Source organism: Onychostoma macrolepis, chromosome 11 (genome assembly GCF_012432095.1).
Source record: "Onychostoma macrolepis isolate SWU-2019 chromosome 11, ASM1243209v1, whole genome shotgun sequence".
Taxonomy (NCBI): Eukaryota; Metazoa; Chordata; class Actinopteri; order Cypriniformes; family Cyprinidae; genus Onychostoma; species Onychostoma macrolepis.
In genome coordinates this window covers 8,219,860-8,364,038 of record NC_081165.1, presented here as the reverse complement: position 1 = coordinate 8,364,038, position 144,179 = coordinate 8,219,860, and the positions used below count along the sequence as shown (strand labels likewise).

At 36.9% G+C, this 144,179-nt stretch overlaps 1 protein-coding gene across 4 annotated transcripts; it reads left to right on the top strand.

Moving 5' to 3' along the window:
* The first annotated feature begins 72,944 nt into the window (after positions 1–72,944).
* On the top strand, positions 72,945–132,894 carry pax7a (paired box 7a). 4 transcript variants are annotated; one of them, XM_058792086.1, is made up of 9 exons: positions 72,945–73,355; positions 74,480–74,715; positions 74,891–75,020; positions 75,217–75,345; positions 95,351–95,550; positions 105,473–105,638; positions 107,068–107,285; positions 127,041–127,290; positions 130,217–132,894. In XM_058792086.1, the coding sequence occupies exons 1-9, from the start codon at positions 73,271–73,273 to the stop codon at positions 130,330–130,332; spliced, it is 1,530 nt and encodes a 509-aa protein (XP_058648069.1). In that variant the 5' UTR covers positions 72,945–73,270; the 3' UTR covers positions 130,333–132,894. The 4 variants fall into 4 exon arrangements, with proteins under 4 accessions (XP_058648069.1, XP_058648068.1, XP_058648071.1 ...); XM_058792085.1 differs by having other exon boundaries at positions 74,891–75,035; XM_058792088.1 differs by having other exon boundaries at positions 72,946–73,355; positions 107,089–107,285.
* The last annotated feature ends 11,285 nt before the right edge of the window (positions 132,895–144,179 follow it).

Sequence of the window (144,179 nt, the reverse complement as noted above, 5' to 3'; positions counted from 1 at the left end):
CTGTCGATGTAGGTTCTGTTTCTATGGTAGAAGTAAACAGAGTGGTTTGTGTCTCCAGGCTTGTTGTTTGCTCTGCACTAGATGAAGTAGGTATTTCTGTTGTTGATGAAATAAATTCTGATGTACTTTGTCCGTCTGTTGCAGTAGATGGTGAAGATGGAGAGGTACCTGTTGTGGACAATGTAGTTTCCAGTGTTGAACTTCTTTCACTTGTAGATGATTCAAATGTGGTCGTGGTCATAGGGGACATAGTTGTTGTAAATGTTGAATGATCTATTGTTGTAGGTTCTGTTTCTGTGGTAGAAGTAAACAGAGAGGTTTGTGCCTGCTGGCTTGTGGTTTGCTCTACAGTAGATGAAGACATTTCTGTTGTTGATGAAATCAATTCTGATGTACTTTTTCCTCCTTCCGTCGTAGATGGTGAAGATGGAGTGGTACCTATCGAGGAAGATGTAGTTTCCAGTGTTGAACTTCTTTCACTTGTAGATGATTCAAATGTGGACATACTCATAGGGGACATAGTTGTTGTAAATGTTGAATGATCTATTGTTGTAGGTTCAGTTTCTGTGGTAGAAGTAAACAGAGTGGTTTGTGCCTGCTGGCTTGTGGTTTGCTCTACACTAGATGAAGACATTTCTGTTGTTGATGAAATCAATTCTGATGTACTTTGTCCTCCTGTTGCAGTAGATGGTGAAGATGGAGAGGTACCTATCGAGGAAGATGTAGTTTCCAGTGTTGAACTTCTTTCACTTGTAGATGATTCAAATGTGGTCGTGGTCATAGGGGACATAGTTGTTGTAAATGTTGATTGATCTATTGTTGTAGGTTCTGTTTCTGTGGTAGAAGTAAACAGAGAGGTTTGTGCCTGCTGGCTTGTGGTTTGCTCTACAGTAGATGAAGATATTTCTGTTGCTGATGAAGTCAATTCTGATGTACTTTGTCCCTCTGTCGTAGCAGACAATGACGAAGGAGAGGTACTTGTTGTGGATAACATAGTTTCCGCTGTTGATCCACTTTCACCTGTAGAGGTTCCTAATGTGGACATACTCGTAGAGGACATAGCTGCTGTAAATGTTGATTGAGCTGTCGATGTAGGTTCTGTTTCTGTGGTAGAAGTAAACCGAGAGGTTTGTGCCTGCTGGCTTGTGGTTTGCTCTACAGTAGATGAAGATATTTCTGTTGCTGATGAAGTCAATTCTGATGTACTTTTTCCTCCTTCCGTCGTAGATGGTGAAGATGGAGTGGTACCTATCGAGGAAGATGTAGTTTCCAGTGTTGAACTTCTTTCACTTGTAGATGATTCAAATGTGGTCGTGGTCATAGGGGACATAGTTGTTGTAAATGTTGATTGAGCTGTCGATGTAGGTTCTGTTTCTATGGTAGAAGTAAACAGAGAGGTTTGTGCCTGCTGGCTTGTGGTTTGCTCTACAGTAGATGAAGACATTTCTGTTGTTGATGAAATCAATTCTGATGTACTTTTTCCTCCTTCCGTCGTAGATGGTAAAGATGGAGTGGTACCTATCGAGGAAGATGTAGTTTCCAGTGTTGATCCACTTTCACCTGTAGAGGTTCCTAATATGGACATACTCGTAGAGGACATAGCTGCTGTAAATGTTGATTGAGCTGTCGATGTAGGTTCTGTTTCTATGGTAGAAGTAAACAGAGTGGTTTGTGTCTCCAGGCTTGTTGTTTGCTCTGCACTAGAAGTGGGCATTTCTGTTGTTGATGAAATAAATTCTGATGTACTTTGTCCGTCTGTTGCAGTAGACAGTGAAGATGGAGAGGTACCTGTCGAGGAAGATGTAGTTTCCAGTGTTGAACTTCTTTCACTTGTAGATGATTCAAATGTGGTCGTGGTCATAGGGGACATAGTTGTTGTAAATGTTGATTGATCTATTGTTGTAGGTTCTGTTTCTGTGGTAGAAGTAAACAGAGAGGTTTGTGCCTGCTGGCTTGTGGTTTGCTCTACAGTAGATGAAGATATTTCTGTTGCTGATGAAGTCAATTCTGATGTACTTTGTCCTTCTGTCGTAGTAGATGGTGAAGATGGAGAGGTACCTGTTGTGGACAATGTAGTTTCCAGTGTTGAACCACTTTCACCTGTAGATGATTCTAATGTGGACATACTCGTAGAGGACATAGCTGCTGTAAATGTTGATTGAGCTGTCGATGTAGGTTCTGTTTCTGTGGTAGAAGTAAACAGAGAGGTTTGTGCCTGCTGGCTTGTGGTTTGCTCTACAGTAGATGAAGATATTTCTGTTGCTGATGAAGTCAATTCTGATGTACTTTGTCCTCTGTCGTAGCAGACAATGGTGAAGATGGAGAGGTACTTGTTGTGGATAATATAGTTTCCGCTGTTGATCCACTTTCACCTGTAGATGATTCCTAATGTGGACATACTCGTAGAGGACATAGCTGCTGTAAATGTTGATTGAGCTGTCGATGTAGGTTCTGTTTCTATGGTAGAAGTAAACAGAGAGGTTTGTGCCTGCTGGCTTGTGGTTTGCTCTACAGTAGATGAAGACATTTCTGTTGTTGATGAAATCAATTCTGATGTACTTTTTCCTCCTTCCGTCGTAGATGGTGAAGATGGAGTGGTACCTGTTCGAGGAAGATGTAGTTTCCAGTGTTGAACTTCTTTCACTTGTAGATGATTCAAATGTGGTCGTGGTCATAGGGGACATAGTTGTTGTAAATGTTGAATGATCTATTGTTGTAGGTTCTGTTTCTATGGTAGAAGTAAACAGAGTGGTTTGTGCCTGCTGGCTTGTGGTTTGCTCTACAGTAGATGAAGTAGGTATTTCTGTTGTTGATGAAGTCAATTCTGATGTACTTTGTCCGTCTGTTGCAGTAGACGGTGAAGATGGAGAGGTACCTATCGAGGAAGATGTAGTTTCAGTGTTGAACTTCTTTCATTTGTAGATGATTCAAATGTGGTCGTGGTCATAGGAGGACATAGTTGTTGTAAATGTTGATTGATCTATTGTTGTAGGTTCTGTTTCTGTGGTAGAAGTAAACAGAGTGGTTTGTGCCTGCTGGCTTGTTGGTTTGCTCTACAGTAGATGAAGTAGGTATTTCTGTTGTTGATGAAATCAATTCTGATGTACTTTGTCCTCCTGTTGCAGTAGACGGTGAAGATGGAGAGGTACCTATCGAGGAAGATGTAGTTTCCAGTGTTGAACTTCTTTCACTTGTAGATGATTCAAATGTGGTCGTGGTCATAGGGGACATAGTTGTTGTAAATGTTGATTGATCTATTGTTGTAGGTTCTGTTTCTGTGGTAGAAGTAAACAGAGAGGTTTGTGCCTGCTGGCTTGTGGTTTGCTCTACAGTAGATGAAGACATTTCTGTTGTTGATGAAATCAATTCTGATGTACTTTTTCCTCCTTCCGTCGTAGATGGTGAAGATGGAGTGGTACCTATCGAGGAAGATGTAGTTTCCAGTGTTGAACTTCTTTCACTTGTAGATGATTCAAATGTGGTCGTGGTCATAGGGGACATAGTTGTTGTAAATGTTGATTGATCTATTGTTGTAGGTTCTGTTTCTGTGGTAGAAGTAAACAGAGAGGTTTGTGCCTGCTGGCTTGTGGTTTGCTCTACAGTAGATGAAGATATTTCTGTTGCTGATGAAGTCAATTCTGATGTACTTTGTCCTCTGTCGTAGCAGACAATGGTGAAGATGGAGTGGTACCTGTTGTGGATAATATAGTTTCCGCTGTTGATCCACTTTCACCTGTAGATGATTCCTAATGTGGACATACTCGTAGAGGACATAGCTGCTGTAAATGTTGATTGAGCTATTGTTGTAGGTTCTGTTTCTATGGTAGAAGTAAACAGAGTGGTTTGTGTCTCCAGGCTTGTTGTTTGCTCTGCACTAGAAGTGGGCATTTCTGTTGTTGATGAAATAAATTCTGATGTACTTTGTCCGTCTGTTGCAGTAGACGATGAAGATGGAGAGGTACCTGTCGAGGAAGATGTAGTTTCCAGTGTTGAACTTCTTTCACTTGTAGATGATTCAAATGTGGTCGTGGTCATAGGGGACATAGTTGTTATAAATGTTGATTGATCTATTGTTGTAGGTTCTGTTTCTGTGGTAGAAGTAAACAGAGAGGTTTGTGCCTGCTGGCTTGTGGTTTGCTCTAAAGTAGATGAAGACATTTCTGTTGTTGATGAAATCAATTCCGATGTACTTTTTCCTCCTTCCGTCGTAGATGGTGAAGATGGAGTGGTACCTATCGAGGAAGATGTAGTTTCCAGTGTTGAACTTCTTTCACTTGTAGATGATTCAAATGTGGTCGTGGTCATAGGGGACATAGTTGTTGTAAATGTTGATTGATCTATTGTTGTAGGTTCTGTTTCTGTGGTAGAAGTAAACAGAGTGGTTTGTGTCTGCTGGCTTGTGGTTTGCTCTACAGTAGATGAAGACATTTCTTTTGTTGATGAAATCAATTCTGATGTACTTTGTCCTCTGTCGTAGCAGACAATGAAGATGGAGAGGTACTTGTTGTGGATAATGTAGTTTCCAGTGTTGATCCACTTTCACCTGTAGATGATTCCTAATGTGGACATACTCGTAGAGGACATAGCTGCTGTAAATGTTGATTGAGCTGTTGTAGGTTCTGTTTCTGTGGTAGAAGTAAACAGAGTGGTTTGTGCCTGCTGGCTTGTGGTTTGCTCTAAAGTAGATGAAGACATTTCTGTTGTTGATGAAATCAATTCTGATGTACTTTGTCCTCCTTCCGTCAGTAGATGGTGAAGATGGAGAGGTACCTGTCGAGGAAGATGTAGTTTCCAGTGTTGAACTTCTTTCACTTGTAGATGATTCAAATGTGGTCGTGGTCATAGGGGACATAGTTGTTGTAAATGTTGATTGATCTATTGTTGTAGGTTCTGTTTCTGTGGTAGAAGTAAACAGAGAGGTTTGTGCCTGCTGGCTTGTGGTTTGCTCTACAGTAGATGAAGATATTTCTGTTGTTGATGAAGTCAATTCTGATGTACTTTGTCCTCTGTCGTAGCAGACAATGAAGATGGAGAGGTACTTGTTGTGGATAATATAGTTTCCAGTGTTGATCCACTTTCACCTGTAGATGATTCAAATGTGGACATACTCGTAGAGGACATAGCTGTTGTAAATGTTGATTGATCTATTGTTGTAGGTTCTGTTTCTGTGGTAGAAGTAAACAGAGTGGTTTGTGCCTGCTGGCTTGTTGTTTGCTCTACAGTAGATGAAGACATTTCTGTTGTTGATGAAATCAATTCTGATGTACTTTTTCCTCCTTCCGTCAGTAGATGGTGAAGATGGAGTGGTACCTGTCGAGGAAGATGTAGTTTCCAGTGTTGAACTTCTTTCACTTGTAGATGATTCAAATGTGGTCGTGGTCATAGGGGACATAGTTGTTGTAAATGTTGATTGATCTATTGTTGTAGGTTCTGTTTCTGTGGTAGAAGTAAACAGAGTGGTTTGTGTCTCCAGGCTTGTTGTTTGCTCTGCACTAGAAGTGGGCATTTCTGTTGTTGATGAAATAAATTCTGATGTACTTTGTCCGTCTGTTGCAGTAGACGGTGAAGATGGAGAGGTACCTGTCGAGGAAGATGTAGTTTCCAGTGTTGAACTTCTTTCACTTGTAGATGATTCAAATGTGGTCGTGGTCATAGGGGACATAGTTGTTGTAAATGTTGATTGATCTATTGTTGTAGGTTCTGTTTCTGTGGTAGAAGTAAACAGAGAGGTTTGTGCCTGCTGGCTTGTGGTTTGCTCTAAAGTAGATGAAGACATTTCTGTTGTTGATGAAATCAATTCTGATGTACTTTTTCCTCCTTCCGTCGTAGATGGTGAAGATGGAGTGGTACCTATCGAGGAAGATGTAGTTTCCAGTGTTGAACTTCTTTCACTTGTAGATGATTCAAATGTGGTCGTGGTCATAGGGGACATAGTTGTTGTAAATGTTGAATGATCTATTGTTGTAGGTTCTGTTTCTATGGTAGAAGTAAACAGAGTGGTTTGTGTCTCCAGGCTTGTTGTTTGCTCTGCACTAGAAGTGGGCATTTCTGTTGTTGATGAAATAAATTCTGATGTACTTTGTCCGTCTGTTGCAGTAGACGATGAAGATGGAGAGGTACCTGTCGAGGAAGATGTAGTTTCCAGTGTTGAACTTCTTTCACTTGTAGATGATTCAAATGTGGTCGTGGTCATAGGGGACATAGTTGTTGTAAATGTTGATTGATCTATTGTTGTAGGTTCTGTTTCTGTGGTAGAAGTAAACAGAGAGGTTTGTGCCTGCTGGCTTGTGGTTTGCTCTAAAGTAGATGAAGACATTTCTGTTGTTGATGAAATCAATTCCGATGTACTTTTTCCTCCTTCCGTCGTAGATGGTGAAGATGGAGTGGTACCTATCGAGGAAGATGTAGTTTCCAGTGTTGAACTTCTTTCACTTGTAGATGATTCAAATGTGGTCGTGGTCATAGGGGACATAGTTGTTGTAAATGTTGATTGATCTACTGTTGTAGGTTCTGTTTCTGTGGTTGAAGTAAACAGAGTGGTTTGTGTCTGCTGGCTTGTGGTTTGCTCTACAGTAGATGAAGATATTTCTGTTGCTGATGAAGTCAATTCTGATGTACTTTGTCCCTCTGTCGTAGCAGACAATGACGAAGGAGAGGTACTTGTTGTGGATAATATAGTTTCCGCTGTTGATCCACTTTCACCTGTAGAGGTTCCTAATGTGGACATACTCGTAGAGGACATAGCTGCTGTAAATGTTGATTGAGCTGTTGTAGGTTCTGTTTCTATGGTAGAAGTAAACTGAGTGGTTTGTGTTTGCTGGCTTGTTGGTTTGCTCTACACTAGAAGTGGGCATTTCTGTTGTTGATGAAATGAATTCTGATGTACTTTGTCCTCTGTTGCAGTAGATGAAGACATTTCTGTTGTTGATGAAATCAATTCTGATGTACTTTGTCCTCCTTCTGTCGTAGTAGATGGTGAAGATGGAGTGGTACCTGTCGAGGAAGATGTAGTTTCCAGTGTTGAACTTCTTTCACTTGTAGATGATTCAAATGTGGTCGTGGTCATAGGGGACATAGTTGTTGTAAATGTTGATTGATCTATTGTTGTAGGTTCTGTTTCTGTGGTAGAAGTAAACAGAGAGGTTTGTGCCTGCTGGCTTGTGGTTTGCTCTACAGTAGATGAAGACATTTCTGTTGTTGATGAAATAAATTCTGATGTACTTTTTCCTCCTTCCGTCGTAGATGGTGAAGATGGAGTGGTACCTATCGAGGAAGATGTAGTTTCAGTGTTGAACTTCTTTCACTTGTAGATGATTCAAATGTGGTCGTGGTCATAGGGGACATAGTTGTTGTAAATGTTGATTGATCTATTGTTGTAGGTTCTGTTTCTGTGGTAGAAGTAAACAGAGAGGTTTGTGCCTGCTGGCTTGTGGTTTGCTCTACAGTAGATGAAGATATTTCTGTTGCTGATGAAGTCAATTCTGATGTACTTTGTCCTCCTTCTGTCGTAGTAGATGGTGAAGATGGAGAGGTACTTGTTGTGGATAATATAGTTTCCAGTGTTGATCCACTTTCACCTGTAGATGATTCTAATGTGGACATACTCGTAGAGGACATAGCTGTTGTAAATGTTGATTGAGCTGTTGTAGGTTCTGTTTCTATGGTAGAAGTAAACAGAGTGGTTTGTGTCTCCAGGCTTGTTGTTTGCTCTGCACTAGAAGTGGGCATTTCTGTTGTTGATGAAATAAATTCTGATGTACTTTGTCCGTCTGTTGCAGTAGACGGTGAAGATGGAGAGGTACCTGTCGAGGAAGATGTAGTTTCCAGTGTTGAACTTCTTTCACTTGTAGATGATTCAAATGTGGTCGTGGTCATAGGGGACATAGTTGTTGTAAATGTTGATTGATCTATTGTTGTAGGTTCTGTTTCTGTGGTAGAAGTAAACAGAGAGGTTTGTGCCTGCTGGCTTGTGGTTTGCTCTACAGTAGATGAAGACATTTCTGTTGTTGATGAAATCAATTCTGATGTACTTTGTCCTTCTGTCGTAGATGGTGAAGATGGAGTGGTACCTATCGAGGAAGATGTAGTTTCCAGTGTTGAACTTCTTTCACTTGTAGATGATTCAAATGTGGTCGTGGTCATAGGGGACATAGTTGTTGTAAATGTTGATTGATCTACTGTTGTAGGTTCTGTTTCTGTGGTAGAAGTAAACAGAGTGGTTTGTGTCTGCTGGCTTGTGGTTTGCTCTACAGTAGATGAAGATATTTCTGTTGTTGATGAAATCAATTCTGATGTACTTTGTCCTCTGTCGTAGCAGACAATGGTGAAGATGGAGTGGTACCTATCGAGGAAGATGTAGTTTCCAGTGTTGAACTTCTTTCACTTGTAGATGATTCAAATGTGGACATACTCGTAGAGGACATAGCTGCTGTAAATGTTGATTGAGCTGTCGTTGTAGGTTCTGTTTCTATGGTAGAAGTAAACAGAGTGGTTTGTGCTGGCTTGTTGTTTGCTCTGCACTAGAAGTGGGCATTTCTGTTGTTGATGAAGTGAATTCTGATGTACTTTGTCCTCTGTTGCAGTAGACGGTGAAGATGGAGTGGTACCTGTTGTGGACAATGTAGTTTCCAGTGTTGAACTTCTTTCATTTGTAGATGATTCTAATGTGGACGTGGTCATAGGGGACATAGCTGTTGTAAATGTTGAATGATCTATTGTTGTAGGTTCTGTTTCTATGGTAGAAGTAAACAGAGGTTTGTGCCTGCTGGCTTGTTGTTTGCTCTACAGTAGATGAAGATGGAGAGGTACCTGTCGAGGAAGATGTAGTTTCCAGTGTTGAACTTCTTTCACTTGTAGATGATTCAAATGTGGTCGTGGTCATAGGGGACATAGTTGTTGTAAATGTTGATTGATCTACTGTTGTAGGTTCTGTTTCTGTGGTAGAAGTTAACAGAGTGGTTTGTGTCTGCTGGCTTGTGGTTTGCTCTACAGTAGATGAAGACATTTCTGTTGTTGATGAAATCAATTCTGATGTACTTTTTCCTCCTTCCGTCGTAGATGGTGAAGATGGAGTGGTACCTATCGAGGAAGATGTAGTTTCCAGTGTTGAACTTCTTTCACTTGTAGATGATTCAAATGTGGTCGTGGTCATAGGGGACATAGTTGTTGTAAATGTTGATTGATCTACTGTTGTAGGTTCTGTTTCTGTGGTAGAAGTAAACAGAGTGGTTTGTGTCTGCTGGCTTGTGGTTTGCTCTACAGTAGATGAAGATATTTCTGTTGCTGATGAAGTCAATTCTGATGTACTTTGTCCCTCTGTCGTAGCAGACAATGACGAAGGAGAGGTACTTGTTGTGGATAATATAGTTTCCGCTGTTGATCCACTTTCACCTGTAGAGGTTCCTAATGTGGACATACTCGTAGAGGACATAGCTGCTGTAAATGTTGATTGAGCTGTCGATGTAGGTTCTGTTTCTATGGTAGAAGTAAACAGAGTGGTTTGTGTCTCCAGGCTTGTTGTTTGCTCTGCACTAGAAGTGGGCATTTCTGTTGTTGATGAAATAAATTCTGATGTACTTTGTCCGTCTGTTGCAGTAGACGATGAAGATGGAGAGGTACCTGTCGAGGAAGATGTAGTTTCCAGTGTTGAACTTCTTTCACTTGTAGATGATTCAAATGTGGTCGTGGTCATAGGGGACATAGTTGTTATAAATGTTGATTGATCTATTGTTGTAGGTTCTGTTTCTGTGGTAGAAGTAAACAGAGAGGTTTGTGCCTGCTGGCTTGTGGTTTGCTCTAAAGTAGATGAAGACATTTCTGTTGTTGATGAAATCAATTCTGATGTACTTATTCCTCCTTCCGTCGTAGATGGTGAAGATGGAGTGGTACCTATCGAGGAAGATGTAGTTTCCAGTGTTGAACTTCTTTCATTTGTAGATGATTCAAATGTGGTCGTGGTCATAGGGGACATAGTTGTTGTAAATGTTGATTGATCTATTGTTGTAGGTTCTGTTTCTGTGGTAGAAGTAAACAGAGAGGTTTGTGGCTGCTGGCTTGTGGTTTGCTCTACAGTAGATGAAGACATTTCTGCTGTTGATGAAATCAATTCTGATGTACTTTGTCCCTCTGTCGTAGCAGACAATGACGAAGGAGAGGTACTTGTTGTGGATAATATAGTTTCCGCTGTTGATCCACTTTCACCTGTAGAGGTTCCTAATGTGGACATACTCGTAGAGGACATAGCTGCTGTAAATGTTGATTGAGCTGTCGATGTAGGTTCTGTTTCTGTGGTAGAAGTAAACAGAGAGGTTTGTGCCTGCTGGCTTGTGGTTTGCTCTAAAGTAGATGAAGACATTTCTGTTGTTGATGAAATCAATTCTGATGTACTTATTCCTCCTTCCGTCGTAGATGGTGAAGATGGAGTGGTACCTATCGAGGAAGATGTAGTTTCCAGTGTTGAACTTCTTTCACTTGTAGATGATTCAAATGTGGTCGTGGTCATAGGGGACATAGTTGTTGTAAATGTTGAATGATCTATTGTTGTAGGTTCTGTTTCTATGGTAGAAGTAAACAGAGTGGTTTGTGTCTCCAGGCTTGTTGTTTGCTCTGCACTAGAAGTGGGCATTTCTGTTGTTGATGAAATAAATTCTGATGTACTTTGTCCGTCTGTTGCAGTAGACGATGAAGATGGAGAGGTACCTGTCGAGGAAGATGTAGTTTCCAGTGTTGAACTTCTTTCACTTGTAGATGATTCAAATGTGGTCGTGGTCATAGGGGACATAGTTGTTGTAAATGTTGATTGATCTATTGTTGTAGGTTCTGTTTCTGTGGTAGAAGTAAACAGAGAGGTTTGTGCCTGCTGGCTTGTGGTTTGCTCTACAGTAGATGAAGACATTTCTGTTGTTGATGAAATCAATTCTGATGTACTTTTTCCTCCTTCCGTCGTAGATGGTGAAGATGGAGTGGTACCTATCGAGGAAGATGTAGTTTCCAGTGTTGAACTTCTTTCACTTGGAGATGATTCAAATGTGGTCGTGGTCAAAGGGGACATAGTTGTTGTAAATGTTGATTGATCTATTGTTGTAGGTTCTGTTTCTGTGGTAGAAGTAAACAGAGAGGTTTGTGCCTGCTGGCTTGTGGTTTGCTCTACAGTAGATGAAGACATTTCTGTTGTTGATGAAATCAATTCTGATGTACTTTTTCCTCCTTCTGTCGTAGATGGTGAAGATGGAGTGGTACCTATCGAGGAAGATGTAGTTTCCAGAGTTGAACTTCTTTCATTTGTAGATGATTCAAATGTGGTCGTGGTCATAGGGGACATAGTTGTTGTAAATGTTGAATGATCTATTGTTGTAGGTTCAGTTTCTGTGGTAGAAGTAAACAGAGAGGTTTGTGCCTGCTGGCTTGTGGTTTGCTCTACAGTAGATGAAGATATTTCTGTTGCTGATGAAGTCAATTCTGATGTACTTTGTCCCTCTGTCGTAGCAGACAATGACGAAGGAGAGGTACTTGTTGTGGATAACATAGTTTCCGCTGTTGATCCACTTTCAGCTGTAGAGGTTCCTAATGTGGACATACTCGTAGAGGACATAGCTGCTGTAAATGTTGATTGAGCTGTCGATGTAGGTTCTGTTTCTATGGTAGAAGTAAACAGAGTGGTTTGTGTCTCCAGGCTTGTTGTTTGCTCTGCACTAGAAGTGGGCATTTCTGTTGTTGATGAAATAAATTCTGATGTACTTTGTCCGTCTGTTGCAGTAGACGGTGAAGATGGAGAGGTACCTGTCGAGGAAGATGTAGTTTCCAGTGTTGAACTTCTTTCACTTGTAGATGATTCAAATGTGGTCGTGGTCATAGGGGACATAGTTGTTGTAAATGTTGAATGATCTATTGTTGTAGGTTCAGTTTCTGTGGTAGAAGTAAACAGAGAGGTTTGTGCCTGCTGGCTTGTGGTTTGCTCTACAGTAGATGAAGACATTTCTGTTGTTGATGAAATCAATTCTGATGTACTTTTTCCTCCTTCCGTCGTAGATGGGGAAGATGGAGTGGTACCTATCGAGGAAGATGTAGTTTCCAGTGTTGAAATTCTTTCACTTGTAGATGATTCAAATGTGGTCGTTGTCATAGGGGACATAGTTGTTGTAAATGTTGAATGATCTATTGTTGTAGGTTCAGTTTCTGTGGTAGAAGTAAACAGAGAGGTTTGTGCCTGCTGGCTTGTGGTTTGCTCTACAGTAGATGAAGATATTTCTGTTGCTGATGAAGTCAATTCTGATGTACTTTGTCCCTCTGTCGTAGCAGACAATGACGAAGGAGAGGTACTTGTTGTGGATAACATAGTTTCCGCTGTTGATCCACTTTCACCTGTAGAGGTTCCTAATGTGGACATACTCGTAGAGGACATAGCTGCTGTAAATGTTGATTGAGCTGTCGATGTAGGTTCTGTTTCTATGGTAGAAGTAAACAGAGTGGTTTGTGTCTCCAGGCTTGTTGTTTGCTCTGCACTAGAAGTGGGCATTTCTGTTGTTGATGAAATAAATTCTGATGTACTTTGTCCTCCTTCCGTCGTAGATAGTGAAGATGGAGTGGTACCTATTGAGGAAGATGTAGTTTCCAGTGTTGAACTTCTTTCACTTGTAGATGATTCAAATGTGGTCGTGGTCAAAAGGGACATATTTGTTGTAAATGTTGATTGAGCTGTCGTTGTAGGTTCTGTTACTGTTGTAGAAGTAAACAGAGAAGTTTGTGTTTGCTGGCTTGTGGTTTGCTCTGCACTAGAAGTAGGCATTTCTGTTGTTGATGAAATTAATTCTGATGTACTTTGTCCCTCTGTCATAGCAGACAATGACGAAGGAGAGTTACTTATTGCGGATAACATAGTTTCCGCTGTTGATCCACTTTCACCCGTAGATGATTCTAATGTGGACATACTCGTAGAGGACATAGTTGTTGTAAATTTTGATTGATCTATTGTTGTAGGTTCTGTTTCTGTTGTAGAAGCAAATGGAGTGGCTGAAAAAGAACGAACGAGATAGGGAGGTGAGGATAAATAACAGACTGCATAATCTGAAAAAATGAATTTATCTCTGTTTCTCATAATTTGGCCTGGATTGCATAAGTTTTATTGAATTAACAGTCTTATTCGTAACGTCGTATATTTGTTGTGGAACTTGGCTATTAACTTGTCTATTTTTAATTATATTCTGCTGAAATGAACGAAATGACTTTAAAAAAAGATTTCTTAATTTTGATGAATGAGATTCAAAGATCCGAGTCAGTAAAATGATCCGAACTTGACCCATCACTACTTGTCAATGAACTATCGTGGGAGCGGCCTGTGCGGAACTATGTAATTCTGACAGGATTCTCAGGATAGCCTTATTTGAGAAAGGGGATTTTAAAATAGGGATTGAAAAAAAAAAAAAAAAAAAAACAGGGTGACAAAAAAATGATTTTTATCATTATAGGATGGATGTGTACACACAGTTCCAACACACATTTTTGTTCAAACAACTTGCAAAGTGAATTTTGCATCCGAAGACCCCTTTAAAGTTTCATTACATGCTAAATTAGTTGATGTTTGTCTTTATTATGTTGGCTTGAGAAAGTCAATTTATATTTAAATATTATTATTAATTATTATCATGAGAGAGTAATTGACTCGCCTAGAACTTTAATGCTTCACCAAAGTTGGCTCAGACCTTCAGACTGGTCTGACTCACGTTATCTTTTCTAACTGGTTTGACTGTTTAAATCCCATTGACTTGCATTATCTGAGCAATGAAGGCCGTAATATCTAATGATGTCCACTAGAGGGGGCAAAATGATAAGAAATCTTTTAAGTCTTCTCTCTCTGTTTACATCAGTTTAAATGACAAATAAATGCATTAATTTCATTTGTACCGATATGAGTAAATCAATTGTATGTACAAGAAGCCTCACAGGTTCTCAGTCCTGCTCCTGGAGGGCCAATATCCTGCAAAACACACCTGAACCAGCCAAGCAAGGGCTTCAGGATCACTAGAAATGTCCAGGCCAGTTGGAACTGGTTGGAGCTTAACTCTGCAGAATATGATTCTCCAGGTTCAGGACTGGGTGTTAAATCTACAAAATTTGCACATTTGGATGTCTGTATGCAGATGTGTAGGAAAGTAAGTACAATGGAAAATGTAATCTGCAAAAAACAAAAAAAAACATTCTATCCTCACAAACCATGCAAACAAAAACTACAATGAATTAGTACTTTTGAAGATGTCTTTACTGAAACATTATCACATTTGCACATATCCTGCTTAAACCTTACTAACTGAACAAATATTACTTCAGGAAGTGGAAAAAATACATAATGTTCTGTTACACAGAATTACACAAAACTCTTCAAGAACATTAGATGTTACTGTAACAGACAGTACTTTAGAGGATCATGTTCTGCAGAGTTCAGCTCCAGTCAGTTCCATTACACTTGCCTGTATATTTCTAGTGATCCTGAAGACCTTACTTAGCTGGTTCAGGTGTGTTTTATTAGGGTACCTGCACTTTGCATTTAATTGTGCATTAATTGTGCACGCCAGTTAGTGATGTTACGTTCGTGAACGAATCGTTCTTTTTGAAAGAATCTTTTAGGTGAACGAATCGTTCTTGTTCACGTAATCAATTGACTCATATTTCTCGTTCACTGTAATCCCTCCCTCCACAGCAGCGGGGTGCTATTAGCTCTGTGGACTGTTTCATCCTGTCAAAGAATGAAAAAACCTTGAGCCAATAACCTTCAAGTATGAGATGTCCGATTTGCTTTTCTGCATTTAAATCAGCAGAAAGCGGATGCAAAGCGTAGTTATATGTACTGTGCACAGTTGTTTATATATTCATATTTAATATACAGAACATAACTCAATGACACGTTCAACATAATCCCAACTTTATGAATGTTTAAGTCTGCCCAAACAATTAAAATGTTAATGCTTGTGTTTTGGTCATCTGAATCACGAATTTAGGCTTATTTCATTTATTTAATGGGTAAATTAGGCACACATTTTAATAAAGCCAAATCTGTTTTTTTTTTTTAGCAAGTATACGTTTCTTTGACTTATATACAACACATAAGACTTTTTCGTTGCATTTTTTGAGGGCGTAAACAATTGTATATTGCACGGTTTTCTGCACATACACGCGATCCTCGTATCATATGATAGAACTCCTCGTTCTGAACAACTTTGCCTCCAGAACCACTGCTGTCAATCAAAACATTTTTTAAATGATTGAGAAAATGAACTAGTCCTAGATTTTTCGCTCAATCTGGAAAATAGTGGAGGTATCAGGAGTGCAATTCTCTGGACTCTCTAGTGCAATCACCCAAAGGGGGGCGCCACATTTAGCTATAACTCTTGAATGGAATGAGATATCTTCACCAAACTAGCTACACATGCGTACAAGATCAATATTTGGTCAAATAAAAATATAAAATATAATTTGATAGATCTCCTAATTTTGCACAACTTTGTCTCAAGAGCCATTGTTGTCAGTCAAATTGTTTATGAAATATTCACAATTATGTTAAAAACCTACTTTTGGGAACTAGTTTTGGGAACATAGCATAAAAATGGCTATAAATGCAAAATTTAAGAGAGATTGGGCAAAAAATAACACTATAATAGTTATAAAGGTTAAAAACACAGTGTTGTATGAGAAATTGCAATTATAACCACTAGATGGCAGCAGAAGACCACTAATAGGCTCATTAAACACACTAAAACAGTACTGTTCATAGGTAGGGATGTAACGATAAATCATGATAAAATTCCCCACGGTTAGTATTACAGTTTCATATTTTAATTATCTTTAAAACCGTTTTCAATTACCGCAATTTGAACAACTCACAATAAATAAATACTGTCCAGCATAAAGCACAGTTTTAAGTAACAGTCTCACGTGTGCACAGCAGCAGAATAGTTTAGTTTTGAGTCAAAAGCTTGGAGGTTTTAAAAGAGTGCTAAGGGAATTATACAAGTTAATATATGAATTAATTAATTATACGAATGTACCTTTGAAGGTTCTGACTGTCTTCAGAATCGATTCGATGGCATTTTGTTTTCATCTTTGCTCCATGTAATACCTAAAGGAAGTGTTCTTAATCGCAATACTGCTTTGTCCACAGGGTTTACGGGAAACAGCTGTAATTCAGCTTTTCCATAAGCGCCACCTGCTGTCAGTGAGTGGATTTACAGAGACTTATATTTACATTCAGCCTGTGTGCAGTTTCTGACTGGCCAATAATGGACCAAATTTGCATGCCCAAAATTAACTGAGTCAACACTGATTTCAACTGAACAATGACATGTTTTACTGTTTAGAGCTGCTTCACAGCAGATGTGAATTCTGTTTGCATCATTATTTTTCTTTTTATCACTCAAGCAGCTTTGAAACAATCTGTATTGTATAAAGCGCTATATAAATAATGGTGACTTGACTTAAATTGGTTCAAATCTTCAAAAAAAAGTGCATGAAACAGGCAACCTGAATAAACACAAAATACAGTTTATTAATGATAACTGTATTTGCCTTTGATTTATGTTAATTTTCTTAGGAATATCTGACAATATTTAGTGCTGGATATACTCAAAAATAGAATAAATCAGGATTTATTTTTTCACAGCACTGTACACCAGCATTTATGTGCAGTAGTGTGACATTAATGTGTGGAAATGGACATTTTATCAGTGTGTGATTGCTATTTTCAGGAAAACGCACTGGTAACAACTAAAAAAAGACGACCAAAAATATAATTCAACAGAGGATGATGGCTGTGGTGAAACAAGCACTCAAATAATGGTGAGCTGTAATCTACTTTATTTAATTGATCTTTTATTAACTATTATCTTTATAGTTTAGAATACATAATAACTGCTACTGTATTTCAGAAACTAAGACCAGTGGGAGTGCTGGAGAAATCAAGTGTACCAAGTACTGTCTCCTCAGCCATGGAAGAGATCTTCAGACATGAAGAGATTGAGGAGTTAAACGAAGTCAAAGAGCTAAAAGAAGATTTACAATACTAGTGCCATTTCAGTATGAAAACAGAGAGAGAGCTGAGGGAGTGGAAAAGTAATACAATCTAGTTATAACAGCAATTATTCTCAATGCTTAACATAAGCTCTCAACATGTTTTTTTGTGGACTCTTTGATTCTCTCTGATTGACTGGAAGGTGTGTATTAAAACACTGAATGCAGATAATTACAATCAGTTCCATCGCTATTTTAAATCAGTGCGCTGCTTGTACTGTAGCACACACATACAGTCAGAACGCTAGATCTAATGACCTGTAACCAAACAAACGAATGAAAATTTACGTAGTTTTACCCTTCCAGTCAAATTGTACTCCACAAACATTAAAGGGATAGTTCACCCAAAAATGAAAATTCTGTCATTAATTACTCAGCCTCAAGTCGTCCCAAACCCGTAATACCTTTGTTCATCTTCAAAACACAAATTAAGATATTTTTGATAAAATCAGAGAACTTTCTGACCCCTCTCTATAGGCAGCAACGCAACTTAAGTTAAAGTTAAAGTTGTATGCAATTTGAGTTCCAGAACAATAGGAAAGACATTGTGAAAGTAATCCATGTGACTCCAGTGGTTTAACCTCAATTTTGTCTTCTGTCGCATGAACACAACACTCATGCATTGTGATGCGCTCATGAATGCTCATTACAGATCAATATTTTTGTAAATAAGTGGTAAAGTTTTTTTTTTTTTTTTTTGGACGCAAACACTCGTGTCGCTTCATAAAACTGAGTTAAAACAACTGGAGTCACATGAATTACTTTAACGATGTCTTTCCTACCATTCTGGAACTTGAATGTGTAAGTTGCATTGCTGTCTATGTAGGGTCAGAAAGCTCTCTGATTTCTTTAAAAATATCTTTGTTTGTGTTGCAAAGAGGAATGAAGGTCTTACGGGTGTGAAACGACACAAGGGTGACTAATTAATGACAGAATTTTCATTTTTGGGTTAGCTATCTCTTTAAAGGCAGCTTTAACTTAACTTTTTAAACTAGCTGTAACAGGTGTGTATTACACAATTTTAATCAACTTCAATGGAGGCAACCCGTTTCATGTCGGGTGGTTGTTTGCCTCCACCTCATGCATTAAAGTCATGTAATGCACACCTAGCCATGGATTAGCCCTTATGTGAAGAGGGTTATAGGTTACACACAGTATTAAATGAAGGGGGCACAATAACTGTAGCATACATATATTCTATATACTTTATTCTAATAATATATTCAAATTATATTCTTGTATATTTGTAAATTATGTTTTTTCTATTATTATTATTATTTTTTTTAAATTATTATTATTATTTTTTTATTTTGTATTTTTATTTAAGGTTAGAATTTTGAACGAAAAACCAAAATGATAAAGAGGGCAAATAATTTTGGAGGACTCTGTACAGTATTTAAACATGATTGTGTCTATGATTTTTCCCAGAAATGCATGTTATTGTGCAAGGGGTAGTTGCATGGACTATCAGTGAAGGGACAGAAAGCTCTGAGATTTCATTATAAAGATCTTCATTTGTGTTCTGAAGATGAACGAAAGACTTGCGGGTTTGGAACGACAAGAAGGTGAGTAATTGATGACAGAATTTTCATTTTTGGGTGAACCAACCTTTTAACTTCTGTTACCGGAGTGTTCAAAGACATTGTTATTGCAGACCAATATGCCATAAGAAATTAATTGAGAGTAGAATTAATACTTTACACAAACACTTGGTGACATCACAATTCAAGATTTATTTTAAGCATACTAAATATGCCTGTAGTGAAAAGTGTAACTGAAACTTGAGAATTTCTGAGTTTTTGTTTGTTTGTTTGTGACACTGCAGAGTCACCTCCTCCCCGAGGGGTTAAGTGGCATTTAGACATGTGAAGTAACCCCGTAGGGCCCTATTGCACATGGAAGTCTCTGAGATGGCTTAGGCTGCATCATTAGAGATGGCAGAACGTGGTCTGCCAGGGGAAACACGGCTCTAATAAGCATACCGTGGAATACACATATGGGATCCCGGCAGGGTCTCTCATATGGGCAGTAGCCTCTGAATCGCGTAGCCGAGTCTGATGGTCCGCAGGAGCCACCGAGACGGGCTGGGGAGCGCTAGCCAAGCTCCGAGAGACTGTACCAGCGGGACCAACAGGGCCACCGACATACCCACGGTGGGGCAGCGAGGTGGAACACAGGGACCCGGCCCGGAGCCTGTGACGGCAGGGGGCGGGGACTGGGTGTGCAGTGTAACACTCACCTGATTCCTCCTCGTGAGGGAGGAAACACAGGGACCCGGCTTGAGGCTTGTGACAGTCTGGCGTGTGATGACTTGAAGCAGGGATTCGAGTGCTACCGCCCTTACCTGGTTCCACGAATGGGCAGGAGCGGTGCTCTTGGGCAACCCACTGCTGCCTGCTGGCGAGAAAAGAGTAGGGAAGTGATCCCGTGATGCACGGTTCACCTCTCTCCTCCTCTTGAGACCCAGAGATTGAGGAAACCGCTTTTTTATTGATGTTTTGGGTACCAAAACAAAACGAAACAAAAGATTCTCCACCCGGCCCTCCTCCGGGGGAGGGAGTGGTGCGTTCACCATCTCCCGACGAGCAGTCTCCTCCATCCCTGGGTCGCCCGTCTCAGGGCCTCTTGCACTTGCACTTGCCGCCAGGTTTGGCGGGGGCCTGGACGGGCTGGGCGTCCTGCCTGCGACCGGCTCCACGACGCTGCCTGGTGGAAGGCTGCTGCGGCTGCGCGGGAGGCGGGGCAGCCACAGGCGCCTGGCGGCGAGCAGGCTGAGGGGCTGCAGCCGGAGTGGAAGCAGCAGGTTTCCTCCGGCGCATGATGTGTTTGATCGCCTCAGTCTGCCTCTGGGCTGCCGAGAATTGCTGGGCAAAGCTCTCGACAGCGTCACCAAAAAGGCCGGTCTGCGACACGGGAGCATTCAGGAACTGTACCTTCTCTTGCTCCATGTCAGCGAGACACAGCCAGAGATGGCACTCCTGGACCACTAGTGTGGACATCGCACGACCCAGAGACTGTGCGGTCACCTTCGTCGCTCGAAGCGCGAAGTCCGTCGCAGCACGCAGCTCATGTAGAACCGCCAGGTCATGACCACCCTCGTGCAGGTCTTTCAGGGCTTTGGCCTGTTGGACCTGCAGTAACGGTCATGGCCATGGCCATGGCGTACTCAGACATGCTGCACTCGCTGGAGGCAGAAGGATTGCTTGACTTATCAGTGGTCGTGGACCTTTTCAGTGTGCACTACACTTATCTCCCAAGAATTCTGGCAGACTTGGACACATTTGCAGAAGCCTGGAAACTTCATCCACTCTCCTCAGAAGGCAATCGAAGTTCAGAGCAGCTGTGGCACATTGGACTGATACACACAAAATGTACCAATCCGAGAGATATGAGATATGGAGACCCTGCTTTAGTTACTCTGTCACCACACTGCTGTTGATACATTAGTCTAAGTGGATTTTTAACTATCATAAATCATTAGGACATTGAAGAGCCAGATCTAGATGGTGACATTGCATTGCAGTCTTACGATGCATGTGAAGATTTCAGAGCTGTTGTTGAAGAATTTGAATCCTCTTTGAGTTTGGATGGTTTGAGGGCACTCAAACAACTGCTGAATTCAACTGGTCCTAATATCCCTAAAGTTAACAGTTACATAGTTAAAGAACTATATTTGCTTTGACAGTTTTTTTATGGGTTTTTTTTTAAGTATGGGGTAGGCTAAATTAAAAAAACAAAAAAAAAACAAATCACTGCTATATCCCAGTCTGGATATGGCTCTTTGATATCCTGACGATTTAGCAGTTAAATACATAATTAAAAATCCACTTAATACATAGACAGCAGTGTGGTGACAGGGTAACTAAAACAGGGTCACCATACCTCATATGTCTTTACCTTTGATTATGGACACTTTTACCAGATATGAAACTTCCTTGGTCAGTGTCTCTTGAAGAAAACATGAACCTGGCAATCTGTACATCCTCCACTCCTTGGTCTCCGTTGACAATGATTTAAAGAAAAAAAAAAAAATATATATATATATATTCAAAAATACAATACATTTCCAGGAATGAAATTCAAATGCTTATATGGCGCTTTTCCACTGAATGTTACAGTTCGGTATGGTTCACTTTTGGCGGGTTTTCCACTGGATACAGTACCTGGTGCTTTTTTCAGTACCACCTCGGTTGAGGTTCCAAGCGAACCGCACTGTTACCAAATCATGACGTGTAAACTCTGCTGATCACTGATTGGCCGGAGAAAATCATCACTGCCTGCGTCATTGAACTTGCGACATGAGACACAGCATAGATATACGTAGATGCCTCATTAGCGACTGTTTCTATGGGCCGCTATACGTAAGCAGTCCGCCATATTGTAGTGGTCAACTTGACGTCATTCACAGTAGTAATCAATGAATACGATGGTCTGCGAACCCAACGGCTTTATAATTGGGTTCAATAGGGCGTCTACATACAGTATGTCTACGAGACACAGACCTGCTAGATTTAAATCAGCACAGCTAGCGAAGGATCAAACGCAACTGTTTTGAATAAGCGCACCAAAAAAAAGGCTTGTTTGAGATGCGCCTCGCCTGAAATGAAAGCGAGAGTAGGCGGCTGCAGTGAGGGGAGGAGTGAAATAAGCGCAGTCAAGACGGACAGTTCTGACCTCTCGAAATAGAACAGATACCTACGAGATCAAAGGAGGATATCACGTTATTCTCACTCTTGTGCTGTGCTGCTGATAAACATGATATAATTTCAGTTCTGTTGCTTTTATATGAATATAAATATGATGAACGACACTCAAAGTGCTTGCTATTTAATTCCATACGGAATGGGTATTTGTCTTCCATTTCTACTTTAATACAAACATGTATTTTAGATTTTTATTGAAATATGGCAACAATCACATATCTCACACAGAGATCGCACTGTCATAGTCAGCTCTGTTGGTGCCCTAGGCGATATTTTAGATATCTACCCCACCCCACCCCACCCCACCACTAAAACAATTCAGAAAATTCAGATTTTTCAAAACTTTACTATAATATAACATAACATAAATACTGATAAGCATTAACATAAATAAATAACTCGTGATAATAAATAGCAAACAAATTTGACTAACAGTCACTGGTCTGGAGGCAAACTGAGATGATGTTAATGGAGATGTTGAAGGCCCTTGTAGGTATTTTAGGAGTAATTCTGTTAAAATATGGAAGATGTAAGCTATACTCCCAAACAGAGAAATGTAACCCACAACTATGCCCACAGTGACAATACTTATTACAAGAAAGGGTAGAAAAAGAGAAATATGAGCAATATGAAATGCCTAAAATAATAACAGACAACAAAAGCAACTAAATAAAGGCTACATATTGTAATTTATTTGTAGATGTTAGCCAGCAAGCAACCTAGTTAGTCTAATAAGTCCCCTACCTTTCATTTCCATTTTGTGCATACAGTAGAAAATGACATACTTAAATTATTTCAGTTCATGAATGCTAGATTATAGGCTAGTCCTATTCATGGTCTTTTTCAAAAGATATTTAAACAATTTTTGGTGACTTAAAAGCAAGCATTAATGTAACTGAAATGATTTGCCTCTCTGCCCATTAGGCAGGCATCTTCATTGTCTTTATTTAAATCATCTCTTAAAACATATATTTTTTCCTTGGCCTTTGACACCTGATGTTGATATTTGGTTATTTATTTTATTTTTCTATGGTCTCTTAATGTGTTTTAATTGTATTTTATGTCTTATATGAGTTTTATTTTTCTGTACAGCACTTTGGTCCACTTCGGTGTTTTTAAAAATAAATTGTAATAAGTTTGATTGATTGAAATTAAAACAACATTATAGAAGCTTACATTTATTAAAGAAAATAGTCAAACAAAATAAGCAGTTAACTTCCACAGAATGAATGTTCCACAGTGTCAGTGTTGCCAGCTAAGATGTTCTAAAAAGGCTATTTCAAAATACTACATAAATATCACGGGCTACACAGTCGTTGTGATTCTTACCTCTATAGTGCTATTTTTCTGCTCCTCTTCTTTGCCTTGTGGTTGTGCCCCTGATCATTTTCTTTTTTATTACTCATTTTTTAGAAAGGCTAGTTTATGTGCAAATAAATGGCCAAACTAATATGGCTATACTGCGTGCGCCATACACAATTAATGCGTTATGATGTATTATAATCACGTCATGATGCAGAAAGTATTTAAATTAGTGATATGACGTTGTCAAATCTTATGATTTTTGTTTGTCAATTTTCTGAAATTAGTTTGATGATCGATCAATACTAAAATTATGTTAACTGGCAGAAATATTTTTACTTAATATATGGGTGTAGAAGCACACGATGGTCAAAAGAGGACGTGAATAATCCCGGCCACTCTAAAACGGTACTAAACCGCAGTGGAAACGCAACCTGTGTTTAAAACCTGTGTTTTATAGGAACACAGACTTAACAAACCTTTAAATATTAAAATGTTGTATCTATTTACAAGATTAAAGATAAAACACTTTTTGAAAACTTTATAGACACAAACACATGGGTAATTCTAGAATTGGTAGTACATTTCGCGTCTTCCAGGTAAACCTTCTGTTATTTTTCAAAAACAACAATAATAACACAATTTATATTAAGCTATCACCAAAAACAATGCTTTTATGTATATTAAGGGACATTTTGTCTTGAAAATAATAACTGAAAGACTGCCACTACACCTATCATTGACTGTCTTCACCTCCTGATTCATACATTCAGCTTGAATTATCATGAAATAATTAAGTCTAATTTTCATATTTTTGTATTTACTCTATTAAGTTACATAAACGATTGCATAAAATATCAAATTTTTGGAATATTTGTAATTTCATTAATAATAATAATAAAAAAAACAAAAAACATTTTGTGTCTGTCCCTACATTCTGGTCAACTCTGTTACCACAGTTATAAAAAGGCATAAAAATCTTTAAAGCATTCATAGAAAAAACATGTGACTTGCACCAAGTGATGTCACGTCCTCTGGCAGGAATCTTTGGAAAGCATTGATGTATGTCTTTATTCTTCCCATTAATTCGTACAAAATGTTTAGGATACACCAATAGTAGATTAATTATTTGTAAAATCTGTTATTGTGATTTTGCAGTGAATCTCTCATTCACTTTTTAAAAATAATAATATGATGGAAATCCATAAAATTCTGTTTTAGACATGCCATGTGGTATCTGGTTTGAGGGTTAGCATCTTGAGCTAAAGCACAAAATGGTGGAAAATGTCAACTCTGTTATTGTCAACTGTTATTGTTCGTTTTTTAAAAAGTTTAATGATAACAGAGTTGACAATGAGTAACAATGAGTCAAATGTTCCCAATCACATTTAAGTATTTTGTATTATTATTATGTTTATTTTGGATTCTGGGTCATTTTACTGTAAATGATACATTTGTTTTACATCATTACAGGCTAAAGAAATTGAATTACAGGTAAATTAACCTCTCAGCAGCAGAAAGGCAAGGGCAACAGAGGGCACAGCGACATGCTGACCCTGTAAGGAAGGCAGAAAATAGACAGAGATAGACGGCACAAAAGGAAAAAAGCACCACTATTCAAAATTAATGTTTTGCTCTAATGTTTATGAATATTAATGTAAACATATGGCTACAAAGTAAATCTAACAATCTTGCAAACTGCTATTCCTTGAATCTAGAGCTCTGTCTTTTATTATGTCTATAAAAAACTTGCATAGTGCACATTTAAATACTAAATAAAGACATATGGGCAGAAATTGCCAATAACTGATTTGCATGCCCAGGGTGAGGGAGCAGCTATGTCATTTTATTTTCCAGAACTTTGGACACATTAAGTTAATTTTCAATTACATGAAAGATCTGTAATTCACATGTATTTTATAAAATTAAATAGTTGTTACGTTTAAAATGGTTTCAGTTTCAGAATCTTGCAGAAAATTTTGCTGTTTTTGGTCTTTTAACTACAGGTGGTCAACTGTTTTCTGATGTCAACTCTGTTACCACCAATGTCAACTCTGTTTGTTTAAAGTTTTGCTTTAAAAATTATAATTATATGTGTTTTATTGTTAACAAATTGCTCAGAAGTTAATTAGCCTAAATAGTACTACTACTACACAACATTTGAAAGAATTTCATTCATTTTTAAAGCTATGATTAGAGAAAATACACACCATGTTGGCAACTTTTCAATTAAACGGGTTGATATTTTTACTCTAAAACAAAAAGTCTATATATTTGTAGGTTTAAAGTTGAATTAATGGATTAAGAGACAGATGTTCTTCTAGGGAGGACAGGGTTTTAAATTGTGTTACATTTGTTAACTGTATATGTTTGAAGCAAAAAGAGTTGACAGATTTTTCTGTTAGTACATTGATTTTCAGAATAAATATTTAAAATCTTACAAGTTTAAGATATACAGTGAGGAAAATAAGTATTTGAACACCCTGCTATTTTGCAAGTTCTCCCACTTAGAAATCATGGAGGGGTCTGAAATTGTCATCGTAGGTGCATGTCCACTGTGAGAGACATAATCTAAAAAAAAAAAATCCAGAAATCACAATGTATGATTTTTTAACTATTTATTTGTATGATACAGCTGCAAATAAGTATTTGAACACCTGAGAAAATCCATGTTATTTGGTACAGTAGCCTTTGTTTGCAATTACAGAGGTCAAACGTTTCCTGTAGTTTTTCACCAGGTTTGCACACACTGCAGGAGGGATTTTGGCCCACTCCTCCACACAGATCTTCTCTAGATCAGTCAGGTTTCTGGCCTGTCGCTGAGAAACACGGAGTTTGAGCTCCTCCAAAGATTCTCTATTGGGTTTAGGTCTGGAGACTGGCTAGGCCACGCCAGAACCTTGATATGCTTCTTACAGAGCCACTCCTTGGTTATCCTGGCTGTGTGCTTGGTCATTGTCATGTTGGAAGACCCAGCCTCGACCCATCTTCAATGCTCTAACTGAGGGAAGGAGGTTGTTCCCCAAAATCTCGCAATACATGGCCCCGGTCATCCTCTACTTAATACAGTGCAGTCGCCCTGTCCCATGTGCAGAAAAACACCCCCAAAGCATGATGCTACCACCCCCATGCTTCACAGTAGGGATGGTGTTCTTGGGATGGTACTCATCATTCTTCTTCCTCCAAACACGTTTAGTGGAATTATGACCAAAAGTTCTATTTTGGTCTCATCTGACCACATGACTTTCTCCCATGACTCCTCTGGATCATCCAAATGGTCATTGGCAAACTTAAGTCGGGCCTGGACATGTGCTGGTTTAAGCAGGGGAACCTTCCGTGCCATGCATGATTTCAAACCATGACGTCTTAGTGTATTACCAACAGTAACCTTGGAAACGGTGGTCCCAGCTCTTTTCAGGTCATTGACCAGCTCCTCCCGTGTAGTTCTGGGCTGATTTCTCACCTTTCTTAGGATCATTGAGACCCCACGAGGTGAGATCTTGCATGGAGCCCCAGTCCGAGGGAGATTGACAGTCATGTTTAGCTTCTTCCATTTTCTAATGATTGCTCCAACAGTGGACCTTTTTCACCAAGCTGCTTGGCAATTTCCCGTAGCCCTTTCCAGCCTTGTGCAGGTGTACAATTTTGTCTCTAGTGTCTTTGGACAGCTCTTTGGTCTTGGCCATGTTAGTAGTTGGATTCTTACTGATTGTATGGGGTGGACAGGTGTCTTTATGCAGCTAACGACCTCAAACAGGTGCATCTAATTTAGGATAATAAATGGAGTGGAGGTGGACATTTTAAAGGCAGACTAACAGGTCTTTGAGGGTCAGAATTCTAGCTGATAGACAGGTGTTCAAATACTTATTTGCAGCTGTATCATACAAATAAATAGTTAAAAAATCATACATTGTGATTTCTGGATTTTTTTTTTTAGATTATGTCTCTCACAGTGGACATGCACCTACGATGACAATTTCAGACCCCTCCATGATTTCTAAGTGGGAGAACTTGCAAAATAGCAGGGTGTTCAAATACTTATTTTCCTCACTGTATACAGTATAGAAAATATAGAAATCATCACAAGACTGCAATCGCTAGTAAACAGAAGACTGTTATAAAATATATGGAAAACATTAATATTAATATTAAATTACATTAAATAAAGACAAAAATAAATAAAACAAGCAAATTAAATGATAACTCACGTATCTGGTCCACTGCTGAAGCCATGCTTTAAACCAAGTGAATTAACAGGCATCCAATACTGACTTCCGGAAAAGGGGAATAACCAATGATATTTGAGATTACAACTAAAACTGCCCCACGACTGACAAAAATAAAAAGGTGCATTCGAATTGAATCACGGCTACAGACGGCGGTCAATGAGAGTAGCCGCTTGCAATCGGGGACGGAGTTGAAAACGGAGCCGTCAAGCCGGACACTTTCTGCTCCCATTAGTGATGGTCGCGCGGTGTTTGCATACTCTATCACAAATGAAGTGAATAAAATGCAATATTTGTCAAATACATTTTCATGAGCAACAGAAACACTTTTTTATACTGCTTAATACAGTGCCATCTGTTCCAGAATAAAGTCCAACATAATCATATGCTATTTAAATACTAATAAAGTGGGGGCATATATGCTTTTATCAGTGTTTTATGTAGTGCTGTCAAACGATTAATCACGATTAATCGCATCCAAAATAAAACTTTGTTTACACAATATATGTGTGTATACTGTGTATATATATATAAATACAAACACATGCATGTGTATATTTAAGAAAAATGCGTTTATATATTAAATATATTTATATATAATATAAAATATAAGAATATAAATATATATATATATATATATATATATATATACTGTATGTAAATATTTAAAAAAAATATATACTGTATGTCTGTGTATGTATACATGCATAATAAATATACACAGTACACATATGCATATATTATGTAAACAAAAACTTTTATTTTGGATGTGATTAATTGCGATTAATTGTTTGACAGCACTAGTTTTATGATAAACGTGACACAATATAACTTTGCGATAAACATAAAAAAGCTTTTACTGTTCTAAAAACACAGATTTGTGGCCATTATTGAAATTGAAAAGGTTAGAATAAACCTGAAACACACGTGATTGTTGTCAAGCGGTGAATCTGGCCAATCGTGAAACAGCTGTGTCGTCATCAGCGCTCCTGCAGTCGCTCTGGAGAAAAGTCGCGGTGTTGGCGGAAGTTCGCTTTGAGTGCGCGCTACGTCGTTTCGCGTGGCGGTGTGCACTACATTTTTTGTAAATTTCAAAGAATATCTCAATGGCTAACGCCTCAAGTATAAACGCCTTATCCGTTTATTGAGGTGCGTGCGCAGTCAGCGGAGGCTTGCAAAGTGGAGCCAGGTGCGAGTATAAACGAGGCTAGTCAAGGCTGATTCGCAAGTTCGCTTGGGTGCGCGCGGCAAATATGGCGTCATTGCGGTGTTAGCGGAAGTTTGCTTTGAGTGCGTGCGACAGTACGTTGAAGTACGTTTTATTTTTATTTTATAAAAATAGAAATATAATTCATTTAGATACTATTTATACACTATTTGCTTAAAGTTGTCTTGTGTTTGATGCGAACTAAACACAGAAGCTTAAGATTATTTTAATCAGTTTGTACATAAAGAAATTATTAATTCATCAACTCATTCATCACATGAGAAATCTTGTACCGGCAAATGACTTCTTCTCAGTGGTGTGTTTCCCGATGGTTTTAGAGGAATATTACTCCTCGTCGCTCCCTGTCGTTTCAAAGAATAGTACAACGGCAAACGCGACAAGTATAAAAGCCTCGTCCATTTGGGAAGGTGCGCACGCAGTCAGCGGCTCGCAAAGCGAAGCCAGACGAAAGTATAAGCCACGCTTGAAGCATTTATTTGTCATTTAAACTGATGTAAACAGAGAGAGAAAAAAATAGTAGACTGAAAAGATTTCTTATCCTGTTGCCCCCTCTAGTGGACAGCATTAAGTATTATGGCCCTCATTGCTCAGATAACGGCAAGTCAATAGGATTTTTAGGAAACTAAGTCTGACCAGTTAGAAAAGATAACGTGAGTCAGACCAGTCTGAAGGCCTGAGCTGAGTTTGGTGAAGCATTAAAGCTCTAGACGGAGTCAGTTACTCTGTCATGATCATAATTAGGGTCCAAGCCAGAATGGCGAGGGCCCTATTGATTCCTTCAGGATTCTTTTTTTTTTAATTTTTTAAATTTTTTTTCGACTATCCGGGCGTTTTTGGGGGCCTTAACGTGCTCAAAAACTCTTGAAAATTTGCACACACGTTGGAATCTGCGGTCATTAGGACGCCGCAGAGGCTGGGACCTGGGCGTGGCACGGGGGCTCTACGTCGCCCCCTGGAACACGGTCTGAAAACTTGATGTGTAGCTCACACATACTTGCACGTATTCATATGAAACTCAGTACACATATAGATCTCATTGAGCCGAACAATTTTCACCCTCCATGTCATAGGCTCCGCCCAACAGGAAGTCGGCTATATAGGGCTGTTTGAAAAGCGCACGCTCTGGAATTTGATATACTCCTCTGAGGGCTTCCATACGATTGCCACCAAACTCAGTGAACATGATCTCAAGACATTGGGGATGCTAAATTGCGGAGGGATTTTTGATATCTCGAACGGTTTGCCCGTGGCGAGGTGATGAATTATGGCGAAAAATGAGAGACACGAAATGTCTAATAACATCCACATACATTGTCTGATTTTGATCAAACGTCAGGGGTTTGTTCGTTGTACGATGCCGATCGAATAGATGTGACTATTATGAGTAAAAGTTATAGCGCCACCAACTGGCAGCAGGAAATGTGTCAATTTCAAAATGCTTTGAATTCAGCTTAATTTTACCCGATTTGCTTCAAACTTCATCAGAATAATGAAAAAACACGGCCGATGTAAAACTGTGAAGGGAATATTGATATCTAAAATATTGTTGCCGTGGTTATATGTCAAAGTTGAATATTTTTTTCCGGTTATTTTGAGGCAGATAACATGCTTAGAATTCCATGAAACTCAATACACATATCCGTATTAATGATAGTTAGACACCGGAAAAAGCTCATAAATGGGCGTGGAAGAGGCACTCTATAGCGCCACCTTTTGTCAAAAGTTTGGGGGTTAGTTTTAGCTACAGACACCAAACTCGGTACATAAATTGTTCTTATTATGCCGGACAACTTTCTAATTTACAGTCATTAGCTACGACCTACAGGAAGTCGGCTATTTTTATTTTAATATTTGTTTTTTGAGAAAACAGGCCGTAAATAAATTCATACTCCTCCAAGCAGAAACAAGTAGTTCACACCAAACTTTATCAACATGATGCCAATATACTGAAGATTTTAAATTGCGGACGGATTTAGGATATCTCGAACGGTGTGGCAATGGTGATTTTTGAAAGTAACAGTAAAAAAAATAGCAGTAATTTTCTTATATCTTTGAAGTGCAGTTTCCAAACACTTCAAAACTTTTTACATAAATATAACAAATCATTCTGAGGAAACATGCTTAGTTTCAAAAATGTATCATGCTCAGGGGCCACAAAACAATTAAAACTATAACTGAAATTGGTTTAAAGGTGAAGAGTGTAATATCAAGGATGACCACCAGATGGAGACATGACCTTAATTTTAATGAGTTGTCTGAGCTGGCAGTTCTGCCTGTCTTTCTATCAGAATAAAAAATAATGCATAGAATCAGCTGAAACGTTCTGTACTGTCAATATTCTTTTACATACACACACACACACACACACACACATATATATATATATATATACATAATTATATATATATATATATATATATATATATATATATATATATATATATGTATTATTAGATACTTTTTAATAGTTATAGAATATAAAAAGTATTGGTAACAGTTTACATTAATGTCTCTTTGGTTAACATAAAGGTGAAGAGTGTAATACCAAGGATGACCACCAGATGGAGGCATGACCTTATTTTTCATGAGCTGCCTGTCTCTGTATCAGAATGAAAAATAATGCATAGAATCAGCTGAAAGGTTCTGTAGTGCCAGTATTCTTTTACACACACACACACACACACACATATATATATATATATATATATATACACACATATATGTATGTATTTTTTTTATTTTATTTTTATTTACTTTTTTATTTTTTAATATTTAATAGTTATAGAATATAATAAGTATTGGTAACAATTTGTATTAAGGTCTCTGGTTAACATAAGTTATTACATTAATTAACATGAACTAAAAAGGAAAAATATATTTTAAGATAATTTATTAATCTTATTTAGTGTTAGTTAATACCAAGAGTGTAATACCAAAGATGACCACCAGATGGAGGCATGACCTTATTTTTCATGAGTTGCCTGTCTGTATCAGAATGAAAAAAAAAAAGCATATTTTTTCATTTATTTTATTTTTTACTTATTTATTTTATTTTTTTAATAGTTATAGAATATAAAAAAGTATTGGTTACAATTTACATTAAGGTCTCTTTGGTTAACATAAGTTATTATATTAATTAACATGAACTAAAAAGGAACAATATAATTTAAAATCATTTATTAATCTTATTTAATGTTAGTTAACACTAACATTAAAAATATTACTTTTATGTTAATTCACAGAACATAAACTAATGTTAAGATACAACTTTAAATTTTAATAATGTATTAATACATTTTAACATAACATTAATTAACATTAATAAATATTATGTAATATTTGTTCATGTTAACTAGTATAGTTCAAAAACAGTTTTTAACATTAGTTAATTCAAAACTAACAAACTAAGTATGAACAACATATGTTTTACTATATTTATTTGTGTTTGTAAAAAATCTTTATGTTAGTTCATGGTACTGTAACTGATGTACATTAACCAGAAATTTTAATGAATAATGTAGTAGTCAATTTTGAACATATCATTAACCAAGATTCGTAAATGCTATAAAATTATTGTTCATGCTAACTTAATGTTAACTTATATAATGTTAAAAATAAAACCTATTGAAAGTGTTACAAAAGATTTACATTGTTCTTTATGTGTGAGTTTGTGTGTGAGAGAAAGAGAGAATAGAGACTAACATTAATAAAAGCTACATAATTATTGTTGATATTAATTAATATATTTAATGTTAATAACTGAAACCTTATTGAAAGTGTTACCAAAATTTTAAATATTGTTGTGTGTATGTGTGTGTGTCTCACAGTCTTGATAGTTTTGATTAACCCTTTCATTGCTGTATCCATCAAAACAAGACTGCCAGAAGGTTACTGTAATGCATGTGCCCGCTGGGCACAGTTTTCCTGATGCCACCGGCGTGGCGGTTGTGCTGACGGCTTGGGCCCGCCATCGCTGCTTGCAGCTATATTTAATATTAATGTTTAAATATATAAATAATAAAAAAGCCTTAGAGAAACATTGACCAATTTAGTATTTTCACTTTTATATTTGATGTGCCCTCTAGAAGCTTCTGTTCTGCAAGTGAACGGCGCATTGTAGTGCCAGGCACAAAATCATTTTAATGGACTTTTACGTTAACTGTTCCCTCCTGGTGGAATGACCTGCCCAAGTCAATCTGAGCAGCTGAGCCATCTTCAAGAAATAGCTAAGCACACATCTCTTCCATCTTCATTTGACCCTCTAACTCTAGCACTCTCTATTTCTATTCTGTGTTATCTATTTGCTTTCTTTTTTATTTATATAAAAAAAAAACAACAACACTTGACCCTCTAACACTAGCACTCTCTATTCTATTTCTATTCTAACTACTTGTTTTCTTTTTATTTATTATTACAAAAAATGACCCTCTAATACTAGCATTCTCTATTCTTTTGGCATGTTTTGTTTTTATTTAAAAAAGACCCTATAACACTAACGTTCCATATTCTTTTTTCTATTCTATCTACTTGTTTTCTTTTTATTTATTATATTAACAAAATATATATTAACTTTGTATAAAAGTATCTGCTAAATGACTAGATGTAAATGTAAATGTCGGAACTTGCACCCTCAGATTCCAGATTTTCAAATAGTTGTGTCTCGGCCAAATATTGTACTATCCTAACAAACTATACATAAATGGAAAGCTTATTTAATCAGCTTTCAGGTGATGTATAAATCTCAATTTTGAAAAATTGACACTTATGACTGGTTTTCCAGGGTCACATATTTGCATACCACGACGATATATAAATGATATAGAAAAAGTTCAATCGATTTACATTTATATCATCGCCGACATATATATTGTCATATCGCCATAGCAAGCAGTAATGATTAAAGTGTAATGAACACATTTGACTAGCTAGTTGATAAAACAAAAATCTGACCAAAAAAATACTGACTAGAGCTAATGTTCCCCTTGCTAGTGCTTATCTCATGCTGTCTTGGCAGGCTATCCCAATTGTTTATTTGTATTTATTTAATTTGTAAATATGACTTTTCTAATTGGAAACTGGACATGAATGCCTTTCATTTTTACAAATACTATACTATGATTTTTATACCCAAGCTCCTGAGTTGTGCTGGCCATAAACTTTAAATATGGTGGCGAGAAAAACATTTGCTGCTGGAACGGGTATGCTTTTTTCCCCACAAAATCAAGATCATCTTGTTTTAATGTTAAAGTCATGCACATAGTAGTGCAATAACCATTTTAAGCAATTTGTATGTTTTATACACAGCAAAACAGCATGTATTTGGAAGTAGAAAGTTTGATAGCGCACGAAGGCAGTATTATTCCTTAATTCCTTACAGGCATCCTGCAAATTTCATTACCCAATTCTAGATGGAGTCATACAGTTGCAGCTCACATGCATGAAAGTGGTATGTTTGAGGTTTGAACTAGTTGATACAGGAAATCAGCAGTCTAATAAAGAGGTTGATTGGCAAAAAAGTATTTTATGTATTTTTGAAAATAAAAATACAAAATACATTTGATTTTTACAAAATAGTATTTTGTATTTCAAATACGTATTTTAAATACATGTATTTGAAATACTGCCCATCCCTATATATATATATATACACATATATTAACCAGTCAATTTAGTTTAAAATAAAAGGCTTTTGAAACTTACCTGAGTTTGCTCCAAGTCTCATGAATGCAAAAAATACCAGCAGGACTGAGGTAATAAAGTAAGTATTTTTCCAGAAATACATGTTGAGATTGTTTCTGTAAGATGGGAGTGTTTAAAAGGATTAAATTTTTATAAAATATTTCTTTCAATGTTTGCTTTTTCCAGCACAATTGATATGAAAATAGTCAGCCAAATGAATCTGCCATCAGTGTTTCTCCTCTGTTACATTTCAACATCAACCTGATGAATAAGATGAGGGCGTGTTCCCTGCAGACAATAAATATCTTCAGATATGGGCTTTTCACTTTTGCTTAAAAAAAAACAACAACAAAAAAAACCCGTTAGGTTCACGCCTTGAGTAAACCACACTGATTGGGAGTGCAGTTTTGTAATGCCTGAACAGTTATATGACATTCACCTGCTACACCTTTTCCTAGAAATTCTCAGAATGGCATATCGCAATAAATCCAAGGGAAAAAGAAGCTTTCACTTTTCATTTGTGTATCTTCTGAAAATTTGTATTTGGATAACACTTTATTTTAAGGGTCCAGAATTCTGCATTAGTTAAGAGTAAATACACTAGTAATTAATGATTAACTTAAGGACATAATTGCTTTTATTTATTATTCATAAACAATTTGAAGGATCTACATTCATGCAATAAATAGTCTATTAATTAATTAACTGAATGTACAGTAAACACCTTTTAGCCATTATTTACTACGTAGAAAACCATATATTACTTTTTATGCAGTTATTACCTTGGATATTTTTCAGTGATTCGCCATATATTAAGTTAACTGAACAACATGAAGCTAATTATGTTTAATTAATGCTGGTTTTACAGTTATAAATTGCTAAAATAGTGTAATAAAGACAATTTGACTCCCTGTTCTAAAGTGAGTACACCCCTCACATGTTGGAAACCATCTTCTCAAGGGACAATTCTATAGAAATGAAACTTGGATATATTTTAGAGTAGTCAATGTGCAACTTGTATAGCAGTAAAGATTTACTGGCCTCATAAAATAACTCAACATTAATGTCAAAAAAGCTGGCAACAAAAGTAAGTACACCCTAAGTGATAACAGCTATACGTTGTTTAATCATGCAAAGCCACATGTCCTTGTTGTGAACTTTTATCTTCTACGAAGCAGAGACCAGGAGACGTTGGGATATCTTTCATGCAGAAGTTACTCTTTATTGAGAACTCGCTGTGCGTCGCTATAGTCATCCAAGTCTAACTAAAGCAGTGATACATTGTAGTTTAAATACATTTAGGGGGCAGTGCTTAGGAATGGAAGCAAAACACCTGGGTGACGACCTTAAAGCATGCAAATGAAGTATTCAGGTATAGCATCTTGCCCCATTTAACCACTCCTAATTTAATCAGCCTAACTGCCCAAAGATTGGGGCAGGGGCCCCAAGAGCCATTACAAACAAAAGGCAAGAGTCTCCGTCGTCTGGCTCATTTCACTTACAATAAGAGAACAGGAACTGGCAGGGACCTCGTGCTACAAGTCAAGTCAAGTCAAGTCAAGTTGAGCTTTATTGTCATTCCGCTACATGCGGGGGCATACAGTGGAACGAAATGTCGTGCCTCACAGGACCACGGTGCTACATAAATACAGGCATACAACAATGGAGTAAGACAATATGAACCTATACACAACTATCCTACTGATAGATTTTGACTATAAATATAAATATACTATCTATAAAAAAGTACCTATACAAACTAAAAAATACAAACTATACAAACTATACGAATGCTTCAGATAAGTACTGTACATGTGCAAGGAGAAACATTGAGTTCAAGCAGCTGGCTGGGGAACAGTGCAGGATGATTTGTAGTGCATGAGCATGTAAACATACATATATTACGGAGTTCTTTTGTGGGATTTGTGTACACACAGCAGTGTGTGTGAAAAGTGACTAGTGCGCATAGAGGAAGAGTGTGCTACTACAGGTGGTTTGTACAGGCCCACTCACCTGTGTGTAGCACACTTGAATTGCACGTTACATGTTACAGGAGGTAGGGGTTTGTATGGGGGTTCAGAGAGGCGGGGTGATTTGAGTTCAGGGCTCTCACAGCCTGGGGAAAAAGCTGTTGAGCAGTCTGGCAGAGCGGGCTCTGATGCTCCGGTACCGTCTTCCTGATGGTAGGAGCTGGAAGAGACTGTGGGAGGGTGTGTGGAGTCCTTCACGATACTATTGGCTTTGCTGGAGCATCGTGTGAGGAAAATATCCAGGATGGAGGGGAGAGGGGCACCGATGATCCTTGCAGCGGTGTTCACTGTCCGTTGTAGGGTCTTGCGGTCTGCTGCAGTACAGTTCCCGTACCAGACAGTGATGCAGCTGGTCAGCACACTCTCAATGGTGCCCCTGTAGAAAGTGGTGAGGATGGGTGGAGGGAGACTTGCTCTTTTCAGCCGGCGGAGGAAGTGTAGGCGCTGTTGTGCCTTCTTGGAGAGTGACATGGTGTTGGTGGTCCAGGTGAGATCCTCTGTGATGTGCACCCCCAGGAATTTAGTGCTGCTGACTCTCTCCACAGGTGAGCTGTCGATGGTCAGTGGGGGGTGATCACCGGAGTTTCTCCTGAAGTCCATCACAACCTCCTTTGTCTTACTCACATTGAGGGACAGGTTGTTAGTGCCACCATTCAGCCAGCTGTGCCACTTCCTCTCTGTAGTGCGTTTCATCGTTGTTGCTGATGAGGCCTACCACTGTTGTGTCGTCAGCAAACTTGATGATGTGGTTGGAGCTGGACTTGGCAGTGCAGTCGTGGGTCAGCAGCGTGAAGAGCAGCGGGCTGAGCACACAGCCTTGTGGGGCACCTGTGTTCAGTGTGGTAGTGCTCGAGGTGTTGTGGCCGACACGGACTGACTGAGGTCTTCCGGTTAGAAAGTCCAGGATCCAATTGCAGAGGGAATTGTTAAGGCCCAGCAGGTTGAGTTTATTTATGAGCTGTTGTGGGATTATTGTGTTGAATGCTGAGCTGAAGTCAATGAACAGCATTCTAACGTAGGAGTCTTTATTTTCTAGGTGGGTAAGAGCCAGGTGGAGAGTGGAGGAAATTGCATCGTCCGTAGAGCGGTTCGGACGGTATGCAAACTGGAGCGGATCGAGTGTGTTGGGAGGCTGGTTTTGATGTTGTGCATGACTAACCTCTCAAAGTACTTCATTATGATTGGAGTCAGTGCTATGGGACGGTAGTCATTTAGACAGGACACAGGTGATTTCTTTGGTACCGGTATGATTGTTGTGGATTTGAGACATGTGGGGACGACTGCCTGGCTCAGCGAGGTGTTGAAGATATCTGTTAGGACATCTGTCAGCTGTGCAGCGCAGTCTTTCAGTACACGGCCAGGTATGTTGTCGGGACCCGCAGCCTTGCGTGGGTTGATCCTAGATAGGGACTTCCTTACGTCGGCTGGAGACAGACAGAGCGCCTGGTCGTTGGGAGGTGTGGGCAGTTTTGTGCAGGTGTGTCATTCAGCATTTCAAACCGTGAGTAAAAGTGGTTGAGTGTATCTGGGAGGGATGTGTCGTCATCACAGGCCTGTGGCGGGGGCTTGTAGTCTGTGATAGTCTGAATAGCTTGCCACAGGCTCCGTGTGTCACTGCTGTCTGTGAAGTGATTGTTGATTTTTTGAGCATATGACCGTTTTGCATTTTTGATGCTGCGGGACAGATTGGCTCTTGCTGTTTTGAGGGCTGCTTTATCTCCTGATCTGAATGCTTCATCTCTGGTCTTTAGCAGCCCACGAACCTCTGCTGTCATCCATGGCTTCTGGTTGGCGCGTGTGGTGATGGTCTTGGTGACTGTCACATCATCAGTGCACTTTTGGATGTAAGCAGTCACAGTTTCAGTGTACTCCTGCAGGTCTGTGTGGTTGTTGTAGGTGGCCGCCTCTTTAAACATGTTCCAGTCTGTGTCCTGGAAGCAGTCCTGCAGTGCTGAGGTGGCATTGTCTGGCCATACCTTGATCTGTTTGTGAACCGGTTTGGCCAGTTTCAGAAGTGGTCTGTATGCTGGGATTAGCATAACAGAGATGTGGTCTGAGTACCCGAGGTGGGGGCGGGTTCAGCTTTGTATGCGCTCTTAACTGTTGTGTAAACAAAGTCCAGTGTGTTATTTCCCCTTGTTGCAAAGTTCACATGTTGGTAGAACTTTGGCAAAACTGTCTTTAGGTTTGCGTGGTTGAAGTCACCGGCTATGATGAAAAAGCCGTCGGGGTTATTTGTTTGTTGTTCGCTGATGGCGCTGTACAGCTCGCGGCGCGTCCTTTGCGCTTGCGCACGGTGGGATGTATACCGCGACAATAACAATGGCCGTGAACTCCGCGGCAGATAGAACGGTCGACACTTCACAAACATAAACTCCACCAGCGATGAACAGTGTTTTGTCACTACCCCAGCATTGTTACACCATTCTTTGTTGACGTACACACACAAGCCACCGCCGCGAGTCTTACCAGACAGTGATGAATCTCTGTCCGCGCGGTAGCAAGTTAGTCCGTGCAGCTGAATGGCGGAGTCCGGGATGTTGTCGTTCAGCCATGTTTCAGTGAAAACAAACACACAACAATCCCTTGTCTCATGCTGTGTAGATCGACTGAGTTGAATTAAGTCCAGTTTGTTTTCCAGAGAGCGAACGTTTGAGAGCATGAGTGTTGGAAGAGCCGGTCTTGTGGGGTTTTCCTCAGCCTAGCTCAGATACCTCCGCGCTTACGCGCTTCCGTCCTCTCTCACACCGCTTGCGACGCCGCCTTGTGCGGGTAGCGACAGTAGGCGAGGCCGCGGTCTCGAGGTCCGGCTTCAGCAGTAAACAGAGGCCTCGTAGCTTCTCAGTAGCCGCCGGCGAGAGTTGGTCTTTGTATGCGTTGCCGATATCCAAAAGTCTTTGGCGAACATATTTGAGTTTAGGAGTGATTTCCTTATGAACTAGCGGTAAATTTACACTATTTGGAGACGAACAGACGACATTAAAAGACAAAAAAGCACCGTCTTTGGGACCTGGAGCAGCCGCCGCGTCTGATTGCGCCGCCATCTTGGGTCGTCGTTTACAAACTTTGTTAAACAGAATCGTTCATCTGATGTCATCATCTTCACCATAAATGCTAAACACAATGTATATAACTTCTTCAGTTTGTATATTATTACATTGGAATCTAAATTAAACATTTAAATAAATTTGTAATCCCACATCCTATTCATCATGTTCATGTTTTTGACAGGACAGGTATCTTATATTACAGCAGTTAAAATTTTGTGATTTTGAGTACAATTCTCTCATACTGACCACTGGATGTTCAACATGGCACCTCATGACAAAGAACTCTCTGAGGATTTGAGAATTAGAATTGTTGCTCTCCACAAAGATGGCCGAGGCTATAAGAAGATCGGTAACAACCTAAAACTGAGTTACAGTACAGTGGCCAGTGTCATACAGAAGTTTTCCAAGACTGGTTCCACTCAGAACAGGCCTTGCAAGGGTCAATCAAAGATGTTAGATCCTTGTGCTGTGCTTCAGGTGCAGAAGCTGGCTTCAAAAAACAGATGCATGAGTGCTGCCAGCATTGCTTTAGAGGTTGCAGAAGCGGAAGGTCAACTTGTCAGTGCTCAGAATTCCAAGCCCAGGAGGATTAAGGCAGTGCTAGATAACAATGATGCCCCTACAAAATATTGACACTTTGGACACAGTTTTGATATGTACACTTAGGGTGTACTCATTTTTGTTGCCGGTTATTTAGACAATAATGGCTATATGCTGAGTTTTAATTAGAGGACAGTAAATTTGCACTGCTATACAAGCTGCACATTGGCTGCTCTAAAATATATTCAAGTTTAATTTGCGTAGTATTGTCCGTTGAGAAGATATACTAAAATTGTTGCTGAAATGTGAGGGGTGTACTCACTTTTGTGAGATATATGCACATTAATTATGGCACTTACTGAGTGATATTTAAGTTTATTGACCAAAATAAGCCAATAATTAGGGCTAAGCTGAAACTAATACAGTACTAATAAATTTCACCCCCTGTTCTAAAGTTAAAGGTATATCCACATTAATTATGGGACTTTTTGAGTGATCTTCAAGAACATTGACTAGAATAAGCCAATAATTATGGCTAAACTGGCACTATTTAAACAATTATTAGCTTCATACTGTTCAGTATACATAGATGGTGAATAACTGAAATATACCCAAGTGCATTACTACACAAAATAATAAATGATTTGCTTAGTTGTAAATAATGGCTAAAATACATTTACTGTACAGTCATAGCCAAAAATATCGGCACCCTTGGTAAATATGATCAAAGAAGTGAAAATGATCAATAATCCGCATTGTTAATCCTTTTGATCTTTTATTTAAAAAAAATCACAAAAATCTAACCTTTCATTGGATAATAATAGGGGGGAAATATCATTATGAAATAAATGTTTTTCTCAAATACAAGTTGGACACAATTATTGGCACGCCTAGCAATTCTTATGAGTAAAATATCTCTGAGTATATTCCCATTCATATTCACAATTTTGAGCACTCCAGGGTGATTATGAACATGAAATTATCCAGCCATGGCTTCCTGTTTCACAGAAATATAAATAGGAGGGAAAACAAAGCCCAAATTCCCTTAATCATCCATCACAATGAGAAAAACCAAAGAATATAATTCTGATGTGCAGCAAAAGATAATTGAGCTCCACAAATTAGTGAAGTGGCTTTAAGAAAAGAGCTAGAGCAGTGAAAATTCCCATTTCCACCATCAGGGCAATAATTAAGAATTTCCAATCAACATAAAATGTTACGAAACTGCCTGGAAGAGGACATGTGTCTATATCGTCCTAATGCATGGTGAGAAGGAGAGTTTGAGTGGCTAAAGACTCTCCAAGGACCACAGCTGGAGAATTGCAGAAAATAGTTGAGTCTCGGGGTCAGAAAACAGCACCTACATCACCACATGTTGTTCGGGAGGGTTTCAAGAAAAATTCTCCTCGCTCATCCAAAAACAAACTCCAGCATATTCAGTTATCAGACACGACTGGAACTTCAAATGGGACTCTCTTCTATGGTCAGATGAAACTAAAAAATGAGCTTTTTAGCAGCAAACACTCAAGATGGGTTTGGTGAACACAGGGATAAAAAGTACCCCATGTGTACAATGACATATACTGCTGTATTTTTGATGCCGTGGGCCTATATTTCTGCTGGAGGTCCTGGACATCTTGTTTAGACACATGGCATCATGGATTCTATCAAATACCAACAGATAAAAAATCAATAAGTGACTGACTCTGTTAGAAATCTTATAATGGGCCATGTTTGGATCTTCCAACCGTACAATAATCCAAACACAAACCTCAAAAACAACACAAAAATGGGTCACTGAGCACAAAACCAAGCTTCTGCTGGCCATTCCAGTCCTCTGACCTGAACCCTGTAGAAAATGAGTGGTGAACAGAAGAGAAGAAGCACCAACATGGAGCTGGGAATCTAAAGGGTCTGGAGTGATTCTGGATGAAGGAATGGTCTCTGATCTCTTGTCAGGTGTTCTCTAACCTCATCGGGCATTATAGGAGAAAATTTAGAGCTGTTAAACTGGCAAATGGAGGTTTCAAAAAGTATTGAATAAAAGGGTGCTGTTAACATTTAGTAAGGGCACATTAGCCATCAAAGGATCCACATTCAATATGCAAAATGAAGCTTGTAATTAATGATTAACTGAAGGTGTAGTCATGGCCAAAAATATCATATGATCAAATGTGATCATAGAAGGTTGTGAAAATGAATATGCATTTTAATCCTTTTGATCTTTTTATTTTAAAAAATCACAAAAATCTAACCTTTCATTGGATAATAAGAATTTAAAATGGGGGGAAATAACATTATGACATAAATGTTTTTCTCTAATACACATTGGCCACAATTAAGTTAATAATTAATTACAGGTGTGTCATAATTCTGGACCCTTATAATAAAGCGTATTTGTTCTCATTTGTACTTTACCCCTTTATAGATATTTAAAGAATAGTAAGTAGTAAGTAAGTACACCGGTAGGGTTAGGATTAGAATAAATTGACATGTACTTGCAAAATTACTTATAGTCAGTAGAATATCTGTTGTGACATCATCACAATAAAGAGTGTTGAGTTAGTGTCAATGAGATTAAAATGAGAGTTAGTTAACATGTAGGTGCAAAGTTACACTGTAAAAAATAAGTGTAATTTTAACTGTAAAAGTTTGTAAAAACGCTACTGAAAAATTCTGTTAATTGTACAGTTTTTAGAAGTAAAAATAACAAATCAATGTATAATTTACAGTCAAAAACTGTAAACTGATATTCCCAGAATTCTCTGCGTGACACTCCACATTTGTAGAGTGTAAAACAAAAAAGTATTTTGTTTAAATAATCATGTTTTTTAATAGTTTTTGTTATCAGTTATGTACATTTGGGCTTTATGTTACTACATCTATTGTTTAATGAAGGTTTATTGCATTATTTAAATATCATGTGTGTTACCACCATGGTGTTTTGTGTTTGCATGAATGACTGTGCACCTTCTATATATTAGTATATACTTCTACTTGTGGTGAAGCTACCTGTGATGAGCTTTGATTCTTCATGTGGCTTTCTCTTTTACCACCTGCATTATTATGGTGGTTGTCAGTATGTTAAAGGTACAAAACAGATTTTAATAGCAGTGTGTGTTGTTGAATGTAGTGGTTTACATTCAAATTTCCCTGTTTGTAAATGACAGTTTTGTTCTGTAAATGTGTTTACAGTTTTTCTGTATTTTTTTTACAAAATTTTGTAAAAACTACAGATTTTTTTTTACAGTGTACTTTTTGTCAACAGAATGCTCAAAAGGGACCATCAAAATAAAGTGTTATCCATACGTTTTGTTATATCCTAATGGGGACAGAGTTGAAAATGTCTGTTTCACACTATCATGTTACACTCTTTAGAAACTCATCAGTTAAACTAGATCCAGAAGCTAGTTTGCACCATTCATAATACAGAAAATAAACAGATACATTGCTATGAGCTTGCCGGACTGTGCATAGATGGGGCTTGGGTCATTCCTTCAGTGTAGGAATATGAGATTTTTACACCTGTTTTATCGTCTGCCAAAAAAAAAAAAAAAAAAGTCATAAATTAGTTGGCTTAGAAATGTAACAGCACACCTATAAAAGAGAATATTCGTAGTCATATATTACAATAAACCAAAGGGCACTTCCATGGAAATGGTAAGCAAACCATGAAAAAAAAAAAAAAAAAAAACTTTGAACTGTACTGCATTAGAGTGCTATAATTGATTTAAAAAGGAAATGTTGGTGTGCTCATAAAATATCATTAAAGCATTTAATTCCAGTTAGATTTACCGTTAAGCATGTTCAAGAAAGACGTGATGTCTGAGCTGGTTTGCTGGTTTTAGCTGGAGACGAGTAAAATGTTCCGGTTTAGATTAGAGAACACATTCACGATGAAGTAAAAGTTAAATTCTTAAATTGCACTGTTAAGAAACAAAATGATAATATTTTAATAACATAGAATGTTTTCAAGCTGCAATGCATGCTGCATGGGAACTTGTGTACGACGGCATTTTAGTACCACGTTAAAAAAAAAAAAAAAAATTCTAAAATTACAAGACTAAAGTCGTAATATTTCAAGAATAAAGTCGAAACACTACGATAATAAAGTAGAAATTATGAGAATAAAATCGAAATATAATAAAGTCAAAATGTTTCAAGAATAAAGTCGAAATGTTTCGAGAATAATTATTATAGTTATAATATTTTGAGATAGGCTATTCTAGCCTTTTGCGCCTGCAGATGGCCCGGATTGGGAGCACCTGGAGATCTTCCAAATCTCAGTTTTCAAAATCTGTCAGTTTTATAGCGAAATACAAACAATATGTAGGCTATATTGCAATAATGTGTTTGTCAAGCGGGATGTGAGTCAATCATCTTTCCGATTACAATAACGAACGACGAGACATTTTCATTATAAATTAGGCTAAACTTTTTTTTTTTTCATGCCTTATGATGTTCCTTTACTTTATATCTTGCTATAAACTTGACATAAAGAGCAAAAACACATTTATAATTTGTATTTCGTTATAAAATTGACAGAATTTGAAAGCTGAGCTGTGTGTAAAAGCAACAAAGCACAAAATTGTTCCGATTACTGGTTGGCTGGCGCACTACAAATAATGAATGGAAGACGTTAAATATTATGTCCTCATTTACAGTATACCATGAATAAAACAGTTTGTGAATAGTCACTTAACGTTTACAGCAGAAAAGAACAATATGACGGGTGTGCGGACACCGCCGCCTCGGGAACCTTGTGTGCGGACACCGCCGCTTCGGGGATCCTGTGTGCGGGCACCGCCGCTTCGGGAGCTTTGTGTACGGGCACCGCCGCTTCGGGACGATCGTGAGCGGCCACCGCCGCCTCGAGAAGGCCGGAGATGAGCCCTGCCCCCTCAGAGAAAAGCTCAACGGCTATCCCCGCTTCGGTAGCTTTGTGAGCGGGCGCGGGAGCCCTGTGAGCGGGTGCCGCCGCCTCGGGAACTTCGTGAGCGGGAACCGCCGCTCTCCTCACCGACATCAGCAGAGGATCCTCAATGCTGCGTCTCAGCCCGGGGCGCCCAAAGAAAACCCCGAGATTTTGGAAGTGGCTGGCACGATCCGAGGAGGTTCTGGAGCAACAGCCCAGACTGGGAGGGGGGCACCCTCCCGCAGCTCCACCTCCTTCAAATAGATGACGTGGTCGACCATCTCCCAATAGGACCACGTATCTATTTCCCCCAGCTCCTCCCGGTTGACGGGCTCGTCCAGGCCCGCTAAAAACAGGTGGATGAGGGTGCTCCCTCTAATCCCTAGCTCCTGGCCTACCTCGAAGAGGTCTTCGGCGTACCACCCAAAAGGGCGATTGTCTTGTGGGCAAGGATGCGGCCCACTGGCTGGGGCCTGGTTCCTCTGTCGACCAGGAGCTGGGTACAAGAAGATTCCCATTGCCGCTGAGTCTTCAAATGGCTCGTTTGTACTGTCACGGGATGGGAGAGACGAAGACTCAAATGCTGGCAAAAGGAATCGTCTTTATAAACAAATCACAAAATAAACAAAAACACAATTGAAACCACCCCAAAGGGGAAAAAACCAGAGAAAACACAAGCACTGAAAACAAGACATACACGAGGCACAGGGCAGACATAAATCACAGGCATACCTGGCACAAAAGTGAGACAAACGAGCCCAGAACAGAAAACACAGGAAGCTTAAGTAGGGACGGCAATCAGGAACACAGCTGGGGCAAATTAAACAATAATGAGGTGAGTGGAGTTTGGGGAATTGAATCCGGGAGACAGTGACCTCTGGTGGTGAGAGGGAGCATCGTGGACCTGGATTCATGACAGTGTTAACAAATTTGAGTCCACTTCAACCTTTAGAACGTTTTATTGCTGTTTAATTAAACAGGCTATGTGAGGAATGAAAGTTTGGACGCCACAGACGTTTTCGCAGAGTAGGTGGTGGAATTTTCACAATAATTTAATGAATTGATTCACGTAAATACAGCGATCTGTCACATTAAAGATCTTGAAAATCACATTATTGTAAGACACATAATTTGTGTTTCGCTATAAAACTGATTTTGAAAGCTGAGACTTTGTTTTATATTAAAAGCACTAAGAGCACAAAGCTTAAGCTATTGCTATTGGGTGGCTCGCGCACAACAAACAAGGAATGCAATGGAAGACATGAAATATTATTTCCAAGCGTCTGCAAGATGTCTGTTAAAGATCTCTTGATCTGGAAAGCATCTGCTGTCTACAAACGTCTGACAGACATCTTTTAGATGTCAGTTTTACATACATTCTAAATCATAAACATCTTAAAGACATCTAATAGACGTCTATTTGACATCTAAAAGGAAACGTCCTATTGCAGATGAGCAAACACCCTAAAAAATACATCTTGCAGATGTAAATGCAGATGTCAAATAGACATCTCCGAGATGTACGTGTGCTATCAGGGATACTGTCTCCGCGAGTATGACACGGTATGATTTCTGCTAATAATCCCACATATATTTGTAGTGTATTAAAAAAGGGTCAAATAAGAGAGCTACAGCGCCCCCCAAAGGAATGTCGATTGAGTGTGTGAGTTGATGTTAAGATAAACAGTCATTCCCAGGGATGTACTGGCCATCGGCAGTACCGGGACATTCCCGGTGGGCCGGTCGAGTAGTGGGGCTGCGAGGGACCTCCCCCATATTAGGACTGCAAAGTTATATTAGGCGCTGTTTTCAAATTACAGCTCGTGCGAAACGACAAAAAGCAAAAAGTGTGAAGCGGCACTACGCAATGCATCCGCCAGCAGCGCTTAGCGGATCAGTCTCCCGCACAGCGCTGAAGAACGTGCGCTGCGCTTCCGAATGTAAAATGATAAACGGCGTAAGTTGCTTGATCCATTCAGATGTGACACAAAATTGTTATACAGTTGTTTGATGTCAGAACATTAAAGGTTCTGTAGTGATGCTGTCTGAAAACAGCCACGACTATGTAAACTGCCAAAAAACACAGATTCATAATTACTTATCAATTCAGCACCATAGTCATTTAACTTGCAGACATTAACACTGTACAAATAGCCTATTGTGTTTTGGCTGAATGTATTTATTATAAATGTTAGCCTACTGTTATTATATTATTATATGTACTATTATATTATTAGCTATATTTGTAGTTTCTACATGATTCTTTTTTCTTTTCTTTTTTTTTAATTACAAATTCCATAGTTTGTTATTATTATTATGCTATTATGGTTTTACTTGTTGTGACCACCATCTTACTAATAGAGTCAGTTAAATTCTGGATTTTATGAACTATATTAAAGCTGCAGTCCGTAACTTTTTTTTTTTATTAAAAATTATCCAAAATCAATATTTGAGCAAGTACATATAGTCAGTGTTCGAAACTATCGCCTTACTTTAGCCCGATTCGCAACGGTTATCTTATAATAATGTTTTCTAATTTGAGTGGTATGGGTAGGTTTTCGCGGGAAATTTGAGCATGGCACTGCGTCATTACGTCATGTCTGTAAACATAAAGAAGTATTCCCGGTTACTAGGCTGTCTCATGTGAGGATCCTGCAGGTGACGGAACGTTTATAGCCTTTTCTCACAGCAGCTAGAATAATTAAATGTGTAATTTTGATGGCGGATTGTAATACAGAAAGGATTATGTGAAACACATGTGAATGAAATTAATTTGTATTCCAGTTTCAAATGTGCTTCTGATTACAGATAGCCTGGGATTACACAGGATTTGTATTTTAAAGACAACCAGTTCGAAGGGAGCATAGTTTGCTTTTTGGGTTAAAATAATTTCTTAACATGAAATTCGAATGGTATGACAATTAGAGATTAATTAGACTGCACAGAAATTGAAATCTACACGCTAATACACACTATACTCATTGTGGCGCAATGCTGATGTTGTTAACATTAATAATTTGAGAATAAAGTATAACAATAATAATAATTAGCATGGTTAGATGTGATATGAGCTAACCTTTTGTTAGATTTAATTACCATTGGTAGCGCAATTTATTGTAATTATTTTTTCCTCAGTTGGTCAGAACAAACGTGGCAGACTTGTTACTTACTTGTTCAGATGGCAATATGGTGAAAATTCTTATTTGGGTCATATCAGTGGCGGCTGCTGATCTTTCAAAGAGGGGAAGCTCATTTTCGGCCTACATCATAAAAATTGTCCATTTATTTATACGTAAACTCTGCCCTACGTTCCTTTTCAAGAAAATGCTCTGTGACCCTGTCGTACCAACTAGGCATATTTTCCAGTGACGCTAGCCTAGCCTACTGTATGAATGAATGAATGAACAAACAATCTAAAAAAAAAGATATTAAACTCGACGGAGGAAATGTGGGAATTAGGTTAAACTGAAACAAGGAATGTGGTGTATAATAGGGTTGTCACGAAACCATAAAAATGTCTTATGATACAGCTTAATTTATAATTCAATTCTACAAAATGAATCAAAATGTAATAAATGAATAGATGTAAGTGAAAACAGACAATATTATTCTCTGAATACTTAATTAATGTGAATGAATGACTGGCTATTGTTATCAATGAAATGATCTAAACAAAACTCAACTTAGCACTGCACAGAAGCTGCATCAAGTGACATTTAGATGTGGCATTTATACATTTAGACTGTATTTATAATTGCATAAATAATGTTATAGACATAGATTAAAGTTTTAAATACTAAATTCTGAATATAGAAATATGTTGGAAAATAATGTAATATGCCTACTTTTAGACCGGAAACTTAAAAACGGCCAGCAGGTGGCAGAAGTTCGTGACTGAATCACTGAGTCATTCAAACGATTCTTTCAAAACGGCTGAATCCTTCAGGAGCGAATCAAATGACTGTTTTTATGAATGAGTGAATCAGTGATTCGCCCAAATCAACGCGGATTTGGATTGGAACACAAACGAAACAAAAACAGCACTCTTGCTCGTGTCGTATTGCCTAAGTGTCAGGAGCATTTTTTGCTCGCATATCTTGCAATTTCCGAGTTAGCAGCATATATATTAAAACATAACATTATAAATTAATAAAAAAATATATATAATGATTGATAAGAACCAAGTGCAAATCCGCTATGGGACGGAGCTCGAATAGCTTCAGCGCCAGCGACTTTTTATAGAACAAAATCGCTGTCAATCAAACTGAGATGCAGTCTTTCAACAGACCCTCCAATCATCACGCAGAAGCCCGGAGTCCAGGCCAGCCCACTCCTCCATTCACCTCCAGAGACGCTGAGCGTCCGTGGGCGGGACATAATCGCAGCCTTTATCTAATGACCGTCTAGTTTCGAAGCACTGAAAAAAACTATTCAAAGCAGCCCCATTGAAGTCAATGGACGCTAGGCTTCAACAGGGAAATGCACTGACGCTACGGGAATGTATGAGAAGGAAATCGAGTCAGCCGACCTGCTATATAGCTGATTCTGAACGAACTCGTCTTCGAGATGAACGTGTTCTAACGCATTTTTAGTCAATAAAATGTTAACACAATAGTACGTATTTGACCATTAATTTTTTGACATTATAGGGGAAGCCGAGCTTCCCTCGCAGTCTTAAAGAAATCCCCACTGGGTCATATATTCCAAGACGTAGGTTACAATCTGTGATTCCTGAGTACAGTATCCACACCGGTGCGGTGACTGACAGCCACACATTCACCTCAAAACATTAGATTCATGGCGCTGGAGCCGTGCCGGAACACCAGATCACAACCCCGCGCACAGAAGATAATTCCGTACAGAGCTGCAATTCCAAGTTTTCAAACAGAGATGGCGACAAAGAGGCAAAACTTATGGACTGCAGCTTTAAATTTCATTAGGGCAAAGGATAATTTAACAGAATAGCTTTAATAGCTTCTTTCTCTTTAAATGTTTAAATAGTGTTTTATATGAATTAGGTGTTAACTATTTACTAATGTTAAAGTTCTTAAAGGGATAGTTCACCCATGGTCATCATTTACTCACCATCATGTTATTCAAAATGTCAAGACATTTCTGTACAGTATACAAACAGTAGATTACAGTAGAAATCAAGGGTAAACAAAGTGGTTTGATAATATTCTACAAATGATCTTCTTTTGTGTTCCACAGAAGGAAGTAAGTCATACAGGTTTGGAACAGCATGAGAGTGAGGAAATGATGACAGAATTTAATAGCAGTAAAATTTCTGCATTTTAGCTCAAATTCATTGCTTTACTGTCAAGATCCTTTCTAAATGCATTATTAAGTTCATTATTAAGAATTCAGTAATATCATTATTTGTTTCTGTCCTGTTTTATTTTTTTTCATTTATTTACTCCAATTTAAGGCCCTATGCAACTTCTCCCGGTGCTCTCAATGCGGGCCATTTCCATGCGCAATATAGGCTATACTCTCAAAATATTATAACTTTAATTATAGGGGAATAATGCATATCGTCATACATTTTGGGGTAATCATTCCTCATAGTTACAAAAGTGTGAGAATTGACCTGTGCTTGATTCCGGCAAATCATTTGCGTGACAGCTGCGCATGCGAGGCGCTACAGATTAATGCTCGTCAATGTCAAAATAATTGAGATGGCCAATCAAATCAAAGTAGGCAGGGTTTACTGTTCATATTAATCAACTGTTTTGGATAGATGTGCATTTATGGCTATATGACCCCTCTGTCACCCTGACTGACATGACAGTAGGGTGTGTAAATCAAAAGATCAAAACAGATGTTAGATCTGACTTTTGATGTATTTATGACTGGATTTATGATGTTTTTAAAGCTTCTCCCCTATCTTGTTTCCTCATGATGACAAATAAAAATAAAAATAAATAAATTCCCACAAGGACATGGATTTTGGATATTGCCATCTTTGTCCCCATAATGTAGGGTGTACCTGAACCACACACACACACACACACAAATCTGAGTATACTAAATTTTAAGTATGAGCAAAATCGTATATGTTGTTTTTACTTTTTGCTGTTATTTCAGAAATGTTTTCATTTTAATCTAGGCTGTAGATAGTATGTGTACTGTAAAAGAACAAATATACATTTCACTTAAAACTTCTCAGTAAAATAATTACACCTACAATTTTAAACATATTTTAAATGTTTAAACACATTGAGTGTCACTAAAGCAAGTCATGCTGTCTATTGTCTTTAAATGAAACTTTAGTTTTAGTCTTTAATTTCTTTAAAATAGCCTGATGATAATGCACCCAAGTGCTTTTTCGCACATGAGTAGAAAACTCTTTGGATGTGTTTGTGACAAACACATAATTTTTACTTCAGGAAACTTTCTGAAATGTATGACTGAACGTTTCTCATTTGACAGATCTACGTTTTAAATTATTTACCCGAGGTGTTTAACAGCCACAGGGAATACATGTTGTTTTCTAAAGTTCATGAAACCTTTATTGGTGTGAATTTCTCAACTAGAACACAAAACTTGTACATTTTGACTATTTGACTATGTTGTAGGTATCATGTCATTTTAAATGGTTTACTAAAAGATTAAAACTGGTCCAACTAGGGTTACTAAATCGACACAAACTCAGATAGATTTAATTTTTAGTAATAAACCTGAAAGAAATACAAAATGTTATAATTTGGTAACTGGTATGTCAGACCACAATTTGACCTTAATTGTAAGAAAGTTGACAAGACAACAATTTTTATATAAACAAGAAGGTAAAAGCTTTTTTAATATTATACCAAAATCCCTAGTCGGTCAGTTTGAGGAGAAATTAAAGCACCTGGACTGGAATGATGTTCTACAGTCTGGGGATATAGAGAAAGCGTTTAATACTGTGATGGATAGAGTTAATAAGACTAAAAATGAATTTCGTAAAAAAGTCTCCTATTCGAATAAAATACATTTGCCGTGGTTAGATGAACATCTTTGGAAGTTAATGAAACAGAGAGACTTGGCATTAAAGGTTGCCCTTAAATCTAAATTACCACATGATAAGAGAGAATTCCAGGATCTGACGAAATAAAGTAGTAAAAGAATTAAGGCAGGCTAAAGCTGATTATTTTATTAAATTAATTGATGACTCTAAAGGAAATAGTAGAGCAATTTGGAAAAATATTGATAAAATTACAAAGAAGGAGAATAAAGCAGTTCATAATTGGGCTATAAAGGACCGATCAAAATTGATAGAAGATAAAGAACAAATAGCTAAAATTTTTAATTCATTCTTTTTTAATTCTGTACAGTGTCTGGCCAGGAAATTTGATGCTAGATTATGAGTATTAGAAACTATAAACAATGAAACTACAATTGAAAATGTCTCAGAATCTATTGTAATGAAAATATTTGATAATTTAAAAGGATCTAGGTCGAAAGATGTTTATGATATCGACGCACAACGACGTCTGTCTCTTAATGTAAGCAAGACAGTTTGTATGTATTTCACTGCACGGAAACATAATTCGGTGAATCCAGGCATTGTATTAATGGTGAAGCAATTAAATGTGTGACACATAAATATTTAGGAATAATAATTGACCAGCACCTGTCTTTTAAAAAACAAGTAAGAAGGATTATAAATAATGTCAAATTTAATCTAAATAATTTTTAAAACATCAGGCATCAACTGTCTCAATCAGCTGCACTACTTTTTGTACATACTTTGATTCTCCCTCATTTGTCATATTGTATAACAACATGGTCACAGGCAGGTGCGACTACACTTAAGCCTGTGTATTCTCTTTATAAACAAATTTTGAAAGTGCTAGACAAAAAAATCAAGGGACCATCATTATTGTACTATTTTGAAAAAGTTTAATTTTTTACATTTTGATAATTTTGTATTTTACACTGATGTATGCCTGATGTACAAAATTATTCATAATCTTGCTCCCCCTCCTCTTAGGCAGTGCCGGTAAGACAAGAGCATCTGCTAGGGGAGATTTAGTACCGCAGTATAGAAAAACAGTCTTTGGTCAATCAGCGTTTTCGGTTAGAGTAGTGAGGCTATGGAATTCCTTACCTACAAATATCCGGAGTATTGACAGTTTCACAGTTTTTAAAACTAATCTTAAGCATTGGCTACTATCTGAACAAATCTTTAACCACTAATGACTGTGTTGTAAGTCCCGTGTTTTTTCATATACTGTTTTTATTCATTTTACATTTTGGATATATGTATTGTGATGTTTATGTGGTGTATATGTAATATTGTATGTTATTTTATTTGTTTACCTGCCCAGGGACAGCAGATGTAAATTAGCTATTAGCTAACTCTGGTGCAATTACTTCTAATCGTACATTGTCCCTGTAAAAATAAACAATAAAAATAAAAATAAAAAATAAATAAAAGCGCCAGCATCTGTGTTTTCAACATGAAACAGATGTACAAGCTAAGGATGTTTCAACTATTATCATCAGTTATTTTTGACCCTATTAAACTGGTAATGAATTGTCTATGGCAAGTGATACAATGTACAGTTCTCATACTATGTGTGTAAGCTGTGCTAAAACATTTATGAGTATTTTTGCATGCCAACAGATTTTGTTAGGGATGTGTCGCATCTAAGAATCACAATCTTTTGTAAATGACATTTTTCTTACACCACTATTTTTAGTCATATTATCATGATTTCAGATGACCGTTCACAATTTTTTTGTTGGACTGTGTGTGTTTTTAGGTGAAGACACCTCTTTGTGAGCTGTCATCATAAAAGGAATAAATGAAAATTAAGAAATTAGACTTTTCTCTTTGAGATATTTCTTTTAGTGCAACTTTGTGTCTGTCCGCAAAGTGTGATCACATGAAGCATCAACACGTAAATTAAGTCTTGCTGTTTTACCCTTAAAACTATTACAGCTGAAACAAAAGCTGCACATTCATTTAAGTTTGAGCATGTAAAAGTTTCCACACTCTTGTAAAGATTATTGATCAATTTCATCCATAACGTACATTCAAGAGACCAAATCAGAGTAAGAAACAGAGTAAGAAAATGTTTATAATGCATATAGAATTGAGAAAATCTGTTTCATAAACAATTGTGAAAGTTTATTCAACGCGGATTTGTAAATGGTATTTTTATTACTCCACTGGATTTAGGCATCTTGCTCAGATAGCAGATGACACAATTCACATTTCGTTTTGTTTGGCCGTATTTGTTTTAAGACTCCTCCGCAAGTTCATGCTAATCCTTGCATGGGAAAGAGAGCATGACGAGCACATACTTATTCATTTAAGAAAATTATTGAACATTTGACTGAACTTCTTATTATTTTGACAAACCTCCATTTCAAATTATTTCCCTTGAGGTGTTAATCTTTGATCTTTTTCAACACAACAGCATTAAACAATAAAGAATGTTATCAGTTACTATCGCCATCTTCTTTGACTCAAATAAAGCGACATCTCAGGTGTACGTAAGCATCTACAATGTGTGCATGTGCCAAACATCTTTGTTTCTCCACTTCTATCATATTTGTTAGATGTAATGCAAACACATTTGAGAACTATGATGTTCCACACTTTTGTAAAGGTTATAGAAAAAAATCAAACATAATCTTTACATAGGAATTATCTGCACAAAACAAATTGACTAAAAAATAATTGAATTACAAAATGCAGAAGTGTGTACGGCATTTGGCAAAAGAGAATTTTAGCTATAATGAGCACATGAGACAGAAATACTTTCTTCTGTTCTATTGTGAATGTGTGAATTGTAAATACTATTTTTACACCAGAGATAATTGATGAATCTGTTTACATTTTGTTTTTGCATAGTTTTCAGGTGCATGAGTTCTTTCTGATTGTGGTCAAACATGCAGTGCATGTTCATAGGAATTTATGAATAACTACAGCATAAAAAATAATGGCACTACATCTAGACCTCTTGTTCATATAGCTGATGGCGATGTTCATATTTTATTTGTCATACTCATTTCTTTCAACATTTCCACTTGATATTAAAGAGTAGGCCTGTGTGTACTCCCATTCGGTCATAAGCATCTACCATATGCTAAGATTTTTTTTTTGTTTTGTCCACTTTTGGCAGATTTGCTAGAGGGACTATGTCACCTTGTTGTAATGTGATTACGATTAAGAACCATAACATTACACTACATACCCTTGAAAAGGTTATAGACATACTCTTTTATACAGGAAATATGTTTGCACAACATAAATATGTATCAGTATAACAAATACCGAATACTAATATCCTATCTTCTAAAATATTATGAAAGTTTTTTTTTAATGTTGATTTGGATTGTCTGCCCCACTAGCTGTGTATCTTTTTCATTGCTTTGTACAGTTTTTAGATGAAGACTATTCTCAGAGTTTGGTCAAACACGCCTGCGAGTGTTCGCAGGAAAGCATGAACAAATACAGTATAAGATAATTAAATGAATGTCAAGAGAGTGTTCAAACTGAGATTGTGATGTACTTTAGAGCTTTTTCTGGTCTGTCTACAAAGCGGCCATGTGACACAAGGCCTCAAACTTACTATTTCTCTGTTACATGTACATCTATTTGATTTAGAGCACATAAAGTTACTCTTAATTCTCTTAATTTTTTCACAATTGTAAATGTTTGTTTAGCTTATACTTTCGTTTTTTAGTCAGTTACAAAAGTGTTAGACTTGAAGCTTATATGAATTTTTAAATAATTACAATAAAGTTACAGGTTTCCGGTAGTTGGACGAACACTTGACAGAGTGTTACTCAAACAGTCCACCGCATTATCTTTTAATAAAATATTGCATTGCATGTTACTAAGACAAATTCTGTAACAGTGTTCATTAAAACACTGAAATGAATATAAGCGTACAAATATTCATAAAAAACCCAAATGACACAACAGACTGATCCCTGCTAAGTACACCTAAAATGGCTAGATATCTTGACTTTATCCGTGTGTTTATCGGCGCTACTACGCTAGGCCTTGTCACATCGTTGTGAGATATAAACCACAAAGTTTTTTTATAGCCTTACACTTTGAAACCAGAACAATTTTATTGGTTTCCACGATTGCGTTCTTTCTGATTGAAATTTGTTCCTCATCCAACTGTAATTGTTAGCCCTTACGCTTTTTTTCCTAGTTTTTGTTGTTGTGTTAAAGAGCTCTTTGTTCATATATATCAATATTTCTGTGAATTTGCTTGAATGAATAAAATATAGTTTAATCCGTCATCTTCACCTCGAGACATTTACGTTATATTATTAATACTATATATAATATATTATATAATACTATATATGTAATACTATTCTAGTTTATATCAGAAATAAGATACAAGATAATTTGTTAATACATTCTATTCAGCTACACGCAGTGCCCATTACTTATCTTGTCCCTTCAAGTATCCATTGTGATCTTATCTCCAGACCTCTAGGTGAAGTCTTTCATGTATTATAAAGTATAGATATAAAGTGTAAAGTGAATGATAAAGTATAATTATCTATCTCTCCATTCTCTCAGTTGGTCAAAACTGAAAATGCTGTCATCATTTACTCATTGTCAAGCTGTTCCAAACCTGTATGAATTTAATTCTGCTGCTGAACACAAAAGAAGATATTTTGAAGAATGAAATGAAACAGGTGTTGGTCCCCATTGACTTCCATAGTTTAAAAAAAAATATATATATTATTGTTATTTTATTTATTTATTTATTTTTCTTCCACGGAACTATGGAAGTCAATGGTGACTGTTTGGTTACCAACATTCTACAAATTATCTTCTATTATGTTCCACAGAAGAAAGAAATTCCATCCCTTTAATGATAAAGAATGATAGACTTTTTTTTTTTTTTTTTTTGCTGCTTTTCATCCATTCTGCATTATATGGCTGGTATTGTTTCTGAATTATGGATTTCAATTTTTTCTTCCCCTTTTTGGCCACATGAGTAATGCATTTAAAAATAGAGTTCAGACATTTTTCTGATGTCTGAACTCTACTTGCTGATAATTATATATACAAAGTGTTCGTATTCACTAGTGTTTATTCTTTTTATATATTATAATAATTCCAGAACAATACATATATATATATATATATATATATATATATATATATATACACACACACAGTGCGGGAAAAAAAAAAAAAATTGATCCCCTGCTCATTTTGTATGTTTGCCCACTGACAAAGAAATTATCAATCTATAATTTTAATGGTAGGTTTATTTTAACTGTGAGAGACAGAATAACAACAAAACAATACAGAAAAATGGTAACACGTTGGTTTTTTGAAAACCAAAGTCACTGCACCCGTTTAGCAAGAAATTTTGGAGCACTTCATGCTTCCTTCTGCTGACCAGCTTTTTGAAGATGCTGATTTCATTTTCCAGCAGGATTTGGCACCTTGGCAGGATTTTTAAATGACCATGGTGTTGGTGTGCTTGACTGGCCAGCAAACTCACCAGACCTGAACCCCATAGAGAATCTATGGGGTATTGTCAAGAGGAAAATGAGAAACAAGTGACCAAAAAATGCAGATGAGCTGAAGACCACTGTCAAAGAAACCTGGGTTTCCATACCGCCTCAGCAATGAATTGAGGCAGTAATTAAAGCAAAAGGAGCCCCTACCAAGTATTGAGTACATATACAGCAAATGAACATACTTTCCAGAAGGCCAACAATTCACTAAAAATGTTTTTTTTATTGGTCTTCTGAAGTATTCTGATTTGTTGAGATAGTGAATTGGTGGGTTTTTGTTAAATGTGAGCCTAAATCATCACAATTAAAAGAACCAAAGACTTAAACAACTTCAGTCTGTGTGCATTGAATTTATTTAATACACAAGTTTCACAATTTGAGTTGAATTTCTGAAATAAGTGAACTTTTCCACGACATTCTAATTTATAGAGATGCACCTGTATGAACCTCCAGTCTTGTTCCCTAAAGGCCACAACACAGCCTAAATTTAGATAAATATTTTGTTGTGAATTCCTAAACAAAAAAAAACAAACAAAAACACACACATTCTGATTCATTATTCTGTTTTTACACCATTGATAAATTTAATAAGGCTATTGTCACGGTGCACACAGCAGGGAGGAACGAGGAACACGCAGACGAGGATATACTTCAAAATAATAGTCTTTAATGGTGACATCAGGACAGAGCAAGACAAGGCAAGGTTGACACAGACAGGAACACCGGGGAATAACAAGTAGACCAGACGAAAACTAACTAAACAGGCAGGAACTAAATACACATGACAATACTGATAATTAGACGAAACACGGCTGGACAAGACTTAACTAATAATCACACTTAACAAGGACAGGAACATGACCAAATATGGAAACAAGAGGCGGGAACACATGACAGACACGACAGAGGACTGACAGCTATACATAACTTTTCCAACCCTCATAAAATTGAAAAGTGCTTGTGTAGATATCTTGACTTTATCCGTGTGTTTATCGGCGCTACTACGCTAGGCCTTGTCACATCGTTGTGAGATATAAACCACAAAGTTTTTTTATAGCCTTACACTTTGAAACCAGAACAATTTTATTGGTTTCCACGATTGCGTTCTTTCTGATTGAAATTTGTTCCTCATCCAACTGTAATTGTTAGCCCTTACGCTTTTTTTCCTAGTTTTTGTTGTTGTGTTAAAGAGCTCTTTGTTCATATATATCAATATTTCTGTGAATTTGCTTGAATGAATAAAATATAGTTTAATCCGTCATCTTCACCTCGAGACATTTACGTTATATTATTAATACTATATATAATATATTATATAATACTATATATGTAATACTATTCTAGTTTATATCAGAAATAAGATACAAGATAATTTGTTAATACATTCTATTCAGCTACACGCAGTGCCCATTACTTATCTTGTCCCTTCAAGTATCCATTGTGATCTTATCTCCAGACCTCTAGGTGAAGTCTTTCATGTATTATAAAGTATAGATATAAAGTGTAAAGTGAATGATAAAGTATAATTATCTATCTCTCCATTCTCTCCAGTTGGTCAAAACTGAAAATGCTGTCATCATTTACTCATTGTCAAGCTGTTCCAAACCTGTATGAATTTAATTCTGCTGCTGAACACAAAAGAAGATATTTTGAAGAATGAAATGAAACAGGTGTTGGTCCCCATTGACTTCCATAGTTTAAAAAAATATATATATATTATTGTTATTTTATTTATTTATTTATTTTTCTTCTACGGAACTATGGAAGTCAATGGTGACTGTTTGGTTACCAACATTCTACAAATTATCTTCTATTATGTTCCACAGAAGAAAGAAATTCCATCCCTTTAATGATAAAGAATGATAGACTTTTTTTTTTTTTTTTTTTTTGCTGCTTTTCATCCATTCTGCATTATATGGCTGGTATTGTTTCTGAATTATGGATTTCAATTTTTCTTCCCTTTTGGCCACATGAGTAATGCATTTAAAATAGAGTTCAGACATTTTTCTGATGTCTGAACTCTACTTGCTGATAATTATATATACAAAGTGTTCGTATTCACTAGTGTTTATTCTTTTTATATATTATAATAATTCCAGAACAATACATATATATATATATATATATATATATATATATATACACACACACAGTGCGGAAAAAAAAAAAATTGATCCCCTGCTCATTTTGTATGTTTGCCCACTGACAAAGAAATTATCAATCTATAATTTTAATGGTAGGTTTATTTTAACTGTGAGAGACAGAATAACAACAAAACAATACAGAAAAATGCATTTAAAAAAAAAAAAAAGTTATGAATTGATTTGCATTTTAATGAGTGAAATAAGTATTTGATCCCCTATCAGTCAGCAAGATTTCTGGCTCCCAGGTGTCTTTTACACAGGTAAGGAGCTGAGATTAGGAGCACTCTCTTAAAGGGTGTGCTCCTAATCTCAGTTTGTTACCTGTATAAAAGACACCTGTCCACAGAAGCAATCCATCAATCAGATTCCAAATTAATGGCAACTTACTCTGTAACTTACTCTTACTCTTATTGTAACGTGTTACCATTAATATATATTCATCATACTGTTGAACTTGACAGTATTTTCTCTCTTGTGATTTCATAGGAGCTCCAAAGAAGACGGAGAAAGCCAGAGTCTTGTGCCCTGCGTTTATCAGTATTTTTATGTTCGTTGGGTGAAAAAGAAAAACTCAAACAAAGTAAAAAATAATTTGACTGATATCCCCCAAGGTTTCTATAGATATCGCGATATATCGATACCGTGAATTCTTATGGCCACAATAACCGTGATATGAAAAATCGAATATCGTGACAGCCCTACTGTTCACAGAGTGCTGTATCCAAGCATGTTAACAGAAAGTTGAGTGGAAGGAAAAAGTGTGGAAGAAAAAGATGCACAACCAACCGAGAGAACCGCAGCCTTATGAGGATTGTCAAGCAAAATCGATTCAAGAATTTGGGTGAACTTCACAAGGAATGGACTGAGGCTGTGGTCAAGGCATCAAGAGCCACCACAAACAGACGTGTCAAGGAATTTGGCTACAGTTGTCCTTACCTGAACCACAGACAACGTCAGAGGCGTCTTACCTGGGCTAAGGAGAAGAAGAACTGGACTGTTGCTCAGTGGTCCAAAGTCCTCTTTTCAGATGAGAGCAAGTTTTGTATTTCATTTGGAAACCAAGGTCCTAGGGTCTGGAGGAAGGGTGGAGAAGCTCATAGCCCAAGTTACTTGAAGTCCAGTGTTAAGTTTCCACAGTCTGTGATGATTTGGGGTGCAATGTCATCTGCTGGTGTTGGTCCATTGTGTTTTTTGAAAACCAAAGTCACTGCACCCGTTTAGCAAGAAATTTTGGAGCACTTCATGCTTCCTTCTGCTGACCAGCTTTTTGAAGATGCTGATTTCATTTTCCAGCAGGATTTGGCACCTTGGCAGGATTTTTAAATGACCATGGTGTTGGTGTGCTTGACTGGCCAGCAAACTCACCAGACCTGAACCCCATAGAGAATCTATGGGGTATTGTCAAGAGGAAAATGAGAAACAAGTGACCAAAAAATGCAGATGAGCTGAAGACCACTGTCAAAGAAACCTGGGTTTCCATACCGCCTCAGCAATGAATTGAGGCAGTAATTAAAGCAAAAGGAGCCCCTACCAAGTATTGAGTACATATACAGCAAATGAACATACTTTCCAGAAGGCCAACAATTCACTAAAAATGTTTTTTTTATTGGTCTTCTGAAGTATTCTGATTTGTTGAGATAGTGAATTGGTGGGTTTTTGTTAAATGTGAGCCTAAATCATCACAATTAAAAGAACCAAAGACTTAAACAACTTCAGTCTGTGTGCATTGAATTTATTTAATACACAAGTTTCACAATTTGAGTTGAATTTCTGAAATAAGTGAACTTTTCCACGACATTCTAATTTATAGAGATGCACCTGTATGAACCTCCAGTCTTGTTCCCTAAAGGCCACAACACAGCCTAAATTTAGATAAATATTTTGTTGTGAATTCCTAAACAAAAAAAAACAAACAAAAACACACACATTCTGATTCATTATTCTGTTTTTACACCATTGATAAATTTAATAAGGCTATTGTCACGGTGCACACAGCAGGGAGGAACGAGGAACACGCAGACGAGGATATACTTCAAAATAATAGTCTTTAATGGTGACATCAGGACAGAGCAAGACAAGGCAAGGTTGACACAGACAGGAACACCGGGGAATAACGAGTAGACCAGACGAAAACTAACTAAACAGGCAGGAACTAAATACACATGACAATACTGATAATTAGACGAAACACGGCTGGACAAGACTTAACTAATAATCACACTTAACAAGGACAGGAACATGACCAAATATGGAAACAAGAGGCGGGAACACATGACAGACACGACAGAGGACTGACAGCTATACATAACTTTTCCAACCCTCATAAAATTGAAAAGTGCTTGTGTAGAAGATTTACTACATCTATATTCAAATGTCATAATCTGAACAGCATGTCCTAAACCATTTACATATTTAAAGTATTTTAAAAATCAAAAATGATTAATCAAAAGAATGAGCAGGCTACTTCAGATGGATCAAAGCATTTGCATCAGCGGCTCATATAGCTCATATGTATTACCTGCATTTTTCATAAGCTGACCTCAGAATGAATTCACACCTTCTGAAAAATATTACAATTATGTAATACCAATAAAAAGGGTTGTATACGGTTAGATACATCATGTTGCTTGCTGTAAAGGAGTTACACAATTGTGTAACATTTATAGGTTCTGATCACATGACCTGAAATTAAACAAGGAAGACTGTTCATTTTGTCTCTCTGTGTACGTTACTCAGGTCAGATCATTTCTCAATTTCTTTTGTTAGCCAATCACTGGTTCTCTTGATAAAGTGCGTTTACAACAGATTAATGATTATAGAATTCACTTTCAGTGTCTACATCCCCTTATTCGTCTTTTAAACTGTGCTCTATTGTATTGGGTTATAATGAAATTTTAATCAAGCAGTGTTTGAATGTCTGGAGTTTCAACCTGTGCTGAAGCTTATTGTAAAAACACTTTAAAAAAAAAAGGAATGTCACATTATCACTACTGAGATGCAAAGAAATCGTGAACACTTTTATTTTGCATTTGTTCCACTTGTTCTTGACTGTCCATTTTAACTTCTTCTATCAAAGCTGCTTTCTGTCTCCGCTACGCTTTGTCATTGGACGCAGTGGGGAAAATCCAGCCAATCCTTCTTGGAGAGAACAAGGATGAAAATGTGAGGTATGTGGTTAACAGGTGACTTGTAATCATCACTAAACATTTTTTAAAGGAAATAATGAGTAAGAAATCATAATGTTAAGGTTGAAACTTTGTATAGGCCCTACATGCAATCCTGTAGCATACTTGATTCTTTTGTAATTGAAGGCAACAAGTTTTCCATTGTGTATGTTGGGGAGAGGGTCATATGAACCCTCAAAAAACAAAAAAAAAACAAAAAAAACAAAACAATAGAAGCCCAATAGAAACCATCACAGAAATTCCAGTGGTTTCCATTAAAATACCATTATGAGACATTAGCTTTTTCCAGTAAAACCATTACAAAATTCCTTTTTGTAGTGTGTTTTGGGCCTTTTTCCAATAGGATTTAACATCCCACCAATAGAATCCATCACATACCAGTAGACACTATTATAGTTTCCATTAAAACCAATACAATTCCCATTATAACCATTAAAACCATTACATTTTCTATTGTGTTTTGGGCAGGGTTCTATTGTTTGTTTGTTTTTCAGCAAGGAGTTTCACACTGGCAATGTTTAATGTCACAAACCTTTGATTCAGAAGCAGTAAGACTGATCCTGGAGGCTACATTTTGGATGTCTGTTTTATTTGAAATGCACATTTATACTTGAGGGGCCTGTTGTTCAAAAAGTTTAATCCAGATCAGAATGATCTGGATTTGTAATCCCATGTTTTGCTATCCAGGATCAGGTAATCCATTTTACTTTTCTACTGGTTTTTCAAAGCAAAATATGACTGGATCACAATGATCCAGATACACAGTTTTTCAGATTACTAAATCTTGATTAGTATTGCTCTTCAGAGCCTCTAAAGGGACATGGTGATGGAAAACAATATGAGGTGGGGAAAAATGCTTTTTCAATGCTTTTACATTCTCTCATAAATGTTTTGCACTGCATTCACACAAGAAACTTCGCGCTCGCTCATAAATAACTACTTTTGACTGGTTCATCTCTGGTGATTTTGTTACGCCTGTAATATTATTTACCGGTAATATAAGATTGACGTGATGGCAATGGCGCTCAAACACACACAACTATCTGCAGACAGTCAACAACATGACAATCACAAGGGCGCCGACATCTTTTTCTGCCGCACCGTAAGAGTGTTTATCGATCCTAATGGCGAAGGCTTATTGGCTCATGAATATTAAGTACGTTACGTCTGTACGTTCTAGAAGCTTAACATTATTTATATTCTTGTTGCTACGCGTCAACAGTAGGTGTAATATGATGAATTTAGCCACTAGGTGGCGGTTTTGTTCTACGAAGATCTGTTTTGTGTTAAAGACACGAATCAACAAATAGTTTTTTTTTTTTTTTTTTGCTTGATAGTTTGTTTAATTCGTATGTCTATTATTTTCACGCTTTTCTATCTGTTGGTCCAACAACAATTAGAATCAAACCAGGTTAGATGATAGGCCTATTACCATCTTCCTTTAATATCTTACTGCCACATACTGTTTTGTAAGGATTCAAGGTTATAATCATTAAACTTGCATAGGAAAGTTGAATAAGTAAATAAATTAATAAATAGTAAATGAACAGACACATCACGGTGCTTTGATTCAGGGCAAACCAAATGCATTTTGTATGGTTAATCAGCAGATAAAGTTTATCTGAAAACTCCCATTCTTTTCACTTTCTGGCTGATGCTCTTGTGAAGATCTCATGCTCCCGTGGACCATAAGACAAGCTTTTACGGCCATAATCATCCATGACTCTGCTGTTGAGCTTGTTCGGATGAGCAGATGAAATACCAGAAGAAGAAATAAAAAGTATTTCTCACTTAAGGACAAGGTTTAAAGCAAGCAGGCAGCAAGATCTTGATATTACTGTTGTATTATGTTTATACAAGGATATAAGAGAACCAGTGTCAGTTTAGATATTAGGGGTAAATTATGTTATTCATGATCATACTAAACAGTTATTTGTTAATGATACCCTAGCAGAGATGGAAACTTCTACATAAGACATGAGTACATCATTAAAATGCTTATATAAATTATGAATATAAATGCTTTTTAGACCCTCAGTGTTAGTTTTCAGGCTGACTTAGAAGTGCATGTTTAATCACTGTTTCTCTACCAAATATCAATTTGGTATGCAATTAAAAAAAACTTTTTGCTTTTTAAGTGAAAAAGGCAACCTCATTATGTCCTTCACTAATACAATTAAAACTGGAGATGACTAAAATGATTATATGCCACCATTTCACCATAATTGTTTTAATCTGCTTTTGTGTTTCAGCATTTCAGTGGTGTGGTGAAAACTGAAACACATGTAAAAGTGTGTTGTATGTTGGATTCAATTATTATTATTATTATTATTTATTGATGTATTTATTTTTTTGTAATTTGATGCAAAGGTAATACACCTATAAAGGTAATATGCTAAGTAACATATTGTTATGAATGTAAATAAAAAGGATTTATGATTTTTTTTATGAATTTTATTGAAGTAGAGTTAAAAGTCTGATTTTTTTTTTTTTTTTTTTAATGGTGCATTTTGTAGCCAATATCAAAGTGACTTGAACATGTGACAATAGGATCTAAGGAATAAAGAGTTGTGAAACTTGTTATTATAACTGATAAGAACTGATATAAACCTGCATGCGCTGTGTTAACTGTCTGATTGGAGATTTTACTTTTTTAAGTGTTTGATTTGTTATCTCATGTAGGGTGAAGTTCTGGTCTCACATGTCATGGATCAAATGATCTGTTTTATCTGTTATGGGCTTGTGGGTGGATTCACTGAAACTAATTCGGACTGCATGCAAAATGAATCCTACCACTTTCATCATGGGTAAACAGAGAGTTTCCTTCATTTTGGTGAAAAGAGTGATTAAAACTGATTAAGACATGTCGGTATGTTTATCACATGTCATTAAGGTTTGTAAGAGTCTCATGACTCTCTTATTTGAGAGCAAAATGTAAGCTTAGCCTTCAATGTTTGTAACATTTTTAGTTTTACAGGCATCACAGACAGGTCACTTCTATATCAGAGGGTGCAAACAGAAAACAACATTAATACTGCATTTTGTACATTACTCTAAACACTTATGTAGCACTTGTAATTATATTTTTTTTAAAAATTAAAAAAAAGTTTCAAGAGACGCCACATTTAGATCAGTGCAAGTGGCCTTACATAGGTTCGTCCTGGAGGATGACGGAAACAAATCATTCTCTTTTACTTTATCAAACCAGCGTCAAACCATTTAGATTTATTTATAAGAAGCACTATTTTTCTTTATGTAATTGTACATTTATCTTAATATAAACTTTAGTAAATGGACAGTTGAAGTGGCTTTATGTACATAGATTTTTTTTTTTTTTTGCAAAAAAATAATTCTTATTCTTTAACAAACCAGTGTCAGACATTGAAATGTATTGCAATTTAAAGTGAATTATTACATTTAAAAAAAGCTATAAGACTACTAAAACATCCTTGAAAATCTTTAGATTTGTAACATTGCAACGTTCACTTATTAATCACCGTTTTTCTTGATGTAACTGTGCATTTATCTTAATATGAACTTTAGTAAATAGCTTGTATCAAGCGATTTGCATGCGATTGTGACATCCATAAATGTTACAATTATAAAAAGAAGAGAGATTCCAGAGACGCCATGATCAGATCAGTGTATGTGGCCTTATATACATAGATTTGTCCTGGAGGATGATGGAAACAAATCATTCTCTTTGACTTTAAAGGGCTTTATGGATGTAAAAGGCTTTTTTTTCAGTTGGGCAGATTAGATGAGCTCTCCGCTCCTTTTCATAATGTGCCTTTAACTGAGAGGGGCGGTCAGGCCACACAGTGGCAGCATAGGATAGTCACACTTCATTAAAGATAAGAGCTCTCACCCCTACGTTTAAGAAGGATACTTAACTCACTGTGACCTCCCTGCTGGGTCATGACCTGATCACACTCTGGAGTGTCCAGACCCTGTTTGAGCGGGCAAGTTCAAGAGGTCAGGCTCCTGTCTGCAGGACGCAAGAGGATCTGGCCTGAGCCTGTCTGTTCGTCTGAAGTTTCTGTGAGATCACAAAGACAGTATTGTAGAAAACCAAGGTTGTGTTCTTCAAAAACGTACATAAATATAGCGAATGGGGTCTGAGGCACTTTATTTGGAGTACTACTTGGAGTACATTTCTTAACATTAAGCCTAAAAGTTGTGTCACTATTGATGAGGATTTTATGATCTTTGAATAGTATCAGTTTTTAAATGGAAAATATTTAAAGTGTACCATATACATGCAATAGTTTCACTTTAGCACAATCAAATATACTTCCGTATGTTTTTAGATGGACTTCATCACTACTTCCACATAATTAATGTGCATTACATACAAAATTAGTATTTTATTTAGTATATAAATATGTAAATGTATTTGTAGTATACTTAGCATGAAATAAATGTATTTCAAGGCTGCTTGTAAAAAAATACTCATATATTGCTACTTTATCATGTCACAAATTTTTTTAGTAGTAACCTAGGTTTAGGGTGAGATCTTAAATTATTTCTTACTTATTTCAAAATCATAAAACTTTGTTTATTTCCATGTTCAAATTTTAAATCTCAGATTTGTATATAACTGACAAGACAGTGTTCTTATCTGATTATTTTTTTTAAAACTAAAAAAAAAAAAAAAAAAAAACACTCGTTCATTTTTAAGAAAATTGCAATTTTATCCCATCACAAGGATGTCAAAAGGGGTAATCAGGAACCCAGCAGGATCTTAATTTGGGTCAATAGATCTTGATGGTGTTCTGGGCAAAGCAATGACTCCTTTACCGAGGATTTGCCTGCTACAATACATTTTGTAACCTTAAAAACCAACTTTAGATAGATTTGTAGGTCTTAGATGCTGTATTCAAATAGTATTTGCATCAACTTGTATGTAATATATCATAATATACAGTATATAAAAAAGAGGTTTCATATTGTACTGGAATATACGTTGAACAGAATTCATAACTGCCACTTAATTTGCAAGATAGTTAGAAATTAGAAATATTAGAAATTAGTTAAGTTAGAAATATTCATGAGCGTGTTGCAATGGAAACATGCACTTGGGTTGAGTCCATGTTAATATTATTATTATTTTTGATTTTTTTTTAAAAATGATATTAAAAATAAAAAGGTTAAAATGAAGGTACCAGACAAAGCTGGATTGTTTTGCTATTGGACACTTCTTATAATAGAAGTTGCCTTTGATAGAGTGTATCAAAGAGCTGTGGGCCAATAGGTCAATACCTGCACTTCATGTCTTTGCACATTTGGAAGATTATTAGTGCAGGGCATTGCCTTTTTAAGCTACATTGGTTTCTGCTGGTGATTTTCTACAATCACTTATAGCAAATACGTGCTACTTTTCCGTTGCTCACTCTAATCACGTTCTTAAGAAGCACCCCGACATTCCATATAGATTTATACATATTAAAGCGAGATTCATTTGAAATATCTTTGTATTTAAATGACAAAGACAGGTGACATGTCTGCTTTTAGGTGATAAGGCATTTTGGCACTGCAGAGGACTATCTTTTCAACTGCTGTTTACCAATAAGTGTCTAAGACGTCTGCAGCTCGCCTTGATCGGCCCCCACATTCCTGTTCTCCTTAAGGAGTCTCCTCAAACATGAGGGGTTCTTCTCCACTACTCCAATCCATCTCTGCAATCCAGCGGGCCTCCTACTGCGCCTCCTCTAAAGCCTGTCAGAGGGGGGAGTCTCCAGCTAGCTGCATGCGCTTCTAGGCACATTAGTATATACGTGTGTCTTCAATATAAACTCTGTTTGCTTAGGAATTGCAACATCTACTTTTCAAAACTGCACATGGGAGAAGTGAAACTCCAAAACAATGTGAACATGAGCATGTTGCAACACACATGACTTGGCTTTTTTGGTGCTTTCACCTTTCACCAAGAAGTTTGCAATACTTTTATGAGCGATCACACTTGGAGTTCATGATGGATGAAGAAACTAAATTCTGAAAGACTTACTACTGAATTAGCCGAACAGTAGAGCCATGGTGCTAGCCAGGGTCATGGGTTCGATTCTCAGGGAAAGTAAGTACGGAAATCTAAAATAAATTGAATGCAGTGTAAGTCACTTAGGATAAAAGCATCTGCCAAGTGCATAAAAATGTCAAATTAATAATACATTTAAATGAACATCATGGCAAAGGGTTTTGCATGAACAAACACTAGTTTTAACATTTTAACAGAAAATGTTAAATGTATTTGAATTTGATTATTAGATGATGCAGCATCAATTAAAGCAGTTTTTAGGTTTTATTTTGTAGTTTAACATATTTTTTTTCTGTCCCGTCACCTTGCACTTTGCTTTGCAGTATAGTAAAAGTGAAATAAATACATACTTACATACATAAATACATGTTTTACTGCTAATGTTAATGTTATACTGCAAAACTGTATTAAGTTTTGGTTTTTTTAAACTCAATGTTATTTCAGCATATATTATAGTTTTCATTAATATTTTGGATCTAACTATCTATCTATCTATCTATCTATCTATCTATCTATCTGTATATATATATATATATATATATATACACACACACACATTTTAATTTTTACTTACATGTTCGTCATTTTTGTTATGTGTTTTTGTTATTTTTCAGTAGTTTTTCTAAGAGAAGAGCAATTGAGAATGAGAATTTTACATTTTTTTCTTAGTTAACTCTAAAAACCCTTGTCAACATTCATATTATCTGTACATTGAAAGCATTAAATTGAAAGTATAACTAGTAGAAATAGTTTTGTTTGAAAGTTTGGAGTGGAGTTGGAGTTTTTGATATAGCTATATCAGCTCAATCTTGCTTCTGTAAAAGTTGGATATTTCCTCAAGTGTGATCTCTTTGAATTTCATGTGTCTCATTTCTCATAGAGAGAGAAACTGTAAAGTCAAGCAGCGACCCTGTCCACACACAACTCTTAGCACACTTTCGCTCTCTTCGTCTGATAATATAATTCTGCCTGGGAAGCAATAACACATTGTGATAATTCTCAGCAGATGTAAGCATGCCTTAGCAAGTTAACAAGAGTCCATGGGGAGTGTGGACAGCGTGAAGGAGAGAGGAAGAGGCCTAACAGGCTGCGGTTGTGTACTGGGTTCCCCAGCGCTTTTCAAACCTGGCAGCAAAGTCTGGAGCTCATCCAGTGTCTATATACACACTCAACAGATCCAGCACAGGTTATTCAACTTTAACAAAGACGGACGATTCCTGGAGTTGAGAAAAGGACCACAAAACACAGTTACAAAACATAAGTAAAGTCATGTTTTAGATCTATAATAGCCTGGTTTGGTTTGATTACAGTACTCAAAGATGCAAGTGGAAGAAGCAGAACATGAACAGATATATTTATTTTTCTCATTGATTTTGCCTTTAAGTAAGAGGCTTCATGTTAAAGTCAAGAAACAACTAGTGCAAGTAACCAGATGAACAAACAGTATCAGATATGATTCTTTATGTGTTCTTCTTATGAAATGTTTCCATGCATGCAGGATGTACAAATCGATTTGCACCATCTTTTGAGACATAGTTAACCTATATCGCCAGCTAGTGGACATACATTCATCTGCACATCATGTGGTGCATTTCTCTTCACTTGAGAGAAGATCGCGCATTGCTTTATTTCAGCAAAATTAAATAAATGATGCATAATAATCCACAAATGTTTAAAAGCTTTATTTCGATGATTTAGGTAGTTCTTCTAGTGGCTATACTTTACATTTGATTGTCATGAGTTGCATGCTAGAAATCGGTATATTTTTAAATGCATTGTTTTTGTGTGTGTAGCCTGTGTGTGTGTGTGTGTGCGTCGCAGATTTTTGTGACATATGAGGACACAAATTTGTATAATGACATGGGTATGACAGGTATTACAAGGAGAAGGTGACTTATGAGGACATTTCCCCGTGCCCCCACTTTTCAAAAGGCTTATAAATAATACAGAATGAGTTTTTCTGAGAAAGTAAAAATGCAGAACGTTTCCTGTAAGGGGTAGCTTTAGGTGTAGGGTGATAGAAAATACGGTTTTCACAGTATAAAAACCATTACGCCTATGTAATGTCCCCACAATTCACAAAAACAAACGTGTGTGTGTGTGTACGTGTGTGTTCTTTTGGATTGTTTGGGTCTATTTAATTATCTTTCCACTTTAAGCGATAGTAAGCTTTTGGAATCAGTTTATCCATGCACTCTTTAAATAATGCTGTTTTTGAAATGTTGAGATTATAGTCTAGACACACACACAAAAAAAATACTAGTACTAGTACTAATACTAGTTTTGTAAACTTTTAACGAAACATTTTAGACAACATTCCGGGATTCTAGTTAGATATGTTTAAATAAATAAAACACACATAAAACTAAAATATGTTCTTTAAATAATCGACTCCAGGGTTACCTATAAATTATCCACGCTCAACTCAACCGGATATTAACTTTAAAGTTTCGTGTTTTCATAACATTATCCATGACATCACTTGAAAGAAATCTGGAAAGAAATCTGAGCATTTTTTACCGGCATATCATTGCTTTTACGTTTTCTAACAAGATTCCAAATCGAACTAATAGGCCTACTAGTTCTGCATAGCTGTGTAAAACATTGTTCCCCAAAACCGAGGTGCTTTCTAATAAACTCAAGGATCTTTATTTTATTATCATATTTCGTTATATGAGCTCCAAAGAGGATTTATGCACTTTGGAGAGTCAGATAGAAGTGAGAAGTTCCAGTAAGTAGTTGTGAAATCTGTAAAAAAAAAAAAAAAAAAGTTTATTTTTCTCTGACTAAATCCTAAATTATTGTTTTATTGTTAATGATAGTTATCAGTACGCTGCACCTAATCAGCAGCGCGTTCTCTGACCTGTGCGCAGCTCACCAGACCCGGACACTGAGGGTCAGAGCTCCGCTCCCGGCACCAGGTCCTTCCCTACCGGCGCATCTGCATGTGAAATCGCCATTTCACCCCGCCACACTCCCTAATTGTTGTAAAAATTATTTGTGAAATTGCTTTCCACCAGGAGTGTTCGCCACGGCAATTTCCACACAATCTCAGCGCGCGGCGGTCCCACAGAGCTGAACACACGCACAGCCATTCAGCCTAAAGAATCTGGAGGATTTTGATCATATGTGCTGTTATATGTGCGGGTTTTCACGAAAAAAAAAAAGAAAAGAAAAAAAAAAAGACAGGTGAAGCGACTTACCCTCTTAAAATGAAGTTTTAATTAGAATCACAAGGGTTTTCCGACCATAAAGAACATGCTACTCTCATGCTATTTAGAAAAAAAAAAAAAACATCTGTCCTGGTGTTTTAGAGTATCTACTAAAACACTGATCTGAAGTACCTTCTGAAACATTAAATCTCTATAGAATTATGCAGTCAACCCAAGAACTCTATACATGTTAAAGTTATTCTCGCTAGGAAGAGGGTTCACTGTTGAGTCTCAATTTCTATTAAAAAAAAAAGAACCATTCAAAAACCGTTATTTCTGACGCATTATTATTATTATTATTATTAATGATACTATGCAATTTTTATTAAACCCTGCCACGTTGTCTTGATTAATTTCCTCATTTAATGTGTCAATGTTTCAGACAATTTTTTTGTTTGTTTTGTTTTTTTTGATCATCATGACCCTCGTTGACCCTCTCAGTCTCAGGTGTGCAGTTTTGGATACACTCTTGTTCCTTCTGTTCTTTCTACATACAAAAACAGCATAATATTCAGATCCTTGATCGTTTTTAATGACAGTGTAAATTGATGAATATCTGTCGTGTTTCTCAATTTATACACAACAATCCCTTAATGACAGAATGCCACACCACGAATCTATAAAATATATTAAACTATGAAATATGTACAAGGTTGAAATACAGGATTACAATCCTTTTACAAATTACTACAAACCTATTTCGGCAGAACATTTTTAGGGTCACAAAGATCTCCTACTACAATGGCATATAAATTAATTGTATTTATTTATTTATTTATTTAATTCCTAATAATAATAATAATAATACATTATATTATATTATATTATATTATATTATATTATATTATATTATGTGTTTGAGAGAGAAATGCTAACGTTGTGTCTCCCTAGTCCAGAGAGAGTCCAAAACATTAACCTGACGTTTCAGTTCAATGACAGATGAATGAAAACTCTTTGTAACATTTCCTGTGTTGACTTAGAGAGAAAGTGGGAGGGTGGTGTATGTGTGTGTGTTTTCTGCAAAGTTCCCCCGGATTGGACGGCAGGTCTTGGGCATTACCCTTTCTCTCCATGATGAATAAAAGAGTGCTGGAGAGCCTATCGTTACGCGCGCTTCCTCCTCCCACTATGTGCGCCAAAGTTGGCCACTTAAACTCCTCTCAGGCAGCAAACAGGAGCTGTAATCAAAACTAGCAGAACCTCTCACTAATATTTACTCACAGTTGCTTCAGAGCACATTTCATGCTTTCCTCTGCTCATCCTGCTGTTGGTTTTTGGTATCCACTGTAAGAACTCCTTTCTTCTGCACGTTCGGCATTGTCCACTGGTGTGTGTTTGGATTTCTTTTTACATTTTTTTTTTTTTGGACCTGTTACAGTTTCCACGGCGCAAACAACACTGGAGCTTTCTGTGTGATTGATTTCCTTAATTTATATAGTGAGAGATAAATTTTTTTGGGGGTAGCTGGAATGGCTACTTTACCAGGAACAGTTCCTCGAATGATGCGGCCAGCACCAGGCCAGAACTACCCACGAACCGGATTCCCGTTAGAAGGTACGAAAACATCCTATTATTATTAAACAAAAACACAATTGTATTACACATTTGTAACTGTAATATACCAGCAGCCAACTGTAAAATAAAATAAAATTAAATATATATATTAAAAATAAAATAATAATCCTTTTGAATAAGGAATGTCAAACACACTTTCACGCGTTACTGAGGGTAAAAAAAGAACGAAGGTATCGGCCTGAATGGAATTTAAGAAGTAGGCTAATTTATAAGACCGAACAAAAACTTTTAAAAATAGCAGAGATTATACTTATGAAATCAGTTATTTGAAATAACCTTCTTTCATAATCTTGTCATCTTGCAGAGTTCTGAGTAAAATGTTCTGAGCGTGTTATTTGCATGCGCCGCTTGCGCATTAAATGGGAAACTCTTTCCTGGATCGAGTGAATTCGTGCTTAAGAGCAGTTTGACGAAACCCTACCAAACCCACGAATCCTGCAATCTGTGGGATTTGCTGAAGTATCTCGCAGCAGTGAAGGGAAATAAAACACACAGCTGAGAGCTGGCTCAAAGCATCACACTAATATTTGTGTTGCATGACTGGGAATAATCGAGGTTTAAAGTGGCACGTCTTTAGTGCCTCTTGAATGGCAATTAGTGTCCTCAAGTGTTACATCCTCTCGTAACACATCAGATAGACTGATAGCATAGAAGGATTCTTTCAGGAAAGAAAATGTGTAAGGATGAGATTTTTGGATTAATTCTCCTCCAGGCTTTGATTAATCATTATTCGTATCTTCCAATAAACAGAAAACCTTCGGCATGAATAGTTTCCAAATCTTCTCTACATATCACGTGATAAATAATATTATCTGACGTGATTAATCAGAATGACAGCATGTAGATGTTTTTGTGATAAATCCTGTACAAAGCCTGGAGGACTCACTTGCAGGATTTCCCCCTCAAAACTCAATGACATAAAATTACCCACAAGTAAAATGCACTTTACATTATGTATCATTTTTACATGCAAAATTTCAACGCGTAATTCCATATATAATCGCATAGTTGAAATGGATGTTATAAAGTGTCACAATCCTATCTGATATGTTGTTTCCTTTGTTCAAACTTTCTTTTTTGGGGGCCTGGATGTTTTTACACAGTCTCGACGCCTCTGGGTCAAGGTCGAGTGAACCAGCTCGGTGGAGTTTTCATCAACGGAAGGCCACTGCCAAATCATATTCGACACAAAATAGTGGAGATGGCCCATCACGGCATCCGACCCTGTGTGATCTCCAGACAGCTGCGGGTCTCACACGGCTGCGTGTCCAAAATCCTCTGTCGCTACCAGGAGACCGGTTCCATTCGTCCGGGAGCGATTGGTGGAAGTAAACCGAGGGTGAGTGAACGATGTCGAAATAAAAGACATGTTTATACATCATTTAACAAATCGTAATAGGGGGTTAATATAGTATTTTAATTATAAATATAACTGCAATTGATAGTAAACAAAATGCGCATTTCTTTTTTTTTTTCTTTTTTTTTTCATCCACATTTTTGGTTCTACACTAAAGCAAGTTGCAACGCCCGACGTTGAGAAGAGAATTGAGGAATACAAACGCGAGAATCCAGGGATGTTCAGCTGGGAAATCCGGGATAAGTTGCTGAAGGACGGGGTGTGTGACAGAGGCACGGTTCCTTCAGGTGAGGCCTCTTCCGGTAAGCACCATTTCATTCTTATTGTCATAAAGAGGACGTTACGCGCTTCACAGCATCTACTTACAAAATAATAATACAAATTTTACATTTGAATTCTATAAATGAAATCACAATTTTTTTTAGTGTGCATTGTTATGATTGTTATATTTGGCGTTAAAGTGATTATTATCTCTCTTTATAGTTAGCTCCATTAGTCGGGTTTTGAGAGCTCGTTTTGGCAAGAAAGATGACGATGACGAGTGTGATAAAAAAGATGAAGACGGAGAAAAGAAAACCAAGCACAGCATCGATGGGATTCTCGGGGATAAAGGTCAGAGGCCGTTACATTTCTCATTATGTGCGAATAGATGCGAGGAAACGCGGTGCGTAAAAGTTGTGCATTATAGCTCGAACTCTCATGGAAGATGTTTTGAGGTTTGGATCGGTTGTACTGACAGATCGTGATGGACTGGTGCTGTAATTGCTGCTGTTGTTGCAATTGATATTTCATTAGGCACTTATTTGAAAGGGACAGATGCTGCAGTCCTTCATTCTCGCCAGGGGGAATCTGTGCGCCCCCTTGGAAAAAAAAATGGCACAAATAGCTCTCATTATTCATGCTGCTAGCTGTTCAGTACTTACTCAATTATTTATGTGAGCCCTGACGTCAGGTATTTAGCCGGGTAAATTAATTTGTGTGGCACATTTCATTTCCATCGCGTTTTAACGACCCCCTAAACGACAACTGACAGTTTGACCCATTTGAGAATCCATGTCAGTTTAAGCAACTACATTATACGAGACATGCTGGGCCCCGTGGAGGTGACTTGTTTTGGCAACATTTATTATTATTATTATTATTATTATTATTATTATTATTATTATTATTATTATTATTATTATTATTATATGATATTCATAATATTGTGAACTGAAAATTATAATTTGAAAATATTTAAACTGAATCGCATAACAACAGCAATCCGAAAATATATTATAGGCTAGGCTTCATACTGAAAAAAGCATAATTTATTAACCATTTATATTTTATTTTAGGTCATATATTTAATGTATTTATATTATATTTAAGAGCCTGTAATTAAACATTATAACCTACTATTATAATTCGAAATGTTATGTTATAATTCGAAACGGTCATATTGTATTCTTAATACGCGATATATATATATATATATTATTATTTTTTTTATTTTTTTTTATTTTTTTTTTTATTTTAGATTTATAACGGGTCACAATACCTTTTTGCCTTTTTCCAAACGTGGTTATGAACAATCTCGTTTTAAGCCTTTGTAACCTTTAGACTGAAATACAAAAGAGAACGGCTCTGGAGCCGGGCAGCAAAAAGAGTAACTGGACCGGTGACCCCCATTCAAAGATCCCAGAAAAGAGGGGAAAACTTTGTACAAAGGGTAGTAAAAAAAAAAGAAAGGCAGATAAATTATTCAGTGCTCCCTGCTGGTAGATAGTTTTGTAATATGAAGGAGCGTTTACAATTGTAAGCTCAACATATCATGGTGCAAAACGGCGTCTTTTGTGCGGGTTTAGTTGCGCGTAACTGCGCAGTTGGTTGAAGACAAAGTAAACCTTTTACATTTACACATATTTAGATTGAGTTTCTTTAATAGAATTGGTATAAAATGATAATGATATTTTGAGATGGATAAATCAATCAGTATGATTAAATAAAAAATATCTATAATATTATTTCTGTTTTCTCTTGTAAATTATGCCAAAGTTATACGCTCAGATGACATCCCTAATAATTGCTTTTATATGCATTTATACACAGGCCAAAACTGATATTCGTTATTAAACAAATGCATGAAAAATAATCTCTCTGTTGCTGTCCTCTGGTTGTGGTTGTTTATTTATTGGGAATGTTGTGAGTGCGTCATCTCTAGGTTAATTATTCCATAAATCTGTCATTTATAGTGTCTCATCTTCTGCACAACACTGAATCCACTGTTAAATTCTTTGAAGGGATTCTTTAAGTTTACCATCCGGATAACATTTAATAATGTTAAGACTTATTAGAGCTGCTGTGTGTTGAATGGGCGTCTGTGTTGCTGAGGAGTGTAATGGCTCGGAGGTACCGGTAAGAAACACACTGATCCTCCAGCAGCTCTCGCGCCGGGGTTTCGCGCACAAACGTAATGTAGAAGAGCTTTTAAGCCCTGATTAAACTGAGCCCCTTTATTTCTTTTCACTTTCATCTCTAAACGGCTCACAGTGACTCGCCCAGGGCGTAAATTCATGAGATTTGGAGTTTATTTTACATGATATTTATTTATTTATTTATTTATTTAGGGTATGCAAATATCAATTTTTTTTATTGCATGTCTTTATAATGTGTTAAACTGATTACTATCTAGCTCACCAGAAAAGTCCTCAGATTTTTATTGACTTGTTTTGGCTTACAATATTTATTTCTTTATTTATTGTTTTTTTGTTTGTGTTAATAAGATGTTAAATTGATTACGCAGTACAGTTGATCAAAAAAAGTCATACCTCAGATTTTTGTTGACTTGTTTTGGCATTATTGTTTTAACATTATAATATATTATAGGCTTCATATACCCCCCCAAAAAAAATAAATAAAATAAAGTAATATATTAAATTAATATATTACATTTTATTTTTAGCCGCATATATAATATATTCATATTTTGTATACTTTGGGGATATACAAAATACATGCATTTTTTATTAAAAAAACATAATAATAATAAAAAAGTCAGACCTTATATTTATGTTGACTTGTTTTGGCAAAATTTATTTATTTGTTTATTTATTTATTATACATACAATGTAAAACATTTTGAAAACAAACGACATAAACGTTGTCGGCGGTCCCTACACCCTGAGTAGATCTCCGTGTACCTAACCTTAATAGCCTTAACTATGACTTCCACATTTGGTTTAGTGGCCATTACAATAATAATAATCTTGTGCACCTGCCATCCTCGTTACGGAAATAATAATAATAATAAAAAAATATGATGAGCGACAGCAGAGTTAGCACAAACCTGCCAAACTTAATTAGTCTTTAATAGGTTCCAGCCCCGCGCCTGACAGCTCACCTGGTGCTCTTTTTGTCTGGAGGAGCATCAGTTAAACGCGACCACGCGTCCATTTGTGAGAGTGGCACTGGACACTTCAGCAGATCTGTGGATTACCTGAGCCTTTCAGACTAATCAAACAGACTTCAGTCAGGGGTTTAAGAGTGTTGTTATGGGATAATACTGATAAAAACCTGTAGGCGAGACGGATGTGAGCGATGCGCAGACTCGGTTTTACTGTACACAGGAACTCAGTGATATTTAGAAGAGAACAAAAATTCATACTTTCATAATGCAACATTTCTCCTGTGATAAAGCGCGAGGAATATTCTGGAATAGCAGTTTCTTATAGTTTTTGCGCCCTAGACGCGCACCAGCAGGGCATTTTCTCTCTTGCTTCACGTTTATATGAAAATAAAGCAGATACTTTCAGACCTAAAGCCGCACTGAAAGAGAAGCATAGGGAGACATTTTAAACAAATCCATCTGGAATAGAATGTGTTACAGGGACACACACACACACACAGAGAGAGAGGAAGATTAAGTGAAAGTAAGGGGAAGTTATTTAGCTATTAATATTTTTTCTCCTCAGGCGTCGAGAGTGACTCCATCTGCACTTTCTTGCAGCTATTTTGGCTGGGCTGAAATTGTGGGAGACCCAAATGTTGGGCAGAGATAACATAACCATCAGAGTGTGGACCATCACTGCATTAAACACGGATTAACCTCTTCTCTCCCGTCACCCTGTCTCAACGCAACTCGAGAATTTGACTGGCGAGGGATTTTCTTTAGTGTATAGAGTCCAGGGTTTAATCCATAAATCAACACTACAGTAACAACAACTAGGTTATATACGAAATATCATATATATATAGTTTTTTTGTTGTTGTTGTTGTTTTTACATTTATTTTATTTTATTTTCTATTTTTTCCTTTAATTCTCCGGTATTAACCATTTTTGTTGACAGGGATAATAAGTTGAACAGATATAAGCTCATAATAATATTACACTGAAGCTAGTGATTATGAAAGCTAGTCGCAGTGCTAGTTGCTTAAAATCCAGATAAAGGCAGTTCTAATTCCTGGAACCAATCAAATTTACCGAACTAGATGCAATTGACCATGATTTGCATTCAAGCGCTTGGTGATGCTGACATCCCCCGCCAATGCCGGAACAAGTTTATTTTTTATTTTTTTTGTTCCAGAGCTTACATTCTTTCTTTCTTTACATAATTACTTACTATCATAATAGCAATAATAATTTTCACCCTGTAAAATAATAATATGATTATGTATAGTCTTGAAGCTTTGGTAGCTTGATAGCAACTGTAAAAAGCCCACATGGCACAACTGTAAATTTAATGCTAGGTGATGAAGTGAACAGTATTCGTGATCCAGCCTATATTAGCAATGAGAAAAAGGCAAACATTTTGGCTGGTATTTTAATGTGGCTTTCATTGACTCCGCTGTAATGCTTAATTGGTCTCCATACGGGGATTATAGACTAGTTTCCAGTGTCGTTTTTAGTCCGCGGATGACCTGTGAACTCGAGACAGGGCCTGAATTTGTCAAGATGTGCGGTTTGATGTGTTTCAGAGATGTTTAAAAATAACCAAAACGGGTAAGGATGATGTGAATGAGGGCTCAGGCAGTTAAGGGAAATTGAGAAGCTTATGATCTTTGATCCGTGGATGTCTTTTGCTTATCAAAAACACTTGAGACGACTGCAGTACAAAGCGACTTCATATTACTGCTTGACTGTTCATTAAATGCGGTTTGCCATCTGGGACAGTGTAAATCTCTGCACAGATGTTATGGAGAATATCATTCTCTTATATCGGAGAGAATTCTTGTAATATAGTGAGGTTTTCACTCCCCAGCTGTTAACCGAGCGCGCAGAAGACTTTTACGCACATAAACGCCGTTTTATCATCTGCTCCAGCTAATAACCAGAGAGGATTTAATTTTTCAACTTTTCAAGGGCTTTGGAACCCAAATGTAATATATGAATCACACATAATGTATCTGCGCGGTTCTTTGTGCGTAATTCCCTCTCCATGCGAGCAATGGATATTGTATTTGGTGCGTTCGTATCTGGTTAATGTTTGTAATGGGGACTTAAATACACAATTGATTCTGACATGTAAATTGTCATTTCCGTTTTAGCCATTTGATTTGTGAGGGCGGGTCACACTTGACACACACAAGCTGTGATACAGGCCTCATTAAACTGTGTGTGTGTGTGTGTGTGTGTGCTATCCAAAACATAGCGCGCAATTTCGCTGTCTTTTGAACACACGAACCATTCAAATCTGTGCTTTTATTTGCTACAATATTTTATTTTGTTGCGTCTGATTTGTAGTCAATAACACACGAACATTACAGACGGATTGTGCTTCAAAACACACATTAGTTTTGTGTTCCAGAATCAGTGCGCAACATTCTTAAGTGCTGTGTAAAACATTCTTATTTATGTGATAGAAAACGAGTTGTTTATGCCAAATATTTTGTAAGAAGACATGCCTGCTGAGATTATAATTTATGAATCGTATGAACACATCGATGAAAGGAAGGTTATTTTTAGGATTATCTTCCAGACATTTAATATAGCTATTTATATGCATGCCTTCGAGAATATAATAATATATAGGCCTAATTGTTCATTAATTATTTGTAGTCTGGATTGTTCATATTTTGCTATCTCTTCCGTTGTACTTTACGCATTTGTCTTCAGTCCTTACGCACTCTTTTTCAGCTCGGGCGTGTGGATTTAACTAATGGAGCGTTTCAGTCGCGTTGGTCGGTGTTTTAGAGATCCGTTCAAGTGGCTTTTAAGGAACAATAGAGGATCCCGGGATGCGGTAAATGGCAGTGACCGGTAACCCCTCTCACACTCGGGCAGGTCATTGCGCTTCAGTGAGCACAGCTTAGAGAGCTGAGAATCACCTCTGAGAAAGTCATCTCAGCAACAAGTGATACGCTGAATTTATAAAATTCTGCATCCGAAACCCAAACCGCCCTGATCGACGAATATTTGGTGGAAGATAATTACTAGCATTGAATAATCGTTATAGCCTACGTTTAAATGAAGCAGCAGCAACACATATACATATGAAATGTTAACCAAACGAAAAGAAAAGAAAGGGGAAAAACAGTAATTATAATTGTAACTACTGCAGTTTATTCTTATTATTTTTTATCCGTTCATTAGTAACATATTGTAGTGTATTTTCTTTTCTTTTCTTTTTAACTTGACCAGGCTTTCAGAGACCGAAACGAACGCGTTGAACTTGTCAAATCTAATTAAGCGCTTCCTTCACAGACACAAACGATTATGTATTTGAGTTTTTTCACTCTCCTGTATTATTATTATTATTATTCGTTGTTTTTGTATATACATGTAGATATGCAAATCTAATATTTTTAGCCTATGTAGACCTATATGAACATATGCATTATATTTATTTAATAATATCATTAATAATATTTAATATTAAATATTATTATTATTATAATGAATAAATACAATCGGAGGACGAAAGGCGGAGCAGACAGCAGGGTTTTTGCGCATTGTATTTCATGGGTGTGCGCCTTGTTAATTTAGCAAGTTTGTGAATTTTTTTGGAGTCGTTCCGGACCCCACAGGCGAAAAGGCGAGACGCAGCTTGGACTGTGGCGATCCGTTCTAATTGGGGATGAAATTCATTAGAGAAGACATCCATTTAAGACCTTTAAGTTTTCCACACATTTTAAAGGTATGAGAATGGATTAATGGCTTATAGCCAATACTGAAATTTATTGCCTCTTTGAAATTTGTCCTGCCTGTCTAACGGGTGTCACAGGAAGCACTTAGAAAAATGAACAAATAAATACCGATTCCTCAAGCGTAATATCTTAAAAGTGCACGGAGCCATGAATGATTGAAGCAGGTGATGGTTTATTCAAGCTTTTTATATTTTTTATAGGCTAATGCAATTTGAAATGATCTCTATCCAAATATCCTTGGTTGATTTGTAATGATCTCCTTTTGCAAAAAGAAAAAAAGTCTGCTCTTTGTGCATTGTGAACATATTTACTCTCTGTTTGCATTCTCACACTTTGTGTGCCTTTGAATGTGTGTTTTTCTCTTTTGGAATAAGATATGAAGTGATGCTCGGATCATCCTCTCACTTTTGAATGGAGGAGAAATCAATTGTCTCCTTCCCCTTTATGGGGGGAGCATTTTGTTCTTTTAATTGAATGCTGCCTTTTTTTCTTGTGTTGGGCCTAAGACTCCTCTGAAGTCTAGCAGCCTTCTTTCTCCATTGTCAGAGAAACTGCTCCTAAAAAGGAAAAAAAGAAAGAAAAGAGCAGAAGAAAAAAGAACTCTGTTATTTTCTGTCTCGAGATTCAGTGCGCAGGCTATTCAGGCCAGTTGATGAACTCCTTCAAAAAGTTTATTAAGGGTATGAAAACAATGTGGACTAAAGCCTTTGGGCTCGCGGGCAGACAGTTTATAAACTAGCGGCCATTGTGCCTCGAAGGCAGATGCATGAATACTTTTGAATGGGGGCTTCAAACTGACACGATGGGGCTGGACAGCAGCCTGTTTAGTGAAGAGGGCTTGTGGAAGAGACGGGCTCAGTGTGTTGTCTGCATTAATGTACATCTGTAGGGACTGGGGGTGAATCCCCACTCCAGCACACTAAGATGGAAACGCAGCATTCAGAGCCAGCTTCCGTCCCTTCGGGAATTTGTGCTGTGCTGCCTTTAAGTTTACTTAGGAGAGCTGTCTAATATTAATATTAAAATCTATTTTTATGGATTAGAATGCATAAAATGCATGTAAAATATATGCATTTCCACTTCTAATTATGCATTGTGTTATTCATATGTTTGCATTGCAATTATGCATGTCAGACATTCTTAGTATTTACATTGACAAAACCTGATGACCATGTTCTTAGGAAAACTGTAATATATTTAAAGTGATTTTAATGTATTGTAGTTATGGTGCATAAATGTCTGTGAATGAACATGACACTACAAAGAAAGTTACACATGAGGTGTAGTCCACTAGTCTGAGAATACTAATAAAAACGTATTAATTTTGCATGATTTTCTAATTCAGCTGTACATTTTTTTATGTTTATGTTGCATAATATCTTGTATAGTATGACAAAACCTGATAATGTTCTCCATTATGATTTGAGATGTTCCAAAGAGCATCTTGTACTTTAATAAAAGAACATCAGACCACATATGCAAAGTCACGTCACTCATTTGCTTATTTGATTAAAGACTAAATAGTGCAGAAAGTTCAATGTTCTTTGTTGTGTCATGTGCATATAGGTTTAAATGAAACCAGCAGATTTTTTTTTAATTCGCTGTACATTGATTTTAAATAACTTTTTAGTCGCATTTATTAATATTGCATGTTTGCAAACCTGCAGTATAATAGATGGATACAAAACAGCCATTTTCCCCAACTTTTCTTCCTCTTTATTCTTTCTTCTCTATCAAACAGTAAAGTTAAAGTGTGTGATTGGTGCCCATAAAGTACTTGTAATCATCCTGAAGAGATCCCAGTTTTTTGATGTGATCTGCATAAGGCTGCAGCAAGCACAAACAGATCTCGCTCAGCTCCTCTCTGGCAGGTGTCAACATTAGCAACACAATTGGCTCTCTGAGCCTCACCGCAGCGAGGCGGCTAACTTTAACTGTATGAGATGCCATGAAAAGAGGACCATGAAGAGGTTGTGGAGAGGAGGAGGGAGATTATGCTTTGAGGCAGCTATTAGTGGGGATGAAGCTTCTCTAAACAAACAGCGGAGAGAAAGAAACCCAAGAAAGATCAATAATGTGTTAGTTTTCTAGGCTAAGCCATGATGGATCTCAAGTACCCCTTTTTTCTTTTGTATTATTATCTTTTCATTCTTCTTAGAGATGTTTTTCTTGATATTATAGGTATTGGCAATCCAATTTGGGCACAAATCATAAGAGCTGTTTTTTCTCTTTTCTTTGAATGTGCTCTGCGTGTTGCATGTGTATTTATGACACACGTAGGGTGAATAAATTGTTTGTTTGTTCATAGTTTGAGCTCAGAAGCCTTCTTAGTTAACTTTGTTTCCTTAAAATATACACAAAGAAGTCAATTTCTGACATACAGTAAGAGAGCTATGAATTCATACTGAAGTTCATACTGAAGATTCTGAGAAGGAGGAGACATAAGTAAAGGTCTCCATTAGCCTTTTCCACATTATCTCATTGCTGTCTAAGCTAAACAACTGAGATATTAAAGAGATATTTTTCTTTTCTATCGTGTGTTCACCCTACTCTAATGCTTTTTTCTGCAGCACAGGACATCTTGAAAACTTTGAGATTGGACAAATTCTGTAATCATAGGTGGTAATCGGTCTCGGTCGGTGTCAAGATGGTGTCGGCAAGTCTTTCCTTTCATTTGACAGAGGTTTTACTCAAAGGCAGGAGGAGATATTGGTAAAGGAATGAGTTGACATCAGGGTTGCATTCTCATGTAAGTGCTTGTGTTGACAAGAAAAACAAGGTTTCCAAAAGTCATTTATCTATCTTTCTATCTGTGCTCGTCTGGTGGATCTTGACCGTGCCATTGGAAAGGACAAGAGTGCTCAGCGCTCTATAGTAGTTCCCATGGGGCTTTGACTCAATGTTTTTCCTAGAGCGAAGGCAATTTTGCTTTAATTGGTTGTTTTAGACTCCTTTCTTGTCACACACTCAGGATAGCTCTCCGAAAACAAATAGAAAGGAAAAGTGTCTCTTGTTTCCTCCAGGGTTTTATGTGAAGCACATCGTCCAAAGTGAGGATTTTGATTGAATTGTCTACCTTTGAAAAAAAGCTTCTAGCTGGAATCAGGATATTATACACAGAGCTCTAAATGTTCATTTCAATACAGGTGAAATAGATGAACCCATTTAGTCTTTGTTTTCACATGATGAGAAAAAGAGACATTTTCTCTTTGTTTTGTGATTGTCTAACTGCTTTGCATCTGCAAGATTAATGTTTAATTTTATGTGTCAGGTTAACATTTAAAAAGGTCACCGCTTATTGACATAGACCGTATAATTTCACTCATTGCATCAAGTTACAATGTGCTAAATTCTTTAAATTGGCTGCATTGATGAAATAGAGAATGACCGGTGAAAATGTGGTCTATTTTACTCATACTGTATAAGGAGTAGAATTGGGATTGTAAATAACATGTAAATATGTGGCATGCACGCAATTCGTCAGTCTTCAGTTAATGCACCAGAGATACGTATAGCAGTGTGATTTCCAATGTCTGGCATTTTATGAATTAACTTCCTACAGTCACCGAAAATTCTTCTCTTTTTGTAGTGACTAAGATAAAACTAGAACATCTAAACATCTTTTCACCCATCCTCCATCTGTCAACATCATATCATTTTTACTCTTATAAACAAAGCAGCATATTTAAAGATTGACTTGTTTGGCTTTGTTTTGATTGGATCCGGTGTCTCCTAAGATCTGTGTGGTCTATTATATTTGTGGACTATTTATATTTAACCGCTGCTTAGGAAAACATTCGGCACGTTATGATTTCTTGACTGATAAATCAGAAGGGATTCACTTGAAACACATGCCACATTCAGTGACAGACATAACATTGGGGGAAATGGTTATTCTGTGTTAAAGGAGTTTCTGTTTTCTTCACAACCCGTATTAGAAGAAAACACAGGATCACAATAGAGCTAAATGTCAAAAAAATGTCTATGCCCCCCCGCTGCGTTTTTCCCGCCTGCCATAGATGTCAAAGTTTTTGACAGCTGGCACGGACACTGCCGGATTATTGTCATCCCCCGTTACACCAAGGCGTGTTAGAAAGTACAGCAAGCATTCTCACTAATTTTATTACAATGGAGAAAATGCCCCACATAATGTGCAACACTAATTAAGTTTAGAGCCGTGTGCCCAGTCAGAGAGCTGATGAATTAGAGCCATTCAAACCATGCTCGACTGCTTTAAAATCACCATTAGCCCATGCTACTTACGGCCATAACATCGCCCATTTTATGCTTTTGACCTGCTTTGCAAATGGATTCTTCATTATTTTCGTGTATGCAACGTGTGGCCACTCATTTTTAAGGCTGTACCGAAAGACAATAAACACGTTCACTGAGTGTTGCAAATCAGAAATGTGTTTCGTCTTTCCAGCAAGTTAAAAAATACGCAGGCGTTGACCGGTGAGCTTAGAGAGATGGTGGAAAGCGAGCAATCCCTGTAACTTCAAAGGGAAAAAAGCCAAGCCTTCCATTTTTAACTAATGGGTTTATTTAAGGCGTCCCCTGTCGGACCCTCCCTAGGGGAATGTACACTCTCATTTTGAAATACCCTTATGGTCCGAAGATACAATATAGAGTGCTGATCTCTGACTTTACCATCAGCTGCTGTGACTGCGAGACCTCCAGAAACCTCCTTATGTCCTGAAGAATGTCTTGGGAATTTCATGTAGCATCCACTGAATCAAAAGCGGCAAAGTACGACTGTATAGTTAGGGATTGATTTTATTTATTTTTTTTTACAAATGATTTTCAATCTTTGTTTCTGACAAATGAGATCTATTCAGTCTCTCAGTAGCATGTCCTAGACAGAACTGGGACAAAAATTTGACTTTTGCGGTTTGTTTCCAGCTTCTTAAATGGTTCTCCTATGAAAAAGACCCACATTTTCATGCAGTCAAACATGCAAGATTTCAATATGTACATTTCTCATTCAATTTTTCTAAACTCTGTACTTTTACAACAATTGTCTCATTTATATCCATTCTCATTTTTTCCCATTTTTGGAGAATTTCAGAAGAAATAGGAAGAGTTTTAGGGTTCTTCATTGGCATTGATAGATCCATGAAGAACCTTTAACACCCATGGAACTTTTTCAATACACAAAAGCTTCTTTATAGTAGAACAATTATTCTTCATATTTTTAAAATGTTCTTCATGTTAAGAAAAAATGGTTCTTTTAAGAACTGTTGAAAATGGTTCTTCTATGACGCTTAGAAAACACCCATTTTGGAAGCTTTATTTTTAGATGAAATGCAACAGAGGTCTCCAATAGATCTCCTGAGCTTTGAAAGAGCAAGCTATGGGTCATCCATGCCAGTTTTGCCCCTTCTGGTACTCTGATAAGCCACAAATAGCATCTTTTGGTAAGGATAAACCAACAGTTGGTTTAGAAATTAGCATTTTTTTTTTTTTCCAGAATACTTCCCAAAAAAGTATGGCAATATCCCCCTCCAGAATGAACTCACACTGAGTTTTGTCTGTACTATAACCACTTTATGATGAAAGAATTATATGCCTTGACTCGGGAGTCGTCCTTCAGGCACATATCTCAATCCTTGAGTGCATTCCGTCTCCTACCTAAACTCCATCCTTTTACATTCTGGATAAAATAAACAGGCGCTTCTCAGAGCTCAGAGTTAGTATTTGATTTCCTGCATTGCTTTTTCCTTTCAAGCCTCCTGAAGGGGCTTCTGCACTATTGGCACGGACCCCTTGGGTTCCCTTTTTGCTTTGTGGTCCTTCTTAATTTCATTACTTTAGCTGTGACCTTAATTAGCAGGGAACCAACCCCAGGAAACGAAATCCCATTTTGGCAAAAAAGGAAGGTTGTAGAAAACTAAGCCCCACTCCCTCGAAACAGAGGTAGGTAGGGTGACCCTCAAGAAAACGGCTCAGGGAGGCATCCTCCATTTCTCATTTCTCTCACTCCCTATGGTGACAGGAATTCAGTACTTTTCAAAATATTCTTGCATGGACGGTGCACGTGTATCGAGTGATAAATGGCTTCTTCTTTTATTTATTTTTTTAATTTTTTAACATTAACCTCTAAAATAATGTGATATTCGCAATAATTTATTCTCCATTTTTAAGGCGCTCAAAAAGTCTTTTGCTTAAGCCTACACAGTAAACAATTGCTAGTAAAGTTCAGAAATAATTACAAAGAATTGACAAGTAACAAATATCAAACACTGCAATAGTTTTTGTTTTATGACTTCGACACAAATCATTGTTTACAATGTAGAAATGAACTTTTCTGACATTTTTAGAACAAACAAAAAAACAATTGTCACGTATAATGAAGAACAAATGTATGCAAAAAGTATTTTTAAGTTACTAATCAAATGTAATCAAAAGTGAATTAAAAATGATCATTGGACTCCTCACTGAAATTGTTATGTTGAGATAATATGAACTGCAATGAAAAAAAAAAAAGTAAAAGGGGTTGCAGTTTCTGTTTCAATCAGACTTTTGAACACCACTGTATATTTGTATCAATGTTTATGTATAAAATCCCACCGTTCAAGTCCTTCACGCTCTCATATTTCGGCACGCCTGTCCCCTGGTGCTGGGGCATAGGGAGTCAATATGTCAGCATTTATCGATACCCCACTGAGCTACGCGGGGTTGTCAGGGCCCTATTCAGGCTCTAATGGCCCCCTGAGGTGCAGCGTCTATGCAGGCTGAAAGCGCAAAGAGGCCCGGGGCCCAGCCTGTTGTTGGACGTTAGGCGTGTGTTCCTATGGCCGCCCTGCGCCTTCACGCACATGACAAGAGCTATAAAAGACCAACGCCTTAGCTGCTTCTTCTGCCCCTCTCTTAAACCGCTTTTTTCAACCTTTTCTTGAAAGAAAAAAGGTCTAATTGTTTGTTGTGGGAGCCAAAGATTATAGACCCTCCCCTCCTTTTGCTCTTTTTTTCCTTTCGTCTGTTTTCTTTGGGCTCGTCTTTCTCTTCGCCGCTCTCGTCATTTCTAAAGGATGTGATTTTTATCCCGAATGTTGTGAAAAGGGCAGCAAAAGAGGAACGATCCTGCGAGACTGCTTTTGACAATGGCAATGAGACACAAGAGACCGTTCAACTAAAGGGAAATGTTGACTTCATTAGTTACTTTGCATAAATATATACTTTTAGCTCTTTTTTGTGAATTTTGACTGCATGAAAAAAGTGCTGAGCAACGGATTACAGTATGTTAGCATTTGGTTATGTGTGGTTTGGAGTATTTCGAAAACAATAATTCAATATCAATATGTTTAAAGTTTTTGGGTAGTCAAATATTTGAAGCAAGCGTGCAGGTGTTTATATGCTAGGTGAGGCTGACCCACATTATCTAGGTCTAGATTTCAGTCAGACTAATGCATTTACATGACATTTTCCAAGACTTTAGATATAATGGAGAACAAATGTACACTGTAAAAAGTGATAAGTTGACTTAACTTAAAAAAATTGAGGAAACCGCTTGCCTTAAAATTTTTAAGTAAATGATCATTTAAAAATAAGTTAACCGAATTGTCAAGTTCACGTAACTTTTTTCTTTTAATTATTATGTACTTAATAATTTTAAGGCAATGGGTTTTCTAAATTTTTTTAAGTTAAGTCAACTTTCACTTTTTACAGTGGACTTTTGACAACATCTGCTGCTTTTCAGATGTTTCTCCTGAAGAAAGGTCTTTTGTAATTGGCATTTCAGAAGAGATCTTAACATTTTCTCAAATTTTCTAAAATGCCGTGGTCTCCAGTCAAAGGTCAGAGGTCTCAACATGAAGATTTCTCGTTCTCATCAGATCAAGGCCAAATGATCTGAGCTGCTTTCCACTTTCAGTTTACAGCACTATACTTTTAATGTACATAACTAGCATTGGTTTTATTAATATTTTAAAGGAAACTTTAGGTGTAACGAATGATAACTGAGCAACCTTCCTCCAGTTACTCTTTTTATTGTCAACATGCAATATTGCATCATAGTTATGTATATATAAGCATATGTAATTGGTAATCCTAGCCTTTTCATATTTTTTTTTTTTTTTACGTTTCGTCAGATTGGCTTAACCCTGTGGGGGCAGGACCGGAAAAGTACGTTCAAGCTCCATCTTCAACAATGCAAATTTTTCTGTCATTTATTTGATCTCGCTGTAAACCCCCCCAATTCTCCACCTCCCTCTCCCACCGTAGGCACAGCGGTATCAAAGGTTCAATCCCTAAACAGACCTGAGGAAACACGCTGAGTTTTATATTCAGCCCGTGAGCCAAAGAGATAGCAAAGAGAGGCAGATGGATGTCAGAGATATCAAATCAGATCGCACGGCGAAAACTCGGCTCATTACGGGCTGTTCGGCATTATGATTCCCCTCTCCTCCTCCAAGAGTGACAAAAAGTATAATTGCTCGAGTGACTCTCACAAAGGCATGTACAAAATAAATATGTAAACAAAAATTAAGCAGGGACGCTGTTATTTTTGTCCTGTGGGATTGTGGGGGGTTTAGGAAGATGCCGAAGGAAAAAAAATAAAAAAGAGGGAAAGATGTGTTGTCAGTTACACTCAACTGGTGTCATTTGCAGCTCCGAGGCTGGTCCTATTGAATGCCTGTAAAATAGCAAGCGTAAGACTTGATTGTAATTATGCTGGAACTAATATGCTTTTCAAAATGAGCCATTATGAGCTAATGCCGCACTGCAAAAAGCCCTGTCTGTTTTTGTCACTCTGTCTTGGGTAGTTTGCAAGGTACAGCTGATATTGAGGACATTGGTTACGGTATTAAAAAAAAAGGCTGCATTGAATTTTGCCGTAATGTTGAGCTAATACTGATTCAAAGGCAATCTTAGCAGATGAGGTTGGAGACGCCTCTACCTCCTTCTCACTGTGTCATGGAGGCTTTTTATTATCCGCCATCCCTGACTAATTCCTGGGATTCTGATGATGTCAAAAGCTGCACTTTGAATTCTGGCTCAATCGTGCTTTTCAATTGTCTTTTTTTTATAAGGATCTTTGACATCCTTTTAGGTTTGGTAATGATATATCGAAACTCTATTTTCAGACGAGCTGTGCAAATCACTTTTGATGCTGTTGGGTGATATAATTAAAACGATAAAGATAGATCAGTCGGACAAAGAGACAGTTTTTAGCTGGGATTTTAAGCAGTTATTCACCGTTTCTTGAATGTGTTCTACAGACAAAAAGCTACTGTGGTGCATAGCATCGTACAGTGATGGTATCAGTCCATGATACTAAATGACTAAAGTACCGTGGTACTTTTTTGTTAGTGTCATCTCTCTTTTTAAGCAGACCAAAGATGCTTATATATTTTTTTTTATTTAGACAAATGACTTAGTTAACATACTCAACATACTTTGACTAAAGCCGTTAGAGAAGAAAAGAGACATCATAAATCACTGTGCGCTTAGCATTAATGTTAATAGAAAAATAAATGTTCTTTATTGACATTGATGGTTCCATTCAGAACCTTTAACATCAATAGAACCTTTCAATTGGACAAAATGTTCTTTACGGTGTAAAAACATAGTTTTATGAACTTTTCACTGAAATATTTTTTGAGGAACCCAAAATTGTTCTTCAGTGACATGCAAGCTGCTGAAAATGGGAAATATTAATACACAAGGTCATTTCAGAACTGTCTTTAATTCACCTGTTAACTAGCTAGGAATTTTGTAATATGGTCACATTTACAAAAGTGGATATTTTGAAATATAGATTTTTCCATACAGTGAAGGTCAATGGGGTCTAATGTTGTTTGGAACTCAACGTTCTTTATATCTAAATATCTGTGTTCCACAGAAGAAAGAAAGTCATACGAGTTTGGAGCATCATAAGGATTTATAAATGATGACAGAATCTTCATTTTGCGGTGAACTATCCCTTTAAGCCAACGTAAGCTAACGTTAACGACTGCTAAATTGAGCTAAATGTGTATGTTGGCTTAACTGTTGCAGATAATGGGCCCTAAATGGATGAGATTTGGCTTTAGTGAATCATGTATCCAAGAAGCAGAGAACCTACTAGTAACGGTTTATCTGCTTCTAGCCTTCTGCTTCATACGGGTTTGGTTTTTAAATGAAATACGATCTAAAATTTGTCAGTGCCTTCTGTACGCACCTGATTTTGTTGCAAATGAAATACTCGGCACTAAGTCAACATTTTGTTAAAGATCACGTCGGGCCCTGGAGGAAAAACATTCAGGCTGTAGCACAGAATGAATGGAACATAATTAGGCTTTAATTAGCTGATAAGTAAGCAGAGGACTTTATCAATATCCCCAGAACCCTCAAATAGAATTACAGCTCGGTTATTGTGAGGCGGATTAGTCAGGATGTACCTTATTGTTTTAAAACAGGAAAGAGTTCTTGTGAATTGACCTCACATCTTCTTGAGCTTAACTGTGTTTAAAGTGCAAATTAACTGCTGATTTTTTTGGTCCCCTGATTACTGTGGTTAAATGTAGTGAATGAGGAATGAGAGCCAATGGAATAATTGCAATAATTTAGTTATAATAGCACAAGAGTTTGAAGTTTTGTATACATTTAGACTTTTAGTCAGCTATTCCACGCTCACATTAGCAGCTAACACTGTATGCTTGTAGCATATTACATGTCTGCCATAACCTATCTGAACCCAATTGGGGCTTCTGTTCCCTTTATGCTAGCATCCCAATCAGTGGATCTCTTTGGGACAGAGACGAGGCCTGTATCATGCCCCTCTCACTGCTCTATCTCTGCCAGCATCTGTTTCATTACCATAATCCTTTGCTGTTGTCAGGGGGCCTGTTGACCTTCAGTCTTGGGTTTGCAAGACGGCTGAGCTAGAGCTTGTGAAATGGCAACAACAACCTGAGTTTTGTTTCTGAGTTTGCCCACTGATTACGTGTGTTTTGTGAAATATTTCAATACAAAAGACATACGGTGGGATTTGATATGGTTACAGTACGTTTGTAATTATAAGCGAAAAGGCTTTGATGCATCAAACGTGTGGATAGAAAAAAAACAAAGAGACATAAGGCCAGGATACGCTGACAGAATCTTGCCTCATGAATCGTGTGGCGAAACTGTGCAATGAAACAAAAATCACAGCGGCACGTCTTTCCCTCCCCCTCAGGATGCTGAGGTGACTTTGGAAAGTGATCCGTAGACCACTGCGCGAGTCTCAAGTGTTGTCATGGTGTGTTAGCAACAAATCGCTCTGGCGCATCCTCATGAAAACCAACAAAGGGATATCCAGGATATGTACATATTCAACTTTGTATATTCAAGATTTTGTTCGTGTGCTGGAGTGCCAGGCAGTGTTGTAAAAAAAAAAAATCAATCTTTATTAAAAGGGGGAAGATGGAGGAATTGATTTAATGAATGCGGACTCATGTCCTGCGGTCGCATGTAATCCATTGAGAATCATTGAGCCAGAGCTTGGGGAGACAAAAAGACATTCTGTGAAGCCTGCTCGAGTGGTCTGTAATGATAGTCTCCATATAATCCGTTAATTCCTTGTTTAATTAAACTCCAGAGCTGGTCTGGAGACTGCAGCAGTTTGGTGCATCTTGAAGCGGTTGCATTGCAGAAGGGGGTTTATCTTCTATTGTTGATGCAGTTGCACCAAATACTTGCACGTGCATCGAGAAGAATGCATGTGTGTATAAATAAGACCCTAGTTTGTTTTGTAATTTCCATGTACTTCCACATGCAACAAGAAGAATGCATTGGCTGATCTACAAGTATGCACTAACATACTTGCACTTCCAGAATTTGGTTCCACCAAATTTGATACACACCAAGAAGAATGTATGTGTGCTGTAAATACACAAGACCATAGCTTGCTATGTCTTTAAATATACAGTATGCAGTTGCCTGGTTTAAAAACTGTATATAGGCGTTTTTCTTCTTTGTCAGTTTCCATGCACTTCCACATACACCAAGAAGAATGCATTTGATGATACCCAACATACTCGCTAGTATGATACCCAACATACTTCTATATAATCTGCAATTTAGTTTCTTCTATTGCGCGCATGTATTTGGTGCACGAAAATTGACATGCAACAAGAAGAATGCACGTATGAATATGCAAGCATGCACAAACACACTTGCACGCCTGCAGTTTTTTTTTTTTTTTCGGTAGTTGCATTACGCTGGGTTATTTTTTTCCCCCCATTGTCAGTTTCAAGTGCACCCAATACTCGCACATGCACCGAGAAGAAGGCATTTGCTGATACGCACGGACATACTCGCATGCCCACGCACATACTAATATACACACACTTGCACACTCCCACAGGCCTTTTTGTAACCTCTTTTCCTGGCAGCCTATCAGCCGTAGAAGAGGCCTGGCAGATGGGGGTTTGAGAGAGACGATCAGGCTCTGGTCTGGCAGAAGAAAACGGAGATGCAGGAAAACTCGTGTGAAGTGGTCCAGGGTGCAGGAACCTGCTGATCAGCAGTGGGCAGAGAGCGCGCACGATGGCTCAAAGGAGATTTGTCTCCGCTGTGGCAGCTGTGGCGTTGCGGGGGAAGGAGCTCGGAGCCCTTCTTTCTGTCTTTCCCCCGTGGATGATGCAAGACCAAAGGGCCTGGAGCAAGACTCAAGCTACGCTGCTTGTTACCACTCATGCGTTTTAAGAAAGCAAATGTAAAAGTGTGATTTTTGTGACAGGACCTTTCACGAGCTTTCTGCTGCCATGAATAGATATACAGAGGTGGCTCACAAATAAAGTATGATGCAATTTTAGAATCAATTATCATGGTAATGTATTTCAGTAATATATCTTAACGCACTCCATATCTCTCCTTACAAACGCTCCTCTTGGCTCGGTCGTAGTAGTGTTCGTCTTTGTGCCGGGGAAATACTCCTCTGGCTAAAATGCAAACTGCCAACTGCGATCTGCACTTGTCTTTGACTGCGTGCCTGAAAAAAAGTAATGTAAAATATGTTGTAATATATTTCGAACACTAGCTTGAAACACAAAGAGAGGGATTCAATGGCCCAGAAGTCTCATACATTCTTATTTCAAACACTTGCTCTTAGGAGCTAGCCCCAGGCCGCTACAGAGAGAATAAGGCGGACGTACTAGAGCAAGGTGTCTGGTGTAGATTACCCTAACCCTCACAGTTACGTCCCCCAGGCCTCTCCAGGGCTCAGTGGCAGGATTATGTGTCTGAAGACTTCTCACATATGAATAAGACCCAATAAAATGGTATCTAGGGCTCCATTGACACGTTGAGATAACGGAAGCATTAATATTGCCGTGATAGCTGGTCTCGGCTTTCAGGATCATTTTCCGTTGACAAATTCACGGTGTGCCACCGTACTGGCGACAGCTGAGATTTTCAATTGCTGTACATATTAAATTTTTAAAAATAACTTGCCATTTTGTAAAGCATCCGAGACTTGGTGCCGATGTTCAAAGCGTCTCAAAGACTTATTTCCAAACTGTGTACGCAGGTAACCGTACAGATGATGGCTCGGACGTGGAGTCGGAGCCAGACCTGCCCCTGAAAAGGAAACAGAGACGCAGCCGTACCACCTTCACAGCAGAGCAGCTGGAGGAGCTTGAGAAGGCCTTTGAGAGGACGCACTACCCCGACATCTACACTAGAGAGGAGCTTGCACAGAGGACCAAACTGACCGAGGCTCGTGTACAGGTGGGATACGCTCACTCACACAGATATTTGTACTTCCTCTGCATGGTTTCGCAATTGCAATTGACCTTGAATGTATCTGATTGGCTTTTAGAACTCCTGTTGGAGTTGTATCTTCTCTTGTCATCTAGATGCCTCTGTTTATTGCTGGTGTTTGTTATATTTATTTATTCAGCGGAGACTAATTGTTTGACCTCCCCTCCCCTCCGGGAGTACATCACTCTTGGTCAGATGACAGTTGGAGCCCTGCCCTATTGCTTTCACCCCGAGTCTTCGGGACGCTTCCTGACAGTTTGTGAACCCTGTAGTTTTATGTAACATCGCAAAGCAAATACAGCAGAATTATAGCAGCAGCTGCACTCTGAGCTAGTGGGAGACAAAAAGAGGGATGGGGGAAAAAGAGAAGGGAAGAAAGAAGAACAGACAAAATGCATTCCTGATGGATTTCTCATCTCTTCCCTTGGCCGGCGATCGCTTCCCAGCACTTGAAAGCTGGCCGCTACTTGTAAATCCCTCTACATATCAGAAAGGATCCCTCTGGTTCTCTCTGGGGACTCTGTTCCCTGACAACAACATTAATCAATCAAGCGCTTGTAAAAGACTCGGCAAGGTGGGGGTAGGGGGTCTAGGTTTCTCCAAACTCTCATCCTCACTTCGCCCTCCGTAGATCCTGCTCCGTACCTATGCTTAGGTTCCTTACCGGAACATACTCATCAGCAGGGCAACTGTTTTAACATATGTCTTTGTCTGTCTCTGAGCATTCAAGGAAGAAGATGTATGTGTCTAAATGGTTGCTTCCACACTCTTGGGAGAATTTTGAGAGATTTATGCTACGCTTGTTTTCTCGCAATATTTCACACATGATGTATTTAGGGGACCGATTTGCATTGATTTTAGGTTTATGTCTGGTAAGCTCTGGTGTATGTAAAAACATTCATTATTACTTAAACAGCGTCACGAAAGATAGAAGTGTCTTGGGGATTTCGAAAGGGAAAGAAAGGGAAAGCCCCAAGTTAAACAACTAGAACTCTACCATCCATATTAGCAGTGATAATAATAAACATAATACCAAGGGTGTGAAAAAACACCTCTAATTGGTCAATGAAAAGCAACATGCTTGTCAAACGCAATTGTCTTCTGTTCCAGCATTTTATGGCAACCGATGAGCCACATTTGTAGGTCAATTGTGCATTTCTTGGCCCGCAAGAATTCCCCAGTGGTGCTTGGCTTATTTATGGTAACTGATGTAAATGACAAGAGATAGGACCCAAAGAAAACCTTGAACAAGGCCGAATAACCAAAAGGACACATCTCCCCCCTCTCGCATAATAGGGCTAAAGAGATATCATGTGAAAAGCTGAGGTATTTGAGTCATGGATATAATTTGTTAATGCAGTTTTTCTCATAATCTAATTCTGGGACACTTTGAAAATTTCCAAAGGTCAACTCAAACTGAATCTTCCAAAAAGGTCACCCTAAGAAAGTGACTCTGGTTAAGCACAGTAAATATTGGCCATGGGTCTTCAATGCTGTTCTCTGCTCGGTCTAGTGTTAAGGGGGGATTGTGGCATTTCTCTGTGGAGTCTATTGTGAAAGTTCTTCCCTCCCAAAGCACCCTCCAAATGGGGATTTCATGTGTGGTTTTGCCATTGACATTTTTAACTGTTAAAGGAGTCAGCCTGGTATAGTACTTACATAGATTTACTCATAAAAGTGCAGTTCATCGTAGCTCACACTTTGACCTCCCATTGGACTGACATTAAAGGGTACTTGACAATGCATTTATCCCACCCAAAAACACTAATTCAACGAGGTGTCTGAGTTTGGCACAAGACCCAGCAAGACATTCCAGGGCTCATACATGCCAATTTATGGCAGCTGCGTTGGCAAAGACTTTTTCGAGTGTTCTAATAAAATATGACATGCTGTTTCATAGCAAGAATGCAGGTCTTCTTCATGCAGTTGCCATTAGGGGTGTTTCACAGAAGTTCCCACTGGTTTGGCTTCGGGTATGTCGACAGGTTTCTGTATAGATTCCTCCCAGGCCAGAATGAGACCAGACCTTTGGCCCGGTTGGTGACCTGCTCCACCACAGCTGTCCAGACTCATCCGGCAGATGTCAGTTTAGTGGGGAGTGGAGAAGAGGGCACTGGGGTGAGACAGGGGCCAAAAGAGGGGCCTCTCCACCCCTGGATCATCAACTCCAGAGCGTGTTAGACAACCCTCCTTCTGCAGTCTTGGGGCAACGATATGCATGACAAGTAGAAAAGAGAGCAGGGATGTGCACCATTCAAAATTAAACTGAGAATGCTTTTTAAATTCCAGAATTTGAACTGAGGTAGCAAGTCAAATTCAACTATAAGGAAGTAGAATTAACTAAAACTAGATTTTTTTAAGTGACATAGATTAACTAAGGAAGATAGATTTGTTTTTCGATTGTGTCTAGTTTCTATAGTTCTTTATATTTTATTAATCATCTCATCTTCCTCTTCCTGTAATTCTAATTGGACTTCCTGCAGGATGATGCCACTTCGATTCAAATACACACTCATGAATTTGAAAGGAAGTCAAGATTTCAATCCCCAATTTTGCTTTTGAATTTAGAATTTTTTACTCTTAGTTGAGTTTTAGCTAACATTTTTGTTGATCTCATCCTAACCATCTTCACCAAGACTTTAGCCCATCCGGTTGCTCAAGCCTTCCTCAGATCCACTGCAGTTCTATCGGACAAATCAGTTACCACAATCCATATCTCACCTAGACCGGTTTCAATTTAGTTTGATGGTAGCAGGGATGTGACAGGGTTATGTAGCCTAGCAGAGGCTTTCTCCCTGTGGCTTCATAGTCCTGCTGCTTTACGTCCACGAGGTGAATGAGCACCACATAAATGCCATGTGACATCTGAGGACGTCGAGCCACCACTCAGACCATTAGTAGAACGAGAAACATTTGCAGGCTGTTCTAAATGTTAGCTAGGTGAACAAGGGGAGAATTTTCAACCAGCACTAAAAACAAAGTGTGTTAGAAAGGCTGGTGGCTGTTATAAATCATCCACGATGGAGTGAATTGCATTCTGTTCTTATTCATTCTGAAGTTTTTAAGAGGTTACAGCGGCTCCACTTCAGTTAGCAGTCATAAGAGAGCCGCGCCGCTGGCTCGAGTTCCTCCTTTCTGACATAGATTCCCTTTCACAAGCAGCGCACATTTTGCATGCAGCTATTATAGTTAGCAGAGTCTAATAAGGTGTAAATATTTCTCTTTTATGAAGCGTAGAAATCAATTTGGCAGGAAGTTAGCCTTTCTGTACCTGTGAGTTGTGTGTTTTAATGTTAACATTTTTATGCTAGCTGACTAAAAAGGGGAGGATGTGTAGGTCATGATATAGCAGAAGATATTTCACATATAAAGTGCATAGAATGTATTTATCAAAAATAAATAGACTAATTAATTAGGAAAGACAGGACGATTTAACTATTAATGCTGTTTGCAAAGATATTATGTTTTGATGTTGTCTCTTTACGGTTTCTCTGCAGTTTTTTATAATACATACCATAGTAAAAAGTAATATATTTAAAATACGGTTATTTCATACTAAATATAGCTCAATTTTAATGATATATCGCTCTAGACTCACTGATATAAAAATTATAATTAAACTTTATTTGGAGTGCTACTTGTGCACAATGTACATTTCTTAATATTAAGCCTATAATGTGTTTTAATATCACTATTGTTGAAGACTGTATGAGCTTTGAATAAAATCAGTCTTTAAATGCAAGATATTTAAAGAGTACCTAAAGTACACTTGCAATAATTCCACTTTAGCACAATCAAATATACTTCAGTCTATCTTTAGTTGGGCTTCAGCACTACTTCCACACAATTAAAGTGCATTAAGTAGAAAAATAGTTGTTCCGATTTAGCTGAAAGTACAAATACAGGGTATTTTTATTAAGTACATAAATATGTACATTTATTTATACTTAGCATGAAATAAATGTATTTCAAATACATTTTAATATATCCATTTTTCACTATAGGGTACTTTATACGCCAGCTATTTCTGTGGCAATATTCCATATAATATTTCAATTCCTTGCACCAGGAGACCAGAAAAATGCTAGCAAAAAAAAAAAATCCCAACCAGCCCAACAGGCAACTCTGTTTCTGAGAGTCTTAGCTTGTGCATCATAAAAGAATAAATAGGATTTATGAAGACTGTAGAGAGCAAAATTGTTGCAATGCATCAGTGAGAATGTTCTAACAGTTTCGCATTATTAGAATTTAAATGACTTTCTTTTAGCCGCTTTGTGTTCGTTGATTCTTATCTAAGTAATCCCAGTCTCCTTTTTGCAATTCGCGTTCCCAGTAATGTTAATTAGCATAGCGCCAGACGAGGAGAAAGAGAGTGAGAGAATTCAAGCGGGCTACAGAAGAAAGAGAAAAAAACGATTGTTTGATGCAGTCAACACTTTGCTTGTTAGACTGAAGTTGGTTAAATCGCATTTGTTGGTATAAAAACAGATGTCGCCCTTGTTTAATGTTTATTCCTTTGAAACACGAGGTGAACGGCCTGAAACCTTTTAAAAGCATCCCTTAATAACATTTTCCTTAAGAAGAAACTGGTTTCAGTGTAGACTGTTGCTGTGTCTAACACTATCTTGGATTTACGGGCGACTGTTTGCAGTGACTTATTGAGTGCACACGGCGGTCTCACAAACAAGGGACTTGTGGTGCAAAAAAACATCCTGTAAAAGACAGGAATAAGAAACACTGTGTGTGTGTGTGCACAGTTTTATCATGATTCTCCGTGACAGGTGTGTGCTGTAAACACAAATCTCCATAGATTGCTGCACTGGACACAGGGACAGCGCTGAGCCCAGACATTGCGCCATCTTTGGTTTTATAGTCCGTAATGATTGAAATGAATGCACACATGATCAGACAAACACACATAGTCTCTCACGCACTTCACAACTGAAGGTGTGCTGAAGCTAATTATTGAACTTTGATTGATTAAAATGAGGTAGTGCACTCAAAAATTATCATTCACTTACCATTTCAAACCTGACTTACTTTTGCAACACCAAAATAAGAAGCAATATTGGACCCTATTGACTTTCACTGACATTGGTGTTTAAAAGACAATTAATAACCAGCAATATTTTTGGATGAGAATAAAATTTGAACTGAATTGAACTGGATAATGACACTATTGTCTTCTGTAGAGCTGCTGTAGATAATTTTTTTAATAATTGTTGAACTTTGCAGCGCTGACACTGTTATACAACTGAACTGAAACAACATTTGGTTTAAAAGACAATAAATATGCAGTATTATCGATTTAACTTACACTATCAGATGAGCACAAAACTTGAACTAAACTGAGCTAAATAATGACACTTTTGTCTTATAGAGATGCTTTACAGCTGAAATTGAATGTTTTGTAGTTGATGAATTTTAACACTGTTATTTTCCTGATTATTAATGTGAAGATGCTTTGAAAGTTTGTATTATATAAAGCTCTATATACATAAATGTGGCTTGACTTTCACCGAATGCAAAGTTAGAAAAGACACTGAAAAAGTTCAGAAAGACATTATTAAAAATATTTTCTTTGTTCAGTAAATGAGTGTCACACTCATTCAGAATGAGACAGAATGAAATAAAGGAGAATATAATGCATAACTTTAATTTTGGGGTGAGTTGTCCCTTTTAAAAAAAAAAGTACAAATGTATTCAAATGCAGACCCCAACATTAACCAAACTTCTTTACTTTTTAAAATTTATTTATCAAACAGTTTATCCTGTATCAGCCCTATTGTTTCAGCGTTCTCCCTAAGAACTGCTGTCAGTGGACAGTAAGTTCTTCCTCATGTGGTTATGCTGTGGGCTGGATGAAAACCGTCTCAGTGGAGGAATTAGGCTGGATTGCAGACAGCGAGAGAGGGAATCTGGGACTGTTCAAGGTGACTTTGTGATTGGGTTCCAAATCCAGCTCAGAGGGTACGACTGAAGCGACCCAGAAAACACACACACACACACACACACACATAATCTCAGCAAGGCACTATGATGACGCATCCCTCTGTACTATAACACAGAACTGTATTTATTTAGGCATATTGTGCTTAATGTTTAACTTAATAGAGTTAACTTGTGCACCTCTGTGACGCCACGTTGCTTTCAAAAGCAGCAAATTCACTTAGACAGATATGCTTCACAGGCTGCTGGTGTGATTAAGGCAGACGGGAGTCTTCGCCGAGCACATGGTAAAGCCACAAGATCTGCTGGCTGCGTCGTAAGTGCTCTGACCACAGGGAATGCAGGCAGCTCTCTGAGAATAATGTATCCCAAATCTCTTTATGAATTGTCATAGCATTATGCATCTTACAGATTGTGTGGTAATGCATGCGCAGAGATTAGTTTGTGTGCGAGGATGAGAGATCGAACAAAAAGCCAGAGAAGAAACAAGCCAGTATTTAAAGTGATAATAGTTTGCTTTCTGTAGAAAAATCGCAAACAAAAGTGTCGAGTGTAACTTTCACTTAAAGATTTCACAAAAATCTTAATCAAGAAATTTCTTAAGACAAGACACTACAGACAAAAAGATTGTTTTTCACGCAACGGTTAATTTTGACATATTAGGCTATTTTGCTTCTATAACGTCTTCTTTCAGACAAGTGGAAAGAAAAGGTCTAAAATACACTTTTAAGTGTTTCTTTTATTACACTTTATCAGTTTGCGCCTGTAGATTTAATTTATAATGCATATTTTTAAAGGCTATTTCTTTGAGGGTTTTTTCTCCTGTGTTGAGCCAGAAATCTTAACTTTAGCAGCACTTACATACACCAAACTTTATTTATATCTTTATTAAGAAGGATTTTACTGAGGTGTTTGTTCATATATCATTCAATTTATATTACATTTTATTCCTAAAAACATGGAGTAATAAAAAGAGATATCCGAAATTCTCAAACTTAAGATATAATACGTCAACAAGAATTCTGACCCTGACTTTATAAAATGTTCAGATTTATGTTGTGGAAATGTATGCAAATTAGTGCATATTTAGTTAGATAATGCATTATTCACTTTTTTTTTTTTGAGTTAATATAAAACAATTGTATTAATGTACTTTGATTAATAAACTGGGGAAACTCTCTTTTTTTTATCATGCCATATTCCAGAAAAATAAATAAATAAATAAAAATCATGACATTTTTAAGAATAAAATCAGGTGAATATTATATTAACAAACCCTTTAGTAAAAATCCTAAGAACTTTGATAGGAATAAAATAACTGTAAAGTTTGGTGTATGTGAGTGCTGCTGAAGTGGAGAAGAAAACTCACAGCCTTTTGAATTTACATAATGCAATTGACATTTTCAGATGCAAATAGATAAACTAAACACTTAAAATTCATTTGGGGGGTTTTTCTTTCCACTACTCTAAAAGAAGACATGGTATAGAAACAAAATCTCAGAACTGACCAGTGCATGAAAAAAAAACACTGGTTTTGTCTTTAGTGTCTTGAATGAAACGCCAGCCAGTGCTTTGAAATATTAAATGTTCCTCGCTGATTTCACAGAAGTAAGTATCTGCACTTTGCGGCAGAAAAAAATAAGGTAGAGACCGTCAGGCTGAAAGGATGAAGGGGTGGAGAGCAGGGTTCAGAGGCCAAAGGTCAGGAGGCACAGCAGAGTGGGACACTTTTTGGTTTGTGGGGGAAGGATACAGAGTTCTTCCATTCTTCATAACCTGTTTGCGCAATTCCCAGTAGGAGATCTGTTCGAATCCCAGCACATGCATTTCCCGAGCTCCTTCAGGACGCCAGGCCATCCTTTATCTGTCTACGACACCAGGTTTAGGCTCAGGCCGGGCAGAGGAGGCGAAGCGTCTCCTCCTAAACCCTTTGAGAGGATGACGGTCGGGTGGGGCTTTCACTTTCCGAGAGAGTAAGAAAGAGCGATTCGAACCCGATGCATGACAGATGGGTAAGAGTCATCTTTAGTCGCATCAAACGCTGGCGAGCCATTGAAGTCATCTGAATGAGATGCTAGCTGTTAGTGGCCTGACAGTTTTGCACATGGACAATGTAAGCAACGCTTTATAAGAAAGAGCCAGCGAGTGTGTGTGTGTGTGTGTGTGTTTTGTAGAGTGTGTCTACGGTGTTGTTGCATCAGAATAGAGTGTGTCCTTGTGTGCGTACCATGAAAGTGGAGCTCTTAAAGGCACGTTTAAAAAGGGACGCCCACTCTTTGTGGACACTTTTCAGCCTGGTGTATTGAGAGGCCTTTGTCTCCACCTTTCATCTGAATGCACAATGGACCGGCCCGTTTTAAACACAACGGTAGATGAACTGCCCTGACAGTGTATTAAACGCGGATGAATTGCCAGTGCATGGCATAGATCAATGTCCTCCAACCTTTCACATACGCAGGGCTCTGGTCTTGTTCCTGTGAAATAGAGCGGGCTGCTTTCAGAGACGCTAATTATATTCATGTTTTGATGGAAGAGAAGCCTCCGTTTAAAATGTGCAAATTGTCCTCGTTTTAAGACGACTGTCTGAAGTCAGTCTGGTTTGAATGGCCGTTTATTTTGGTCCGACTTAAACAAAAAAGTATTTTAACACTGAAAAAAAAAAAGACACATTTATCTTTAAGTAACAAATGCATTTCAATAATGCAAACACTGAGAATATTTCTTTATTTTGTCATTTTAGTGCTTCTAATGGTGGAAAGTCTGCTGTTTTAATAAAATAGGTTCTCAATTTGTTTAAAAATATATATTTCATATCTTAGTCTTTGACAAGCTAGTCTAGACAAGTCAAAATTATTTATATAGTGCTTTTCACAATACTCATTGTTTCACATTATGGAAGTATATTGTATGTATTCAGATAAAGTTGGACATATTTCTATAAAGAGCTGAACGGTAATATAATTATATTATGCAATGAAAAAAAAAACAGGCAATTGACATTTGCTATATATTATTATATATTGTTTTAAATGAGTATGTGAATAAATATATTTATATGTTTTTTTTTTCTGGGTTTTTTTTTTTTTTTGCATTACTCTTTGTGATGATTTTTGGTGAATTGCATGGAAACCAGTGGAGGTTTTCCAAAACACATCTGTGTGTCAAACTTTGCATGCACCCTAAATGAGGGGGTGGGGGGGGATCTCAAGAAAATTTCAAGAAAAAAATTAAATACTTGAACTAATTTCAAGTAGTTTAAATGTGGGTCAAATTGAACCACACACAAAAGGAAGTTAAGCAATTTTTTGTCTGTTAAGTGCTTTTTATGGAAGCTCAAAACATTTGATTTTTGATTTTTTTTTTTTATAATTAATTTTTCATTTATTTTATTTACATCATTTTAGTGAAGCCAAACAGTTCATTCAAGTATTTAAACTTGATATGAAGCAGTATGTCAAATATGTGACAGACATCCCTATGTGTACGTGTCCATGTGTATCAGACAACACCACTCCAGTAAAAGTCTTCTAGACTCTCTTTAAAGTGTCCAACAGGTAGATAAACATACTCAAGATGTCTGTGGAGGAGATGTGTGGGCTACCTCTGACCTGTTTACGACCTCTCGTCTCTGATGGCAGCCCAGAGCGGCCTGTTTATACAGATCACAGCTTTAGCCACTTAACTAGAACAACAGGGACCTCAACATGTGCTAAGAGGCAGTTTCCCATGAGGACACACTCTCTGCCACACACATGCCCATGAACCTGTCTGGAAGACTGCTGATCGCTTTCAACTGCATGTTATGTGAATGAAATCATGCTCAGAAAGGGATATTTGTCTCTGCACAATTGTCATTCTCCCTTTAAATAAATAGTAAAATAAAATAAAAAATATATCAATTTTATTTTATTTTTTAAAAATTATTTCCATCTTTTATTAGGTCTGGTTTAGCAACCGAAGAGCAAGGTGGCGGAAACAAGCGGGAGCAAATCAGCTGGCAGCATTCAACCACTTGTTGCCTGGAGGGTTTCCACCAACTGGCATGCCAACCTTACCCACCTATCAGCTTCCAGAGTCAACGTATCCCAGCACCACTCTCTCGCAAGGTAGAGTACAGTAACCCATGAACCTCTATAGATAAACACTACCACTACCATTCCAAAGGTTTTTTTTTTTTTTAATTGATCAAAGTGACGGTAAAGACATTTAATGATTTCTATTTCAAATAAACGCTGTTCCTCTGAACTTTCTATTCATCAGAGTATCCTGAGTATAAAAAAAGTGTATCACGGTTTCAACATTGTTTATAATAAATGTTTCTTTATTGTTTCTTTGATGCTCTTTAAGCATCAAATCAGCATATTAATGATTTCTGAAGGATTATGTGACACTGAAAGCTGGAGTAATGATGCTGAAAATTCAGCTTTACCATCACAGGAATAATATAATATAATATAATATAATATAATATAATATAATATAATATAATATAATATAATATAATATAATATAATATAATATAATATAATATAATATAATATAATATAATATAATAAATATAATATAATATAATATAAATTTGAATATATTCAGTTTAAATATAACATATTTTTATTTAATTTATTTATTTAATTTTATACAAATTTAAATACAATACAATATTTAATAATTATTTTAAATTGTAATAATATTTCACAGTATAACCGTTTTACTGTTTTTTTTTATCAAATAAATGCAGCCTTGGTAAGCAGAATAGATTTTCGTGCATAACCCTGCAAAAATAAAATAAATAAAATGAAATTAATTAATTATTAATATTAATATTAATATTAATATTAATATTAATATTAATATTATAAAAATAAAAGTGCTTACAAAAATGCAATACTGCTGCAGTGGTACAATGGTATCAGACGATCATGAATATTAACCACATTCATTGCAACATCATGGTGCATATCCAAAATAATATGGTGTTACCACAGTACCAGATCCAAAAAGTAACACATTAGATTAGGGAACACTATTCACTATTTCTTTTTAGCATGCATACTAAGAGCATACTAGCTGTTTAATAGTACTTATAAAGCACATATTAATACATGACCGTATTCTACTTCAAAAACGACCTAACTTACTATCAATAAGCAGCAGATTCATAGTTTGTTGAGGGAAAACTCTGGTAACACTTTACTTAAAGCCTTTAGGTATAATGCATTATAAAGGGTTATTAAAGGGTATAATGCATATTGTGCGTTGTAATATATTATATCTTGTTGTAAATAATTACAACCGAATTTAAAATAGTGTAACAATGAATTAATAAGTGTTATAATGTATTAACTGTGGTTACAATTATTCATGAGATTGTACAATGCATTATAAGGTGCATTGCAAGGCATAATTAATGCATTAAAACTACTTTTATAATGCATTATACATAAAGGCTTTAAGTAAAGTGTTACCAAAACTCTTATATGTGCTCCCTAATCTAAAGTGTTCCACAGTATCATTTTGTTACACTAATGAGAATAGGTCTCTGTGCTTGTGTTTCAGATGGCAGCAGTACATTGCACCGGCCGCAGCCTCTGCCGCCTTCCTCCATGCATCAGGGCGGACTCTCGGCTGACAGTAGCTCCGCCTACGGCCTCTCATCCAACCGCCACACCTTCTCCAGCTATTCAGAGACTTTTATGAGCCCGTCAGCTTCAAGCAACCACATGAATCCCGTGAGCAACGGCCTTTCGCCACAGGTTAGTGCAGAGGCCTCTTTCTAATGTGAGAACGATGAAAGGCATGCTGAATGAACACCAGCATGCTTCACAGATCAAGAGCATTGTCGAGTTAAGCTAGCATCCGCTGCTTGTGTGGAAACAGAAATTATGGAGAAACTGAAGTGTTTTTTTTTTCTTAGTTTGCTTATTTTTCATAGCTCAAAAACATTGTAATCATTCCCAAACCTTTGCAGTTTTTCTTATATCAGAAACCATAAGAATGAAACGGCTTTCACTTTACTTTCATAATGTGATGTATTTCAGAGTAAAAGCAGATAATAAGGAAGAAAAGGCGGTCATATGGAACTAGATTTTGTCTTTTGGAATTGATGGATCGTCTGAATATCATTTTTTTAGAAAAATAAAGTAAATGCTGTCATGTCCATGTTGACTTTAAGGTTAAATAGACTGTGTATACATTTAAATATATTTTTTTGTTGGGGTGAAATTTATGTTGCTTTGGACAATTTCGTCAGAGAATATTTATGTTTTTGTGTTTATTTCTCGTTGTGTGTCCTGTCTGGATTTGTGTTGCTGTGGTTGTGTGTTTTTGTCAAATTTTCCCAGTTATCCTCTTTGGTCCCCATTAATGAGCATTTAGGGTGACTTTCTCCAGAAATGGTTCTGTCTTAAATACCCACCATTAAAAAATAATGCGTATTGATGCAAATCGCATGTAAGGAGTGAATTATACACAATTATCCATCAATACTGGGCAGTCTTGCCGACCCTCACCAACAAGATGTGGCTAACAAGCATAAAATAAGATTGAAATGGTGTGTAAAGAGTTGAAAATGAATTTCAATGCTGCATTTGTCCACAATTACCCTTTCGTTCACACATGTTTTATTGGGGGTTTCCTTTTCTCTCCCCTGCTCTCTCAAAGCAGATTGAGAAACATTCTCGGTATTACCCTCTTTTTTTCCAGAGAAGAAAGAATTAAGGATTTGGTGACAAAAAAGAGCTTTTCCCCTCGTAACTACAACGTCGGAAGGATAACATGGGCGTCTTACAGTGAGAGAGATTGTTAATCGTGGCACAGGGGCTTTGAGCACTAATGCCTTCGCTCCAAACCTCCGTAAATACCAGCAGACATGGAGGTCTTTTTTCTATTAATGGGAGCATTTAACACTGGAGAGACATTGCCTCTTGCTTCCTTCTCAGCTGCACTTAAACACTTTCTCCTTATAAATAATGAATGTTTTTGTCTAATGCCATGGATCAGGTCTGCAGGCTTTAAATGGAGAAAATAAATTGATTTAAATTTTCTATTGCTTTTCGGTTGCTATGTTTTGAATTTTTTAGCATTATATTTCTGTATACTGCCACTTATAAGTTTCCTTTTTTGTTTTGATAGTTTGATACTTATGATAGTTAAATTGGGCATACATATGAATTTCTTTACAAAAGAAAGAAAAATATAATAATTTTTATTTTTTGAAAAATGTATGAGTTTGACCACCAACAAGTGTGCAACATACATTTCAATAATGTATAAAAAGCACCGCACATTGTACCTGTGTGTGTTACTAAATAATAATAATAATAATAATAATAAATTGTATTAGTAATGTAGCATTACTACTATTAATATTTTATATTAATAATATTATATATAAATAGAATTAGTAATATATAATTATATTAGTAATAAAAAATTAAAATGTCAGATTGTTATTTTATATATATATATATATATATATATATATATATATATATATATATATATATATATATATATATATATAAATAAAATATTATAATATATATTACTATTTTCCATTGACAAATTATATTAAAATAATGTAATTTAATTATATATTTATATATATATATATATATTGAAATAATATATGTACTACTATTTTCCATTTAAAAATTTATATTAACATAATATAATTTGATTTAAATATATCTATATATCTGTTTTATTCATTTTAATATAACTCTTTAAATTAAAATAGTAATATATTTTATAATATTTTTCAACATTCGTACATTTGTTTTTTTTTTATTAAATAATTTAAATTTTATTATTTTATTTTTTCTGATATGGGACCTCTCACTCTCTCTGTATGTGTCTCGTTCATATGGGAGAGTCATTGTGAGGAGATAAATGCGGTTTCTGACAGGAGCGACAGAGTTCAGTCAACCATAGCAGCTTTCACACTGAAAATCCTCAACACAAGGTGCAAGAGCATCTGCTGAGGTCATATCAGACATCACCTAACCGATTCATCCTCAGCTCACAGTTCGGCTAATGAACTCTATTATGTGATGGAAGAATTGTTCATTCTTATCATTAATATTAATATTAAATATATATATATATATATATATATATATATATATATATATATATATATATATATATATATATTATTTTATTATTTTATTTTTTCAAAACAATAAACCACTTGAGTTTGCATGTCAGCAGTTGTTTAGTAAAAGAAAGCTAGCTGTTACAGCCGGGAATCTTTTCCCTTTCCAAAACATCAGATGTCACCTTGCCTCCTGTGACACGGTCAAAAAATGTGTTTTTTATTTTTTAGATCAAAGATAACTCCTTTATATTGGAAGTTCACAGACAACACCTGTCTGGAGGAGATAGGCGCATGTGTTCGAATGAAAGACCTATTTCTCCTAACGTCTGCCGTTGATGGGCTACCGGTTGCTGGTAAAGATTGACCAAAATGTGGCGATTGGCTGTAAATGGGCTGTGGTGGCCGGTAATGGACTCCTGCTGATCTCAGCACAGGTGTTGGTGTAACCCATCCAGACAGAGCGCATTTTCCCATTACAGGCCAGTAGAAAAGCCATCCACTAGCGGTTGTTGTTGTCGTAGTCCTTGATAATAAGTTTAGGCTGGTCTGGGAGTGATGCAGTGTCAGATGGGGTCTATTAGGCATTGCTCGGCTGGTCTGCAGGTATGTTTTTGGGTTGAGGTGAGCCGTATCGCCCCATTTCATTTTGTCGCACAGCAGGTGATGGATAAGGACACGTACTCTGGGAGATGTCTGGGAAAACACTCTTTTTCCTTTCCTTCCTTTGGATAGAAGACATTTTTGTTGGGAAAGACTGCTGGAGAACAAGTTTCCAATAGACAAAAATTCACCAGCTGTGTTTATGAGTTACATAATTATATATTTTGTCCCGATGACCCTTCAAATGTCCATACTGATATAGCTAATATCCCTCAATGTCCCGTAACCAAGCAGAAAATCTCTAATTGATGTTATCTAGAGAATAAAAAGGCAGAAGTTTCCTGTTTCTCTGCAGACAGGAATAGACAGAGAACAGCAGCGCCGGAGACTGAACGTGATGTCAGGTGCTCACGCTGGCTATTATGCCTCTCTAAATGGGTTTTTAAGAGCGGTCCTGGGAAATGTGTTCCTTGGCAGAGAGCTTTGAGGTGGATTCCACTGCTCTGCCTGACAGGGACACCTGCTGGGAGAGAGAGGAAAACAACATGCCTCTGCTGAACCACAGAAAGCTTTCCTCATGAAAATTATATACAATTTAAAAATATAGAAAAAATATATATAAAATGTGATAAGCTATATTACTACGATTTAATAATTTAAACAAAATTTTGACGAATATGATCATTTTTTTGTAAGCAACCATTACAACAACAAACTAATTTATATATGTCACTAATTTATGTATGTATGTATATATATATATAGATATATATATAAATTAGTAACCATACATAGTTGCATAGGTTTTTTTTGTTTGTTTGTTTCAGTTATTAAAATGTAGTAATATGTGAGTATGTGGAGGGTGTATGTGCGTGTGTGTGTATATATATATATATATATATATATATATGTGTGTGTGTGTGTGTGTGTGTGTGTGTGTGTGTGTGTGACCCTAGACCACAAAACCAGTCTTAAGTCGCTGGGGTATATTTGTAGCAATATCCAAAAATCCATTGTGTGGGGCATAATTAGCTATTTGTCTTTTATGCCAAAAATCATTAGGGTATTAAGTAAAAATCATGTTCCATGAAGATATTTTGTAAATTTCCTACCATAAATATATCAAAACTTATATATATCCAAGCAGTGTGGGAGAAAATATTTTGTTTATTTATTTATTTATTTATTTATTGCTGACTGGTTGTTTTACTCTATGGTAAACAGCCGGTTAACTATGGTTAAACATGGTAAATTGTTGTTAAAAGTACATTGGAGATTACAATCTATATTGCAATGCTTTTAGATAATTTCATCCATTGACAAAGTATTGTGGCAATACTAGCTATAGGATGGAAATATCATGATACTTTGGCATACAGAATAATTACAGAACAACCATAATCATATACCATGGTATTTACATCAAAGGTAGGCCCTATATAAAAATACCATGGTATTGTCATAATACTTGGCATACCAGTAGTTTTGTTAGAAATTCATTGTGCTTAAAGATCGACAAAGGTTGTTGCAGAGAACATTTTAATGTGATCAATTTGTGAGTAATACTTTTTGTGCTTGTATCCAGGAAGCAGAAGTGGTTGTTTGTGTGTGTGTGTGTGTGTGTGTGTGTGTGTGTGTGAATGTGAGCCGTGGGAGTGTGTTTGTGCTGTGGAATGAGGCTCTGCTCACGGACTGACGGATGGATGAGTGCGTAAGGCAGCGCGCGAGCAGGGTTGGGTCTCGCCACCGGAGGGATCAGAGAGAAAAACGGCGCTCACCCGAGCCTCCCTTTGATCCCTGTCCCCGGGCCTGCTCGCCTGCACCGTACCGCACAGCATAGCGCGCTAACACCAGCCCTCGCCAACCGCTGCTCGCGACTGTCAGACAGAGATAAGCGCAGAGAAGCTTCAACCCTCTCCCTCTTCCATTAGTCCTTCTCAGAAAAAAGGGGATGAATTACGTTTAAGAACCCTGTGCTGGCGTCGACTAAAAAGGAAAGAAACCTACCTCAGAAATTTCAAGTGCTCGCTTCTCTTGCCGTCTCCCTCGCCTCGCAGTTTTGACAAGACATTAGGCACGTGAATATCAATGAGCCGCGGAGACTCATGTAGTCCCACACATTATTAAAAACTTGTGCATTAAGCCGCAGACTGGGCACCGTGTCAGCTGGCACGCTCTCTCGACGAACGAATCAAAGCGGATGAGCGCGCGGCATTCATCCGTACCCCGTGCGCTCGCGCCGCGAGAGGGGGAATTGAAACTTAATAATTAGAAGCCATATTAAAACAGATACTGTTTATATTTGGCAGTAATGGAAAAGACCTATAAGAGGCTTTCCAAAAAAAACAAGACCTGCTTGGCAGCTGCCAAGAACATCAGACAGCCAAAATCGTCGCCATGGGCTAAAAAAATAAAATAAACTGTAGTTTTGGTGTAAGGCTTACATTTCGAGTGTGTAAGTTTAGTCTTAGGCCTGATGACAATGGAAACTGATTGTGCCAGAGTCAAACTTACCTGTCCGAAGGCTAATATGTTTTCTAAACCTTTTCTTGGACACTAGTTTTTGCTGTAATTTGTGTTGTGTTTGTAAGTTCTTTATTGGAATTGATGGTTCCATGAGGAACCTTTAACAGCCATAGAACTTTTCCATTGCACAAAATGTTCTTTAGAATGGGGAAAAAAAGATCTTCGCACTTTGCGCAACAAAAATGTTTCTTTTAAGAACCGTTCAAAAATGGTTCTTCTTCTGAGAAACCCCTCTTTTTGGGAACTTTAATTTTAAGAATGTAGTTGTTATTGTTTTATTATAGCTTATTCAGGTCACTGTGTTGGTTTCTTAAAGCATCAATGTGTTTTTCTTTAAATAAATAGAGAAAGATCTAAAAAGGTTCTTCAATCAAGTAAAACTTTCTAAGATTAGGATTAACATCACTGTTTCGCATACTTCAAATCACCGTCTTGTTGAGGAGAGGTGTGCTGCTACTTTTCCAATCAGTCAGACTTACAACTTTAGCTTGGTGGACAATACAAATCTATTAGATTTACATTGAAGGTAGGATCTGAATATCATGGAGACTTGAGAAACCGATCAAGAAACCACTCAGATAAACAGCAGAGCAACTGCCTGGAAGCTGCGAGTTTTGCACAGACAGACATTATAAAAAAGTATTGGGAGTATAAAGGTTCAGTATTGGGATCTAATTCAAGATTGTAGTTCAGAAAAGAAGGCTTTGTATGATGCAACACACACACAAGCGGCTGTCGGGTGTTTTCAGAGGTGGTCAGTCTCATGAGATCAGGTCATGGATGCTCCACGCCTGTCTGTCTTCTCTAAACTCCATCTTTGGCTTCCCAGCAGTCACCCGTTGAGTCCAATAGCGACATCCTCTCTCATCTCAAAGAAAAAGAGTTCTATTTATTTATTTCGCTGCACTTTTTTCCTCCCCGACCGCTTCCTTTAAGGCTGCTCAAGACAACTGTGTGCTGGTCTCTCTATTTCCCTCCCTCTCCTTCCCCTGGAGAGAAAGATGCTTTTCCCGCCGTTCAGATGAAAGGCTACGACGGACAATAAAAATGCTATTTAAATGCAAGGCTGTTTGTATGCGGGTGAGAGATATTTTCCCCTGCCGAAAGTGAGCTGCCGCATCCTGATAAATAGCAAATATAAGGGAATGCGATTTACATTTATCTTGCAGAGGCAGCCAATATAAATTTCAGCAAATCCTAGGAGATAGGGATTTAAAGGAGGGAACGACTGAGACCAATTCATATTCCGTGTGTCCCACGCAACTGGAAATGCCTATAATATGGAGAATGGCGAGTATATAGCCACATATACGCGCACACTCACCGATCCTATCTTGTATGTCAATTACTTGGAGGCCACGGCATGCTGGACAATTTATTTATTGTTTTACCTGAGGCCAAATCTGTTAGATTTTATGTAGTGTAATTGAACTTTTCTATTAAAACTGATTTATAAGTTCTAGATTTTTTCTCATGTAGTGCATTAGATAAAATATCAAATCGGGTGTCTTTTATTGGTGTGGTGATGTTGAAGGTTAAGACAGTATCGTGTGAATTTGGGTTTGTTTGTGGTTATTGGATCATGTTGCAATGTTGCTACAAGTAAAAGTTTAGGAAAAATGCTTAGGTGTATCAAGTTCAGAAGCATTTTCGGTTTCTTTTTGATTGCTGTCACTACAATTTATTGTCAGTGTTGTAAAGTTGATTTTTAATACCTATTAGCAGGTGAGGGGATTTTTTCCAGGTAACCTAGGCCCTCATAATCATGAGTTCACAGGTTAAGGGTTTGCAGGGTCACGGGGGTCGAACAGTCATCGATAAGCCTCTTTGGTAGCCGTTGGCTTTTTGGATGTCGTCTTCGTGAAATGTGTGTCCTGTTAGTTCCACATGCCACTCTGACAGGTGCACCGTCGTGATTAATACTGCAATGAGCAGCGCCGCTCAAACTTTACCGAACTCAAACCCCCAACCACACACATATCCACAGCCAAACACCAGCAACCTGCTGTCTGATGTCTGGGCTTGCCTTCGGACTGACCCGCTCTGGCTGAGCCGCAGCATCATGGGACAAGCTGTTTTCTTTGTTTCATACACTCTTAAAAATAAAGGTGCTTCAAAAGGTTCTTCAAGCGATGCCATAGAAGATCCATTTTTGGTTCCACAAAGAACCATTCAGTCAAAGGTTCTTTAAAGAACCTTCTCTTCCTTGCCTTTTTATAATCTGAAGAACCTTATTTCACCACCTTTTGTGAAACAGAAAGGTTCTTCAGATGTTAAAGCTTCTTCTGTGGCATCGTGAAGCACCTTTATTTTTAAGAGTGTATGCAGCATTCTTCTGGTCTCACCCACTCAATGTAAGTTATTTTTCACCCGTTTTATCATCCACCAGATAAAAGTTGGTGTGGTATGGTAAAGTGATTTGGGAAGTAGTATAATTCATGCATGAAGCACAAACAGCCTGACATATGAAATAATAGTCAGCAAAATCATTGTTTTCAAAATGGAGCAATTTATTGAACTTTTAGAGAAAATATGTTTTTGTTCAGTTTCACATTCAATACATCATACTTTTATATAGTATGATTGTCACATGTTCAGTATGTTTTGTCCTAGTTTTCTTTGTGTTTTCAGTTGGCCTGTTCTCCTGTGACCTAGTTTTCCTTAGTTTCCTGATTATCATTTTGTTCACCTGTGTCTTCTTAATTTACTCATTAGTCCCTCATTTGGTTTAGTACTTATAGCCCTGCCTTTCCTCAGTTTCTTTGTTCTATGTCGTGTAAAGAGGTTGTGTTCTCTTATTTTGCAATGTGAATTTATTAAAGACTGTTTATTTGACTGTCTGCTTCCTTTGCGCTCGTTCCAGCTTCTTCCTGCGCAACCCGTGAAAATGATATAGTGAGAATATAATCTCATACTTTTCAGAGGCCCAAATTGCACAAAATATTTATATGGTCAAAAAGTAAGATGAAATGTAAATCAGTGAGATTAATTAGATAAAAAATATATATAAATATTAGTTACATCTCTCAACAAAATGTCTTAGTAAAATAAACAGTAGGCTAAAATGAAACAGTAGGCTTTATATGGTTAATTTTTAGTATTTTGGGTTTGACAAAATCACTAACTCGGAATAAAAGCAATAATAATAGTGATGTTTGTCTTAGCAAATCCCACATTGAGTTGAGTTTCTCTATTTTTCTCTCTCGTTCGTTCACTTTCCGTAAAACGAGCCTGTGTGAGCGGTTTGAGTCTCAGCTGGCTATCACACACAAGCAGTTTCTTCCTCTTAGACTCCAGCTGAGCACTATTTCGCTGTTTATTTACATGTAATTATTGCTGTGAGGTGCAGATATTAACACTGTCAAGAACAATTTGACCTGACATTTTTCACTGTGCTGATCCCCTGCTGATTTTAGCAAACAAACCTCTACCCTCCATATCTCTCTCTCTCTCTCTCAGTTGAGGCACCAGTGCAAAGTGAGAGGAGCTTTGCTGTGTGTGTGTGTGTGTGTGTGTGTGTGTGGCTTGTTCCTGGTGGCTGAATCCATCCCATATTCACTCAAGCATATCAGTGGAGAAGAATAGACGATTGTGCCGCCACACGTTCTTCAAATGCAACCAAACAGAAAGCATATTAACCTTCGTTTAGCTGACAGACTGCGGCCAAGATCTGTGGAAATATTTGAGAAGGATAATGTGATCGCTAATACAAACAAATGTGAAATTCACCCACCAACAGAGAATATTCTACAATATGAAATCACCTGTTTATCACTAATATAAAAAAAAAAAAAAAAAAAAACACTTGATGCTTTTTATATTACAGATGCACTCAAATTGAAATTTTTGGTGATTCAATATGCAAAAATTCTTATTATTGTTATTAAAAATTCTTATTAAATAATAATCATAACAATGATAACAATTATTATTATGTATTTATTTTGAGTAATATTATAAATATAAAAGACCATTATTCTGACATTGAATTTATTGATTATTGAATTTATATTTCTATCTCTTTTATTGTATATAAGATAGATAGATAGATAGATAGATAGATAGATAGATAGATAGATAGATAGATAGATATGGAAATGCAGACAATACAATATACCAAAATTTAAATTTAAATTTTATTTTATTTTATTTTATTTTATTTTATTTTATTTTATTTTATTTTATTTTATTTTATTTTATTTTATTTTATTTTATTTTATTTTATTTTATTTTATTTTATTTTATTTTATTTTATTTTATTTTATTTTATTTTATTTTATTTTATTTTAGCCAGTGTTACACCTGTAAAAGTTTCTCATTATGATATTTAGTTAGTGGATGATTAGTTATTGACCAGTTATTTAATTTATAATCTCAACAAAGACTGATCACAGATAATAGAAATACCGATTTTGTATGCTTCCATTTTCAGCTTATTTCATCTATTCCTTAGACTTCAACACCAGGTAATAATTTTAAAACCATAATCCTGGCTGATATGATTTGATTGCCACTACATTGTGTATGCCTACATTAGAAGCCTTTCTGCGTTTGTCCGCAGCTGTCAGTGTGTTTGCTGACGAGAGGTGTGACTGACCAGAGGAGAGAGGTAGAGGGCATATGCACACTATTTAGTACAGTAAACATCCTCTGAGGAGTGACAGCTTGTTTCAGCGGCTGATAATGGCTCTCATCTGTGTCCTGTATGTCAGTGCCCAGATTCTGTCAGTGTCAATCAGAATGTAATTGAGCACGATTATCACACGCTCCCTTCTCCTCCAGAACACCTACTGCCCTCCGTGAAAATAGCTCTGTTCCAGCCTAGTGAGCTCCCTACCTAGACAGCATTAGAAGGCATCATAGGTAGCAATCCCAGCATGCACTGTGGGAAAAATGATCAAGGTGATATCAATAAAATAGGTCAATCTGATTAAAAACACAATATTTTACCCAATATTTGTGTCTTCTATGTATTTTTATGCTTATATATGGAAGTTATTTCTGCCACAGAATAAAAATATGCCATTATTTAGAAGTGCTAGACATGAACTCAGAGTTTCAAGATATAAACGTCTATTTCTGAGAAAAATAAATTTGAAATATAAACTCGCAATTCTGAGAATTCCAATTTGTGAGTTATAAACTCGTAATTGCGAGAAAAAAAGTCTAAATTGTGAGATAAAAAGTTACTTCGCAAAGTAAAATAAAAATTAAAATGAATTTACAACTTCAAAAACCCATTTTTATAGTGTTTTTGTGACTTTTTATATACTTTTTTATTATGTTCTCCCATTTCTGAGTTAATTTAATATAAACTATAATAAGAACAGTCAGAATTATGAGATGCAAAAAAAAAAACTTTAATTACCTTTTTATTTTTTCTATCCTGTGGTAGAAATAAGCTGCCGTATTTATTAAAGTACACTGAAAAAAAAAAGATTGCCATAAACAAATTTCACTCAGAAATTGCTAGTAAATTTCACAATTATAAACAGCAAGTAACACATTGCTATTTTGAACTAGAAAGGCTGAAATAGTATTTTCTTGTGCAACACTCTGTAGTCCTTGTTTTATTTACAACTGTGAAAAATCAGTCTATCCATCATTAGCTTAGAAAAACTGTTCATGCAAAATCATTTGTGAGTCTATGTAAGGGTTCAAAATCAGTCGCTTATTATGTTCCATTGTGGTTATGCTGTCTTATTAGGCTACTCTATTAGGCAGCTGCAATGTATTTTGGAACAGAGCTACTGCTTCTGCAATGCAAACACTAGAATGCTTCCTATATTGTAACAGGGCCGTAGTTGTATCGCATTGCATCGCTTCTCAGTGTCCTCATAAGAGGTCCATTTGTATTCTTCCCCTTCATTTTCTCACCTCTCTCTGTCTATCTTTCTGTGTCTCTGTCCATTTACTCATTTTACTTTCACCCCCACTCACCCATTTCTGTCGCCCTTTTCTCTTCCTCGTCTCTCTCTCCTTCTCTTTTCTATTCGGAAGCCTCTTTTCAGTTTTGATTAATGTGCTTTGGCCAATTACGGCTGTGACACAGCGAGCGGCCCCCGTCATCTGTTCTGTGTCAGCAGTCAGGCTGGCTGAAGCTCCCAGGCTGGTTAATTGGCCCGCACTCCCCTTCCACCGTGACCAAAAGCCTCTAATTGAATTTATGCAACCACTGTTATTTTTAAATAGTCATTTTGTCTCAGATGAGCACCACTATGGGAAGTAGAGGAGAGTGGTTAATCCATAGTCGTGTTTAAAAAGCATCTGATTACCAGCCAATCTGTGTGGATTATTATATATATATATATATATATATATATATATATATATATATATGGGTAGTTGACAAATAGCCAGTAAAAATGCTTTTTTTTTTTGTAAAATACCATTTTTGAAGAAGAAATGCATATATTTATGTAGTGTAAAGTCTGATCTTTGAGAAAATATAAAGGGTCAATTCACATTTTTACTTAACTGTGCCATAAATTTGTCCTATGGTGTGACATTGCAAAAATGAAGAAAAAAGGCCTCTTAATAATATATAAATATATATTGTTAGACGCTTATTTTCATATAGCGTTATTTATTTAATATGAAATTATAATTAACTTCATTTTTTTCCCCATGACTTGTTGGACAATTTCAAGACAAACTTTGACAACAAGATAAACTTTGCTGTCATCCGTTCAAAACTGCTGAAAGTTATACCATTTTAAGTTGAGTGATATTTGTATCTCCCCTATTGTAATACTCTACTGTTTTTTTTTTAAGATATTTTGAGATAAAAACAAATCTGTGGTTCTTTTATGTGTGTCACACCATAGGACATTACGTCACACTAAAGGACAGAAATGGTAGTTATTAAATTATTTCTGTTTAACTTTGAACATGTCAAAGGAGAATGAAAGTTTAATTTTGATATAAACAATATCAACATGTTTTTTAAACAAAACTAAACTTTCAGAAATATATAGATGGAAAAAAAAAGATTGCCATTTACTAAAATAGACACTTGTACAATTATACCGGTTGTATTTATTAACATTTTTATGCTTTTCTTTTTAATTTATAAAAGTTGTAATTTACTGAACCATGCTTGGGACTGTCACACCATAGGACAATTTTGACATTTGGCTCAAAAATTAAAAAATTCGACTAACACTGCAGGAACAACAGTTCCATGTAGGATGAAGAAATGTTTAACGATTTACAGCATTTTAAATAACGACATTATTAATTATATTAATTTTTATCCTGTAGGACAATGAAAATTCCATGTCACGTCAACAACCCATATATATATATATGCATTAAGAGCCAGGGGGATGAAAACTTTTGAACAGAATGACGATGTGTAGCCTACATTTTTCTTATTTTGCCTTTTTCTTTTTTTCATTCAGTACTGTCCTTCAGAATCTATAGAAATACTTACATGTTTCCCAATAGACAAAACAAGTTAAATTGAGCCTGATCTTCAAATTCATAAAGTTTTCACCCCCCGGCTCTTAATGCATGGTTTTTCCTTCTGGAGCATCACTGAGCATTTGAACCTTCTGTAATAGTTGCATATGAGTCCCTCAGTTGCCCTCAGTCTGAAAGGATGGATCTCAAAATTATACAGTCATTGTTGGAAAAGATTCCAATACACAAAAATGCTGCAAAACCAAAGAATTTGTGGGACTTGAAGGATTTCTCTGAAGAACAGCTGGCAGTTTAACTAGGGACAAGAAACAAGGGACTCATGAACAACTATCACTAAACAAAAAAAAAAAAACACAGCTGTGGATCATCCAGGTAACAACACTATGGGGGGGATGTAAACTTATGAATGGGATGTAAACTTATGAATGGTGTCATTTTTATAAATGTATCTATTATTTTCTCTTGTGGACTAAATGTAAATATATTGTATGTGAAATATCTTATTCAGGTCAGTAATAAATAAACAATAACATGCATTTGTATGATCCCTCTTATTTTGGTAAACTAATTAACATTTTGCAATTCTGGAATGGGGATGTAAACTTTTGACCTCAACTGAATCAGTCTAAAACTATTACAATATCAAATGAAGTATCCACAGTGCTGCGCCTGAAATATTTTTCGTCATTATACTACATTGATTGCTGCAGGTCTTCCAGGATTCTCTCTGTTAAGTTACTCTGCTGTAATCCCGAATGGGCGTCAGTCGAAGGGGTTGATAAATTACAGCAAGCGTTATTTGCCGTAATCTTGGCCCCAGGACTGCCCTTTGAAACGCAGACAAACAATCGACAGCAGGAGTGTGAAAAAGCGCTCACAATTTCCAGTAGAGGAGACTATCAGCCGCGCAGATCAGCGAAGGGAAGAGATGATATTCTGTGGCTCTCAGATAACTCACACACACTGAGTGGGCCGATTCCCCTCCGTCTGCCCTCCTGACCTGCTCTAAACTTGAAGGTAGCACTGGAGGGCATTAGGGTAGGGGGGAGTTAGTGGTGAGAGGAACTGTCTAATCCACTCTGGGCTAGATTAAGAGTAGTGTGTGTTGGCCGAGAGCCTGGCGAGGGTGCAGAGGCCTGTGCTATCTGCTCTGTTGGCAGGCTGGCCTGAAGGCAAACTCAGTGCTGCTACTGGAGTCTTTGTACTCTTAAAAGCCCCCCGTCTCACTCTCTCCGCACCCGAACCCCCTCCTCAAATCCTCTCTATCTGTCTGCCATCCCTGCATTTCACTGCGTTCTTTATTTACCTTTAGTATATGCAGTTTGTTTCATTTTGAAATGTCATATATCTGTTTTTAGCTTAGCGTTCAGATGGAAATAGACTTTGGTCGAAGTAGATGCCATATTTGATTTGATGTATGGACAAACCCTTGAAAAAACGTTCTTTGTAATAATGAACAACTTCAAGCATCACAATAGAGGTTCGAAAGAGATGTAAAGTTGTTATTTATGCATTTTTATGTACTTTGAGTTATTGTTGGATGTTGTGAAAATTATTATGGTGAATATGTATGTGTAGGTTTAGACATGATAAAAAATTAAACAACATCAATAATAACAATAATATAGTAAGTTCATGTACTAAATGGAGGATGGAAGTAGAGACCAATTAGTTTAATATACTTTTGTGTACCGGAGTGTCAATTGTTCAGCCAACGAAACATTAAAAGTTTTGGAAAATTAATATTTTGAACCAGCTATAGTTGTGTTTTTTTCCATTTTATTTATTTTTGTTTATATACATATAGTGTCATTATAGTTTTAGTAATTTTAGTTTTACTTTAAGTTAATCTAAATTAAAAAGAGAAATTTTGACTTGGTAAAAGTTTTTTACATTTTATTTTATTAATTGAATGTTTATTTTATTTCAAATAATAATAAGAATTTAAAGTTTTAATTTGATTTATTTTTTAAATTTTAATAAAATTGTAATTTTAGTTTTTGTCTTAGTTAACTATCATAACCCTAATGACCAGAATATTATATTGAGTGCAATCTCTGTGAAATTACTTTTAATATTCCTTATCCAGTAATGATGAACAACTGGAAAAGTTATGAAAATGCATTGGTCGAACGGTGAGTGAAAGTGGCAGTGATTTGCTATTTGTGCCAGATTGTGACCATTTATAATTTGCGTAGAAAAGCTATAACATTATTTTTAACGTTTAATATAGAGGAATTAAGAGTTGTTTGTAATTCCATTTTTCCAGTACAATTGTTTCCAGTACTACTTCTTTTTTTCTTCTAGTGAACATGTAAAATTGAGTGCACATGCAGTTGTAGCACAACCTTAATGTTTGGCTTTTGGGAAAATTGCCTCTTGAAATGTTGTCATCTGCACCCGACAGATTCCTTTTAGCTCCGCAGTTGTCGAGCTGTTTCTCCAGAGCTTGACTAAACACGAAAGGACTCATCATACATTTAAGCAGACAAAAAATATATAAATAGACTGTTAAGGAAATTAGAGTGGTATGAAAGAATCCCTTTTAGTGTGTTGCACATGCACTATTTGTTTATCTGAAAGGATGCACATTGTATCAATTTATAATTCTGGGTTTGCGCCGCCTCAGGCTGGAGGGTCTCAGAAGTTGGAGAATTAATTAGTTTTTTATTATTATTTATGGAGTAATCTATTTGGAGAGAGGAAGGCATTGCCTCTGGGCTGTGTCCTTTAAACACTGGAGCCCTGACTTCCATTATCTACCGTGCACACGACGCACAACAAACGAGAAAAGCACTGCGGAAGATATAGTTGAAACAAAGGAAAGAAATGTATAGCCTACTTGGGGGGAAAGAGAATTCAAGTATGTGAAATGAAGGTTTATTTAGTTTGTGAACTGTATTATCAGCCGGCGTTCGCCGGAGGTGCTTGTTTTGCGCAGATATGTCACACACTCCCGTATCAGATTAATAGTCTGAATGATATTGATTTTTGTTTATTTAGCTGCGTTAATGTTCTGGGTGGGTAGATTTGTAATACAATCTCAGCTGAGCTTAATCTTTCCCCTGCGGGGAAGTTTAGCGGCTACGCCACTCTTGGTCAAGGTGCGTCAAGGTCACGATTCCCCTGAACAATGTGTATCTATAGCAATTTAAAAAGCTGTTGAACACAGAACAACACAACCGCAATTGTTCAGTTTAATAAACACATCCGATATGAAATTAGTCATTGTAAATTAGTAATTGTAAATTGCTTGTATGATCCAAGGCCTAGTTTCACAGACAGGATTTAGATTAAGCCAGTATTAGACCATAGTTCAGTTAGAACTGTGTACTTGAAGTGTAGTTTCCTTGTGCCTGTGAATAATGATTCTATTCTATTCTATTCTATTCTATTCTATTCTATTCTAGCAGTTAGAAACCAATAGTAATTGTGCTTTAATGTTGAAATGTGCCCCCATTTATATAATGAGCCTATTATTGGAGAATTCTACAATATGACTTTCATTATAGCAGGGTTTCATCTTGAAGAAACCAGGAGTGTAACATTAGAAAATAACAGCCCGGCCTTTCCAGCAAAGGTCCAGAGATTTCCCTTCATTCACTCTCCAAAGGAGGTCAACGCGGCTCTGTTGAGGAAGCGCTGCTGGAATTTGGCACTTTATAATTAGAAGCGCTGATAGAGGAGTCAGTCCTGATTGTCTGCCGCTTTAATTTAATGTGCATATAAAGAAGGAAGCAGTGTAATCAAGCTTCAATTAACCGATGACTAAATCACTCCCACCCCTGCAGCTGCCGTCCACCCCCATCATCACACCCCACGGCCCCCTCGTGTGGCCACCAACAAGGGCTACTTGTGCTTTCCATTCGCGTAATCTGCTATAATCAGGAAACGTATGAATCTTCCAGCCATATGGCCACATCACATGTGTCTCTTATAAAGACACGGCAATGAATCTCCCACTTATGCGGATGCATGTCACATGTGCGCAGAACGGGCTTCCATACTGATAGAATTAGCATGAGGAAACCACTAACCAGCGTTATGTGTCTGATGCGCCTCAAGTGCTCCATATTTCCTGCGAGACATTTAGGGAATATTAATCATAATGTGATTAATTTTCCCAGTCCGCTCGTGCGCACCTCTCGTTGTTTAGTCGGTTTGTGCTGATGTCGCCATGTGAACTGTGTTTAAACTCACACGGATATGAGTTTGTGTGTGTCACGTCTGTGTGTGTTTAAGCAGCTCTGGATGCTCTAATTGGTTTAGCAGCCAAAGGGAGTCAAAGGGCAGCGTAGCGTATCGAGACGCAACGTGAACCTGATGCTGGGAAGGATGCTTTCTGTCGACTGAGAGGGCCAAGACCATGTGTTGGGCTTCCTGGAAAACTCTTCTTCAGCCCCAAACACTATTTCTTCGTTCGCTCTTATTCCTTTCTTAATTGGTTTCCCTGTTTTTTGACCTTTTCACCAGACCTCATGCTCCATGTTGTTTAAAGAGTGTAAAATCCTGTTGTTTATTTTTCTAAGCTAGAATAAATGGAAGTTGACCTGTTTGCATTAATAGTGTATGTAGTAAACTATTTTTTAAATACATATATATTTTTTTTATATTTTGATATTCAATTTATTTATTTATTTAAATGAGAGCTTATTATGTGATAATTGGTCAAAAAAATACTAAAACAAAACAGTTTTATTATTTTATTTAATTATTTTTTATATATTTATGTTCAGGGTTATTATGTGATAATTGGTCATAAAAATCTAAAAAAAAATATATATTTTTATTCATGTATTAATTCATTCACACATTCATATATATATATATATATATGTATATATATATATTTTTTTTTTTTTTTTGTAGGGTTATTATGTGATAATTTGTAATAAAACAATTTCTATGTAAGTTACCATGTTCAATTTAATGCAATAATTTATGTAAGAATGATTTTATGGACCATTAACAAAATGCAATTTGCCACTCATGTGTGAAGCAGTTTATAGTAATGGTTTCAAACAGTAGTATGCTGAGTTATTGTCACATGATCTTACTTAATCTAAGATGTTAAGAGTAATGCCTTTTATAAGTCTAATAATGATTGTAATGGTTAAAATTGTGGCTCCGTTTCATTCCTCATACTAGGAATGGAGGGTCAAGTGCATTGCATTGTGCAAAATTTGGATGACTTTAGTAGGTCATTCAAGGCAAAGTATATGCATTTTACTGCAACATGAGCACGATTGGTATGAAAATGTTCAAAAAGTCATTAATTGAGTTGATTGCAAATACCACAAACAATGCAGATCTTAACCATTCATTGTTTCTTAATGCACAAACAGTTAAACAAGCAGCTTGTGCTCACATTAATGTTAGTTTAAGAGCGCGGCCTGTGTTTTAGGGATGGGAGATCACGTACTTGGCTCTGTTCGGGCCGCTGCTCGTTATTATTCATGAGCGTGGGGGTGTTTCTGGGGCCTGGGGGCGGGATTATCTTCTCCCTCAGTGCTTGTTGTGCTGGAGGCCTCGGGACAGGGGTCTGTTTGGCACTGCCGCTGGGGTCTGATGGGTCTGGCCTCGCTCCCCCGTCTCTTTCTTTTGCTGTATCACTCATTCTGGCCTCTGCTAATCACTCTGGGACGCTGGTTGGCTGTGCTCTGTGCCTGGCACCAATTCACTCTCTGTCCCTTCCCTCCGTTTTTTGGACTGTGAGAATGACCTGCCGTGTGAGAGGAACTCTTGCCGTTGTACCATTTGATAACTCAGAGCATTAAATATCTGCAAAAGCGTTCAAAGTTAAAGTATTTGCCACTCTTAAACGCATGTCAAAAAGATCAAAAAGCAAAAAGCATTTGAAAGATATCACAGGCTTTTGCAAAAAAAATAATAATAATAATACAAAATTTGATGATGCTGAGTTCAAAAATATTAGTTCTGTCAAACGATTAATCGTGATTAATCGCGATTAATCGCATCCAAAATAAAAGTTTTGTTTACATAATACATGTGTGTGTACTGTGTATATTTATTATGTATATATAAATACACACACATGCATGTATATATTTAAGAAATTTTATATATTACATATATATATATATATATATGTATGTATATTAAATATATATTATATATAATATAAATTATATAAACATATACATGTAAATATTTTGTGTATTATTATTATGTGTATTTATATACATAATAAATATACATAGTACACACGCATATATTACATAAACAAAAACTTTTTTTTTGGATGCGATTAATCACGATTAATCGTTTGACAGCACTAAACAATATAAATAAAATCTTTCCATCATGTAGTTTTTCATAAAATAAGAATGAAGTTTTTTTTTTCTTATTGCATATGCATCAGCTATAATGTTCTTATAGAAATAACAAAAGCAGTCAAGCACCATTTAACTTGTGTGGAGAAAGAGGAAATTAGGATCAAACATAAAATAATGTGAAAATCAGCTGAGAATTTAACAAATTATTGTGAAATCTGGTGATTAAGAAAAAATACAAGACTTGTTCACCTTAGAAATGGTTCTAGAAAGCAAAAATGCAACAAAATGCATCATATTTTGTTAGAAACTATGACATGGTTTTGCAAAATAGGCAATATTTTCCGGATTCAGCACTCAAAAATAGTAAGATACAAGTACTGGATTTCATTTAGCAAATACAATGCATGGTGTCTTCTCAAGATTTGTTTGAGAAACTGAATGCAGCTATATATTTTGCCATCTAAAGGTTGCATACAAAAGCAAGTTGTCCTTTATTGGTCATTTTACATGCAAGCTGGTTATTCCTGCTAAACACCTGCTTCTGTTTTTGCGTCTCTCTCTAGGTGATGAGTATTTTGAGTAACCCCAGTGGTGTCCCGTCCCAGCCTCAGCACGATTTCTCCATCTCTCCTCTGCACGGCGGTCTGGAGGCTTCTAACCCTATCTCAGCGAGCTGCAGTCAGCGTTCAGACCCCATCAAGAGTGTGGACAGTCTGGCCTCCTCTCAGTCCTACTGTCCCCCCACATACAGCGCCACCAGCTACAGTGTGGACCCCGTCACTGCTGGATACCAGTACAGCCAGTATGGCCAGAGTACGTACCGCCCCTCCATTATATTCTCTGTGTGTGTCTGTATGTCTCTGCTGTTTAAAATGTGTCGGTAAGTCTCGCCATGGGTGCATTTATTTGATCAAAAATACAATAAAAACAGTATATATTATTACGATTTTAAATAACAGTTTTCTATTTGAATATGTTTTAAAATGTCATTTATTTTTGTGATGCAAAGCTGAATTTTCAGCATCATTACCCCAGTCTTCAGTCTCACATGATCCTTTGGAAATCATTCTAATATGCTGATTTGCTGCTTAAAAAACTGTTTTTATTATTATTATTAATGTTATTAATGTTAATAAAAATTGTGGAAATCATAATATATTGGACTCTTTAGTTAATAGAAAGTTCAGCATTTATTTCCAATTTTTTGTAACATCATAAATGTCTATCATTATTCATCATTCATAATTTTCGATCAATTTAACACATAATTGCTAAAAAAAAAAAAAGAAAAGAAGTATTAATTAATATAAAGAAAAAAAATAAAGAAACTTTAATTTTTTTTTTAAAGTTAGTATATATCGTAAGTGTTATGGCCTTTTTGTGGTCTAAGATTGTTGCGATAAAGTAATGAAAATCAAAATGCTGGTCTTGGTTCGGGACAGACGACTCAAAATCACATATTTTACATAATTGGTATAGTTTATTGTTTCATTTATAGCTTGCATTTAATGCAAAAGCCATTCAGCCCAAAATTAGTTAAGTTAATTGTTTTCCATAAACTCTTTGTGGTCAGTATTTTTTATTTTTTTAAAGAAATTAATAATTTTATTCAGCAAGAATGCATTAAAGTGATCAAAAATAATAGTGAAGACAGTAAATGTTACAAAAGATTTCCATTAAAAAAAAAAATGCTGTTCAATTGAACTTTCTATTCATCACAAAATAAATAAATAAATAAAATGTACCAGCGTCCACAAAACCATTATTAATAATAAGCACCAGTAATAACTGATAATAAATGAGCAGCAAATCAGCATATTAGAATTATTTCTGAAGGATCATGTGACACTGAAGACTGAAGTAATGGTGCTTAAAATTCAGCTTTGCATCACAGGAATAAACTGCATTTTAAAATATATTGACATAGAAAACAGATATTTGAAATTGTAATAATATTTCACAACATTACTGTTTTTACTGTATTTTTAATCAAATAAATGCATCCTTGGTGAGCCAGTACAGCACATGCTGATCTTTTCAGTAGGGAAGCCACTATAGTTCAGTCAGTGCGTATCGACAGTTCTAGTCTGTTTCCTCTCTGAGGGTGAGCAGTGCCCGTCTCTCTGACCCCTCTGCCCATCAGAGCAGGGCAGACACATGCTCCTGATAAAGACCCCAGCGCCAGCCCCGGGCTCCTCTGTTAGTCACAGTACTCTTCTCTCGAATGGGAAACGGACACTTCAAAGCCCACTTTTACACCCCGAGGGTCCTAATGTCCTTTTAGCCACCTCTCTCTCACACACACACAAGCTTCAGGGCAGGAAAGAATTGATTGATTGAATTAACATAATCAGAGGCTGATGTTGTCACAGAAGTCAGTGGTTTTTATCTACACGTGTGTTTTGTGATGTATATGTCTTACAAACCTTGAGATATTGTGTCCGAACTTTAGTTTGGGGATAAAATTGTTACCCAGAGGTTATCTAAATCGAACAAAAATCTCTTTGAGGATGTCCTCAAAGATTTATTAAAATTATTCAAAATCTTTTCTTTTTTTCATGCAAAAATGCATGTTTGGAGGTTTGGGTTAGTCTGTAGTCATTATGATGAGCTTTATATGAAAACAGCAGAGGTCTGTGGTTTGTTTGCGGTGAGACGTGTGTGTGTGTGTGTGGGAGTGTGAAGTAGTGTCAGGTCCATCAGAAGGTGCAGGAGGGTTGATTGAAGAGATCTGACGAGCGAATGTCAGGTTAATTATGAGTGAGATTGAGAGGACTGATCTGTTTAATGAGTCAGATGAGAGAGATGCTGAAATTGAGGCGAGTATGAAGCATGAAATCTCAAACGCTCAGAGTAATAAAGACTGGCACATACACACACAGAGAGAGAGAGAGAGAGAGAGAGAGCTGAATGAATGACACCAGGCGTTCCCGTCTCTCTGGCCCTTGATTGACTAAATGCCTATTTTAGTTTGTAATATATTTTATTAATCTTTATATGTGCCATTTGTTGAATACTCTGATCAGAAGTTTAAAGAAGTGACCAGTGACTGTATTAAACGTAATTTTAGACCACTTTAGACATTCTACTAACAGTAAGTAACTTTGCAACTACATGTCAACTAACAGTCATTAGAGTATTAGAAGACTGTCTGCTTAATATCTTCTAACACTTTATTTTGATGGGTCCACAACATACAACATACTGACTATCAGAAACTTTGCAAGTATATGTCAACTTATTCTACTAACCCTAAACCTACCCTACTGAGAGTTAGTAGACATGTAGTTGCAAATTAATGAGAATTAGTTGACATGTAGTTACAAAGTTACTGATAGTTACTAGAATGTCTAAAGTGGACTATCAAAATAAAGTGTAACCAAACTTAAATGTAAATTTACTGTATTTATTTCAGTTAGTTGTTTATGAAACTGATTTTTAAAATCATAATTAGGTCTCTTTTTATATACAGTAAATACAACCAGTAAAACTAAAAATATGCCTAAAAAGACACATTGTCTGGAAATATATGATCCAGCATCAGTAAAGAAACAACAAAAAGTGCAATGAATATACATTTGAATCCGTTTTGAACCAGTTCACTGAAACCATTTGAACTAACCAAACTGAAGGCCTTCTGTATGCTAGTGGTGTTTTATTAACGCATAAACTGGTGAGAGATTGCTTTTATGTGGAACATCCTACTCATGAGAACGTGTTTTTGTGTCGTTTCCTACAGCCGCTGTGGACTATCTGGCCAAGAACGTGAGTCTGTCGACTCAGAGAAGGATGAAGCTGGGCGATCATTCGGCGGTGCTGGGACTTCTGCAGGTGGAGACGGGACAGGCTTACTGAGTCCGACCACTACAAACACACCTTCACACGCTCTCAGATGCACAAACACCTCCTCTGTCCAGCTGGAGCTCTTCAGCGCATCCGCCGGCACGAGCGTGAGAGGCTTTTACTCTGATTTTCAAGACAAGAAACTCTTGCCATTCCATTTGACGTGACCTTCTCGTGATTCTGGGCTTGTCTTGTACCTCTAACTCGGACAAGAGGACCATACAACGGCTGCAGGCACGTCGACGGACGCAAGAACGCATTCCGAGCCATTTCCAAAATGTACTTTCACCTCGCTGTGCATAGTCGTGTATGAATCTCAATGTCATTACAATGGATAATCTCGCTTGTTTTCTATCGATATTGTTATTAAGATTGCCCTTACAGTTGTTGTAATTATGATTATCGTAACTATTGTTTCGTTTCGTTGTTTCAAGATCCACACGTAGCATTTTTTACTAATTCAAAACCCGAAGTTTTTTACGTGAAATGCTAGCAGTGGGTTAAAACGAATGGGGGATCATGTGTGTGTGTGTGTGTGTGTGTGTGTTGAAAGTGTGACTGCTGGTTTTTCACTTTCCAGCCGTAATGTTCCTGAGCGATTTGACCTTCTCTGCCTTCATATTTCACTTGACATTCCATGCGAACTTGGCCACTCTCTGGGAAGTCTGGCTTTCTGCTGGGAATTAGCAGTGCTTTTAGAGGCACAGCGCTAAATTTCCCTTATTTTGTCCTCAGCGATCATCTGGGGGAAAGAAAACAACAATGTCTGGATACTGGATTTAGAACGTTTTTTCTAAATTGTATTCTTTAATTTCAGAGTGAATCAACACTTTGCAGTTTAGACAACAATTTATAGTTTTAAACATTTATATTATGATTTTGAGTCAAGCAATGCAAACATTTAACATTCCATATAGATTATACAGTTTGCTTTTATTAACTAAGTAAAATGTTTCAAATGCACAAGTGCATTTTAGACCACTACTAAGTGTTTAAATGGTTGGGGTCAGTATGATAAATATTTTTGAAAATGATATCTTTGATCAAAAATACAGTTAAAACAGGAAATATTATTATAATTTAAAAAGGTGATTTCTATTTGAATATACATTCAAATATAATTTGTTCCTGTGATGCAAAGTAGAATTTTCAGCATCATTACTCCAGTCTTCAGTGTCGCGTGATCCTTCAGAAATCATTCTAATATTCTGATTTCTGCTCAAAAAACATTTCTAATTATCAGTTTCGAAGACAGTTGTGCCGCTTAATAGTTTTGTGGAAACCATGATCATTTTATTTTCCAGGATTCTTTGATGAATGGAAAGCATTTATTATCTTTCATAACATTATAAATGTCTTTAATGTCAATTTTGATCAATTTATTGAATCTTTGCTGAATAAAATAAATACATTTATTTTAAAAAAAATTTATAAAAATCTAACTGACCCTATACTTTTGGCACTTTATGATAATTTTGACAGCATTCCAGCTATTTCTGCCTATGATCCGATTACAGAAGTGACCAATCAAATAATCCGTCTCAACCACTTTCTTACGTTCCCATTTCATTTTTTTCTTTTTTATGTTACAAACGGATACAAATACACACACCAGGGCTGCTGTAATTAAGATCTCATGCATTCACAAGTTTGTACAAAAAAAAAAAAAAAACAGTTGTGAAATTTCGACATTTGTGTAGCACTCACAGGTGACATTTTGACACATAAATGGAACTGTACAGTAGATGAAGCAGATCGTTTATTGTTTGTTTATAAAGAATATGTTTTATACTAAAACAGAAAAGGTGTTGTGTGGTAGATGAAGCAGGGGATATGTGTAAGTCTTATATTGTAATTTTGTGTTTATATTTACTGCTTTTGTTTCTTTGTTTTCGATAGTTATTATATATCATTTTTCTTAGGATTCAACGTGAGAAGCTCTTGATAAAAGACAGTCGCACTTAAAACTGACTGGAAGGTGAATCGTTTGCTTATGATTCCTAGCTTCAAATCAGTGTATCCATAATGAAGATGAAATATTGACATTCATAATATTTGGAGGTGACTGATGGCTCATGTAACGGACTGTGGGAAACACAGCAGTGTTTGGTGCTAACTGACTGCTTCTGACTCAATTAATTCCTCAACGAATCTTCAAGCGAACGTTTTATTTGGGTGCATTTAAGGGGAAAAGAACTCTTCAGGAAACCACCTGACCCAAACCCCGCCCACTTCCCTTTCAACTGTCGATATCTTCATCAAATGAGCAATGAAAAGACTTCTAGTATAGAACATCCACGGCTAACACCTTTGTTAATTGACATTTGGATATTAAAAATATTACCCATCATGCCCCTCTGGGACGTCAAACTGGGCACCTGCTTTCGTTAGCATTTGTGTTTATGCTTTCCTCCCATTTCCTTTCAGCATGTGTGTACTTTACCATGGTATAATTTATTCTGCTGTATGAAGTAGTAGCTTTAGTGGGAACCTTGTATTTGGTATTTACTACCTTCAGCCTGTTGGTGTCTTTACTGTAACACTGGCGTAAATGTTATCAATTAAAGATCTAAAACTGACATAAGGATCAAACATCCGGAGTTTGTCTTTTATTAATTGAATTTCTTTGACAAAATGATGATAGGTTTGACTATGAAAGCTGTTCTAGATTATATTTTTGGCCATTTTTAATACCTTATTATATGCGTTATTGTAGAGTGCGGGAAAGGTTGATGAGACCTGATGAGAACTTTGAAATGGTACATGTAAAACATTACTATAAACATTTATATGCTAGGTTTTGTCCCGGTGAAGAGTATATGAACATGGAAACACTTTAGTATGGGGACCAATTCTCACTATTAACTAGTTGCTTATTAGCATGCCTATTATTAACATATTGGCTGTTTATTAGTGCTTATAAAGCACATATTCTGCATGACCATATTCTACATCCCTAATCCTACCCAATACCTAAATTTAACAACTACCTTACTAACGATTAATAAGCAGCAAATTAGGAGTTTATTGAGGCACAAGTCATAGTTAATGGTTTGTTAATAGGGAGAATAGGACCAAGTGTGACCATGAACATTATAACTCAACATGAATAACTTGAAGAAATTTTAACAATGAAACTACCTGGGATGTGTTTCCCAAAAACCTAAGTAGATCATAGAACTTTGGCCCCAATGGTCTCTACAATCTACCTGTAAAAATCATTTTTAGAAGCAAAAAAAACAACAACAAAAAAACGTTTTTTACTTACCAATTCTTTGTGAAATTTACTTGCAATTTCTTATTAATCACCCTTTTTTTTTTTTTTTTTTTGCGCAGTGTACTTTTTGGGAAATACAGCCCAGGTCTAAATTTTTAATGTGCTAAAGGTTTAAAAAATTATACCTTTACCTAAATACTTATGCTTTATCAGTTCTAGCTCCTTGTACAGGCTCACAAAAGCAGGCAAATCAAGACCGGAAGGAACTGACGAGGTTTGCACCCTCTACTTTTTGAAAAATATAAGATTATGATAAGACTGCACCATTCTTTTCAGAAAGTATCAGATTATTAGGTTTCCCCTAGATTGTTTCTTTAAATCATCTACTTTAAAGGGATATTTCACCCAAAAATGAAAATTCTGTCATCATTTATCAAGTAGTTCCAAACCTGTATGAATGTCTTTGTTCTGCTGAACACAAAGGAAGATATTCTGAAGAATGTGGCAAACAGAGCAGTTCTGGGGCACCGTTGACTTCCATAGTATTTTTTATTTATTTTTCCTACTATGGAAGTCAATGGTGCCCCAGAACAGCCTGGTTACAAACATTCTCGAAATATCTTCCTTTGTGTTCAGCAGAACAAAGAAATTCATACAGGTTTGGAACTTTTTAATCTGTATGTCAGTTTTTCTTGAGAAGTTCTTGCACCTGTACTTTATATAGGTACACTCTTAAAAATAAAGATGCCAAAAGGGCCAAAAGAAGAAACATGTTGGAAAGGTTCCGTCATGTTCTTCAGTGAGCCAATCAATGTCAATAAAGAACCTTCATTTTTAAGGGTGTAGAATTGGTGAAAAGAAGGTATCTTAGACAGTCTCCTACCTTACTGAAAATTAGGTGCATGTGAATAGACGAATGTGAGTTAGTGTAACACACAGTACAGTATGTACAGCTGTGGGAAGTCATTCATTCTGCCATTGTCTAGCAATGACATTGATCCTCACTGTCTGTCTGCTTTGGTCCAGACTCATGTGGCAGACGCAGTCACACAGGAACTGCTGGTATGCTGATGACATGGCCGGAGATTCCAAACCACATGATACCAAATCCAGCTGCTGTCCCAACACGACATTCTACACATACTGTACATGATTTTAGTTGATCATGCTGATGATAACTCAATGCAACTATTGTCATTTTTTGATCAACTATGCATGAATCATTATTCATCACCACATAGTCAGAGTTTCATATTATAGCTCCTCTCTAAAACCTAGTAGCTGCTTTGTTTCATAAGTAAAATTTTTGGAAATATTGGTAAGACTTCAGTATAGGGACCAGCTCTCACTATTAACTAGTTGCATATGTGCCCATGGACCACAAAACCAGTAATAAGTAGCACGGGTATATTTGTAGCAATAGCCAACAATACATTGCATGGGTCAAAATTACAGATTTTCCTTTTATGTCAAAAATCATTAGGATATTAAGTAAAGATCATGTTCCATGAAGATATTTTGTAAATTTCCTACCATAAATATACCAAAACTTAATTTTTGATTAGTAATATGCATTGCTGAGGACTTAATTTGGAACGCTTTAAAGGCAATTTTTTATTTTTTTTGCACCCTCACATTCTAGATTCTTCAAATAGTTGTATCTCAGCCAAATATTGTTAGATATTAACAAACCATACATCAATGGAATGCTTATTTATTCAGCTTAACCCAATCAATAAAAAAAACAGACCCTTATGACTGGTTTTGTGGTCCAGGGTCATATATTAGCATGCATATTACTAGCATATTGGCTGTTTATTGTACTTATAAAGCACATATAGTGTGCATGACCATATTCTACATCCTTAATACCTAAACATATTACACAGCTCTGTGGAATACTCGATTCTGATTGGTCAGTCACCACATTCTGAAGTATGTTATTCCCCGATAATAACCGGTAAAAACTAATGACACAGGCTCATCCAGGTAACCGCAGTCGGTGCTATTCGCCTGCTGGGAACATTTTATTTAATTTTTTCTTTGTGGAAGCTTTGTTTGGTTGGCTAATGAAATATTACAACTCAAATCAATATTCTCTATACAAATATTAATGTCATCCTGGTATAGCGAACTCGGCCTCTCTCTGACACAGCTGCTGCCATTTTGAGATGATTGTTTTGCACACTGTAATGGATTGTAAGATAACAAATTGGTAAGGTTTTAAAAATCTGAAATGCTGTGTAATAAGTAGTATGACTATATCTCTAAATGTCTGTCTTGCTACTTGCTAGCAACTGCTTTCTTCACGGAAGCTTTGCATTCAAATATTTCAACTCAAATCAATATTTCGTGTGTAATTATTTAGTTTTGTGGCAAGGAGCCATGTAATAAGTGGGATAGTGTACATCCAGCTGGTTGTTGTCGCAGAATAAAGCTCGACAAGCTGTCAGCCACCCGACGAGAAGCGGACTGAAGGGCTTTATGAACCGGCTGGATGTACATTCTCTCTTACTTAACAACTACCTTAACTATTCATTAGCAGCAAATTAGGAGTATAGGGGAATAGAGAGAACTGCACTTTAAAATAAAGTGTGACCAAAATATTTCAAAAATTCTTAAATTTATGGAATCCCATAAGTGACAGATTTGTAATGCTCTACAAAAGCATCAACTCTGCTCAATAGTGCTCCTTTTGATCTGCACAAGACTCAAGAGATAATAGTTGATTCCAATAAAGTGTGCTGTTAACATAAGTATAAAAAACATTGCACATTCAAATATTGTATATAATAGTACATTTCCATCTATATTTATGCATTATTGCATTTATTTATCTTAAACCATTAAGCTGAAGCTAGTAAAGACTGGAATACTACACAGCTTTCACACAGATGTTTGTCCCAAATTGCAATGTGAATGAGTCGACTCTAGTTGCTTAAAGTCAATTCAGAAATTCAGAGAATCAGAGTTGACAGATTTCACAGAAAATTGCATTGTGCATAATGGCCACAGACCGTTTTTTGCTTCAGGCTGATTTTTATCCAGTTTGAGCAGATCAAAAATGTTAATCAAACTTTCAATTTCAAATTCAAAATCACAATTTTAGAAAACGTTTTTTTAATTTTTTTATTTGTCATCTCCTTTTGTTTCTTGTGTTAAGAACGACTTGAAAAGTCTGTTAGTGTGTGATGCTAGTTGTTCTCTTTGACCATTTACTAAGTCAGCAAGTACAGATTCTTGATTATATAATACTTTGCTCTCACTCATGCATGTGGGTACAAACCAAAATGTCCATAAAATAAAACATTAAGAAAATAAAACAAAGATATACTATTTTTAATATGCAGAAATGATGACTTGACATGAGTCATGAGGCAACTTTCGACAGTTTCGTAATTTTAATCTTTTTTTTTTTTTTTTTCCTTGTTGTAAAACTATATTCCTGGTATATTTGTAGCTGCAGAAATCATATGGATTACCATGTATCTGAAGTACCTTCTAGAACATCAATCCTCTGTGATTCATTTGGTTTTGCAGAGCATAAATCTATAGGGTGAGCTGATATTTTATCCTCTTGACAGCCTTATATGATTACGCTAAGGTCTTTATATTTCACAAAGTGCTCTTTATCCTATATGCTTTGTGTTTTCGTCGTCAACCTCTCTCTGAGGCATGTGTGAGATGTTTCAAGTCTCTTCTGGATTAAGCTAAAGCACATGTTCTGGCTGTCCGATCCTCGGCCTCCACCTCCGTCCCTGCTCTTTCTTCAGCTCTCTCCCTCCACGAGGCACCGCCCAGTCAACCGTGTGTCCTCGTCTTTGTTACCCTCTCCTCTCTCGCCTTTTGATCCCGTAATTGATTGACTACAGGAGGAGGATTCGACGAGGCCCACAAGAGCCAATTCCCCTCGCTTCTCTGGAGAGCTTCTGATAAAGTGCCGGGCCGTATATGTGGTCCCTACACCAGACGTATGGCCATTGAAGGTGGCTATGAGCCACGGTGGCTTAGCCGCGAGCTTTCTCCAGGGGCCCGGCTTGTGTCCTGCCGGTAATGGGCTTGTTTAGATCAGAGGGATGGAAATGAAACTCTTGAGCCGCGGAGAGGAGGATGCCGGTGGACTCCTATCTCCCAGGAGGCAGGCCTCACGGCGAGAGGCATCTGCATAGACTGAGCTGGCCACGCGAGAGGAGGGCTGATAGATTCGGATCTCATTTAAGAGCGCTAGCGGTGAGGAAGCAGGACCGGACAGGCATGGAGAATGAGGAGGTTGATGGACCTGGCCCAGCGAGAGCCAACAAACAGAGCCAAGGACAGTTTAATGATAGCCATTATTGCCCCACTTTGAGACTTCAAGACACTTCACAGAAAAAAAGAACCAGCTAAATATAACCAACAACAGCAAAATATTTCAAAGTTTACTCTTGGCTCATAGACTTCATGTTTCATTTGAGTAATTTTGTCTTAGATAAAAAATAAAATCTCTTTCACAGACTTTTGATTACAGACTAAATTTCATTGCTCAGACATCTTAAGGAAACTTGGAGTTCTCTGTTATGTTTCATTTATGAACTTTTCTCAGATGATTCTCCTATTTCCTGTTTTTTGAGTTCATTTTGAAATCAGATGATTTTGATTTATTGACTTCTCTGCATTTAATTTAGATTTCTACTGCAAGGCGAGTACAAGTTCATTCAAACAAATGTTTGATGAACAAAAATGTCTTTTGTTTTAGAAACCTTGCTGAATAAAGTAATCTCCAATAAAATCAAATTGACAAAAAAAGTATTTTACTGTTGGCTACACCCAGAAAAAAAAGGTACAAAGCAGTCTTAGATGGTACCTTTTTCAAATGGTACACTTTTGTACATTTTATATACACTTTAGATACTAATATCTACAGTTAAGGTACCAATATGGACCCTTTAGGTGCCTGTCTAATGAGTGAATGCAAAACAGTTGTTGGCAAATGGGTATTTCTAGGTCACAGCATGCTTTTCATGGAACTGCATTGGGAATTATGTGCTATTTTATGTTTTCAAATAAGCTGGATGAAGACAGAGACTTGTTAATGTGTTAATGTTCAAAAGTTAAATTGGGATATGAAAAGTTCGTTGGGTTACGGTGAAGAGTGAAGCTCGTTCTTAGGTTGAGAGTTTGCTGGAGAATAATTGTTGTGCTGGTGTTAGTGATTTGTGACTGTCATAATTTGTTTATTTAGAATAACATGTATAGCTATTATAGACTATTATAGCTACTTCTTTCTACATATTTGAGTTGCTTTTAACATTTACGTTTATTGGAGCTTGATCAATGTTCTCTTTGTGCAATAGAGTATCTGCAGTGCTTTGAACTGGTGACAAATTAGTTGAGCACGATGCAATGCAAATAGTTGCCTCAATTCTTTTTGATTAAATCAGGGCAATGTTTTTAGCCTTCATCTTGACAAATCTGAGCACAGCTTGAGATCTTTTCTGAAACTCTCCATACATGCTCTCCATTTATCTCATGGCTGTTTATGTGAAGCAATTATGCGATACCAAAAAGATCTCATTTGTGATCGTTCCCTATAGGGTGAAAACAAAACAACAAATCAGCATGATTTCACGTGAACACCATCTTGGCCGTGCATGTCTCTTTATATCTACATATATATGTAAGAAAATGAGGGTTTAAAGAGGCACAGAGGACCTGATCCTGGCAGATTACACTGGAGGTGTTCTTCTCTGAGGCTTATGTGTCTTAAGAGAGCTGCGCTGTTTCTGACTGTCATGGCTGTCACAGTGAAAGCACTTACGGAGACCCGTAATTCTCTAAATCCCGTAATTATTCCGAGATACATAATGTACCTGCGCCGCGGCCCGTCTGACGGCCTACTTTGACTCCGGCTTTGCACAGACAGAGGCCTCTGTAAGCTGGGATTTCAGTCTCATCTTTGGCAGCGGGAGATCTCCTAAAGAACATCTTCCACTATTGCTTTTTTATGGAAGGCCTTAAATTTGCAAAAGCAAGTCAAATTAAGATATTTCAAGTCGATTCGTTTTCAATGTGTCATTGTCATCGCAGGATAAGTCTTCGGGAGACCAGCCGCTGTCTTACTTCTTCCCCTCGTTGAAGTCGAGAGCATCTTCAACTTCTAAAGCAGAGCTTGAAGAAGTTCTCCACTTTGCGTGTTTCTCACCTCGAGTTGGCATATGCACGTCGGAATTGTTTATTTTTCCCATTCTGTTCTTCACACGCACTCACACACCTCTCTCCTCTGTAGATAAGCGGTTAGCGGCAGAATAAAGAGCCACTGAAGTTGGGAATCTGAGAGATGGTTCGCTGCGATAAGGCCGCTGTGAAGCCAGGTTCGATTTACATATAAACATCAGCGCTCGCTTGGCTCGCAGACTAATTAATATTAATAACTAAAATGCAAATGAGCTCAGACAGAGGAGGCCCGTACGGTAGAACAAACCAGGGTTTTGTTCGGGATTCACACATAAGCCTCTTCTGAACGTAAGAGGGCTGCTAACAGCCGTAACGCCTGGGCATAGAGCGCAATACACAGAGACAATTTTTCTAGATAATAGCCTATCACGCAGGATACAATTTAAATTAAAAAATGCAATTTTCACCTTGAAATGAACAAATGATTACAATTTCTATACAAATTAAGGCATCCAGGCTGTGGCTCAGTGCAGCGCCAGGGCCATGAAACTTGACATAATTGCCATGAAATACATTTTCAAATATTTGTATTTTGTCCATCGCTTTAAAACATGCCACTCTTGGCTTCTGTGGGTATGTGATCTTACCTTCTGGCGGAGAAAAAAAAAAAAACACATAAAAAAAGAGGAGAAAATCATCAGAGATAAAAAGCTCTTCAACGGGGAAGATAAAATGTGTAGAAGTGGAGGAAGGCAAACACACACACACACACACACACACACTGAATCGGTCTCTGCAACCCCTGTGGCTATCTCTAAAAGCCAAATTATGGTTTCTTATCAAGGCAATCATATCTAGCAGTTATCTGCCGCTATGATAGACACTCTCTCCTCCCGATATCTCATTCTCTCTCAACGTTTCTGTCTGAGCACTTATTTATTTGTGATTAGGGACAGCCTTTGGAAAATAAATAATTGTGGAGGAGAGCCAGACTTTTCTCTGGATTTTGAACTTTAGAGGTTCTTTCAGATGACGGCAGATAAGTTTCTGTGCGCTCGAGGCAGATAGAGTAACGGGGCCAAAATCACAATATCTTTAGTCTTTCTTGCTGCCTCGTTTTCTTTCTCTCATTTTTCTTTTATTTGTTAGCGTGTATGATTAATGTTTATTTTTTATCTGACATCTTCAGTTCATTTTTTTCTTTCTGAATGAACACAATCTATTATAAATAAAACAAAATTTGTTTATGAAGTCGTATCCACCTCATTTTTAACGTAGTAAAAGTGGGCACGGCCACTTGAATGTGCAAAGCTTCCGGTAGCAGCTAATGAATTGGAAGTCTTGCGCATTCACAGAAAATAGGGTGGATGGAGGACATCATCATCCTGGTTTATAGGAATAGTTCATCCGAAACATGTCTGTCATCCCTCATTACACACTCCAGTCGTTTCAAACCCATAAGACTTTAATTCTTTCATGGAAAACAAAAGTAGATGTTAGGCAAAATGATCATGCTGCTCTTTTCCATACAATTAAAGCATAACGCATTACAAGTCATTTAAAGCCATGCAATAGCTCTGTGCTAGGAACAGACTTAAATTTAAGTTGTTAATCAATGCAGAAGCTCCTACCTGAATTCCAACAAAACTCAAATAAACCACTGACATTGGCTGAAATATAATAAAATATGATAATAATTGAAATATTACTTACAAAAAAAAAAAAAAAAAAGGTTTTAGTCAGAATGCACATAGATTTTGAACAGCCTTTTGCAGCCAGATAATGTAGTTACAAGAATCTACCAGCAGGGGCTAACTAGGTCTTACTAACCAGCCATACCATGCCCCTTTAATTTTCATGTCTTGTGACTAATCACAGCAAGTTTAACAATACAGAAATACAAATTTGATTTCATAGCTGTGGCTAAATATTCTGGCCAGTATTTCATTTTGTATTCCTCTGCTTTGAAAAAAAAAAAAAAATACTTCAGTAGATTTTTTTTATTGTTTTGGGTGAATTTATCTTTAGAGCTTTTGTATTTATTGAGACTGTATTTTTATTAGCTATATTTTAAAAAAGTAGATTGAAGTATAAGTAAAAGTAAGTTGAAGTAGATTGCTTCTTCGTTCACTGCAGAGTTGGTGAATCTCCAGGAGCTGTTTCCATCTCCTCTCCCCCTCTTCCTTATCACATGCTTGGACAAAATCGACTAAAGCTCTGACAGTGATGTGGACAGCGGTCCCATTAAATCCCGATCTGCTCCCTCCCTCCTCTTTTCTCTTCTCCTCGTGAAGGAGATTCTGTCATCCAGAGGTGCACATCAGATTTCAATAGCTGACCTCTTAATGCCCGGGGTCAGTGCTGCACTGGCAACAATTTCACACTGAAGATGAAAGGGAAATGAACAGGCAGGACGCCAGGGTGACCGGGAGGCCCTGACCAGGCGGAGAAGTGCAGTCCGAGCCGCTCCAGTGCACTCAGAGCTGAGGATGGAGGGGCGAGGGGTGCTGACCTCCATGAGGCTAACATCAGGACAGGAGAGAGCAACTGATGGGCCTTTGAGAGCCACAGCAGGGGAACAAACCTCGGTATGGTGAAAAACAGCTTTACTGCTGAAAAGGGATAGAATGAAAAGTCTGTAGTTAATTACTCACCCTTATGTCGTTCCAAACCTTTAAGACCTTCGTTCATCTTCAGAACACAAATTAGGATATTTTTGAGCAAATCCGAGAGCTTTCTGACCCTGCATAGATTACCACTTCAAGGCCCAGAAGGTAATAAAGACATTGATAAAATAGTCCATGTGAAATCAGAGGTTCAGCCGTCATTCTATGAAGCTATGGGAATACTTTTGGTTACACTTTATTTTGATAGTCCACTTTAGACATTCTACTAACTACATGTCAACTAATTCTCATTAATTTGCAACTACATGTCTACTAACTCTCAGTAGGGTAGGTTTAGGGTTAGTAGAATAAGTTGACATATACTTGCAAAGTTTCTCATAGTCAGTATGTTGTATGTTTTGGACCCATCAAAATAAAGTGTTAGAAGATATTTAACAGACAGTCTACTAATACTCTAATGACTGCAAGTTGACATGTAGTTGAAAAGTTACTTACTGTTAGTAGAATGTCTAAAGTGGACTATCGAAATAAAGTGTTGCCATACTTTTTGTCCACAAAGAAAACAAAAATAAAGACTAATTTCAACTATTTCTTCTCTTCCATGTCAGACTTTAATACGAGTTCATGAGAGTACCTCAACACGACTTGAATGCAATGTAAGTCACTTTGGATAGATGTATAAATGTAAATATGTGCTTTATAAACAATTTTTTAAAAGATGGAAATCATATTTTCTGTTATCACATTATCAAGTGAACATAGAGTTGTGAATGTTGTGATTTTTGTCATGTCACTGGGTGCTCTTCTTACTTGAAACATGAAAAAGAAATTTTTCAGTTGTATTTTCATATTTCCCCACTTTTAACAAAAATTGAATTGGAAGGCTGTTTCCACCATGGAATAGAATTCACAATTCTGACTTTTTCATGCAATTCTGAGAAGAAACATCAGAGCTATGAAATATAAGCTTGCAATTGCGGGGGAAAAAAGTAATAATTGTGACATAAAAAGTCACTAAAGTACTTTTTTTATTGGTGGAAAAAAATGAATTGTGAGATGTAAACTCAGAATTCAGAATAAAAGTCAGAAATGTGAGATAAAAATCTGCAGTTAGCTTTTTTATTTGTATATTCCGTTAGGCACAAACAAGTTTCTATATATTTCAAACAAAACCTTTATATATGCAGTATTTATATATAAGTTACAAACAAATTAAATTCTTGATTGTTGATAACTGACAGGTACGAATTATTTCAAAAATATAATATTAACATATTAAATTACATATTTTGAAAACAAAGAAAGAAAAGGGGCTGAAACGTTCATAGCACTCCTTTAACAAAAGCCAGTTCCTTAATGACATCATCATTCAGGAAGTGACCAATTTGGAGGGAAAACAACCTAGTACACATCAGGCAAAACAGTAACTATCAACAATGAATATTAGAATTCTGTGCTGTTTTGTGCTTTTAGTTCGTTTTTTTTTTTCATTTAAATGTTTCATCATGATTGATAAATATGCACAGAGTCACTTTGATGATCACAATTTTAAAAATAGGCCTTTATATCCAAATATCCAAAGCAGTCAATCCCACCGATTTTCTTGCCATTGTTCAAATACTCATGGGAACATTACTGATAATTTGTGGTTTACTTTTTATGAGAACTGAACCGTTAACCTTTTAATTACCAGGTTAGATCTTTAACCTCATATACATAAGCAAAACATTTTTAAAAATGGTGCAAACTGGTGCAAATTATATGATCCTCTGACAGACAAATAAAAAATACATTCAAGTATATAGTTGAATTTCATGTTTATTATTATATACATTTTTATTTCTAATTTCACTTTTCATTTG

What these genes read in the sequence shown, in the direction of transcription:
- pax7a (XM_058792085.1), top strand. Translation starts at nt 73,271, where the DNA reads ATGGCTACTTTACCAGGAACAGTTCCTCGAATGATGCGGCCAGCACCA. An exon ending in TGGGATTCTCGGGGATAAAG is followed by an intron (nt 75,346 to 95,350) that starts GTCAGAGGCCGT and finishes CTGTGTACGCAG; the next exon opens with GTAACCGTACAGATGATGGC. An exon ending in GCAACGGCCTTTCGCCACAG is followed by an intron (nt 107,286 to 127,040) that starts GTTAGTGCAGAG and finishes GTCTCTCTCTAG; the next exon opens with GTGATGAGTATTTTGAGTAA.